The sequence below is a fragment of the Trifolium pratense genome, linkage group LG4 (assembly GCF_020283565.1).
Source record: "Trifolium pratense cultivar HEN17-A07 linkage group LG4, ARS_RC_1.1, whole genome shotgun sequence".
NCBI classification, from domain to species: domain Eukaryota; kingdom Viridiplantae; phylum Streptophyta; class Magnoliopsida; order Fabales; family Fabaceae; genus Trifolium; species Trifolium pratense.
Window position 1 is genome coordinate 55,728,641 of NC_060062.1, and position 142,949 is coordinate 55,871,589.

Here is a 142,949-nt window from a genome sequence, read left to right on the forward strand (position 1 = left end):
ATAATTTCTAAAATTTATTTTGACAAATGAGCATCAACAATTTTTATTTAATAATTTTTGTCTTTTTTTAATTTAATTTAGAAAGTTTTTAGTACAATTCTAAGTGGGAGGAAAAAGTATTTAGCACAATTCTTTTCATCGATTCATTTTATGGTTGTAAGAATAAGATGACATGCGTAGATTAAAATAGGACCGTCTATTAAAATTCATATATATTCATATTGAACCATCCAGGATTAGGCAAATGTTATACGATAAATGCATGAAGATTATATATTTGGACAACCTCTAAGTCAAGTTGAATCAATATACTTCTTACATGTATTACAATTATAAGAACCGCATGACTTGAGTGTCAACTACAAAAAAAAACTTATTTTAATTTCTACTTTGTTTTTGTTTCTATATTTCTCTTGATCGAGATCAAGTAGATCACCTACACATTGTAGACAATATAATATTTAAAAATGAGACACATATTTATATTTCTAAATTATTTGGATTGTCCTCTTTTAATTGAATGCCTCCAACATCAATATACCCTCGATCTATATAAATTTTAAGGCACTTCAAAATCAATAAATAGAAGTCTCTTTTATCCTCTTCAACTTATTCACATGAAAAAAATAATTATATTCCTATTAATCAACAATTTTTTATACAAATCTTCTATCTTATATAAAATAATAAATGAAAAAGAAAATAAGAAACAAATAAGCTAAAACATTAGACTAATAAAATAATAAATGAAAAAGAAAAGTTGTCTAATTACAAACATTATATCAATAAAAAAAATGATGGTTTACAAACTCCCATTAGAGTTAAATACACATCCTTACATGAGGTGTCATTTCATAGGCTTTATAAGGAGCAAGGATGCAACGTAAGCAAAAATAGAAGTATGTTTTATCCTGTTCTCCTCCTTCACATGAAAAAATAGTCATATTCATATTAATCGATTCAACTCAAAGTTTAATTAATCATCGAACAAAACACCGGTTGATATTTAAAAAAATATCCAACCTAAAAAAGAAATATAAAAAATTATTAGAGATGTTCTAAACTCAGAGTAGTAGAAAAATTCCAATTTACAAACATATTAATAGGCAACTATCACATATATGTATATCAATTTCTTAATCAATCACATGTAGACATACCTGATATTCTAAGAGGTTAGACACCATCACCTACCAAGGACAAAAACCAATATACTTATGATGTAACTATATATATGCACACGATAGCTTTTAAATCAATTCAAGAGACTATAATGTGTAACTTTAACATATGGAAGGTGAAGATACATAACTTTTTCTCATGGAGATGTCAGACAAAGAAACCATAGAGTTTTTGCCATGAGATAGATAAATTAAAATTTTGTTAAAACATAGAAACTAGACTTCAATGTAAATTTACATATTCAATATGGTGGTGATAATTAGCTTTTGGGTTAACTTTATATAGAGCTTGTGTTTGATAATTAGCTAAATTTACATATTCAATATTAGTGTCTCCAAGAATTCTTTGTTTTCAATTGCATTAATAGGGAATTGTAACATACAATATATATTTTAATAATATATTGCAATGCAATTAATAAAACAATAACATGATGCATCGTTCCACCTTTCATTACTTGCAATTCATTTTTGTCTCAATTCAACAACAATAAATTGTGTTAGTTTTTTTTTAATATATTATTATTGTTTATTATTTATTATTAGAGTAACTCTATTATATGAAATATGAAAAGGTTTTAATAGAGATTGTAAACTTTTTTTATAGAGTGCCACATCCAATTTCTTTTAAAAATCCATCCAATTTTTTATAATTCTAATGGATATGTATAAATCGATATCGATAGTTGGTCCCTTTTAATTAAATTTTTCATTTGTCATTTAGGGACCAATTAACTATGAAATGAAGAGAATTCCAATAGTCTTAGAAACTTTTTTTTTCTTTCTTAGTATTGAAAGAATATATTTTGTGGTTATATTGGTCCCTTTTAATTAAATTTTTCATTTAGGAACCAATTAACTATGCAATGAAGAGAGACACACGTTTTTTTTTATTAGTATTGAAAGAATTTCAATAGTCATGAATATTTTTTGGTTATATAAATCTTATATATTAGTTGGTCCCTTTTAATTTAATTTTTCATTTTAGTTAGTTGGTCCCTTGTGTAAGAAGTTATATAGTGATAATTTGATATATTGATAATTAAAATTAAAATGATTTAATTAAAGATAATTAAAATGATTTAATTTAATTAAAAGAGATGATGAAAATGTTTTTTAATAGAGATTGTAAACTTTTCTTATAGTATAAAGGTGATAAAAAAAATTTGGGGCCTAAATCCTTTACCAAAAAAATTATTTTTGGGGGTCTAAATCTAGGGCTTCAACACCCTCCACCTGTTCGAAAGTACAAAGATTAAGAAATACTATTCTTCTTTTTTTAGTTTGCATGATATTATAAGAATTTAACATTCAACATGTCATCTTATTCTTAAGACTACCTCACTATGTACTCACTCATAACTATAATATCTTACCTCCTAAATACTATTATGCTTAGAGAGTAATTTAAATAATAAAATAGATAAATATAATATAACATTTTATATTACTTATTAAGATTTCTTTGCCTTTTATTTGTCAGAATTATTTAGCTAGTGGTTTCGTTTATCATTTTCACCATATGCTTAATTCTTTTTCTTTTCTATTTTGGTTTAATTTTATTTTTCTTAGTGAGGTTTATGCCACTATCCTCTCTTTAATTTGTTTGCATATTTAATTTTATGTGTCTTTTTAAGCAATGGAATATCAAAATTAGTAGTTAAAATTTGGTGTAATAAAAAAGTATAAATTGTAAAGTAGTGACTAAATTGCTACGCCACTTTTCCTTCATCAATCAAACAAAATATTTGTCTTAGAAACTAAATGGAATCTTATGATTTTTCTTAGTGACTTAAATGAGTTTATTCTAAAAGTAATAAAGAAATTAAAATACAACTTAGCTCAATTGCAAACTTGAAAACCTTCGTACCAGCCCAATCCACTTATTTGAATCCTAACCAAGATGATTAAACATATGAAAACACCTCTAACCAAGTAGAGATTAAATTCTTCCAAATTTGCTTCATACGACCAACTTGTATTACATTTCCAAATCTTCTCTATTAAAACCAAGTACCACTAAAAAAAAGTTAAGAAATTGCAGTTATATATATTTTTCATTGTCGCAATGTTATTCTTGAATATACATTTCATTGCTATATTTGAAAGAAAAAAAAGAACTTATCCCAAAAACAATGAGGAAAATACATTTGAAAATAGAATTACATTTTTCCTTGAAACAATAAGATAGTGTAGTTGATTTACTCAAGAGTAGACATGATGTGATGAAATTACTACAAAGAAGGTTAGAAAACACAAAAAAGAAAAAAAATAAGATTACAAAATATGAGACCATGGGCAAGTAGTGATGTGTGAGTATCAATATTTATAAAGATCATTGTGGTAAAACATACAGTTTTTTTTTTATATATAATTATTGAAAGGAACTCCAACAATCATGAGGGTTAATTGTATAATATAATAATAATAATTTTGCAGTTATAGTTGCATCATATGAATACCTAAGGGTTAATCATAATTGTTTTTATCCCTTGTAATTAATCGTTTGATTGTTTTTTTTTTTTTTGATAAGCTAATCGTTTGATTGTTGATTTAACCTCTTGCAATGTGTAATAATATATTAATATGATTTATCTTGGTTTTTTTAGAAAATTAGATTATATATATTTAATAACAATACTAAAAATTATATATACATATAATTTATATGTACATATTTTAGTGACATATGGATATATTTTTTTGGTTTTTACGTATGAATGTTTTATTGATCCATATATACGAATTAAGTTTTTTATTTGGGCAAGTATATGGATATTTAGGTTACTCTTAATTATTTAGTCATTTACGTTTTCTATTAATCCATATTTATCATTTTATATATGCCAAAATATAGTCTTTTGGAATTATGGGGGTTTCTTTTTCTATTCATGTATTAATCATTAGACATTAATCATTAGACATGAAATTTAATTTGTGGAGGATAAATTTTATTTTAGATATTTTTAATAATAATTAAGAGAAGTTGGTAAATTTTCAATAAAAATATGGAGTTTTTTTAGAGGTGCCACATCATCACAATGAAGGTCTATGGACAATTCAACCTTCCTTTTACTAGTAAAAGATTTTCATCGTGGAATCTATTTTTAAATAATTAATTTAGTTTATTAATTACTATTAAATGAGGGCGGCGTCTACCGTGAGTAAGTTACTTAAGTCTTGCACGGTGCAAGACTTCTTTCATCCGTTAGATCAAAATAGTTCACAAGTATTATCATGTGTATACAGTATTAAGTATATTAATTAATTTTTATTTTCAGTTTAATTTTTTTTTAAAAAAATAATTCTTTTACGAAATTTGTTTCTTCTTCATCTCTTTTCACCATGACCACCGGCGACCACCTGCCTTCTCACCGGCGTCGTTTGGCCGTCTTTGGCCATAAACCCACCAATACTTAATTTCTCTCTTCTTTCTCTGCAAAACCCCTCAAATAAATTTCAGATCGAATAGATTTTAAAACTCCAACCGCCACAGTCTCTTATTTTCCGGCCACCATTGGCCGCATACGGACAAACCGAACTAGTCATTTGCTTCCCCTTGACATCCGCAACAAAACCCCCAAACTTATTTTATGAACGGAGAAATTTTATCGGCGACAACTATGTTGAAAATCGTCTCCGCCGCGCCGGAATTTGTATCCACAATTACCTCCATTTTTCATTGCTCACCATCATCATCCTTGATGGGTTCCTTCTGCCATCGATTTCTCTCCCTCCGTCTCTGACCAGTTAGGGTCTGTTTGGTTCAAAAAATGAGAGGGGAGGGGAGGAATTTTAATGAAGGGGAGGGGAGGGAAGGGAAGGGGAGATCTTTTAATTATTTATATGTTTGGTTCAAAATAGGATAGTTTTGGCATTATAAAATAACTAGACGATTATCCGTGCGATGCACGGGTCTTATGCGTTGTTTTATACTATAACATCAAAAAATTATTTGTATAGGTAGTCACTTTAAATTGAAACAATAGGTATTATCAAAATAATAATATCAATAGAAGTTATCTAAAAGCGATACTATTAAAAATCTATTTTTAATTTTAATACATTTATGATTTTTTTAAATGAAATACATTCATAAATTATTGTGACGGCGAATCTAATCTATATAAGAAAGTTGATTGTTCTGGAAAACTCACAAATAACTTTGCTTCAAATGTTGTCATGTGTCTAAAGTAAGGGTATTTGGTATCCAAAATTTGTGTAACTAAACTAATATTGTTGCAAACCGAGCTAGTATAAAACACAAGACTAGTTCTAGAACAGAGCTCGTATAAAACAGAGCCCTTGCTCAAATCACTAACCTGGTCCTAGAAATGTTAATTTATAAACCACATGACTAGTTCCCTTCTTAACAAGAGCTAGTATTAAAAAACTTGACCACATACATGCAAGGTTCACTAGTAGTGTAAAACTATATGTACATTATAGGTAGTCCATTAATCAAGAGCTTGTTGCTGCGTTTTTCTGTTTTGGTTTTAGCTCGGCGTGTTGTGTGTGTTTGCAACTTTTTGGTGTGCTCGTTTGTTTGGGCTCCTTGACCCTTGTAACTTCCTAAGTACTTCTTGTAATAAGTGGCTGAATTAATTATTTACATATTGTAGGTGTTCAATGATCCCACAACATTAACAAAGGAGGAGCTGTATGATTTGCGAGACCGCTGGGCAACTTGTTTTCTTGACCTATATAATTCTGAGGTAGATTATGATGATGCTGATGAGAAAGATTAGGAGCTAGCTAGCTAGGTTTGTGTGAAGTTACAATGGATTAGTATTAATTATGATGATGTTTTTATTTGTATTTTGGATGTTCAATGGTTGTATTTTAACGACATTATTACTATATGTTGAATGTTGAATTTTAGTATTATGTTCTTGCTGCAAGTTATGTTATATTGTTGGCATTGTGGGTTAGATTTTTTTAATAAAAAAAAAGGATTTAAAATATATTAAAAAAAACGCAGGTTTTTCAAAAAAAAAAAATTAAATAAAGTTAAGATTTCACATCTGGTGGACTTGGTCAGATGTAAAAGGTCCAATTTAATTTTAAAAAAATAATATTTGATTTTCGCCTTGGTCAGAGGTAAAAAGTGTTTTTTACATCTGATTGCGCCAGATGTAAAACGTGTATACTTACTAAGTCTCGTGCGCCTACATCTGACATTTTTCAGATGTAAAAAGTGTTTTTCGCCAGATGTAAAAAAGCTTTTTTCTACTAGTGAAAAAAAATGTTAATGGAAGAACAGATAGAAAAACGCAGGAGGAGTACACAATATAAAACAATCCTATCCACATTAGCCAAAAGGTAAACACAAGTACCCATAAATAAATAAAAATTAAGACTTAAATGTAATTTTTGTACCCCTATTTTTTATTTTTTTTGAAGTTTTAGTTCTCCTATTTTAAAATTCAATTTTTTTGGTCCCCTATTTCATTTTTTATTTTTTTACTTTTAATCTCCCACTTCAATTTGGAGTTAATTTTCATTGTGGTCAAATTAATTATATATGACATGGCAAATGACATATAGATAAATCAAGGTACACATGTCATTATTATTTAATTTAATTTTTAAAAAATATTATAAAATATTTACATTCATTAAAAGGTTATTTATCTCAACAAACCTATTATATAATACATTAAATATTTTGTAATATATTAATTATTGAAATTGAATTAAATAATAATGATATGTGTAATTGTTTAATCCACATGTTATTTGCCATATCATAATTGACATTGCCACATCATTAAAATTGACTCCCAATTGGAGTGGGGGTCTTAAAGTAAAAAAAAAATTTGAAATAGGGAGATCAAAAAATTAATTTTTAAAATAAGGGACCAAAAATTCTAAAAAATTGAAAATAGGGACCAAAATTACACTTAAATCAAAAATTAATTAAAAAACATTTCAAAAGTAAGGGTCGTTTTGTCCTATTGCAAAATTAAAACTTCATTCTTCACTTTCTCTTCAATCTGGACATTAGTCTAGATTTTGTCAGTGTTCATTAGCTTAATTTTTTAGTTTTGGTGTGTGTCTATAGCCAATGCAGGATTGCCCAATTGGAGATGTATTGCTTTTTAAACCTTGTATTGTTTCTTAGCAAGACTTCCGAGTAAATGATGAAGTGAATCATCTACAACCCTTAATAAAATTCCGTAAAATAAAAGTTCGTAAAATGTCCGTGAGAATAACTCAGTTGGTAGGAATATTGCATTTTATATGTATGGGTTGGAATTCGAATCTCAACATCCCACTTTTCCACTTAAATGCGAATTTTTAGCAACTAGGCCATCTAACCAATAAAATATAAAAGTGGATAAAGTGTTTTCATTTTGATGCTAGATTGGACTCTTATAATTAATCCTTCCATCCCAAATCTTTAATCTTTTTAGTTTTTTAGTTTTGTCTCAAAATTTTGGTCCTTTTAAGAAACCAAGACACAATTAATGATATTGTACCATTTATACCCTTAAAAAAATTAAAGTATTTATTAAATAGATTTTCGCTTTCTTCATAAAATAAGAATAAAAATGACTTAACTTATCGATCTTTATTATTTCTTAATCCACATGCAAAACTCTAAAAGAACTAAAGTTTTGGGACGGAGGGAGTAATACAAATTCTAATTATAGAAGAAAAAGAAAAAAGAATCTCTCACTTTATATAGCACTATAAACAGGGAAAAAGAAAAAACTGAGAAATAACAAAGTATAATGTTATGTGCTAGAGAATAAATGAAGAAAGAACGACGTAAAGGAAAGAACAAATCTACGATATCAATACAGCCAAGGTTATTTGTCTTTTTCTCTCCTCTTGTCATTCGTTTTCAATCTTCATGCATTTGATATTAAATGCTATTATTACAATAATTAATAATTAAATTAATATATTTTATAAACAATTCATATTTGATTAGTGTTCACATATTAGTCTTCACAATATAATTTGATATATTAGTCTTCACAATTCATATTTAATTATGTCCCAGAATTTTGACTTGACTTCTCCTACTATAACTTTTTCAACTTAATAATGGACATTTATTAAAAATTGAACTACGATAAATGTCACAATTCTCAATTAATTAATTCAGAATCATGAATTAAAGGAACGAAAATCAGATTTTCTCAAATTTTTTTTTATTTTTGTTTCAAATTTTCAGTTTTCTATACAAAATCAAAATAATCAATGCAATTTTTTTTTTACTTCTAATGCAAATTTTCTTAACACTCTGTCAATGTACTAATCCTATACTCCTACATGTTAAATTCTACATGATTCTTAAAAAAAAAAAACTACATGATTCTTCAGATTTTTTTAAGGAAAAAACTCTTCAAATGCAATAAGAATATAATAGTGAAATATTCTAGACTTAATGAGTCACTGATAGTTTTTAATTAGTCAATTCAATTTCAAATTTTAAATGACTTTTGGTAAAAAAGAAATGTAAATGTTTTTTGTAGAAGAAAAAAAAATCAAATGTTATTATACTCCTAAATAATTCCGTTAAAAAATATATTCAAATTCATTTTTATATTAACTTTTATTAAAAAGAATTTAAGGTAGACGAGATAATACGAATTCAAGTTGCATATTTTTTTTTTAATTATGAAATTAAATGTTTCATTAATTCATATAAATTCATATTTTCAATTTTTGTAAAAAAAAAATTATATTTTCAATTAAATGTGGCAAAAATAGTAGTTTTTTTAGGTTTCATTTCATGTTGCTAAGTGTTGATTATGCATCTTTTTCCATAAAAAGTGATCAGTATACTTAAGTATGCAGAAATATTTTGGACAAAATCGATGAACCCAAAAAATCAAATCAAAGTGAAAATTACTTGATCATTTTTTTGCTTTAAGTCAAAAAAATTAACTAAACCAAAAAAAACTAAACTGAATTTGTTTGTTTTTTGTTTTTGATTTTAATTAACCAATGAACTGCACCAATAAATTTATTAAGTTTATGAATTTCACTTTGACTTTGCCTACGAGGTAACACTCAAACAATACGAGTTAACATGCTCATGTTTCAAACTCTACAAAACCATATGAGTCAACAACCTAAAATTTATCATTTTCTTCATCATTAAGTTCAACAAAACCACCATTCTTCTCTTCATGCTTCAAATTCTTTGTGTTTCAAGTTCTCTTGAATAGTTTGCTATCCGTGTTTTCATTTCTTTAAATCCATTGCATGTATCAAGTTCTCTCGGGTACAAGGGAGGATCCAAACCTGACATATTAATGGTGTGGCTAAAAAAAACATGTTCACAAATTTCATAGTTGAAAAAACATGTTTGATGCTTGCAGTTGCTACCGGCAAGACCAAAGCCAACTTCAGAAGCTTATAAATCATATCAAATGTGTTGCCCTTATTTGTTTTCACAAGTTTTGCACAAAGATCTTATGTTCTTTTAACTTTGCAAATTTTGAGTCACATCGAACATAATTCTGAAGCTGATGTCAGGATTATAGCTTGAAATTTGAGACTTAATTTCTAGATGTGTTTCCAACTATTCATAATCAACAACTTTAACACTTTCATTATTTGAGTTGGGTAGAATTTCAGCATAGTATTAGTGCATCCTGCAGGATATGAAGTAATCAAATTATACAATTACAATTTATGCAAAATCAGAATTTACATAATTCGTTTGGGGCTTAAATATGCAAAAGGTCCATGTACTTACAGGTCATTTGAGTTTTAGTCCCTGCATTTTAAAAACCTTTCATTTTGTCACTGCACTTTCATTTTATTTTTTTAAAAAATAGTTCAAAAGCTGACTTTTGTACTAATATCAAGAACAAGTATCCATATTTTAAATTCTATTTTTTTCATGTCGTCCTTGTGTCAAAAAGACCATTGGTGATTTGATTTCAACAATGATGTGATTTCTAAATTAGTGTAAGTTTTTTAAAGTGAAGTTGTTGTAAAAAGATGTTTAAGATGTATTTCAGCTCTTGCGGAACATTATGCTGGAAACATGTTATTACCCAAAGAGATGAATGGAATTAATGTGGATATGTTCTGGTGAATAACTGAGTGGAAATAAGAAAGAAAAAATGTCAAGCTTTGGAAGGTACTGAAATATAACATATTTATTAGAGATCACCTCACTAATAAGATTGACATAGGAAATTGTCAAGTTTTGGAATGGAATTCATGTGGATATGTTCTTGGTGTTGTTGTGTTTGTATATTTTATTATTGTTGTTATAAGAAAATGGCATGCTGCTCCATTTGCTTCGTACATTGTGGTCATTTAATTTATTGCCTTTAGTTAACATTTTATATGTGTCATAAGCCATTCATATAAATTCCTTCAAAAAAACAAAAATCATTCATATAAATGACAATAGCTCGAAGATTTTTACCCAAACTCCACTACCAAGATCAATGTTTAATCTTACCACCGAATCAGTTTCATTTGATTTGTTTCATGCTTTTAAGTTTTGCATTATAATCACTATAACAAGATTTATCTTGAATTTTATTTGTTTTGTAATATTATACTTATATTGAATATTAACATTCAATATTTGATGTAGAGTAATGAGTCGGAGTAGCAAACAAGTTCTTCAATAGCCAAGTTTTTGGCCAATATAAAACCTCTATAAACGACATAAAGTTTCACAAGCATCATGTCAGACGACTCACGAATGAAGCCAGAAAACTTTGATAAGTAAAAACCTAAATTGTTTCTGATAAAACCCTCATAACTAGCTCTAACCGGGGAACCTAAACAACTACCGTCAACGTTGAGGATCACACAAGAGAAGTTTTCGTTGTTCCATTTGATGAACCTGTACCAACGTGATTAGAGGAGAAAAAAGATGTGAAAATCTAGACCAAACTCTGGATGTTGAAGGATAGCTGATTTAGGGACAAAGATTCATTGTTTAAATAAATTAAATTATGATATCTCCATATGCACCAAACACCAGCCGAGAAGAGATTAGCTTAGGGACCCATGGAGCCGACCTTGAGCCAATCATGTGCGTCAATTAAAGAGAAGAAAGTTCAGTCATTGAATTCAATGTGGTGCCAAAGGTTTCTAGGGAATGTATAGTCCTTGACACAATGAAGGAAAGTCGTTATCTGGAGGCCACATCGAGTAAAAATAGATGAAGTGTCCAACTTCCGATGATTGAGTAAGGAAAGCATGAACCAAATTATGACAGGCTAACCATAAGAAAAAGATGATCTTCGCATGTAACTACTAACTTTAAATAAAATGCAGAAAGTCAAAAGTTTAGAAATAAAAAGATGATATTTGAATGTAACTACTCTACTTTATTTTATGTGCGTAGCAAATTTGAATTGTGTTAAGTTGTTTTTGTAATAAAAATAAATTTAAATGTATATTAGTCATCATATTTTCATAAAAGTAAAATTTAGACCCCTTATTAAAAAAATGATTTTTTTGGGCTTAATTTTTTTTTCAAAAACTTAGTCATTATTTAATTATTGGCATTTTAATTTTTGAAGTAGTAAAATTTGTTACAGAGATTTTTAAAGACAAAAAAATTCGGTGTGACTTATTAAACATATTAGTGTAATTTATAATTTTTTGTGTTAGATAATTATGAAATTTGAAATATTAAAATATTAATTTTTATACTCACTTTTTAACCCGTGCTTGGCACGGGTCCGGATACTAGTACTAATAATAGGCAATGCCACAGTCCAACTTTACAATTTAATACTCTATCCTTCTCATTTTATAACATTTTTTTTTACTACTATTCATATGTCTTTTTTTTTTACCGTATTTCTCTAAAAATATATAAATGTAAATATTATCATATATAAAGTCTTGTTTGATTTGTTTCAAAATATATTTTTAAAATATCAAATTTCTATAATTTTTACTAATAGAGAATTAAAAAAATTCGTAATTAAAAATATGTATTGACATACGCGTAGTGTTCAAAGAATTCTTATATTTTGGGAGGAGTGGAGTTATAAGGACCATTCAAAAATATATACTACATAATCAAGAACCTACTTAAAAATGTTTTGCAAAATTCCAATGCAATGGTATTTGGTGGCCAATTCTAACATGCACAAGTGCATCATGTCTTTCATGGTGCACAAGTTTATGATATCTTTATAACGAACACGAATTTTACAAAATTCACCGTTGGATTGATAGTTTATATCATAAAGATCATCCATGTCAAATTTTAAAAAAATTGAAAATCATATGATATGTCATTGAGACACATCAAGATTTGGGGTATTTACTAATCATATGATTTGGATCCATTATCTCCTTGCACCCGCAACTTTTCCTACTTTCTCTCTTCATTTTTAAATTTTTTCCTGTTCACTATTCCATTTGAGATTTTTTTTAAACTACCTGGTCATAATTTGGGGTATTTACTAATCAATCAATGAGCACAAGTTATATGTATGTAAAATAAAAGTTTGTTACGTCAATCGTTAGTTGGTCCGGTGGTGATTGACGCTGAATTTGGTAGAAAAGATCATGGTTTGATCCCCGCAACTGCGATTGAGATAGAGCTGAAACTACTTAATGTCATAACTGACAGTCTGACACATGAACCAGATTAAACTGGTGGTGAAAGTCATAAAAACAAAATTATTAAAAGTTAATTGTAGATACTACATACAAATCTTTTTTTTTTTAGATCTAGATACTACATACAAATCTACTTATGTATATTGTTATAAAAATCCATAAATTATAAAGAGATAGAATATCTCTTACCTTCTATTTTCCTTCCCCGACAAATTAAGGTGTAAGATCCCGTTTAAAAAGGAAAAAAGGAAGAAAAAAATATGATACACATGAACATGCGTTGCATTAAATATTCAAAAAGAGTGAAAATGATGTTTTGACAATTCTATTTTACCTATATTTACGCGTCTTTGTCAAGTAAGAAAAAGAAAAAGGAAAGTGTTCAAGACTTCAATATTTTTAGATTGACTCCATCAGCTTCAAGTGAACCTTCACGAAGAATTTACTTAGGTTTTCTTTGATAAAAATAAGCTATAAGTTATATGATAGCTGATAAATTAGTTGATAAAAATATTATTTGTCAAAATTATGCATTGATATGCGTGACGCAGTCAACTGACTCCCTCATTGTGGGACGAAAAAAGTAATAAATTTTATCGTAACAATATGTAAGTGATAAATTGAATAGTTTAAAATTGTTGGAATAAAGAGTATAATATTGTGTGAATTGAAAATAATTTATTGAGTCCTACATCAGGTACTAGAGCATACTAGTGTGTGTAGCATACTAGTTTGTAATCTAGACAAATAATTAAATTAAGTCTTTGTTGTTACCTACACACTTTGGAAAAAACAAAAAAAAAAATAGAAAAATTTTACATACCTGAACACTTTTTTCCAAAGTAAAAAAATTTTCAGGTAACAAAATAAATTTGGAAAAATTTTACATACCTACACACTTTTTTTCAAAGTGTTCAGGTAACAAAAAAAAATTAGAAAGATTTTACATACCTGAACACTTTTTTCCAAAGTGTGTAGGTAACAAAATAAATTTGGAAAAATTTTACATACCTACACACTTTTTTTCAAAGTGTTCCGGTAACCAAATTTTTTTTCCAGGGTTTTAGTTTATATGTGAGGGTAAATTCGTCCATTCAAAATTAATGTTAGGGTAGATTGACAATTATTGGGGTAGAAATTTTTTTTTCATCTTTTTGTTTGATTTAATTTTGAGATGTTTGGTTTCTCCACGATTAGAACTCCAAATTCCCATTTTTCTCATTCATTTGATGGATTATTAAGCAAGTGTATTAAATTTTTGACAAATAATAATATTTATTTATAAAAGCCCGTCTTCATAAGAATTGTTTAATTCAAATTAGGATTAAAGCAATAAAATTGGAGGAGGGGAACAATTAGGTTGTTTCGAATCTTTTCTCTATCACTATTTGGTAATCTCGTTTCATATCATACCTCTCAATTCATTCTTATTATTACGACGAATTAAATCTTAAACATTACAGACCAGTGTCCTGTTGCAGCACCTTATTCACTAATAACAACACTCTAATGTCTTAGGCGAGTTTAGAAATTATGAATGCATTAAAGAATGTTAATTCAAAAGTCACAATCAATAGTTCAATATATCTACTTAAGCTATGTGATTTTTTTTTTTGATAAGCAATATTTGAATTATAAGGAGTACAAGGGGTACTCAACCCTTACAATTCAAAGGTAAATCACCTTAGAGACAAACAAAACACACAACATTTCATGAATGTTTGTGAGATGATGCCTTTGTTGAATAAAACCTCCCTAATTGATAGTTTATCAAGCAACAATCTCCACAAAAAAATATTATCCTTCCATGGAATATTATCTTCAACCAAAGATTTTTCAATGCTTCCGACGTGTTAATCAACCGTCTCCTTCCCCAACCTCTTATATCCAAATAAAAAATCTTCATTTATGGAAAGATTGTTGGTGCTCCCTTCTAATTCTTTCTACTTCGTCTCTTTTTACATTGTCCTGAATTTCTTGGATACATTTCTCCTCAGTACTACCTTTAATCCCTCTCTTTTTATTGCTTTTCCCAACTAGCGACGTAACTTCAACCCCCAATTCTAAAGCGCCTTGCCATACTTTGGATGCTACTTCCTGCTCATATTTCCTCAGAAATTTTTTGTTACAATTTCTTATGTCCGAGGAATTGATCGAACTACAACAAAGGATATCACCTGCAGAAGAGATAGAGCACGCCTGTTTCTTTCCATCCCTGGTTTTGGATGGTGAGTTTCTCCTTGTAACAACCGCGTTGGCAAACTGACGAATTGAATTATCATCCTCGTCTGAATGGGAAGGGCACGCAACAGAAGGTGTAGAAACATAACGAGAATTGCGCGATTTAAGGCTGTTAACCATCTGATATTGTCTTCTCAACGAGGCCGAAGGAGGTAGAGAATTTTGAATGATTTTACCTAAGCTATGTGATTGACTAATTATCATTAGTTCCAATATCAAAAGGAATGGTTAGTACTCTTTCGGTATTTTGATCAATTCACGAATACGTATACCAATGAAAAACATTGAGCATATACAGGGACGGATCTAGACCCAATTTATTGGTGTAGCTAAAAAAACATGTTCGCTAATTTTATAGCTGAAAAAAAAATATTCACCTTTGCATATTAGCCGAAGAAGTAGCTTTATCTCTCGAAAGTATAGAAAAAAATAACAGAACAAAGAAATCATATTTGTAATTGTAGAGTTAAGAGGAGAAATGAAAGTCAAGGAATCAAAGTAGTATAGGAGAGGATGCACCGCCAATGTCGGGCTGGGTGCAGTGGCGGCGGAGCTAGACTAAAAATATAAATTCAATTTGAAAATTCATAGATCATTTACATTCAAATAATATTGCAATGTTCAATAGCTTCTAAATTCATCCAAAATAATGTTGCATCGTTCAATAACGTCTAAAATAATTTAATGTTATTGAGATCCATTAAAATTAACGATGTTCAATAAAAATGTATAAATCCTTAATATTTATGAATTTCAATAACATATCAAATAATTTTAAATTTATGTAAAATTCTACTTGATATGAATATTAAATTTAACGGTAAATTTTATGAATTCTATACTGGTTAAAATGTTACCGGTATAATTTGATTTCTCTAATATATGTAGGTAAATTCTAATATGGACCACTTCATCAAGTGGTCCATGGTGGACCAGTCATGGATAACATTATAACGAATACGAATTTTACAAAATCCACCGTTGGATTCAAAGTTTATATCATATAAATCATCCATGGAAAAATTTAGAAAAATTGAAAATCATTTGATATGTTATTGAGACACATCAAGATTAACGATTTATTGATGATCTATACGATATAAACTTTTAATCCAATAGTGAATTTCGTAAAATTCATATTCGGTAGATCACTTGTTCACGGTAGACCACTTATATATTAGCCATATATGTATATATGCAAATATATATTATTCTTGATCACTCCTTTGAAAAAAAAATTGACTAACCACTACACCAGGAACCGAACACAATTAAAAGCCAAAACAATACCCTGCAGAAACCGAACACACAACCCCGTTGTGTACAGGGGGTGCTGCTTAACCACTACAACAGAAACAAACTTGTGACAAAATTTGCTGGTTATACATATTTATACAATCATAAGTAACAAAAATATGTATATATATCTACTAAAAATTGAAAATTCTGGTGTGGCTATAGCCACACTAATCCCCTACTTAGATCCGTCCTTGAGCATATAGATGATAATTAAATATATAATAAGATTGAATTGCAATAAATATGATCTCAACAAATTACATGGCTCAAATAGATCCACGGAAGTTCAACTACCTAACTTAAGGAATATTAGCTACTCACAACAATAACAATCATAACAACAGAGGTTTGTAAATTATAAATGAATAACCTCTTCTAGAGCTCGAAAGTGTTTTCAATGATGGAAACTTGTTTCCTTGACCCTTGGGACGTTCCTTGCCGTTTTGCTTCTCTCAATTTCAATGTTAAATTATTGTGTTGTGGCTTTGATCGCTATATATAGGCAAGAAAACGTACACGTCCAGAATTCGTCAAAATCGTGGCACGATGACTAGAAATCTTTTCACGATGCCTTCAAATATGTAGAAAATATATTTTTTAAAAAATCTTCCATTGTGACACGATGGCACTAGGGCAGAAAATCTTGATTTTTCGTCTTATTGTGTTTTTCCTTCAAACTCTTTGTTTTCCAATGAGTTAAATTTGTTAGGTGGTTCCAAATAATTCTACCTAAATATTAAATACTGTTAAGTGATAATTATGATCAACATAATCCAAGCTAACACAAGATGTAGATCAAGTGATTGTAACTAACTTGTAGAACAAGTTATTGTGTAGCTAGAGTAACTTAGCTTAGCATAGATCTTATTTCATGTATATATAGATCATTAGTTGTACATTGTAGTTACTTAATTCAATAATGAAAGCAATTTTACTTTCAATTCCTTCTTTTCATTAGATTCTAACATGGTATCAACCGCCTTTACGATCCACCGTAACCGTTTTCTCTCTCCACCGTAACTGTTTTGCTTCCGCCGTAACTACCTCTTCTTCTTCGTTTTTTTCTTCAATTCAATGGTTCGTCCTCCGCCGGATCCTGTTCTTGACAATTCTTCTCCTTATTATGTTCATCCCGGCGACGGTCCAACCTCCGTTGTTGTTACTCCACTTCTCACCGGCTCCAATTACCATTCATGGTCTCGATCAATGAAGCGCGCTCTTGGCGCGAAAATGAAGTTTGATTTTGTCACCGGTGCTATTGCAATGCCAGCCGATGATTTCGATCCTGCTTATCGTGCTTGGCATCGTTGCAATCAGTTAATTTCTTCATGGATCTTGAACTCTGTTTCACCTTCCATTGCTCAATCGGTGGTGTTCATGGAGAATGCTAGAGATATTTGGAATGATCTGCGTGAACGTTTTTCTCAGGGAGATTTGGTTCGCATTTCAGAGCTGCAGCAAGAAATCTGTGCTTTGAGGCAAGAAACTCGCTCAGTTACTGAATTTTATTCTGATCTCAAAACTCTTTGGGAAGAATTGGAGCTGTATCTTCCAATTCCTACTTGTACTTGTCACCATCGTTGTTCTTGTGAAGCTATGCGTTCTGCAAGACGCAATCACACTTTGCTTCAGACGGTTAAATTCATTTCTGGTTTGAATGATCGTTTTTCCACAGTCAAGTCACAGATCTTGATTATGGATCCTCTTCCCCCTATAAACAAAGTGTTTTCTCTAGTGATTCAACATGAACGCCAAGGTAATTCCTCTGAGCTTGATGATTCAAAGATTCTTGTTAATGCTGCTAAGAATGGAAAGTTTGCTTCTAGTTCCAAACCTTCCACTCGATCTTGTTCATATTGTGGTAAAGATAATCATGTTGTTGAGAATTGCTTCAAGAAGAATGGTGTGCCACCACATATGAAGAAATCTTCATCAGCTCATAGTGCTGCAGTTGAGGGAGGCAGTCATGACTCAAATGCAGCTACTCCTCCATCCATTTCTCAAGAACAGTATGATAAGCTAATGTCTCTTCTTCAGCATTCAAATCTTGCACCAAATTCTGTTTCTGCAAGCTCCAATCAGGTTGGTTCTTCCATGAACACTGATCATAAATCAGTGATTCACAAAGGTATTAATCTCTCTTCTCATAATGCATGTGTTCTTAGTACTTGGATAATTGATTCAGGTGCTAGTCATCACATATGTAATTCATTGTATTGGTTTCAGTCATATATTGAAATCAATCCTATTAGTATCAAATTACCTAATGGTAACTCTGCAATTGCAAAATACTCAGGCACTGTCAATTTTTCTTCAAAATTAGCTATCACTGATGTTTTATGTGTACCATGTTTTCTGTCAATTTTATGTGTATCAGAGATTTGCAAGAAAATGTTTATATGAAAATTCCAGATGGAGTTCAAAGTACCAAGCCTAATCAAGTGTGTAAGCTTCTCAAAAGTTTGTATGGTCTGAAGCAAGCTAGCAGGAAATGGTATGAGAAACTTACCTCCTTGTTAGTCAGGGAAGGCTATACTCAGTCAACATCTGATTACTCCCTCTTCACACTCAGTCAACAAAACAATTTCACTGCCTTACTCATTTATGTTGATGATGTGATACTAACTGGTACTGATATGCAAGAAATTAATAGAATCAAAGCCATTCTAGATCACAACTTCAAAATCAAAGATTTAGGTGTTGTGAAATATTTTCTTGGATTAGAAGTTGCACATTCAAAAGAAGGCATTAGCATCTCACAGAGGAAATATTGCTTAGACTTGCTTAATGACTCAGGCTTACTTGGTTCCAAACCAGCTTCTACACCTCTAGCTTGTATAGAAGACTTAAGTTGTTATATCTCACTAATACTAGACCAGATATAACCTATGCTAGTCAGCAACTGAGTCAATTTCTACATAACCCTACTGTGACACATTACAAGGCAGCTTGTAGAGTCATTAGATACCTCAAACACAACCCTGGTAGAGGTCTTTTATTTCGCAGAAATGCAGATCTACAGCTGCTTGGGTATTCAGATGCAGACTGGGCAGGATGTATAGACACAAGAAGGTCAACTACTGGATATTGTTTCTTCTTAGGCACATCATTGATATCATGGAAAGCAAAGAAACAGACTACCATATCCAAATCATCATCTGAAGCAGAATATAGAGCATTATCCTCAGCAACATGTGAATTGACTTGGCTCTTATATTTGTTAAAGGATCTACACATTGAAATTTCTAAGCAGCCAGTGATATTTTGTGACAATCAAAGTGCCTTGCACATAGCTTCCAATCCAGTCTTTCATGAAAGGACTAAACACATTGAAATAGATTGTCACATTGTAAGGGAAAAGGTACAAGAAGGACTAATGAGGCTACTGCCTATTTCAACACAGGATCAGCTTGCAGATTTTCTAACCAAGGCACTACCTACTCCAAAGTTCAGCAATTTCATATCCAAGCTTGGATTGCTTGATATATACCAAGCATCAGCTTGTGGGAGGCTGTTAAGTGATAATTATGATCAACATAATCCAAGCTAACACAAGATGTAGATCAAGTGATTGTAACTAACTTGTAGAACAAGTTATTGTGTAGCTAGAGTAACTTAGCTTAGCATAGATCTTATTTCATGTATATATAGATCATTAGCTGTACATTGTAGTTACTTAATTCAATAATGAAAGCAATTTTACTTTCAATTCCTTCTTTTCATTAGATTCTAACAAATACTGTTAAACTATTACAATTTAACTACTAAAAACATAGAATAAAATTAATTTTAACAAATATATTATTATTAAAATATATGAAAACCACATTTTTTTAGTTCATTTTAAGCCTCGTATATTGTTGGGTCGGCCCTAAATGAGTGTGCGCGAATATAATTCAAAATTGGCTTAAATATGATTTTGGTCATTGCAAATATGTTTTGTTTGATTTTGGTCCCTATAAAATAAAAAATTTGATTTTAGTCCTGTAAAATCTCAAAACTTTTAAAATGGTCCATGAACTAGATTTTTTGCTAAATTATAAATACAAAAATCGAGGTAAAGGAAACCCAAAAATTGTACTTTTTTTTTATAATAAAAAATTTATTATAAGTGAGCTCAAAGGAGTACTCAAACTCTTACAACAAAGAACACTAAACTAAGTGCTCAGAATCCAAGACATAAATTGTAACTTTTTTGTTTCTATTGAGTTATTAAAAAAAAAAACAAAGGAAACACAAATCATTGAATTTCAAATGAGATCATAGATCCATAAGTTGCAAGCAAGCAAGTTTCTTTCGGTAATCTGTATTGGTAAATATTGAAAAGAAAGTTTGTATTCTTTGCTAAATTATAAATACAAAAAAGGTACAATCTTTTGACTCATATTTCATAAAACTTTCGTTGGTAAATTATAAATACATCTATCAATGTTATGTATATCTTAATCTGTCGTTGGTAAATTATATTTCATAAATCTTTTGACTCATACATATTTCATAAAACCGTCGTTGGTAAATTATAAATACACTTGCGTTGCCCTAATGAACCTCTTTTTTCCCCCTCTTTACAATGGGATGCACATAGAAGCGTGACACTAAATAGATTAAAATAACCAACAAGGTATTGAACCACAATAACTAAATCGAAGTAAAATCACTACATACCAAGAGCACAATTCAGCGAACTCGCGTGCGAATGCAAAACCAATTCGAAGTAAAAGATAATGCAAAACAACCAACAACCAACAAGGTATTGAACCACAATAACTCAATTCAAAGTAAAATCACTACATATCAAAACCACAATTCGGCAAACTCGCGTACGAATGTAAAATCAATCTGCAAAAAAAGAGGTATGTTGATCCAACTTCAGACCCAAATATTTTAGACTTGGCGAACGGATTTAACCGCCAACACAATAGAAATCAACACACCAACAGTTTTAATGCGGATGGCAACAATAAAATCACAACTATTTCGGACAAAGCTATATGAAATCAATCACGTAGGGCTGAACGATATTTAAGGACGATAATGGTCGTATATTCGGAACTGAAGCAAGCCTAATGAAACTTTTTTTTATGCAGCCTAATGAACCTCTAAAGAGTACTCCAGTAACCTAAAAAAAGAAGGGAAATAATCATTTTGGTCCCTCAATGTATAACTCGCAGTCATTCTGGTCCCTCACTGAGGAAAAACTACTAAATAGTCCATGAATCTGCATTCTGTTAGTCAGTTTAGTCCATGCTGTTAAGTTTTGGCCGTTAACTCAACAAAAAAGTTGACGTGACATTTTTTGGACACACGTCAGCTTGCTGAGTTGGTACTAGGGAAGGTAAAACAACCATTTTGGTCCTTGAATGTGCAACTCTCTATCGTTATGGTCCCTGACTCAAGAAAAAAAATACAAAATAGTCCTTGACCCTGCAATCTGTTGGTTACTTTGGTCCCTAATGTTAAAAATGGTCATTAACTTTATAAAAAAACTTATGTGATATTTTTTAGTGACACGTGACATGCAGAGTTAACAAATTTGTGTGCAACTGGATAAATGATGTGACCAAAGACTAAAATGGCATTACTTTTTTTTTTCCCTTCATTTCTTTATCTTCTTCCTCTCATTCTTCTTCATATTCTTCATCCAGTTGCACACAAATGTGTTAAATCTGCGTGCCACATGTCCCTAAAAAATGTCACTTCAACTTTTTTATAAAGTTAACAACATTTTTTAACGCAATGGACCAAAGTGACTAACGGATTGCAGAGTCAAGGACTATTTTGTATTTTTTTCTTGAGTCAGAGACCATAATGACAGCGAGTTACACATTCACGGACCAAAATGGTTGTTTCTCTGTCCCTCATGTGTGTCCAAAAAAATGTCACGTCAGCTTTTTTGTTGAGTTAACGACCAAACTTAACAGTAGGGACTAAACTGACTGACGGAATGGAGATTTAGAGACTATTCAATAGTTTTTCCTCAGTGAGAGACCAAAATGACAGTGAATTGCACATTAAAAGACTAAAATGGCTATTTTCCCAAAAAAAAAAAAAAAGAAATGAGAACACATTATATATAATGTGTCTGTCTCCGTATATATAAGTTCCCACATTTTTTTGCAAAGTTCCAATTCCAATAAATGTCAATAACATCCTGGAGTATTTTTATTTTTTTGATTTGATCCGGATTCGAAACTCAGCATAATATATGCGGGGAGTATTTATTAGACAATTTTTTTATGAGATTTATTAGAGATAAAATAAGAGTTTTTTTTTTAACTTGGTATAATCCGAGGACCGACTAATTCAAGGTGACCAATTTCACTGCCTACTTGCGGGGCCCCATTTAAAGCCAGAATTTTTTGCTTTGTATGGACTTAACCCACCAAAATTAATACTAGGGGAAATCGAATCTAAGACCTTGAGGGTCATCACTATACCAACCCCAAGTGGACTGGATAAAATAAGGGATTAACTTCTAGACAAAAAAAAATGAAAGTATAAGGGGTTACTTGAATGCTGAGAAAAGCATTAATGGAAATGGAAAGACAAAATGAAATATACGAAAAAAAAGATAGTATAGACTATAGGTTAGGGTTAAACCTAAAAAACCATTTGAATATTTGGTGAACTAGAGGATGGACCAGAGATCAATACTCGTGGGTTCGTGGCGCCGTCAGTGAAAGGATGCACGTAATGTCCTCGTCCGTACGACATTGCCACTGTTTAGACCATCAGACACACTACAGTTTCAACCAAGCACATATGAGAGAGATAGAATACAAAACCAAAACAAGAAAAAAAGGGAAAAAAACACATTACCGCTTGCTATTTTTATATATACTAACTAACATTATTATAGTAATTGATTGATGATAATAATAGTTTGACTAATAAATAGAAACATGTAATTTTAAGGGTTTGGTTTAGGGATAAACAGGCATGTCTTGAATTTTAGAGATTGTGTGGGTTTGAGTTCCATTAATATTTTCGGAAGGAGAAATATGTAATTAAATTTTTTATATGAAAAAAATAAGTTCATGAACTTGATGTTGCTAAAAACGAAAAGGAATAATTTGCGAACAAACTCACAATATCCAAGTTAATAGCATAAAACAACATACTTATGCCTACATATAATGTGATAAAATCAAAGTAACCGAAATACATATGTATCTGGATCTACATCGTTGATGAACTTAGTCACAATGTGAATTAGAGCATCCACAATGGAGCACTCCATTTTTAAGTACTTAAATGGTCCCACATAGACACATCAACAATTTATTATTTTTTTAAAAATAATACCTAATAGGTACTCAACCCCTCCAATGGAGCATTTCTTAAAAAGTTCTAAAATGGGTCCCATCAATAACTCCACATCATTAAAATTTGAAATTTAATTTAAAATAATATTGTCAAATTAAATTTTTTTGAATATATTAAATAAAGTGGGTCCCATAAAAAGAAGAGAGAGAGAGTTCTTATATTAGAAGTGGTACCTATTAGGTACTAAAATGTGTTGTGCTCCAATGGTAGTACCTAATAAGTACCATGAGTACCTAATAGGTACTACACCATTGGAGATGGTCTTAGTTGTTGATTGAAGCTGATCTGTCAATTTAATCAAACGAACACCGCAACCAGACGGGAAAACATGCACAACACCAAGACATGAAATCAAACAAACACCACACGAAGACGAGAAATCAAATAACGTCGCACTGAGACGACGACATCACAAAAACACAAAAGAAAATCCTAATATATGTGAAAACCACTTATTTAGATTAAAACAAGTAAACAAGATTCACAGGGGTGATTTCGGATTTAAAAAAAGACTCAAAATCACCCTTTTTTTTAATAAAATAAGATGAAGAAAACTTAGAGAGAATGAGAAGATTGTCTCTCTAAAAAATTAGGGCCATGTATAATAGTAAGTATATCTTAGAAAAATAACTTTTGACATTTAAATAAATGAAAAAACACAATTACCTATATTCAATTCTTTTTAACAACAAAAGAATATATTATTATATAAAAGGGACAGTGTAAGATGTACTCAACTCACACCCAGGAAAAAATACAGATAATACTACACCCAAACACTACAAGGAAATGTAATGCTCTAAGATAGTATACTGCACCAAAATGACATTACCTAACTATACAATCAAACATGGTGAATTAGTCTTTTTAGGAAAAAGCTATTTCTATCAAACTAATTGTATTATTTCAAAAATTTCCCCCAACTTATGAATCTATACTCAAAAATTCTTTCATTCCACGCATGCCAAAATACCCCAATGACCGATCGAATGCCAAACCAACAAAACGCCTTAAAAGTCTTCTTCTTCTTTTTTTATCACAAAACCTTATTTAATTTCTATCTATAGTACTTTAACATATGCTCTTAGATGTATGTTATAACATTATAAACATTCTAAATTAGAAATGCATGTATATACTTTTTGTTTATTTATTTATTTATTTTTATTTCATAATGTATATACTTTTTATCGATCCATTGGTCCAATACACTTGAGTAACCATACACTTGAGTATATACTCAACCCACAGCTAGGAAAAAATACAGATAGTAGTACACTCAAACACTACAAGGAAATGTAATGCTCTAAGATAGTATACTGCCCCAAAATGACATTACCTAACTATACAATCAAACATGGTGAATTAGTCTTTTTAGGAAAAAGCTATTTCTATGAAACTAATTGTATTATTTCAAAAATCTCCCCAACTTATGAATCTATACTCAAAAATTCTTTCATTCCACGCATGCCAAAATACCCCAATGACCGATCGAATGCCAAACCAATAAAACGCCTTAAAAGTCTTCTTTTTTTTTTATCACAAAACCTTATTTAATTGGCTTAATTAATAAAATGGTCCCTTAAAGACATTTTTGGTTTCAGATTGGTCCCTTAAAGAAAAAAAGGTCCAAATAGGTCCCTTAAAGAAAAAAAAATCCGAATAGGTCCCTTAAAGACATCTCTGTTAATCAGTTTGGTCCCTAAAAAGAGGTCTAAATAGGACCAAACTGATTAACGGATATGTCTTTAAGGGACCTATTCGGACTTTTTTTTCTTTAAGGGACCTATTTGGACCTTTTTTTCTTTAAGGGACCAATATGAAACCAAAAATATCTTTAAGGGACCATTTTACTAATTAAGCCTATTTAATTTCTATCTATAGTACTTTAACATATGCTCTTAGATGTATGTTATAACATTATAAACATTCTAAATTAGAAATGCATGTATATACTTTTTGTTTATTTATTTATTTATTTTTATTTCATAATGTATATACTTTTTATCGATCCATTGGTCCAATACACTTGAGTAACCATACCCCAACAAAAATTAATAAATAGTAATAGAGTTTTCACCAAAAAAGATAATGTCCTTTAACATTTGAAAGAAAAGGAAAGTGAAAAAGCAAAATATTTAAGAGATATGATTGTGTGGCTGTTAATAACCAAGGGACAGCTACTTGGTATAACTCACCAACCAATCTAACTTCGACAACACAACATTATCAAAACTAGAAACCAAAAACCACTCTTGTCTCTCCAAACCCCAATCTTTATATCTTTTTATATAATAATATATAATTTTAGCAATAGAACACTCACACTCACAAATGTGGTCTCTCAAGAAAAAACTTGTCCAGAAGAAGAAAGACCCATAAATTAACATTCTCTAAGCTATAATAGAAAGGTTTATAAGCATATTTCTGGGGTTTGTTCCCTTTTACTTGTTTAGGTTTTTTCTTGGGAAAAAATATATAGCTAGAAGAAGTAATTTAGGTATAATATATATAATTAAAGCAAAAACAATTTCCTAAAAGAAACATCAAACAAAGATGGGAAGAGGTAGGGTTCAGTTGAAGAGAATAGAAAACAAGATCAATCGTCAGGTTACTTTCTCTAAAAGGAGAGCTGGACTTCTCAAGAAAGCTCATGAGATCTCTGTTCTTTGTGATGCTGAAGTTGCTTTGATTGTCTTCTCCCACAAAGGAAAGCTCTTTGAATATGCTACTGATTCTTGGTAATATATTATTATTATTTTTAACATTTTTTATTATATATAATTCAAAAAAATATATTATATATTATGTACTACACTGCACTCAGATCTTTTCATTGAATTGATTTTTATGAATTTTTTTTTTTTTTTAACGGCAAATAATTTATTAATCAGGTCTCTGCATAAGATGAATAGAGATCGATGATTTTTATGAAATATTATTTTTGTGTAAATCATATAAATTTAACATATCTCTCTTACACACAATATATTTATTTCTTGTGTGTAAAGTGAATCCGATCTATATAATTATCATATTATTACTAAATTTTTTTCTTCCATTAAACGAAGGATTTATTTAACCTCTATTTTTTATTTTGTTTTCTAATTTCAAAACCTTGTTTTTTTCTTCTTTTGTTTTTTTCACTTGAGAAGGGTTTCCATGTGTTTGGTACAAAACTATAGGAGAATATATGCTTTCTTCTTTGGTTTTTCTTCTTCTTTGTTTTATGTTTAGATCAAACAGTACAAACCAAAAACTATTTTTTATTTTTTTAAAAAAATAATAATGAAGAGAGAAAGGATGTAATCCAATAAATGTTATTGTATATGTTCATATATACTTGTCTAAAAAAGGGTTCATATATTTATTTGGTGTGTGTATAGTGATTTAGTTGATCTATATATATGCATATTACTAATTTCTATGTTTCACTGAGTCAAGGATTTTTATTTTTTATTTTTGGTAAGAGTCAAGGATTTTTTTAAGCCTATGTTTGATTTTTTTTTTCAATTACCAAACCTTATTTTTTCCTTTCCCTTTTTTAACTTGAGAAGGGTTTCTATTTTTTGGGAGCAAAAGCTAAAGGAGAAACTATGCTTTCTTCATTGTTTTTTTCTTCCAAATCTGATTTTTGGTTAGATCAAACAGTGCATACCTAAAACCATGAGGTCTTTTAATAAAATAAGAAAAACATAAAACAGAGTTTTAATTTTCTGGAGGATACTTCATCTAAATTATTGAATATTTTTTGTTTGCTCTCTGTATATTTCCCTAATCATTTTTTTTTTAATAATCTGATACATGAAAAAAAATATTATAATGTTTTTTATTGCACATCCTTTGTTAATTATTATCAATAATAATTTAGTATTTTTTAAAAAAATAATTATGTCGCATGAGCTTAATTAAGTTGGCAGAACATTGAATTATATATGTAGGTAGCCGAGATTTGAACCTTAGTCATTCCATTTATCTACTTTAAGGGTCCGTTTGGTTCTATGGAAAGAAAGTGGCAGGAAAGAAAATTACGCAAAACAATGCATGAACTTGAACTAAAGTTAGTCTAAATTCGTGCATTGATTTGCGTTTAGTTTAAATTTGTGCATTGGTTTACGTAATTTTTTTCCTCCCACTTTCTTTCCGGAGAACCAAATAGATCATAAAGTAGGATTTCTAGCTATTAACTTATTTTCTAGTTCTAGTTCTAGGTATAAATTTATAGTGTACACTCTGATCCTGTAGAAAACCCTAATTTGATTTCTTAAATGTGTTTTTTTTTAAATTATACTTGATGAGGTATTTAATAATCTTCTGGAAACAAAGTCAGTAAGAGTGACAGTATTTGGTTATTGCTTGTCACAATTTCATTTTGGATCTCAACTCAAGTCCTTTCATTTCAGAATCATTATATTTGTTGCTGACTGAACCTGCTTTTTAATTTTACTTTTTAATCAACACGTATATATTTAAATAAAACAGGTGTTGAGTTCATGTCATTTCAAAGCATGGAAACATGAATGTTGCATGCTTTTCTGTTAAAAATAAACAGGACTTAGGCCTCAACTTCTAGGTGCTTTGTGTCAATGAATTAAGCAAAGTAACTTCTAGTTTTTGATTCAGTACTTGATTGGATGGTTCAGAAATTGTACTCATTTTGTATGCCACAACCAGATTTTATGTTATTATATAAAGAAAATTAAATTTCATTAGTACATTAATTTACTCTCATCATGTTATGGATATAACAGTGTTAATTTGAGTTTTCAACTTCAAAAAGAGAAATTTTTGAACTATTTTTTCATTCCTATTTAATTAAGATAATATATTTCTCTTTTATTATAATATATATTGTTGATGTGTTATTAATTAAATTTACAATATTATTTTACAACCATTTTTAAGTAAGAAAAAAACTATTAATTAAAATGATTGTAATAGTTATTTTACAATAGTCTATAAACGAATTTGAACTCAGACTTTTTTTTGAATGGCAAAAATATAATATATAAATATGAAAAAACAAAAATGATACAAAAGAGAGTTAAGAAAAATAAAGAGCCATATAATATATGGCAAATATTTGAACTCGGTACTTGATCTCATCAGACTAATTTTTTATTATTGAACTAACATCTCAAATGTAAAAAAAAAAAATTAATTTGAAACGTGTATAGGGAATATAATCATATTCCTCGTATATATATTTCAATTTAATTGTTTTTTAATTATTAACCTGCTGGTTCCTAGGGTTACGCGGCTCTAGTAATCCAGAGTTCGGCCACAAGTATAGTCTAGTCAAAATTTGTTTTCACCAATAATCGAACTTGGATTCTCTCTGATCCGTCCTAAAAGGAGCTCATTAACCACTTGAGTCAAACTTCCCAATTTAATTTTTGTTTGGTGGTATTTGAATATTCAATTTTATGATGAGTTGAAAAAAACATTGTAAGTGTAGAGAATATATATATTTGATCATTTACAACGGTAGAATTAAAGATGGATTATGTACCCAAAAAGATATATTTCATCCGTCCCAAAATATAAGGGAAAATTATTCAAAGAAAGTTATGTATTTTTAACCAAATATATCAACTTTCTTTGATCAATTTTCCCTTATATTTTTGGGACGGAATTAAACATGGATTTATTTTATTCTTGAAGTCTTTAGTTGTTTTTTTTTCTTCATGGCATGGTATATATACATGATCTTGAGTACATTTTAAATAAGTTCATTAGCATTTATATATTTTTATAGATTACTATACAATTCTAGAAAATGGTTCCTATTTAAGGGAAGCAATAGTGTCATTGTCTATAAAAAAAATATTCAAAGCCAAAAGTAACTTAAATTAAAATAATTAAACCACACCAAGTCATTGTCTATATTATAAGTGGTATGTTAATCCTCTTGATTGTTTATATATAGGGTTCTTTGGAGTGAAGTCCTCAATGCTCTTTAATTTCTTGCTTGGTTTGTTATTGTACTTTAATTGGTCCCCTTTTACCCCCTATTAGTATTATTAATTGTCCCTTTTGTTCTTTATTCTTTAATAAAAACAATACACAGCACATTATAATCAATGAGTATTCTTTTTGTGGTGGTGCTTTTAAAAAACTCTTGTTTCGGGGTGGTGTGCTTTTCTGTTTTCTTTGCAATCTTATTTACCTTTATATTTTTCAATTTTTTACCTTAGAGATTGTTAGATACCGATGAAGTATACTTCTGATACTTCTTTATTTTTCTAAACTTTTTTTTATATTCTTTTCGTTTCTATTTTATATATAACATATTTGTCATTAAAAAAAATAGCACACTATAGTTTTTCTGAAAAAAATAAAAATAAAGGTATCCTCCACACTATTCCATACACACACCAGCCAAGAATCAAACTCACGATCAAAATAGTAAGAGGTTCGAGTATTTATCACTTATGACACATTATAGACATGCTTTATTTATTTTATTAAAATAAAAAAAATAAAAGACATGCTTTATCTATTGTTTTGCTCTAGCTTATCATGATATTGTTTTGCTCTAGCTTATGATGATTTATTTTCTCTTTTAATTTTGTTATTTATATCAGTGATGTATGTGAAAGGAATTCAAATAAGGGTGCCATCTTAAGTGATTGTTGAGCTTATTAAATCCATAATTTGTTTAACTTTTATATTTTTTTTTGCATTAATCCTTAAACAGCATGGAGAAGATACTGGAGAGGTATGAAAGGTATTCCTATGCCGAGAGACAGTTGGTTTCAAATGATTCCGAGTCACAGGTTTGTCATTTCATCCATAACTATAATGTTAGACCATTCTTATATGGACACATTTTTCATGAAGAAACCGAATCATACAACCGAGTCATTTGTTTTAATACGGATCAGTTATTCAAATTGACATGTGACCCAAGTTCGACTAGTAATCCAGTGATCCAATGTTAACTGAATTGATGATCGATCCAATTTTTGTTGTTTTATAAACGATCGATCCGATTCTTAAAACAATGACTAGTACGTGCATAACAATAATTTAAAAAATCTCAACTCATCATCAATTATAAACCAAAATAATAATAATCTGCGGTTGCAATATAAAATATTTAACATTTTGCTGCAATATATAAAGGTTTAGATTCATAGTTTAAACACAACCATAACCGCAAGTAATGGTGAAAGTTTTTTTTTTTTTTCTTTTTCCATTTTGGAAATAGCTTGTGGCATTTATTTTAAATTGCGGTTGCGGTCATTATAATTGTCATGACGCGTAATACGACTGTTGAGAAGTGAAATCATTTTAATTTTCCAAAAACTATTTAAAATGACATCATATGTCACTGCACTATTTACCCACCATTAAAGAGTTTTAATTTAATTCATAAGTACCGATTTAAATATCTTTGAAATACACAGTTAAGAGATTGATAAAAGTAAAAAAATTCATGAGACTGCAAATTAAAACCATGGCTTGTGCCTTGTATTTTGACTCGCACATGTTGGATAGAAAAAAATAGACAAAAATTAGAAACGAAACAATACATCACCAAAAAAAGAGAATTAATTAGAAAATAATTCTATCACAAAATTAATATTGAAATTAAGATTCAAATCTCCATGCATCCATCCAAATTATGAAACTGAGCAGCTATATATCTATTCTATGTATTTAATGGTGCAGGGAAATTGGACAATTGAGTATACAAGACTGAAGGCTAAGATTGATCTTTTGCAAAGAAACTATAGGTATATGCTTATATTCATAATTATTGTGTACTTTGTTGTTGATCAATTTCTAACATTCATCACTAGTCTCACTGAATTTTATGACACTGATCCTTTATATAATAGGCACTACATGGGAGAAGATTTGGGTTCAATGAGTCTCAAAGAGCTTCAGAGTCTGGAACAGCAGTTAGATACTGCTCTTAAACTCATTCGTACACGCAGAGTACATCACTATACTTAACTTACAATCTTTTATTAACTATAGTGCCTTTTTTTTCCTTCGTATTAACCCTCTGTTTCCTAAGGAAACGGGGTGTGGTAGTTAAGAGTTTAGCTGCGAATTAAGTAAAATCTAGTAAAAAATTGTTTTCACCAGAAATTGAACTCGGGTTCTCCTAACGATTCATCCTTAGCTCAATGTCTTGGTTACTATAGTATTTTTATTTGTTAATGAAGTATATTTATTTTTATTACTTTTGATTTAAACAGAACCAACTCATGTACGAGTCCATTTCAGAGCTTCAGAAAAAGGTACATGCTTGACTGATCCAATCTTTGTGTAGCTAGGATCATGACAAACTAAACAAGTACTTGATTAGTGCATTAATCAAACTGACATGTGCTCTCCTTTGGCAGGAGAAAGTGATTCAAGAGCAGAATAACATGCTTGCAAAAAAGGTGACCTATATCAATCTTAATTATTTATTTTATTTTGTGCAATAGACATGCTTTTACGATTGGTTAATGTTTGCTTGATTCTATGATATGATCATTTCTTGGTGCTATTACATTTAGCAATGTAAGACTATTTTGATGATTCTTGCAATTATATGCATGAATGTTTCCCTTGCTAATTAATTATACTTGAAATTGTTCTAAATCACGATTGTAGTCAAAGTTACGCTCTCATTTTGATGTTACTGCAAAATGCAAGCAAATTAATGTCGCTGACGTAGTCATAATTGTGGTTGTGATGTCGTTGAAGGATGTCACTAAAATTTTTATATTTGCTACCACAATTATGGATGCGGATCACAATTTTAAACTAATAGAAATTATACAATGGTGACATCACTAATGCAAAAATAGAAAAGAATTAGGAATTTTACAATACTAACACCGGTACAAAATCGATGTTAAATGGCAAAAAAAATTGGTGCTAAATCCGTAATAGTTTTATTATCAATATCAAGGATCACATTGCTTCAAAAAAAAATATCAAGGATCACATATACTTGACTATGTAATAGTCTTGTGTTGAAAGACTATTATTTATTATATATCTCATTTTGGCTTGTTCAAAAAAATAGCCTAACCATAATTTAAGGTTACTGATTTTTTTGTTTCGGAGTTGGGTTGGGTGCTTTGTAACTTGGTTGTGTTCAAAATATAAATTTTATGTAGAAAACTTACATTTTACTTTATATTTTAGCAAATTACATACACAATATCTACTTTTGCTAAAGTTCATATTTTGATTATGAAAGCAAGAAGTAATTGTCGTATACTAGAATTCATGGGAGCTCAATGTGTGGGGTGTAGCCTTATATCATAGATGCATTTAAATTTATACAAAAGTAACAAATGTTTGTGATATGAAAATTGTTGAAAGCTAAGATCCCTCTTTCTTTCTTTTTTCATGACACCTTTTGACCTTTCAAAAATAATTAGATCAAGGAGAAAGAAAAGATTGCAGCTCAGCAGCAGCAGGCACAATGGGAGAACCCAAATCATCATGGAGTCAATCCAAATTACTTACTACAGCAGCAACATCCAAGTTTGAACATGGGGTAAATCATTTCTGTTTGTTTTTTTGTCAAGCTAGAATTTTACATTTTTTAAGATAAATAAATGGATGTATTGGGGTTTGAATCTCTGACCCTACATATTACATGTATTGTTTCTACCAACTGAGTTATTCTCACTGAGATTGGGGTAAATAATTTCTTTAACATGCATTATTAAAATTAAATTGTGTAATCTAGAACTTTATAAATTCTTGTTCTCCAATTTAGTAACTTTTATTTATTTTTTAACACCAAAGGTATATTTATATATGTTAGTAATTGGAATAAATACAAGCGGTATTCAACTCAACCCACCCTTGTAGGAATAGTACATGTAGTACTTCGCCGGATCAAAAAGCCAACCAATACAAAGATAGTGTCTATGCCGTCAAAAGGATTAACACATCATTCATAAATTTAGTAACTTTTATCAATCGTTTTTTTGTAGTGGCAATTACCGTGAGGATCAGGCACAAGAAATGGGGAGGAATGAGCTTGACCTAACCCTGGAACCATTGTATACCTGCCACCTTGGATGCTTTTGAATGAAAACCTTAATAGAGGTGGATGCTATTATCAATATATATGTGCTTATTATATATATGTGGCTCTGTGTTTTGTAGTTTTTCCCTATTTTGAAGACGCTAATATTGTGTTGTAAGCTTAATTTATAACTTGATTATAAGGTTAGACTCCCAAGTAGAATTAAGCTTGTTATGTATTATTAATTAATTAATTAAATTGCTGAAAGGCAAGTGCAGTAATGTAATGACATTCCAGCTGATTAAGCATTGACTTTTACTATCACTATAAGCAACTTAGTTTTGGGGTCGGGGCTAAGGTTAGGTTTGAGTTGACTTTAGTTTTACATTCAGTTATGTGATCCATTTGAACATCCTATAATAATTATTCAATATTCTCAAGTACGATCCAAAGTGTGGAGCTTCTTGTGAAAATGGTAAAATTCTCCTCATGAATATGGTTTCTAGGTAAGACCTCTACATATTCTTATACTTACTACTAGTGAGAGGTAAAACCTGTGCAAATGGGTCAATAGAGATTTTTGTAGGAGGTTGGGTGGTCTTGTTTAGTCACGAAACTAGGGGGTGGTTGGAGTGGGTCACGGCCACCCCCATAAAATGGGAAATTACTGAAATATCCGTTGTAATTTTATAAAATCACTTGTGTGTTAAAATATCAATCTGAGTACAGAATTATGTTTATGATCACGAGGAAATGATTACGTTGGCACCACGTGAAATATTATTTTAAGGTATACTATTTAATTATGTTTATGATCAACTCATACTTATTGTAAAAAATAACATTCACCAAAAAAAAAAAGTATTTCTAGTTTCGCCACTGGTCTTGTTTGTGCTTGGTTGTTTTGGTAGGTTGGTTTTTAGGGCTCAGTGCAGAAGGGGTGTTTTTGAGTTTTTCTTGCTGTGGTTGGGAGGGGGTTGGTGTTTTGGTGGTGGCTTTCCTTGGGTGTTGTTTTGTTTCCACTAGGTTTTTGCATTATTCTCTATCCCGTGACTTCATTGTTTCTTGTATGTTAGCTTGGTTTGATTTTTGTATTTTTATCTTTTGCTAATTCGCTTTAGGGTCCGTTTGGTAAAAATAAGCTATAAGCTAGCTGATAGCTGATAAGCTAGCTGATAGCTGAAAAGCTAGCTTATAGCTGATAGCTGAAAAGCTAGCTTATTGAAATTAAAATGTTTGGTAAAATTAGTTTTTAAAGTGGTTATTAAATATAAAATTACATAATTGATAGTGGGTAGTTTATTTTTTAGAGTGGGTAGTTATTAAATTAAAGGGTAAAAATGGAATAAAGTGTAAAAAGCTATAAGTTATAAGCTCAAATGCTACTTGAAATAGCATCTGAAAAAAAGCTATAAGCTAGTACAAAAAGCTTGTTACCAAACACCTCTAATTTTTTGAAACAAGCTTATAAGCTCATATAATAAGCTATAAGCTAGCTTATTTGTGTTACCAAACAGAGCCTTAATTGTTTTGTGAACAGAGCATTTCTTGTGATCATTCATTGTACCATCTTTTATCTTTTGTTCTTCAATAATATTTTCCATTAAAAACAAGCCTAAATTATTTGATGAGTACTTTTTCCCTTTATTTTGCCTAAAAGTTTATGCATGTTTTCAAACAATGTACTTTTTCCCAAGTCCTGGTGTGATACTTGGGGGACCGTATAGGTGTTTGACTTTGCAAAGAAGTTTTTTTTTTTTTTTTACAGAAAAATGTGGGAAACAGATTTAATGCCGTAAAATTTGTCGCAGTTTTGCTTTAGGACCGTCCGATAAAAAAGTAACAATCAAGATCATAAACATTTGATTTAATTAATATGTAACTTGGACTATCTGATCTCTTTTCAACAGTCTATGCAAAATCATGTGGAACTGCGTGCAAAAAGCACAACTGGTCCAAATATATGGGTGAAAATTTGTTAGTGTAATTCTTATCATATTTTACAGAATTGCTCACCTATTTTAAAATTTCATAATTTTGGCTTCTCTATCAAATATTTGGTCTAAAAAAACTAATTTATTAGCCTTTTCCAAAAAAAAAAAAAAAAAACTAATACTAGTTAAGGAGAGACTATTCTTCCATGTGACTTTAGGGTAAAAAAAATTTAAGCCATTGATTTGGGAGAAGAGAGAGAAAGAAAAAAGCAAAATGATGAATTAACGGTGATGATTGAATAATTTAATTGAGAAAAAAAATTGAGAGAATTCATTCTCCTAGTTAATGGCACTCAAGTTATATCATAATTCTATGAACTAAAGTACAAAATTATACTTTTATATTGATAACTTAATACATTCTTCTCGTAAACATAATTCAGTTGAGAGACACATCGCATATAATATGCAGAAATTCTGATCGGAGTTCGAGCCCTGCTACTCCTACTTATTCACCTTAAAAAAGTAAATTCTAAACAATAGGCTACTTGACAAAAAAAAACTTAATGCATTAAAAGGTATAGTCCCGAAAACATTAATACATTAAAATTTGAGTAAACTATCAAACTTGTTCATGTCTCTATAACTCGCTTTCAAAAATAGGTTATCGACTTTTTCAATATCTCAAATTAGTACTTTATATCTTTGTCAAATGTTTCTGAATTTAGTCCATTTGTAAACATTTGTTTTACTTACTGTAAAATAAATCGCTGTTTTCATCTACTTTTTATCAAAATAGCTCATGATATTTTCAACTGACAGTCAAATAAACATGTCTTGACTAATGTTTTATCAAATAGTAACTATTTTAAATTAACCGTTCATTACTTATTACTTAAATTGTGTGATATTATTGTTGACGTGACATGCATTTACCGCTTCACATAAAACGTTTAGCAAAAGACATATACTAACTTAAAATATTGAAAGAGTCAATGCGGTTAAATAAACAAGGATGAATTTGGTGGTTTATATATTTCAGTTTCAGCATATCACTTACTAAAAAAATCTGTAATGTTCGTTAAGTAAAAAGTTTGATTTGGTTTCTCTGTTTATTTAGGCTAGTTTGTTTGCATCTTGTGTAAAGTTAAAGTAACTTTTATAGAGGAGAATGCTCTTTATCCGTATAACGCGTGAGTTGGCGAAGACAGATCGTAGACAAAGACTCTGGAAAATAAGCATAAGCATGAAAACAAACCAAGAGACAGTAGTTAGTTATGTCCATTTTCGATCAGCAAAGATCTCCTTTAACGTACACTGTCTAATACAGTGCTATAACAGTGTATTTTTTGGTTACAGCTATAACAGTGTATATTACTTTATCTCCTCGAAGAAAAAAAATTATAAAAAATAAAACTGATGCCACGTGTCAATGAAATCCAACGTGCTAGTGTCATGTGGACTTTCATTGACACGTGACATCCTACATGTCACGTCAGTTTTTTTTGTAAAAAATTTACCTTTTTTTTCAAGAATAAAAAATGTTTTTTTGAAATGATTTAATAAAAAGAAATATTTTTTCGCTATAAAAGTGAGACTGAAAACATATTTTGCCCTTTATTAAAAATATTCCCTCACCTTCTATAAAAATAAAATAAAAAAATCTCTCACCTCCCCTCCGCTCCATCTAATTCGAATCAAATAGACCTAAAAACAAAAAAAAAAAATATTAAACATGAGAGGTCGACACCCAAATTTCTTCTTTTTTTTTCATAAGAAATAAAGTATTATATAAAATGAAGTACTAAGGATAATTAGCTTCAACGAATACAAGAGAAAGTTTTAGGTGCTTTGAAGACAATATAAAGGATTAGTATACCAATTAGTATAGGAATAACATAAATTCCTTCCACTCTGTTATCCCATATTTTAGCTCGAGCTAAAATATATGCTTTCATCTCTAGTTCCAAGGACATTGATTCTTTTAAAAGCTTGTTAATTATGACTCTAATAGTGCAAGGCTTTAAATGTCTTCAAGAACAAGAGAGATTATCTCTAATCATCTCTTTTAATGAAGGTTAAGGGTAATGTCTTCAAGAACAAGAGAGTTCTAATGGAAAGTATTCTTGAATGAATGAATTCATTGTCCAGTTTAAGTCTACACGGTATAAGGAAATTGTGCCTTTCGATCAAGTGATGATTCGATTGCAGTTAAAGAATCGAAGTACATATAATTGTGGACTTAGAATATTTTCCATCCTTCAAATATGATTCGATTTCGACAGTTGCAGCGTTTCAAGACTTTGTTTCATTTCAAATGAAGAAGGACGTGTGGCAGAAGACCATTAGTTTAACGTTTAAGTAGCAGTTACTTAGTTTTTCTATAAATAGGAGTTTGTAAGTCGAAATAATGGTCACAATTCACTTACACAAATTCTCAAACACTCAAAGTATCCATGCTACAGCGAGAAAAGAGTACTTCGAGAAAGATGTATGAATCAGTGAACCATTCTAATTTCTTTGCAACTTTTACATTTCAAATGCAATTTAATCTTTTCTAAGTCTTTATTTTCAAAGCATTTACTTTTTGCATTTAAATGGTTCCCTCATTCGAGTGAACTCTTTCTTTACTTTTTATTTGATTTGTGATTCACACTTGTGTTTCATAAACTTTGTTTTATAAATTACGTAATTAAAACTCTTTTGCTTTAAATACCTTTTTATTGCAAATCAATGATGTATTCAATGAAGAACATTCAAACCTCTTTTAAAATAATGCACGAACAATTGTCCCGAGATTTACTAGTTGATCTCTCAATTAATTAATTTAAACTAGCGGTTGTTTACCAAAAATCAACGTAAACACACTCCTTCTAACAAACCAAAACCAAGAAAAATGTTTAATCATATCGACTATATTACTTAGAATGATCGAAGCACCTTTAAAAATAATGTTACTTCTAAGATTCCAAAAACTCCAAGTTGTAGCACACCAAACCGATTGTCTCACCTTCTTAAATTAATAGTTAAGATTGTTTTAACGTGTGAAACTGAGTTTGAAATTTGGTTATTCAATATTAAATTAACCCGGCCGAAATTGGCTACGGTGTAAAACTGGAACACTAAAATATACCTATTATTTAGTACGATAGTATTTTACCTGGCCGTGTCATATATATAAGGACATGTATCACCTTCACCTCTTGGTCCTTCAGCCTCCTACAACCCTTTTGTTTCACCCATTTCCACGTCACAAGCAGGAGAAAACCACTCCGTTTTTGCGAGGACAAAACTACCTTAATCATCTCTAAGGCACATACATATTCCAACTTTACTGAGACCTAGGGAGAAGGAGGCGTCAATATTACATTTATAACGTCTCAAATTCTGTTTAATCCATTTTGACTCAGCTGATTGTTGTTGCCTTGACGTTTTTCTTATGTTCTGCTCGAACCGTCTACCACTCTGTAAGAACCATGTAGGCTCTATCGAGACTAAGTTACAAAATAAGATAGAAGGTCGATTTCTAGCCAATAACACAATTGTTTAAATTGAAGAAAAAAATTCATATTTATTATAAATTTATAATGTCCTATAAATTTTGTGAAGTTACACAAAGCCGTATTAACAAACCCATATTCATGTTGATGGGATTGAGTGATCAAATGTGAGGAGTTCTTTTCTTTATTCTTTTTTATTTGTCAATTACGGGTAGCTCTATGCTATTTCTAAGTCAACATGTTTATAGATTTTAACACAACATTCCAATTCCAAAACCAATCAACATTTCTAATAATTAAAATTCAATTCAAAATTCTAATCAATTTCAAATCAATCATAGAGCATTCGAGAAATACTTTATGATGTTACAGAAGCTTTGATTTGTAGTATAATTTAATCAACAGTACTTCACAACTCAAAATGAAATTTGCTTTCTTATTCATAATTCATATCATTGATTGAAGTTGAACATTTCTTTTACAAGTTACAAACCGGTTCATGAAGAATAGAGAAACTTGAAAAAACCGGTTCAATTTTCTCCAAACCACTATAACAACCATCGATCTATTTTTCATACATAAAAATCTACGGCCAAAAATGCTCCTCAATGTTCAGAGAATTGTAGAAGAAAAATTCATTACTCTACTACGTTCATGTAAAACCTGCGAACGCCTCCACCAGATTCAAGCCCAAATAGTAACCAATGGACTCGAACACAACGATTTCGTTGCACCGAGTTCCATCGCAGCGTGTTCACGACTCAAACGAATGCACCATGCACGAAAACTGTTCGATAAAATTCCTCAACCAAATACTGCTACATGGAACGCTATGTTTAGAGGGTACTCCCAAAACGAACATTACCGTGACGCTGTGCTTTTGTTCCGTGAACTAAACCGTGCAGCGGCGTTGCCGAATTGTTTTACTTTTCCGATGATTATTAAGTCGTGTGTGAAATTGAAAGATGTTATTGAAGGTGAAGAGGTTCATTGTTGTGCTGTTAAACGTGGGTTTAAGTCGAATTCATTTGTGGCGACTTCGTTGATTGATATGTATTCGATTAAGGGTTTGATTGAAGATGCTTATAAAGTGTTTGGTGAAATGCGTGAGAGAAATGTTGTTGTTTGGACTGCTATTATAAATGGTTATATTGCTTGTGGTGATGTGGCTTCTGGTAGAAGGCTTTTTGATCTAGCGCCTGAGCGTGATGTTGTGATGTGGAGCATTGTAATTTCGGGTTATATTGAGTTGAAGAATATGGTTGTCGCGAGAGAGCTTTTTGATAAGATGCCGAATCGTGACACGATGTCGTGGAATGCTATGTTAAATGGTTATGCTGCTAATGGGGATGTTGAATTGTTTGAGAAGCTGTTTGGTGAAATGCCGGAGAGAAATGTTTATTCTTGGAATGGACTAATTGGTGGTTATGTTAAGAACGGTCTTTTTTCTGATGCATTGGAGTCGTTTAAACGCATGTTGGTTGAGGGTCATGTGGTTCCTAACGATTTCACGCTTGTCGCGGTGTTGTCTGCGTGTTCCAGACTGGGAGCACTTGATATGGGTAAGTGGGTGCATGTGTATGCAGAGAGTATTGGGTATAAAGGAAACATGTTTGTTGGGAATGCTTTGATTGATATGTATGCGAAATGTGGTGTTATTGAAAACGCGGTTGTCGTGTTTAATGGTTTGGATAGAAAGGATATAATTAGTTGGAACACTATTATTAATGGATTAGCTATCCATGGACATGCGCCTGATGCATTAAGTATGTTTGATAGGATGAAGAGTGAAGGAGAAGAACCGGACGGGATTACTTTTGTTGGGATATTGTCTGCTTGTACTCATATGGGTTTGGTTAAAGATGGGTTTTTGTATTTCAAATCAATGGTTGATCATTATTCGATTGTCCCTCAAATTGAGCATTATGGGTGTATGGTTGATTTGCTTGGAAGAGCTGGTCTTTTAGATAAAGCTTTGAGTTTTATAAGAAATATGCCGATGGAACCTGATGCGGTTATTTGGGCTGCTTTACTTGGAGCATGTAGGATATACAAAAATGTTGAGATAGCTGAACTGGCCCTACAGAAGCTTATTGAACTTGAACCAAAAAACCCCGCAAATTTTGTGATGCTTTCGAACATATATAAGGATCTGGGAAGGTGGGAAGATGTTGCCCGATTGAAGATTGCAATGAGAGACACAGGGTTTAGGAAATTGCCAGGATGTAGTGTTATTGAGTGTAATGATAGTGTGGTGGAATTCTATTCTTTGGATGAAAGACATTCAGAGACAGAAAGTATATATAGGATATTGAAAGGATTGACAATGTTGTTGAGATCACATGGATATGTTCCAAATCTCACGGATGTTACTTGAGGAATCTGAATGATAGGAGAGCTATTATGAGTGAGTGTAATCAATTTTAGTGTAAATCAGATAACCTCCATGTGCAACTACTATATGGACTAATCTCTTGAGTCGGATTGGACTACAGTGGGTGGCTTTAATGATGCTTCATTCTCAGGATTGAATTCGAACTCAAAACCTATCTGATTAAGCTGGAAGAGATCCGAATCATTTCATCAAAGTGCCTTTGGGTTGAAGAATCAATTTTTTATGAAGCGGCTCACCATCCAAAACCAAAAGGTTCATCAGTGATTACAGAGGTCATAATTTTCAAGTTCTTTAAATTATGGCACTTTTTTAAAAAGTCAATAAAGATAAATAACCGCTTATTTGGGCCTGTTTGGAAAAACAGCTTATTTGCAGCTTATAACACAAGCGCTTATCATGATAAGCGCTTATGTATAAGCTATTTTTATAGCAAAAGATAAAATAAAGATAAATTGTTTTTGTATATGCTATAAGCTGTTTTCATAAGCTATATTGGAGAACTTGTGAAAATAAGCTAAAAAAAACTTATGAAATTTGTCATAAGCTGTTTTTATAAGTTCTTCCAAACAGCGTCACAAAACTTATTTCAGTAGATAGGCTCAAATAAGACGATCTAAACGGGCCCAAAATTATGCGTGAAAAATTACTCTGTTCTAAACAGAACTGTTCTAGTATATGTGAAATGGTCTATTGCTAAAGGTTTAATTAGTCTATTGGTCCCTTAAAGACATTTTTGGTTTCACATTAGTCCCTTAAAGAGAAAAAAATTCCGGATTAGTCCCTTAAAGACATCTCTGTTTGCCATTTTAGTCCTTTCCGTTAGTTTTTGAGAAAAAAATGTTAACTTATGAATAGGTGGCATGTGATTCATTAAGGTGAACTAATATCCATAGTAGTCCACTTCCTCGTAGGGAACTACCTATTGTCCTTCTTTCTTGTGGTGGAACCTGGGATTCACCCTCCCAGAAGTGATTATCGCCAAAAGAAACAAAAAAAAAGACATCTTGAATTTCCCACAAGAGTAAAACTATAATAGTATCCGACTCATATGGCGGCGGGGGCTGCGTTCCCCTCTCTTTCTGCTGGATGGGGAGTGCATCGGTCGGCTATGTCCCTGGACCTCCTGGCTTCCCTGTCATGTTTGAACGTAATCCCATTTCAATTTATATACTTTATAAAAAAAAAATAACAATATATTCACAATATATTCATAACCAAGGTAAATTATGATAAGCTACCAAAGACTTCACTAAAATTTTAAATTTTAACCATTTGATCATTTTGTCGAAATCTAAACCATTGAATCTTATGATGTTTATGGTATCTAATAGTGAACCACCAACACCTAACTTTTTCTCATTTTCTTCTTCATCTTCCATATTCATCTTCATTACCATCTTCATAAATTCATTACAAAAAACCCAGAAACACATTATAAACATCAATCAAACTCCGTAACCCATATTTCATCTTTGAAATGTTTTCATCTTCAACAAACTCAAAAAGAAAAAAGAAATTTGGGAATGTAAGATCCAACTTATAAAAATCCAGCAAATTCAGAAAAAGGTTTGTTTTGGGAAGTTTGATTAATGATAAAATTGTCATGATGTTATGTTGTTGAGATGATTTTGGAATAATATATAGAAGCATTCAATTGATAAGTTTGTAGAAATGGGGAATAATTAGTTTTTGGTTTGATTTTATGAATCTATTTTTAGAAATGTCAATATGAAGAAATGGAGGAAGAAGATGAAGAAATGAGAGGGAATGGAGGAAGAAGATGAAGAAATTGAAACAAAAATTTGTTGGTGATGGTGCCCTCTTAGATCTGGTGGACATGGTTGTTTTTCTTTCAAAAAGATCCAATGGTTAAGATTAAAAAATATATTGTGGTATATGGTGGTCCACCTTCAATGTTGGTCCACCTATAACTGGTCATGGCTAAAAACATGACGCGGAAGATAAATTCCAACATTTGGAATGGTTTGTCCTTGTGACTTATTTATTGTAATTGCAAAACTTAGTCTCACAAGAAGCTGTTTTGTACTAACTACAAAGGGAAGACCTGAATTCGCTAATGTTTTTATTTTAATTCTTGGCAAAAAAAGCTCTTTTTTCAGCGTTGTTTCCTATTATGCTCTCGACATCCACGACATAATAATCGTGTTCCGTTACATAGGCCATATCTAGGGTCAAGATTCCGCAACAACATCAGTGGTGCATTCAACTTTTGGACGTATCACTTTTAGGTGTAAGTATGGCTCTTTGTGTCATATACGATGCATCCCAACCATGCAATTCTAATTGGGGGAAGATATGGTCGATAAGAATTTGTATAGAACGTTCTCCTTCCCATGGTATTGCAATCTGGGGAGGTATCTTCACCATATCATCAGGTATGGTAGGTTCAACTTCATCACCAATACGCATAAGAAATGCTGCAAACTCATGATCGATGCCTTCTGACGCAAATGTAGATTGAAAATCATTGACCATATTCTTGTTCAAAAAAAAAAATCATTGACCATATTAGTCCATTTGGGTTGTTCAATTTATCCTTGACATTGTCTCAAAGGGACGAGTGTGATCAAGAAATATCAATTTGAGATATCATTTTAAAATTTCCTTAACTTGAATAACCAAAATCCATTTTTATCAATCCTGAATCATGAGATATCATAGAATCTTCATCATCTGAACCACATAAAGAATGAAAAATGCTGCTACTAGAAAAAGAGGCATCACTAGTCCTACTTGAAATTTCTATTTTTTCTTTCTTTCTTCCAATATGGTGGCCATTTTCTTTATATTGATTACCTGATTTGAACTCTGATACATGGAACCGCGTCTGTTTTCGGTATTTGCTTCTAGCTTATGAGATCTACATGGAAGGCTCTTGCATGAAGAATTGATCTCAGAAAAGTACTCTTTGAATTTCTCATTTCTATATGCTTTCTCCTTCTTCACATTCAAACAGTATTTATGAGATGGAAGAACAGAATTGGGACTGAGACTCACACAAGACTTTTCATTGAGATTCATCTCTTCTCCCATCAATAAATCGAAAGTCCTGTAAATTATAAATGAAAAATAAGAGTAAAAAAATAGGAAAGAAATTGGGACGAAGCTCAGTCTTTATAATAAAGCCTGTCCTGTAATAAATCAGTTTTCCACTGTGCACAATATTCTTAGTATCTTATCCTAATAAATGCAAAGTTTATATTTACTATTTGAGTACTATTAATTTATTTATTTTACCAATTCTTCATGCAAGTGTGATTGCCTTCCATGTTGTACTAAATGTATATAAATAAATCTTCTGCAATGATGATAAAACACAAGTATATTGTATACTCCTATGTCCAATTTAGAATGAGCTTTTGTGTCCCATATATAGCTCAAATGGTAGCCGTGGACATTAATGGAGTGGCCGGGATTCGAACCCCGGATTTCACATTACTCCACATTTAAATGTGTGGGTCTAGCCACTAGGCTACTCGACAACAAAAAAAAAAAAGAGTTTTTGTTCTTGTCCGTCCACCGCTTCCACTTGGTGGAAAATTTATTAGTGATTGGTAATAAAATATTCCAATGAGAAAAAGATTTTGACATTTACGTGGCAAATCACTAAATGAGTCAAAGGTTTACAATTAAAGAGTCAACGTAAACCAAAATAAATTGACTGCTAACACTACCCTCTTCTATGATACAGGAGGAGAACTCTACATACACAACCTTTTGTTGGTTTCAGCCTTAACATAAATACTAATTTGTAACTCTAAAGAACACAGCATAGATCATTCCTTATCAGCAGGAGGGGCTTCTTCAGGCTCAATGTCGAGCAGCTCACCAATGCGTTTCCGAGTTTTCTGAACAAGCTCGGCAATTTCTTGCTGTTTAACATCCTCAAAGTCCTCATCAGTCAGATTCCAGAGTTTTCTTTCCAAAGTATCATACACCTTTTGTACAATAAAGCCAGGATGTTGCTTACTTTTCAGAAACTGTTTGTTTAAGGGAACAAAATGCACCACACACTTATGCATAACAGAATCTGCATGAACCTCATCTCGGTGGAAACTATAAAAAAGCTCCCTTGAATCACGTGACTTCCACCTTCCACCGCCTTTTTTTTCAGCTTCTTCAGGACGATAAAACCATTGTCCCGACACCATTATGCTACCGTTAAAGTTCTGTATAATGTCCTGACAACAGAGCAATATCAAACCACCGAGATTAAAAGCATACATTTTATCAACAACAAAAAATACGAGAGGAGTAAATAACAATTGTTGATAAAGGGAGGCCGGTGGGAAACCCTTTACAACATCAAGGGCTCAAGGCAGCACAAACATGTTTTGATAGGGTTTTGATCCTCTCCCACGGTTTTTCGCTACATCCCTCAATAAAATTTTAGGGTCTAGGGTTTATCATGCATGAAAGGATCCAAATCTGTTTCTATAAAGGCGAAATTAATTTTTCTATATGCTAGTTACCTTCATCAAAAATTGATCAATTCTAATTCTTAATCACAATTAGGCATGCTAATCAATTACAGCAAAGTGATAGCAAAATGAATAATTGATAAGCAAAAAAAAAATACCTTAATTATAACAACATATGGTTTTTGTTCTTTATCCTCAGGCACAAGCATTACAGGATCCTCCTGCAAAAAAACCAGAATAAGAACAATTTGTGTTGTGGAAATTGAACCAAGAAATCAAATTAGGAAGAAACGTTACCAAACTTACGAGAGAATATTGTTTTCCATCGAATTCGAATGAATCATAATGTTTCTTCCTCCCTCCTACTTTTCCCGAAACCCTAAATGGATCACCAATTGGTTTTGGATCATCTGGATTCTGAGGTGGTGGTGGTGGTGGTGGTGGTGGTGGTGCTTCGACTTCATCTTCGTCGCTTACCTGATTGAAGGGTAGATTAATCATTTTACTCTGATCGATTGAATGATGCAATGAAACGAAACCACTTTGGGTTATGAATTGTCGATTGCTCTCTCACTCACACAATTAAGAAATACAGTATAAGTATGTGATGTGATGTTTCAAAAACAAAAAAGTGTGTGATGTGATTAATGCAAAATCACCCAAAATCAAAAAACAAAAAAGACAATGTGATGTTTCTTCTTCTTGATCTAGGTTTTAGGGTCAATTTTGACCCAAAATCACCCCTCATAATTGTTTTTCATTTTCTTCTTTATTTAAATAAGTGATCTTCATATTGATCAAGTTTTTCTTTTGTGTTTTCTTTTTTGTGATTTCGCCGTCTGAGTGCGGCGTTGTGTTGTTCGTCGTCTTGTGCGACGTTTTTGTTGTCCCGTATTGTGCGGTGTTCATTTGATTTCTATTGAAAAGATCGGCTTCAGTCAATTACAGATTCAACCAATGATTTGCGCTTCAACGTTGCAGATCCGGAGGCATGGATACTTCGGTGACTTTAACTTTATCATATTATTTGTTGTAGGCATTTTGCTGTTGTATGCTATTAACTCGGATGTTGTGAGTTTTGTTCGCAGATTCATCCTTTACGTTTTTAGCGATGTTGATTATGTGATTGTATTTGATGTAATCTATCAATTTGAATGAATGAATATTATTTTGTTATTGTCAAAAAAAAAATGTGAGGAGTTCTTTTCTTTATTCTTTTTTATTTGTCAATTACGGGTAGCTCTATGCTATTTCTAAAACAGTATAAGTATGTGATGTGAAGTCATGGATTAAGTTGCCGTGTGTGTGGGAATATTTTTTTTTCTACCCCTACATTTAACTCTTTACCCCAACATATTTTAAAATATTCCTATTTTACCCTTTTTTATTTTTAATTTTTTTTTACTTTGTCATTTTTTGACTTTTCCGGTGAACATTGTACACCCTTCAAACAAACTTTTCCGGCCGTAAGCACCTAAACCTTTCCAGTTTGTTAACTTTACCGGAACACTTATCAAAACCGGAACACTTGTTATAAGTGTTGCGGTAACAACAAAAAAAACTTCTGGAAAATGTTGCAAACCGGAACACTTGTTTAAAGTGTTCCGGTAGTTTTAACGAATAAATCGGAACATTTTTTGAAAGTGTTCCGGTAAATTTAACAAACGGGAAAAGTTTGTTTGAAGGTGTACAACGAAAAGTCAAAAAATGACAAAGTAAAAAAAGAAAAAGTAAAATAAGGGTAAAATGGGAATATTTTAAAATATGTTGGGGTAAAGAGTTAAATGTAGGGTTAGAAAAAAAAATATTCTGTGTGTGGATAAATCTATTCCCACCCCCATGTTTCTTTTATACTCCCAAAAACCTCATTTGAAATCGAAGTTTTTCTAGTGCAAATTCTGAAAAATTCGGGAAACAGAAACCGAAGTTTTTTTTAAAGGCAAAAAAAAAATGGTTAAATAGAAACCGAAGTTTTTATTAAAGGGAAAAAAAAAAGGAAATCCAAGAGGTGAAAAAGAAACATGGGTCCAAAGAGAATTTATCGTGTGTGTCCCCGTTATGTATATGTAAAGAAAGAAACTCAAGGGTATCCTTTTATACTTGGGTGCTACAATTGTGATTGTTTCAATCCAGAACACGTGTGCATCTCGGGGAAAAAAATTTCGCACCTCTTGTTTTTCTCGCGCGTTCTCTACCTTTTTTGGTAAAAATAAAGTTATTTTCTCGCGCGTTATCTACTCTTAAGACTATTTTTTAATCAAGTTGACCAGCTCCTCCTCCTCAATAGGCTCTTGAACTTTTCGGTAAAAATAAAGTCATTTCTCGATTGCTTGTTCAAAAAAAAAGTCATTTCTCGATTTCCAAATGGGCCACAAAGTTGTGTGTCAAATTAACAACAATCTTTTTATTAGTCCTAGTATTGTCCATCTAAGAGTTGGACTAGTCTTTCTTCGAAGTGCTTTCCTCCTTCTGTAAGTGACATTTCCTTGCTTTCTGTCTACTTATTGATAAAGACTTATGGGGAGCTTGTTCATTTGTAGTCGTCCTTAGTTTTTTTTTATCTTCTTTATCTTATAAAAAAAAATTAACAACAATCTTTTTTTTACCTTGTCGGTTAGTAGATTAACGGCAAAACAATTGGATCAAGGAAAAAGGATCTTTCGACATAGCCGACACCAAACCCAACCAACTAGAAATGTTAGATGTTTTCTCTCCCAACCCCCCTCAATTCTTTTCTACCCCCTGAATTTCCGTTTTTGCCCCTGGGGGGTACTGCGGTTTATACGAACCGAAATAAGCTGACATGCTGATAAATTTCGGTAACCACCTACCGAAATCTGGGACATTTCGGTTCGCAGGTACCGAAACAATTATTTCGGTAAAATTCTACCGAAAATGGCCTAATTCCAACGACCAACGTACCGAAATCTAGGACATTTCGGTTCGCAGATACCGAACAAGCTGACGTTCGTTTTTTGTGTACCGAAAACGCTAAAGTTCGGTTTGCAGTTACCGAAATGGTTTAATATTTGGCTTCGGTGAATACGAACCGAAGTTTTTTGGCAAAAATGTTTCAAACCGCAAGGGGCAAACTTGGATTTTTGGGGGGTAGAAAAGAATTGAGGGGGGTTGGGAGAGAAACCATCGAAATGTTATATCAAACCTTCATTGAAAACTTGCAAGTTGTGAATAAGTGGGCTTCCACCTCTCTAATCCCTGAAACAGTGGATGTTTTCTCTTTAGGTCCCTCATGGTTTTTTTCCCTTTGGATTTTACTTTTTTGCCCTTCAATAAAAATTTCGGTTGCTACGAATCGAATTTTTTTTGCCTTGAAAAAAATTTTCGGTTTCTGTTAACCGAATTTTCCTTGAATTTGAACTAGAAAAAACTTCGGTTTCTGCGAACCGAAGTTTTTATCAAGGGCAAAATTGGAATATTTAGTGATATAAAAGATACACGGAGACCAAGAGAGAAAACATGGAAACAGTGCACACAACTAGGATCCACCCATTCCCCCAACACTCCCCCTGTTGGCAAGATTCAATCTCATCGGAAGCCTCCCAAGAAGAAGCTGTGAATAGAACACGAAAAGTTTTGAAGGAGCATAGCTCTCCCATAGATTTTCCAAAAAAATAATAATTAGGGTATGAACTTTTGGTTTCTTATTTTAATTGTGTCATAATAATAGTTTTTGTTGATCGTAGAAAAATATGTAAAATTTAAAACCATATTTGTAACCAAAAAGTAAAATTAATATAATTGAAAATACAAAGAGTGAGATAAAAAAAAGTCGATGAGACCGAGGTAGCTAGTACAATATAAATTACTCTATATACAAATTAGACATGAATCAACTTCAAGCTACGTGTTCCTTAACCAACCAAGATTAATTAAACAGATCTATAGATCTATCTATCCTTTCATATTAAGACTTAACTATAACCCACCTACACAATGGCAAAATTAAGTGATCATGAAAGCTCTCTTGTGCCAAAATACTTGCAAGAAGATGACTTAAGCCAAGAATGCAAGGAGTTGATACCCACTTTACCATTAGAAAAAGGTTGGATTAGTACCAACTTCCACCAATATCAAGGATTTTGGATTTCCACAATGTTTCTCCAAGCAACTTTATCATGTCAAAAGCACTTCCAAGCCCTTGATACAGATATACTCTTAGTTACCACTCCCAAATCAGGTACCACTTGGCTTAAAGCATTGACTTTTGCTTTGCTAAACCGCAACAAATATCCAAATATTCATAACAACCATCCTTTGCTCACTACCAATCCTCATGTTCTTGTTCCCTTCTTGGAGGTTGACATTTACTATGACAAAGATTTTGTTCCTGATCTCAAAACATTATCCCTTCCAAGACTCTTCTCCACACACATTCCTTATGTTTTGTTGCCAAATTCTATCAAAGAGTCAAGTTGTAAGGTGGTGTATCTTTGTAGAGATCCTAAAGACACATTTGCTTCACTTTGGCATTTCTCAAACAAGGTAAGACCACAATGTAGCGAACCACTTCCATTAGAAGAGTCGTTTGAGAAATTTTGTAGAGGGGTGTGTTTGTTTGGACCCTTTTGGGAGCATGTATTAGAATATTGGAAGGAAAGCTTGGAAAAGCCAGGGAAGGTAATGTTTTTGAAATATGAAGAAATGAAAGTGAAGCCTAATTTTTATTTGAAAAAACTTGCTGAGTTTTTGGGATATCCATTCTCCAAAGAAGAAGAATCTGAGGGTGTGGTTGATGCTATAGTAAATTTGAGTAGTTTTGAGAAGCTGAGTAACTTGGAGGTTAATAAGACTGGAAAAGTGGGGTTCGGTGTTGAAAACAAAGATTATTTTCGTCGTGGCCAAGTTGGAGATTGGAAAAATCTTCTCACGGTAGAAATGGTTGAGCAACTAAACACTATCGTTGAAGAGAAATTAGGTAAACATGGATTGAATTTTTAGATTTTTGAGGTGTTTGTTTCAAATCTAGGAATCAGTCTATGTGGTGTCATATCAATGATAAAAGAATGACTTTGTAACCTCAATAGACGGATTACAAATCTCGTTCAACTTATAAAATGGTTATTAGTGTCACCATTTGGGTGCTAAGTGAGTCTCGTATGTACAAATCGCTCATTCATAAATGATAACCTTACTATTTAGGTACTCAATTCCTCGAGTCTTATAACAAAGATGGGAATGATTTGATGTAGGCAATCAACTATAAGATCTAATGAGTCGGCAAGAATGAAATTCTTCTAGCATGTATTTGAAACTGCTTTTGCAAACCAAATTTCACCATGAAAATGCAAAAGCTACAGAGAACCAAACTTCTGCATCACTGTGGTTTTCCCAATGTACCGCGGAAGCAAACATACACCTAATGGTTATCATTCATGATCCACTTGTAAAAGCGGTCCCCATTCTAGATATGGCTAATTCATGGTTTTTCCGGTTAAAACCATCTACATGTTAAAAGAAGGCGTGGACACCTACATCATCGTCTGAATAAAAAAACAAAATATTCATATTGTAGCATAATTCGATTTTTATGTCAAAGTTTCTTGAATCTCAAAGAAGACTTAGACAAAGCTCAACAACATTAAGTGAAATGCTCAGAGTTTAAAACAAAATAACAACCATACATGTCATTTTCGCTAAGAACCATTGTAAATATCACTCATCTACTTAGATTTCATTTTGTTTCCAATAGATAACCTGTAAAAGATAAGGAAATGTCTTTGTCATTTGAAAGGAACAAATAGTAAATAGTGTCCTAAAGTAAAGTTAAAGTGAGAAATGAGAATAATGAAATACCTTATAGTTCAATATCTGGAACACCTACTAAGAATGAACTTGGATCGTTTGATCCCAAAAGTGGAATATACTCTGACCCCCTCACATGAACACTAAAGCAAGCTACATAGACAACAAGTATTATCAAGATTTTGTGCAAAAATTATTGAGGTATCAATTTTAGAAAGAAAAAAAGTTAGTCTTGAAAACAGAAATTTGAAAGTCAATACATTACCATTCTCTATTTTCATGACACTTTGGAGCATGACATCCATCTTTGTTTTCATATCAGAACTGTCATCCATATGTGGCACGACGAGTGTAAGCTCCCTATATATATCACGCGCAAAGCTGCATATTTTCTCAGCAAATTCAAGTTCACCGTCTGATATCCTACCAATAGCCAAACGCATCAGCTCTCCGGTTAAATCTGCAAGCTGTATATGAATATTGAGAACCTTGAATTGCAGAGATCATCACAACAAATCAAGCACTAAAGAATCCATTTAAGCGGCACTTCTTAAAATGTTAGTATATCTTGTGTAGCACCGACAATTAAGTTTGAAGATGTGTCCAATGTCCAACATGTGTCAGTGGCAGACACTGACACGGCACCGACCCATGTGGTTACATTCAATTATTAATTTATTATATTTTCTCAAATTATTACTTGTGTCCATGTCAGTATTGTTTCCAGTGTCCATGTCAGTGCTTCATTATATCTATTAATCACCAACATGAATAGATCACTTAGATAACAATAAAAGTGGGAAAGAAATTCACCCCTAATAGATAGTCAAGGATGTTTATCTGCAGAGGCTGAAGAGAAGGATCACTAAGTGGTAACAATGTGTTATTTATCTCATCGAGCTTCAAAAGAGTTCCACTTTTACAGAAACTGCAGAATGTAGCTGCTTCGACATACTCCTGTATCTGCAAACACCCAAGAAAGTATCAGAAACAGATAAAAGTATTTGTTCTCAAACCATGAAGCGAGGAAGTAACTGGAAGTACCCCAGGTGAGTAGGCTCGTCTTAGCTTCCAAAAATCAGTTCCCTGCAATTCTTTGACTAGCCGAGACACGTACTGATTTGTCACAGCTGCTAAATCCTTTTCTGCTTTCTCAAGTACTTCCACTTTATTGTATTTACTCATCCTTGTTAAACAAAATCAGAATATCGTATGCCGGTAAGACCAAGAAGATAAAGAATAAAGACCACATGTAACAATAAGATAGAAAGGTCTTCTTACTCATTTTATTTTCATATTTAAAAGGGGGACGGAGAGGATGAAGTATAAATCATGAACGTGGGAGAAAGAATAGATATCAAAGAACAAATAAAGCATGGGAGACAAACTAATTAAAGCAAAGACCATTAAAAGTATAATTTATAAGTGATTCAGCTGATCCAAGATAGCACATGAAGCACAGAAGCAGTTATAAATCCAACACAAACACGAGCATGAAGAGAGAGATGTAAAAGCGATAGGTAACCTGTGCACTTGAAATATGACCTTTTTGCTATTCATTGTTATATCACGACTTGCTTTGACCACTCTTTCTCGTTTATCATTCTACAAATACAGGTTTACAAAAGTCTCAAAATAACAGCTAATAACATTGAATGGTATGCAGCAATATTGTAAAGTGAATGACTATACAGAATATTCATAGCTAACACAGAATCCATATACTTCAAAACATTCAAATTATTATAAAATCAGTTTATAAATATTATGGTGAATCAAGTTTTTTATGTGAAGAGGCAGTATTCAGTGTGTTCCAAATTATTCTGTTTTAAAAACTTTTTTTTAGGGCGTAAACCATGTATGCTCTGCACGCAACTGCAAAGACTAATCCCTCGAACCTTGTGGGACCCAAATGGGCGGCAAACTCTCCGTAAGAGTTTTAACTTTGCTGCATGCCCACTACTCTCATAAAGTATACCAATACATAACAGAAAATTTGAGGGGAGAGGGAGATTCACTCAGATAAAACCTTCCACAGTTCCACTTAATTATACTAGTCCTTTAGTAACACACAAACAGAGAAAAGCTGAGAGAAGGAACAAACATATTATACAACCAAAAGGTTTAAGATCTCAATATTCCTATTCCAAATACACTAATCAGCAGTTAACAACTTTCAATTTCTTCAAGTTACACTAATCAACAACCCAAAGGCATGTCAAAATGGACATCATGCCTCCGAGTTACACCTCCAGAGTCAAGAGGACCTAGATCTTTCTCTAATGGGTTCCAGATCCTTCCTCTGTTAGGATTTCAGTCGATTCTAACAAACTACCAGGGGAATATCTCATCGCGCCATGCATGTGACACAAACATCAGCATATCTGGACATTACAAAGGAAAAGGTCTGTCTAATCATCTATGTATAACTTTTACCCTGCTAAAGTAGCTTCTAACTTAAGCGTCAGAGTATTTCTTGCAAGTACCCCTATGCTCGCCAGACATAAGAGTACTTATCGGGGAAACCCCAAGTTCCATATTGAAAAGAGATAAGACCAGAAAAGAGTTTTCTAAAACAGACGCCCCTCACGTTGGAAGCCGGTTTTGTAAGATGAGGGATGCCCTTATAATTTTTTTTAGGTCTTTTCTCTTTTCAATAGTACTCCTCACCACTATCTCCATCGCCCCAAACAACAAGCATTTCAAGAAGGCCACCGACCTCAGATGTGAAACCCTCCCATATTCGATTTTTTAAAATATTTTATAATTATAATCTAATCTAATCTAATACTAAAAGAAAAGTGACCTTCCCTCTTCTTTCCCTCCAAACAGAATGAACTAGATGTATGTATTGACTTCAATATTATGGAACATTGAAATGGGTACAGTTGAAACAGGGAACTAAAAGCAATAAGGCCCTGTTGTAGCATAAGCTCTTATTATGATAAACACTTATGCATAAGCTATTTTTACAATAAAAGATCAAATAAAATTAAATCATGTTAAGAAGTCCCACATCGGTTGAGAGATGGCCTGACTAAGTGTTTATAAACTAGAGGCAATCCTCACCTTACAAGCCGGTTTTGTAAGGATGAGTTAGGCCTCGATATTCGTGACATGGTATCAGAGCCTATCGGGTCTATCGTTGGGCTTCCAACGTCGTTCACGCTTCAGGCCCATTGGGCCGGGCTGAAGCGTGAGGGGGTGTGTTAGCGGCCAACACTCGGTGGGATTTAGTCCCACATCGGATAGATAGGACTCTTGAGAAGAGTTTATAAAGAGGATGCAATCCTCACTTTACAAGCTGGTTTTGTAAGGTTGAGTTAGGCCCAATACTCAATTTTAAGATGGTATCAGAGCCTCTCCAAGATCCGTTGGGCCACCCGATATCGGGTCACCTACCATTTATATCCGCGTACCAAGCCCAATAGCGCTGGACGCGAGGGGGTGTGTTAAGAAGTCTCACATCGGTTGAGAGATGGCCTGACTAAGTGTTTATAAACTAGAGGCAATCATCACCTTACAAGCTGGTTTTGTAAGGATGAGTTAGGCCTCGATATTCGTGACATGGTATCAGAGCCTATCGGGTCTATCGTTGGGCTTCCAACGTCGTTCACGCTTCAGGCCCATTGGGCCAGGCTGAAGCGTGAGGGGGTGTGTTAGCGGCCAACACTCGGTGGGATTTAGTCCCACATCGGATAGATAGGACTCTTGAGAAGAGTTTATATAGAGGATGCAATCCTCACTTTACAAGCTGGTTTTGTAAGGTTGAGTTAGGCCCAATACTCATTTCTAAGAAATCATTTCTATATAAGTTATAAGCTGTTTTGATAAGCTGATCTTATGAAAATGGCTTACGAACATAACATGTTCTATGAAGCACGGACACTCCTCAAATGAGGTGTATCCCTGTGTCAAACATGTGTTGTTGTCTGTCACTAACACAACACCGACACATTGAACAATGTCATTTTCTCACATTATTATCGGGGTGTCGGTGCGTCGGTGTCTAGCTTCATAAAACATGTCGTAAGCTAATTTCATAAGTTCTCCCAGATAGCCTTACAAGTAGTTATGTCAGGAGATATATTAAAATAAGTCGATCCAAACATACCCTAAATGTCAATAGATTCGTAGCTAATAACAAGAAACCTAAATGAGAATAACATTTTCACAAAACCTCACCACTCTCACACCCCAAATAAATAAATAAATAAAAGCTAATAAAAATCAAATCTTAAGACATTAAAACAATAACCCAAGAGCTAATTTCTTCATTCTTTTCCACAATGAACTCTGAAATCACATTCATGCAATGAATTTTAGAAAGCTATAAAAATTGAAAAATGAGAAACATTACAAGGTTATTGAGATATTCAGTATATTTGGTAAAAGGTTCTTTCATGGCGGAATCTGTGGCAGTAGTAGCAGTAGCAGTAGCAGTGGCCATTGTTTTCGGCCTCTTTGTTGTGTTCTGGAAGTTGGTTCCTGTAACTGTTGAAAACCCAAAATCGGAAAATTAAAATGAAAGTATTGATGTAACCAAATGAGAGAGAGAGAGAGAGAGAGAGAGAGAGTTACTTTGATGAAGACGTTGAGGTTTTTCGGATGCCATGAAAAGAGAGAGTCTGTGAAGTGAAGATGAAAAGGAACGCAACATTTGATATGTCCTTCAAAAGGTCACACACCTAAGTCCTAAAGGCCTAATTTTTTGTTTTATTTTTTTAAAAAAGGCTAAATATTCTTTCTTTCTTTTTTTTATGGAAAATTTCTTTTTATTCTCGATAAATATACAAACTTTAAATTTTAGTTTTCTAAAATTTCTTTGAAAACTTTTTCAAAAAACAATTCTTTGGAAACTAAAATTTCATTGGAATTTTACCAATCGTGCGTCAGTTGGTTCAGTGGTAATTGACGTTAAACTTGATGAAAGGATCACGATTCGATCCCCGCACAATTCCGATCAGAAGCGGACTGGAACCACACAAAACTGACTTTCGAATCAGATTAAACGGTGAAAACCAAAATAAAAATATATATTGGAATTTCAATCACTCAATATTCATAAAGTCATAAACTTATTTAAAAATGTTTATAAAGTTATGGCCGTGATTTACTAAAAAAAAGTAATTTATATAAATAATATAAAATAAATGTTGTTAGCTCATTATTGGAAATGTTGGGTTTCATTGATCGTTAACTGCTTTAGTGATAATTAATGTTAAATTTGGTATGAAGGATTACAGTTTGATCTCCGCAATTGCGATTGGGAGACTAGAACCGCTTAATGTAAGAATTGTGGTGGTTAAGTCCAACATCGATTAAAAAACTTTTCTTCTCCTTTTCTTCATAGCCGCCACCCCCACTTTAACCTAGTTTTTTTTTTTTCTTGATCTACCAAGGAGGGGTGGTTTTAGGGTCAATTTTTGACCCAAAATCACCCCTCATAATTGTTTTTCGTTTCTTTTTTATTTAAATAAGTGATCTTCACATTGATCAAGTTTTTCTTTTGTGTTTTCTTTTTTGTGATTTCGCCGTCTAAGTGCGGCGTTGTGTTGTTCGTCGTCTTGTGCGACGTTTTTGTTGTCCCGTATTGTTGCGGTGTTCATTTGATTTCTATTGAAAAGATCGGCTTCAGCCAATTACAGATTCAACCAATGATTTGAGCTTCAACACTGCAGATCCGGAGGCATAGATACTTCAGTGACTTTAACTTTATCATATTATTTGTTGTAGGCATTTTGCCGTTGTAATTTGTATGCTATTAACTCGGATGTTGTGATTTTTGTTCGCAGATTCATCCTTTATGTTTTTAGCGATGTTGATTATGTGGTTGTATTTGATGTAATCTATCAATTTGAATGAATGAAAATCATTTTGTTATTGTCAAAAAAAAAAAGTCCAACATCGATTATGTATGAAAAAAAATGTTGGATTTATAAGAAGAGTGACTCATTAACCATGTCTTATGATTTTGGGTGAAGAGATGTGAAGTATTCCTCTCTTGTAGTCCTGAAACATTTGACGCGATGTTTCCCCAAACTTCTCTAGACTCTCGAATAGAAAAGGCCGAAGTTCCAAGTCCAAATTCTCCACTTTTCCATGCTTTGAGTTTAATGACTAAATTATTTCAACAAAAATATACCTCATCCACCCTTAATTATAAACAATTTTTCAATTTTTAGATTCATTAAATAACTGATATATCTCATCTTCATTTATTATGGACTAAATACATTAGTTATCCGATAAAATTTATAAAAAAATGTTTGTATTAATAACCTTGATGAAAAAAATTAAGAAGCGTGATGAAAGACAATACTACTTGTTGTACATGGAGTGCAGCTTTGCTCCTTTTCAAAATCTTTCGTTCCTGTCCAATTAAGTACTCCCGCCACCCCCTTTTTCACCTAAACCACTGCCGCCTCAAAATCCGATCATCAAAAACCACCTTTTCAACCAATCATCATCATCGTCGTCATCATCATCCAATGGTGTCTCTTCTGGTTGCAACAACATCCGACCCAGCTTCAATCAACCCAGCCAATGCTCTTTTATCCATGCCAGGCTGGCAGCCTGGACCCCATTTCCAGGTTCAAACCAAAAACCCCCTTTTTTCATTCATTTTTCTCAATTTATTTATTAAATGTTTATTTTGTTGTTGAATTTAGGATGATATGAAGAGTTTTGTGAATGAAGGGTTGAGAGTGTTGCTTCATGGAAAGAGTATAGTGGTTGAAGATTATTTGGATACAAGATGGGAAGAGGTTACTGGAGAAGTTGTTGATGAAGTTATCTTCTTGAGTAAACATACTGCTGCTTCTAATAAACATGCTCTCACTGTTCACCCTATTGGTAATTTCTTCTCATTCAATATGTTTTAGTCCATGTTTGGTTCTGAAAATTGATTTTGTAAGTTGAATGTGAAATGATTTATCTTTGGATACATTTATGTAAAAGTGAGTTGAACAATAAATTTGAGTGTAACGATTGCGTTTGGAGTTAAATGCTACTAGTCTTAGCCTATGTTTGGTATTACTGTGGATACACGAGAATCAGGGTGATCAACCGTGATTGTGCAGAAGCTACACTCCGTATCTTTTGGAAAATTACGGTGGGGCCGCCGTGATTTTGGCAATCCTACCGTGATACCAAACATACACTTAGTTTTAAGTTAGAATTAATTCTCAAGACAAAATCAATTTCAATTGGCATTAACCAAACATGTCAAATCAATTTTATGTGTCTAGAATAACTTTTCAATCTCCTCCCTACCGTAAACACAAACACACACTTAGTTTATGTACACACTTTTTTGTTTCTACAAATTATAAAACTGCATGTTTTTAGTCCCTAAAGACCGACTAAAAGCATACATATTTTAATTTTATTTTTGGGGACTAAAATGTGGGTAGAATGAATACAAAAATTTATAATTTTATAGGTGCTAAAAACATATTTATAGCCTGTTTGGTTTGGCGGTGGGTGGACAATTTCCACGTCCCAATGACATATTACCGTGATTATATAGAAGCTGGGAATTGCAGCTTCGGCCAAACGTGCGGCTATACCGTGAAAACAAACATATGCTTAATCATTTTAAAAATTTGCTGGGTCTGCTCTTTTGAATTGAAAAGAGTATGTTTGGTAATGATTTGTTGGGTGAAGAGTTTCTTTTCTTTGGTAACTTGGTATTCGGCCCAAGCTAGGACGACCAATCCCATCCCACCGTCCACTAGTGGAGGATTCGAACTTGAGACCTATGGAGGAGCACACTCCGAGGTCTCAAGTCTACACCATTAGTTACGTAATGATTTGTTGGGTGAGTTGTGTGTGCGAAGAGTTTTAAATCGCAGTTAAATGAAGCGGGTGAGACCTTAGTTAGGGTACCAGAACTCTTGATGTCACAACCCAAATTATGGTCAAAGATAGTTTCTTAAAACCTTGTATGTTTGAACTTTTCAGGAGTTCCGCATTTGCGGGAAGGTGATGTTCCACCTCAAGGTGGGAAACCTGGATGGGCAGCACTTCCAAATCCTAGGATTGGTCCTTGGATTCGACTTCTGAAAAAAATTGCCGAGGCTCATAATCTAGTCCCTGAATTCGAGGTGTATTTCTTTTCTTATATTTTAAATCTTAATTGCAATTTAAGCTGGTTTTCGTTTCTTTCTTTTTGATTGTTACTAGTGTGATGGTTGTCTTTCCTTCTTGCTTTTTCAATATTTCTTCAAAACATGGATGGATTCCCATTGGAGGAAGATAGTGCCCTAATGTTATATTCTATATTGAATAAGTGTTTTGAATTTTGAAAAGCACTTGTTGCAAAAAATTTACGTGTTTCCTCAATTTAGATTACTCTGGAGGCCACTCATCATGGACCGTTGACAAATAAACCAACCATGTTTTTGGAGATTGGTGAGTGCTTTTCCTTCTTCCTAGATATATTTTAGATTGATAGGTCCTGTATTCTAAGCGTATTGCGTACTATATTGTCTTCAAATAGATATTATGAAAATGGCTTAAAGTCTCTATTATTTAGTTTTTCAGATTAATTTAGTCTTTATTTTGTTGATCAAACTCCTTTTCAATTCACTCCTTTCTGCTTTCATCCATGTACATATTTATTGAGTTTTTCTTGTAGATATTATTTCCTCTTTCACATAGATAAGCCACATTATTTTGAGTTAATCTGTGGCTGCTAAGTTGTATTCTTCAGTTACAAAAGAAGCATTTAATAGTTAACTACAAGTTGAGCTCAGTATAACAACTGGATTTCTGTTCTGGTATAGGTAGCACTGAAGACTATTGGAAGAGACAAGATGCTGCACAAGTTATGGCTCAGGTCGAGTGAATTTTTATACTTTTGCATAACCTTTGCATCAATATGTAGTATTTCCCTGTATGGATACATTCTTTTACAAAAGCTAAATGCTTTGCATGGGAACCGGCTAGTAACATACTATAATTTATTTTGTTTACTGAAATGATATTTTTTGGAGTCTTACAGTTAGTTTGGGAAGGACTTGGACTTGGGGGAGGCACTGATGTGGGAAATTGGAGCAGGTAAAATGATTATGCTAAGAAAATTTAGCGATGTTAGTTAGCATATACTCGTTTGGTGTTTGGTATTTATATAGAGGCTTTCACATCTTTCACATGTCTCGACGAATAGCATTCCACTCCATCTGTTTCAAATTTTAAGAGATACAATGTATTTACCATCTGGTCCCTTGATTTTAAAATTTGGCCTTGATGGACTATATTTTCCCTTCCACTCACTTTTATATCATTTTCATGTTGCGATTGCATAATTATGGACTAGTTGGAGAAAATAGGGCTGTTTGGATTGACTTATTTGAGCTTATCTACCGACGAAAACACTTTTGAGATCGCTAATGAGAGCTTATGGAAACAGCCTATGACATGTACATAAGCTGTTTTCAGTTTATTTCCATAAGTTCTCCATGATAGCTTATGAAAACAGTTTATTGTTTGTATAAAAACAGTTTGATTTTATGTTAGCTTTTGCTAAATAAATAGGTTATACATAAGCACTTATATGTTAAACGCTTAATTAAGCTGTTTATTCAAACATGACAAATATCTAGGTTTGTTTCGTTTATGTATTAGAGTTTCTTTCGACATTTGGTGAAAGTTCCTAACCTGATTCTTTTTCTGACACTATCACAGGGAGAATAATAAGAAAAAAGTCCTTCTTGGGATAGGTGGTGGACATTACGTGCCTCGTCATATGGATGTAGTATTGTAAGTAGTCAATTTCAATGGATTAATAATTGAATTTTCTGATTATGCAATTAGAGGTTAGAAATGTTTTCAAGTCTCAACCTCATAACTTCTGAGTTATTTTGAAAACCCCTTTTACTTTACTCAACTATTCATTCTCAACAAGGTACATGAATGTGTTCGATTTCTAATATTTCAATTATTTGAGCTTACCCGCAATATCCATTTACTTGATGTGTGCTTGAATTCCATTATCAACCCTAATGATAGTATAATAATGAAAGGGTATAAATTGCATACTCATTTCATTATGCATCTCGATTCTTGGTGAATAATCTTCTACTACACTTCCAGAAAGTGATATTGCGCTAAATTTTAATGATCGTCAAATTGATTTTTAAACCTTGTTATCTATGAAAATATTTTCTTTGCTTTTGCAATCTAGGAAAGATGATGTTTGGGTTGGTCACCTACTTTCTGGATATTCCGTGCCAATGGAAGATCCAAAAGGAGAAACAAATGCGGAGATTGGAGGAACTTGGAAACAGTCTATAAAAGCCGCATATGAGGCCACTAAATCTGCTTTTCCTGGTGGTGAAATTATTGCACATCTTGACCAAAAGTAAGCATAATGTGCATTATCCATCGGAAATCAGTTGTTTGTATGAGTGCAATTGCAAAGCATTAATTAAATGCTATTTCATCGTTGATTTCTAAACAATTCATAAAAAATCATCTGCAAGGCATGAAACAAGTTTGATTTTTTTTTTGTCGGACGTACGATTTGAAACAGATAATGATGCTTTTAATTTTCGCTCGCGTTTATTCTAAAATTTATTGCAGGAGTTTCAAGAGCTGGCAGAAGAATGCCATCACAGGATTCCTCGCGGCGCAGAATATTAAAATTGGAAAAGCAAATAACTTCTATTGAGTATTGATAAGAGGATGTTATTGTGAACACAAAGAGTCATGATTGCAGACAAAGTCAGGCTGAACCTTCTTGTAGACCAGACTAGCAATAAAAGTGATTTTGATATGAAGTAACTTCAAGATTATTTTTTAGAGATTTTTAAGAAAAGAAGAAGTCAGTTTGTGTTGGTTTAAAATTAGAAAAAGTGATTTTGTATTTCTCTCGATTAGAAATAATTTTCAGGCGCTGTAGAAGGTTAGCGTATAAGTTAAGTTCCTATGTATTTATTTGGAGAATTGTGCTCTAGATTGATAAGAAATGTATGAAAGATTAACATTTAACATGAATTTATTTACCATGGAAATATTTGAGTCAAAGATATACAATAAAATATAGTTACTTCCTTGGCCATAAATCTGCTACTGAGTACTGAGTTCATTATATTACAATTAGTTTGAAAAGATGAACCATCCTATTTGTGGAGCAATCCAATCTTACTTGTTTCATTTTTATTTTTTATCCAGAAAGCTAGCCGAGAGTGTTTTCGGCTGTCGAGATGCAGTTGTTTATTGTTTAATTTGTTCTAGTTGCTTCTGGTTCAGGGGGAATTGTTTTTGTTTTTCTGTTATTGTGTGTATTTGTGAATTAGGTGAAGCTTGTTTACGATTCTTCAAGGCATTATTCAATATTTTGGGTCAAGGATAGCCAGTTCAATTCTCTCATTTTAAGACTTTGGTGGTTTGCAAGTGGCAGAGAGTATAGGAAGTTTCTTTTGGCGCCCCATGAGTTTCTCAAACACCATCCTCTATGTGTTTTTCAAATCCTAATCTAAGCCTTATGCATAAGTTATTCACATATTGATTTAGATCTTTAGGTTTTTCCATATTAGTTGTTATGGATGTATTTCAAATTATTTCATCTTAAGTTATGGATTCAAACTTAATGATTTCACTATCATGTTTTTATGTATGTCATCATAAACTTTGTTGTTGGTTTTAGGTCTACTGCAATTGTTTAAAATTAGTTATGCAAATCTCAAATTATAATGGTAACAAATCTAATATGTTTGTAGCGTTACGATAAGACTCGTGCGGACGCACGGGTCTTTTACTAGTTTAATGTTATTTTTTCTCTTATATTCTTTAATTATTTATTACTTTTCTTTTTTTCCGATTCTTTAATTTATCTTTCTCATACCGTTAATGAAGAATAATTTTGTAAAATTATTTACGGTTTCTCTTTTTCACACAAAATTGTATTTTTTTAAATTTCTCGTGCAATTTAGGAGTACAATTTTGTTTTCTTTAAAAAAAAGCGACTTTGCAAGTTAATTGTCAAGGTTTGCCAATATATATTGCGAAGATCAATCATTAAATTTTACGGTATATCATAATTTTGACAGGGTTTGGACACTATCCTCCAAAAATTAGTCAAATAAAATTGATCAATTTAATTAAAGATTTAGACCAAATAGATTCACTTTAATTGACTACTTTTTATTATATTCTGCGACGAGAGTATCTTTCTATGAAACCTCAACTCAACTCAACTGGACAATACCCAATGAAACCTAAAAATGCTTAATTTCACCCTAAACCTACCATTTCTCAAGCGGACCCAAATATTTTGCTTAAATTGGTAGATCTAAACGTTGAAGAAGAAGCAATGGTTGATTCAACTCTAGCATTCATTACCATTGCTGTCACTTTCATACTCTCCGATCACGATTCACAAAAGGTTAATAATAATACTTAATTTCTTCGGTTACTTTTCGATTTCTTCTTTTTCTTTACCTAACTCCATTTTCTTCTTTCTTCATCAAATGCAGATCGATCAATTCAACGCTTTCAATGCTCTAAGGTTAGCTATTCTCAATGCGCTACCTTCATATCTTTTAAAAAATTTATTATTTTTCCTGCGATATTGTTTGATTTATTTGAAATTAGTTTCTTGATAGAGTACACAGTGAAATGAGGCAGTGATGTTATTTTCAACTTTTAGATCGGACATGTGATTGAAGAGTCTTAATATTGGCAAGGTGTTTCAGTATTTGTTTGAAAAAAAATCCAATTTTGTGGTTTATTCTACAGATACTGATAATGCAGCCATGTTGAGACTTTTTTTTTTATGCCTATTGTTTGAGAAAAAAAGGTGAATCTGAGCCTTCCTTTGAAACCCTGTAATGATGGTTTTTAACTCATTGGTCGTTAGTTTAAGTATGAGGCTCCACATTCAGAGTGATAAGGTTGTTTTGAGAGTTGTTGCTTCTCTCTGTTGTTGTGGTAGCCGATGACTGTCTCAGTGAAATTTGGAAACAGCTCTCAATACATATATACTTCCTCCGTTCCTTCAAAATATTCTCTTCTTGTTCTTCTTCTTCTTTCTTTTTTTGACAACAGGGAAAAATATGTTTGTTTGTTCTTCTTTTTCCTCTTCTTCTTGTTCTTATCAAGGCAGTGATGATGTTTTCAGAAATTGAATCAGATGTTGGTGAAGATATGTTTCCTGGCGAGGCGCTTCTATGTCTGTGTGAAAATACATGTTGACGACGCAGCCATTGGGAACATCTTCGCTCTTCTATCTGAAAAAAGGCGAATCTGAGCCTTCTTTTGTCCCCCCCTTTTTAAGTTTGGTTTAATTTTTGTTTGTTTCCCACCAAGTTGATTTTAGTGATGGAAGCATTACAAACCTACTTTTTTAATGCAAACCATAAAATTGTTTATTATTGCTTCAAAAAAAATTGTTTATTCTTACCAGTGATGAAAAAAAATGTTTGTATTAATAACAATCTTTCGTTCCTGTCCAATTAAGTACTCCTGCCACCCCCTTTTTCACCTAAACCACTGCCGCCTCAAAATCCGATCATCAAAAACCACCTTTTCAACCAATCATCATCATCGTCGTCATCATCATCCAATGGTGTCTCTTCTGGTTGCAACAACATCCGACCCAGCTTCAATCAACCCAGCCAATGCTCTTTTATCCATGCCAGGCTGGCAGCCTGGACCCCATTTCCAGGTTCAAACCAAAAACCCCCTTTTTTCATTCATTTTTCTCAATTTATTTATTAAATATTTATTTTGTTTTGAATTTAGGATGATATGAAGAGTTTTGTGAATGAAGGGTTGAGAGTGTTGCTTCATGGAAAGAGTATAGTGGTTGAAGATTATTTGGATACAAGATGGGAAGAGGTTACTGGAGAAGTTGTTGATGAAGTTATCTTCTTGAGTAAACATACTGCTGCTTCTAATAAACCTGCTCTCACTGTTCACCCTATTGGTAATTTCTTCTCATTCAATATGTTTTAGTCCATGTTTGGTTCTGAAAATTGATTTTGTAAGTTGAATGTGAAATGATTTATCTTTGGATACATTTATGTAAAAGTGAGTTGAACAATAAATTTGAGTGTAACGATTGCGTTTGGAGTTAAATGCTACTAGTCTTAGCCTATGTTTGGTATTACTGTGGATACACGAGAATCAGGGTGATCAACCGTGATTGTGCAGAAGCTACACTCCGTATCTTTTGGAAAATTACGGTGGGGCCGCCGTGATTTTGGCAATCCTACCGTGATACCAAACATACACTTAGTTTTATGTTAGAATTAATTCTCAAGACAAAATCAATTTCAATTGGCATTAACCAAACATGTCAAATCAATTTTATGTGTCTAGAATAACTTTTCAATCTCCTCCCTACCGTAAACACAAACACACACTTAGTTTATGTACACACTTTTTTGTTTCTACAAATTATAAAACTGCATGCTTTTAGTCCCTAAAGACTGACTAAAAGCATACATATTTTAATTTTATTTTTGGGGACTAAAATGTGGGTAGAATGAATACAAAAATTTATAATTTTATAGGTGCTAAAAACATATTTATAGCCTGTTTGGTTTGGCGGTGGGTGGACAATTTCCACGTCCCAATGACATATTACCGTGATTATATAGAAGCTGGGAATTGCAGCTTCGGCCAAACGTGCGGCTATACCGTGAAAACAAACATATGCTTAATCATTTTAAAAATTTGCTGGGTCTGCTCTTTTGAATTGAAAAGAGTATGTTTGGTAATGATTTGTTGGGTGAAGAGTTTCTTTTCTTTGGTAACTTGGTAATCGGCCCAAGGACGACCAATCCCATCCCACCGTCCACTAGTGGAGGATTCGAACTTGAGACCTATGGAGGAGCACACTCCGAGGTCTCAAGTCTACACCATTAGTTACGTAATGATTTGTTGGGTGAGTTGTGTGTGCGAAGAGTTTTAAATCGCAGTTAAATGAAGCGGGTGAGACCTTAGTTAGGGTACCAGAACTCTTGATGTCACAACCCAAATTGTGGTCAAAGATAGTTTCTTAAAACCTTGTATGTTTGAACTTTTCAGGAGTTCCGCATTTGCGGGAAGGTGATGTTCCACCTCAAGGTGGGAAACCTGGATGGGCAGCACTTCCTAATCCTAGGATTGGTCCTTGGATTCGACTTCTGAAAAAAATTGCCGAGGCTCATAATCTAGTCCCTGAATTTGAGGTGTATTTCTTTTCTTATATTTTAAATCTCAATTGCAATTTAAGCTGGTTTTCGTTTCTTTTTTTTTGATTGTTACTAGTGTGATGGTTGTCTTTCCTTCTTGCTTTTTCAATATTTCTTCAAAACATGGATTGATTCCCATTGGAGGAAGATAGTGCCCTAATGTTTTATTCTATATTGAATAAGTGTTTTGAATTTTGAAAAGCACTTGTTGCAAAAAATTTACGTGTTTCCTCAATTTAGATTACTCTGGAGGCCACTCATCATGGACCGTTGACAAATAAACCAACCATGTTTTTGGAGATTGGTGAGTGCTTTTCCTTCTTCCTAGATGTATTTTAGATTGATAGGTCCTGTATTTTAAGCGTATTGTGTACTATATTGTCTTCAAATAGATATTATGAAAATGGCTTAAAGTCTCTGTATACTTCATTATTTAGTTTTTCAGATTAATTTAGTCTTTGTTTTGTTGATCAAACTCCTTTTCAATTCACTCCTTTCTGCTTTCAATTCACTCCTTTCTGCTTTCATCCATGTACATATTTATTGAGTTTTTCTTGTAGATATTATTTCCTCTTTCACATAGATAAGCCACATTATTTTGAGTTAATCTGTGGCTGCTAAGTTGTATTCTTCAGTTACAAAAGAAGCATTTAACAGTTAACTACAAGTTGAGCTCAGTATAACAACTGTATTTCTGTTCTGGTATAGGTAGCACTGAAGACTATTGGAAGAGACAAGATGCTGCACAAGTTATGGCTCAGGTCGAGTGAATTTTTATACTTTTGCATAACCTTTGCATCAATATGTAGTATTTCCCTGTATGGATACATTCTTTTACAAATGCTAAATGCTTTGCATGGGAACCGGCTAGTAACATACTATAATTTATTTTGTTTACTGAAATGATATTTTTTGGAGTCTTACAGTTAGTTTGGGAAGGACTTGGACTTGGGGGAGGCACTGATGTGGGAAACTGGAGCAGGTAAAATGATTATGCTAAGAAAATTTAGCGATGTTAGTTAGCATATACTCGTTTGGTGTTTGGTATTTATATAGAGGCTTTCACATCTTTCACATGTCTCGACGAATAGCATTCCACTCCATCTGTTTCAAATTTTAAGAGATACAATGTATTTACCATCTGGTCCCTTGATTTTAAAATTTGGCCTTGATGGACTATATTTTCCCTTCCACTCACTTTTATATCATTTTCATGTTGCGATTGCATAATTATGGACTAGTTGGAGAAAATAGGGCTGTTTGGATTGACTTATTTGAGCTTATCTACCGACGAAAACACTTTTGAGATCGCTAATGAGAGCTTATGGAAACAGCCTATGACATGTACATAAGCTGTTTTCAGTTTATTTCCATAAGTTCTCCATGATAGCTTATGAAAACAGTTTATTGTTTGTATAAAAACAGTTTGATTTTATGTTAGCTTTTGCTAAATAAATAGGTTATACATAAGCACTTATATGTTAAACGCTTAATTAAGCTGTTTATTCAAACATGACAAATATCTAGGTTTGTTTCGTTTATGTATTAGAGTTTCTTTCGACATTTGGTGAAAGTTCCTAACCTGATTCTTTTTCTGACACTATCACAGGGAGAATAATAAGAAAAAAGTCCTTCTTGGGATAGGTGGTGGACATTATGTGCCTCGTCATATGGATGTAGTATTGTAAGTAGTCAATTTCAGTGGATTAATAATTGAATTTTCTGATTATGCAATTAGAGGTTAGAAATGTTTTCAAGTCTCAACCTCATAACTTCTGAGTTATTTTGAAAACCCCTTTTACTTTACTCAACTATTCATTCTCAACAAGGTACATGAATGTGTTCGATTTCTAATATTTCAATTATTTGAGCTTACCCGCAATATCCATTTACTTGATGTGTGCTTGAATTCCATTATCAACCCTAATGATAGTATAATAATGAAAGGGTATAAATTGCATACTCATTTCATTATGCATCTCGATTCTTGGTGAATAATCTTCTACTACACTTCCAGAAAGTGATATTGCGCTAAATTTTAATGATCGTCAAATTGATTTTTAAACCTTGTTATCTATGAAAATATTTTCTTTGCTTTTGCAATCTAGGAAAGATGATGTTTGGGTTGGTCACCTACTTTCTGGATATTCCGTGCCAATGGAAGATCCAAAAGGAGAAACAAATGCGGAGATTGGAGGAACTTGGAAACAGTCTATAAAAGCCGCATATGAGGCCACTAAATCTGCTTTTCCTGGTGGTGAAATTATTGCACATCTTGACCAAAAGTAAGCATAATGTGCATTATCCATCGGAAATCAGTTGTTTGTATGAGTGCAATTGCAAAGCATTAATTAAATGCTATTTCATCGTTGATTTCTAAACAATTCATAAAAAATCATCTGCAAGGCATGAAACAAGTTTGATTTTTTTTTGTCGGACGTACGATTTGAAACAGATAATGATGCTTTTAATTTTCGCTCGCGTTTATTCTAAAATTTATTGCAGGAGTTTCAAGAGCTGGCAGAAGAATGCCATCACAGGATTCCTCGCGGCGCAGAATATTAAAATTGGAAAAGCAAATAACTTCTATTGAGTATTGATAAGAGGATGTTATTGTGAACACAGAGAGTCATGATTGCAGACAAAGTCAGGCTGAACCTTCTTGTAGACCAGACTAGCAATAAAAGTGATTTTGATATGAAGTAACTTCAAGATTATTTTTTAGAGATTTTTAAGAAAAGTCAGTTTGTGTTGGTTTAAATTTAGAAAAAGTGATTTTGTATTTCTCTTGATTAGAAATAATTTTCAGGCGCCGTAGAAGGTTAGCGTGTAAGTTAAGTTCCTATGTATTTATTTGGAGAATTGTGCTCTAGATTGATAAGAAATGTATGAAAGATTAACATTTAACATGAATTTATTTACCTTGGTAATATTTGAGTCAAAGATATACAATAAAATATAGTTACTTCCTTGGCCATAAATCTGCTACTGAGTACTGAGTTCATTATATTACAATTAGTTTGAAAAGATGAACCATCCTATTTGTGGAGCAATCCAATCTTACTTGTTTCATTTTTATTTTTTATCCAGAAAGCTAGCCGAGAGTGTTTTCGGCTGTCGAGATGCAGTTGTTTATTGTTTAATTTGTTCTAGTTGCTTCTGGTTCAGGGGGAATTGTTTTTGTTTTTCTGTTATTGTGTGTATTTGTGAATTAGGTGAAGCTTGTTTACGATTCTTCAAGGCATTATTCAATATTTTGGGTCAAGGATAGCCAGTTCAATTCTCTCATTTTAAGACTTTGGTGGTTTGCAAGTGGCAGAGAATATTGGAAGTTTCTTTTGGCGCCCCATGAGTTTCTCAAACACCATCCTCTATGTGTTTTTTAAATCCTAATCTAAGCCTTATGCATAAGTTATTCACATATTGATTTAGATCTTTAGGTTTTTCCATATTAGTTGTTATGGATGTATTTCAAATTATTTCAACTTAAGTTATGGATTCAAACTTAATGATTTCACTATCATGTTTTTATGTATGTCATCATAAACTTTGTTGTTGGTTTTAGGTCTACTGCAATTGTTTAAAATTAGTTATGCAAATCTCAAATTATAACGGTAACAAATCTAATATGTTTGTAGCGTTACGATAAGACTCGTGCGGACGCACGGGTCTTTTACTAGTTTAATGTTATTTTTTCTCTTATATTCTTTAATTATTTATTACTTTTCTTTTTTTCCGATTCTTTAATTTATCTTTTTCATACCGTTAATGAAGAATAATTTTGTAAAATTATTCACGGTTTCTCTTTTTCACACAAAATTGTATTTTTTTAAATTTCTCGTGCAATTTAGGAGTACAATTTTGTTTTCTTTACAAAAAAGCGGCTTTGCAAGTTAATTGTCAAGGTTTGCCAATATATATTGCGAAGATCAATCATTAAATTTTACGGTATACCATAATTTTGACAGGGTTTGGACACTATCCTCCAAAAATTAGTCAAATAAAATTGATCAATTTAATTAAAGATTTAGACCAAATACATTCACTTTGATTAATTACTTTTTATTATATTTTGAGACAAGAGTATCTTTCTATGAAACCTCAACTCAACTCAACTGGACAATACCCAATGAAACCTAAAAATGCTTAATTTCACCCTAAACCTACCATTTCTCAAGCATTCATTACCATTGCTTTCACTTTCATACTCTCCGATCACGATTTACAAAAGGTTAATAGTAATAATACTTAATTTCTTCGGTTACTTTTCGATTTCTTCTTTTTCTTTACCTAACTCCATTTTCTTCTTTCTTCATCAAATGCAGATCGATCAATTCAACGCTTTCAATGCTCTAAGGTTAGCTATTCTCAATGCGCTACCTTCATATCTTTTAAAAATTTTATTATTTTTCCTGCGATATTGTTTGATTTATTTGAAATTAGTTTCTTGATAGAGTACACAGTGAAATGAGGCAGTGATGTTATTTTCAACTTTTAGATCGGACATGTGATTGAAGAGTCTTAATATTGGCAAGGTGTTTCAGTATTTGTTTGAAAAAAAAATCCAATTTTGTGGTTTATTCTACAGATACTGATAATGCAGCCATGTTGAGACTTTTTTTATGCCTATTGTTTGAGAAAAAAGGTGAATCTGAGCCTTCCTTTGAAACCCTGTAATGATGGTTTTTAACTCATTGGTCGTTAGTTTAAGTATGAGGCTCCACATTCAGAGTGATAAGGTTGTTTTGAGAGTTGTTGCCTCTCTCTGTTGTTGTGGTAGCCGATGACTGTCTCGGTGAAATTTGGAAACAGCTCTCAATACATATATACTTCCTCCGTTCCTTCAAAATATACTCTTCTTCTTCTTCTTCTTCTTCTTCTTCTTCTTCTTTCTTTTTTGACAACAGGGAAAAATATGTTTGTTTGTTCTTCTTTTTCCTCTTCTTCTTGTTCTTAACAAGGCAGTGATGATGTTTTCAGAAATTGAATCAGATGTTGGTGAAGATATGTTTCCTGGCGAGGCGCTTCTATGTCTGTGTGAAAATACATGTTGACGACGCAGCCATTGGGAACATCTTCGCTCTTCTATCTGAAAAAAGGCGAATCTGAGCCTTCTTTTGTCCCCCCCTTTTTAAGTTTGGTTTAATTTTTGTTTGTTTCCCACCAAGTTGATTTTAGTGATGGAAGCATTACAAACCTACTTTTTTAATGCAAACCATAAAATTGTTTATTATTGCTTCAAAAAAAATTGTTTATTCTTACCTGTTATTTTAGGGTGTGAATGAATAAAAATTGACATTCTTTGTTCACTCAACAGTCACTCCCATGTTTTCTACTATGGTTATATTTTATTGACGGTGGTTATGTTATTTAAAAAAAAGACAATGACTATGAAATTTTGCTTATAGAGGCAGTGCTTTTCTTTAGTTTCCTTGCTTGTGTTTTTGTTGTTTAATGATCGTTTTTGCATAATACACAAATTCAGAATGAATTGCTGATATTGTGTCTTTATTTTGATTTTCCTTGTCTGTTTGACACAAATTTTCCATCCTTGAGTTTCTAAGCAAGTAATAATTAAAAATGTCCTCTAAACATGCTACAGATTCTACATGGTTTGTAGCAAAAAAGATATTGGCTCATTGAATATTTTGTACATGACGTGCCTGCCTATTCAATATTGATATATTTTATATGGATTGTTTCGTTGAATCTTTGGGATATGTGGTTCAAATATTTGAGGAAATGCCTCCCATTTGAAGTTGAAGGTGGGGCTAGATCATTAGATTAAGAGTCCAATTGAATCTTAAAAAAAAGAAAAGGAGACTAAAAAGTTGGTGAAGGGAAAAATTAGAAGCACAATCTTATCTTGCATTTTTTTTTATATAATTAGATTAGAAATCAAATTCAATGTTCCAAATTTTACAACATTCATTCACACACTCTGCCATCAGCCACTTATCATATACCCGCCTTAATTATACATTGCCGTGACACGTAAACAAACATATAGTCGATTTTCAATGAAATCCAAAGAAACACTCTAACCCTTACTATACTCACTTAAGTCACACTGACACTATTAAAATGCTCCATTTCACTGTAGACCTAGCATTTCACCATTGCAAGCAAGTGTTAATACTAGGAGAGGGAAACATTGAAGAAGCTGTGGATGATTAGACTCGAGCATGCATTACTGTCACTTTCATAGAGAGTTTGGTTCAATTTGAAATCACAAGTGGTTAGTACTTTTTATCTTCTTTTACTTTTCATTATGTTCTTTTTGTTTAGATAAATGCATTTTTTCTTTGTTCATGAAATGCAGATGAACTGGACCATTTCAATGATAAATGGTTTCAGAAGAACCATGCTAAGGTATATTCAATGCGCTTCATGTGTTTTATATTAGGTTAAAAGTTAAACCTCTCTGTGATTTACACATTTCTTCTGTGATGTTATGAGGCAGTGATGTTGTTTTCGGCTTTTAGATCGGACAAGAGGTTAAAGAGTCTTAGTATTGGGCATTGGCTAGGTGTTTCAGTAACTGTTTGAAAATACCATTTTTATGGTTTATTCAGATACTGATAATGCAGCCATGTTTAAGCTTTTATCTTTTGCCTATTGTTTGAGAAAAAGGCGAATCTGAGCCTTCCTTTGAAACCCAGTAATTGGGGTTTTAACTCATTAGTCTTTAGTTTAAGTATGAGGCTCCACTTTCAGAGAGATAAGGTTGTTTTGAGAGTTGTTGCCTCTCTGTGTTGTCGTGGTAGCCGATGATACGTCTCAGTGAAATTTGTAAACAGCTCTCAACACATACATACTATTACTCCCTCTGTTCCTCAATATTAACCCTTTCTTTTTCTGCTTCTTCTTAGATAGCAAGGAATTGGTCTGTTTCTTGTTTATTTTCTTCTTCGTCTTTTTCTTCTTCTTAAATAACAAGGCAGTGATGATGTTTTCAATAATTGAATCAGACATTGGGTGAAGAGATGTTTCATGGCGAGGTGATTATGTGTCTGTGAAATTACACTCTTACTTTTCTCAGATGCTGTTGTTGACGCAGCCATTGGGAAACTCTTTGCACTTCTGTCTGAAAAAAGGCGAATCTGAGCCTTCTTTTGTTCAACCCTATTTCAAATTGTGTTTGGGGATCCCTATGTGATGGAAGCATTAGAGTAGTAAGAAGCTTTTCTAACAAAACTAATTTTTTAATGCAAACCATAAAATTGTTTATCCTTACGAGTGATTATTTGATCCTCAGTCATGAAAGCGGCCAAGAAAATGTTACGATTTACCACGCAAAAGACAACGGTTATATTACTGTATGGACATAACTTTTTCTAGCTGCTATTATGGTTGCAGCTGGGAAGAGATCATTGAAATAACAATGGCTTTCAACTTAGTGAAGCATATTGTTCTATGCCTGTCCTACCCTTCTATTTGCAAAGCTCTGTATGTACACCATTACTTATTCCTAATGCTGCACCCATGATAGTATCTGTGATTCACTAGACCCACATCATCATTTTCTGTGCAACATTTTTCTACACAGTACTTGTTAGTTGTATTCATTTGAAGTCTCTTTGGAATCATGTTTTCATTTGAAGTGATAAAGTTTATTGATTCATTCATGAAATTTATTTAGATATGCTTGTCCATGGCTGAAGAGAAATACTGAGAAAGGAAACTATAACACAGCGAGCCTTGGTCATCAATCAATTTGCATTTATTTATATTTATCTGTTGAAATAGAGAACTAGAGGGTTTGGAACTCTTCTATCTCAAATAAGTTAGTAGTTTATTTCTCCCTTTTCATTTTGTGGTGTTTTGTTTGTCCAAGTGCATTTTTCCTTGATATAAATGCAGATGGACTGGAGATTTTTTATGTTGAAATGGTTTAAGGAGAAGCATGCCACACCTTTTCTAATTACTTTTAAGGTAATGTGGTTTGTGTGTTTTATATATTATATTGTGTTATCTCTGAATTCTCTATTGTAGCACTCGTTAAATCTCTTATGGGAGTGGGACTTGCACATTTCTTCATTGATAGGTTCTTATCGTACTGTATGGCCGGTCAAAGAGGGTGGCAAGTGAGGCAGCCACGGGCCTTGGGCCTCATATTTTTTTTGACCTCAAATTTATACTATTAATTGAATTAATTAATAGTAAAATTTTATTAATATTAATTATTTTAGGTCACATGGCATAAATTTTACTCATTAATTTGACTACCAATTGATGAAACAAATAAAATAATCAATTTCATGAATGTATTTCATATTTATTTTTGCACTGTTTAATATTGAAAGGTCTAATTAAGATTAAAAGGCCTTTAATTTTGTTGTTGTTAGTTTTAAAGGGCCTCATTTCAAATCTTGCTTTAGGCCTCTAAATTTGTTGGGCCGACCCTTATTTGCTTGGTAGTGGATACAAGGAAGCTATGATGTTGTTTTCAGCTTTTAGATCAGACAACAGGTTGAAGAGCTAGTACGGGCAAGGTGTTGCAGATTCTGTTATGAATTACCACTGTGGTTCATTCTACAGATACTGATAACGCAGCCAGGGTGAGACTCTTCTTATGCCTCTTGTTTGAGAAAAAGGTGAATCTGAGCCTTCCTTTGAAACTCTGCAATTATGGTATACTATCATCAGTCGGTAGTTTAAGTATGAGGTTTCATCCTCAGAGAGATAGGTGGCCTTGAGAGCTGTCGCCCCTCTGAGTAATGTGCAGCCGATGATCCTTCTCAATGAAATTTGCCAACAGCTCTCCACGCATATATACATACACACATACATATACTCCCAATTATGTTCTATATATATATATATATATATATATATATATATATATATATATATCTTTTTTTCTTCTTCTTTCCGTAATTAACAGGGCAGCGATGATGATTTCAGCAATTGAATCAGACAATGTGTGAAAGATTTGTTTCCTGGCAAGGTGACTCAGTGTCTGTGTTAAATTACCCTTGTGGTCCTTTGCGCAGATTCTGTGGATGCAGCCTTTGCAAACCTCTTCTCATGTGTCTGAGAAAAGGCGATCTGAGCCTCCGTTTGTTCAACATCAGATTATATTTTTGGGATCGTTTCCCCTCTTTTAGTCTTTCATCTGTTTCCCACGGTTAAGTTTAATGTTGAAAGCATAGCACTATGAATATAGCTTATTATACAGAAAGTATTGTTTCATTATAAAAACTTATTTAGATATGCTTGTCCATGTTGGAAAGTGAAAGACTCTAAGAGCACACCATTCCTTATAATGCACTAATGATAGTATCTATGTGTCACTTGACCCACATCATCAATTTCCGCGCGACAGATTTCTTCACACTACTTGGTTTCGTGTGAAGTAATGTCTAAAAAGAATTTCTATGATGATAGTTAAATGTACTTGACTATTGTTTCATTCTGGAAATTTATTTAGATATACTTGGACATGGTGGAAAGGGAATGACTGAGAAGGAATCGTTGCTTAACTCCTGAGGAAATTATAATACTTTCAGCCTTGGACATGAATCCATTTTTTTAATATATTTAGAGAGCTGGAGGTTTTGGTGCGTACTCTCCTATTTCAAATGCTAGTATTTATACTTTAAACCTATTTCTTTTCGCTGTGTTGTTTTGTTTGGCTAAGTTTATTTTTCTTTTATGTTACTTAAATGCAGATGAATGGGAGGTTTTCAATGTTAAAATGGTTTCAGGTGAAGCGTGCTACTCCTGTTCTAGTTTTAATAAGTAATAACTTCTAAGGTACTTTAAAGCACTTCTTATTGGGTTATCTCTATCGAATTCTCTATTTTTGCACTTGTTAAGCCTCTCTGCTACTCGTACATTTCTTCTGTGATATGATTTGTTCGAACTACTTTTCTTGATAGAGGACACACAAGGCAGTGATGTTGTTTTCAGCTTTTAAATCAGACAACAGGTTGAAGAGCCTTATTACTGGCTAGGTGTTTCAGTATATGTATCAGTTTGAAAATACCGGTGTGGTCCATTCTACATATACTGGTAACGCAGCCTGGTGATGCTCTTCTCTTCTGCTTCTTGTTTGAGAAAAAGGTGAATCTGAGTCTTCATCTGAAACCCTGCAATTAGGGTTTACACACTCATTAGTCATTAGTTTAAGTATGAGGCTCCATACTCAGAGATAAGGTTGTCTTGAGAGCTGTTGCCACTCTGAGTTGCTGTGCAAGCCAATGATACTTCCCAGTAAATTTGCAAACAGCTCTTCACACACACACACATGCAACATATATATTATATACATACTCCCTCCGTCTTAATTATGAGCTTCTTCTTCCTCTTAGATAACAAGGCAGCGATGTTTTCAGCAATTGAATCAGACATTGAGTGAAGTTTTGTTTACAGGCATGGTGACTCTGTGTCTGTGAAATTTCCCTTTAGGACCTTTGCACAGATGCTGTTGACGCAGCCTTTGCAAGCTTCCTCTGTTGTCTGAGAAAAGGCAAATCTGAGCCTCCTTTTGTTCAACCCTAATTCAAACTGTGCATGGGTCCCCTTTTTTCTGGTTTGGTTGAATTTTTATTTTGTTTCCCACCAAGTCAATTTAATGATGGAAACATAACAAGAACTTGTTACAAAAATATTTTTTTCGATGCAATTCATAAAATATTATTCCTTGACTACTTTTAAATCGTAATTGACAAGTAAAATTGGCTTTACTACTTTGCTCAGTCAACAATCATACCTATTTTTTCGGTTATGCATGTATTTTATTGAGAGTGATATAAGGTTGCACCTATAAAAGTCTTTTTTGTTTTTTCCTACTTTTGCACACATGATTGTATCTGAGAGGGATTTCCTCACACTAATTGGTTACATGCGGAGTGCTGTCTAAAGAATTCCTATACTAGAGTTTATTGTACTAAACAATTCTTTTATACTTGAAATTTGTTTAGCTATGCAGATATGATTCTCTGTGGTGGAAAGATAAACCGAGTAGAAAAGGGCACTTCACTCGTGACAAAACTTCAACACTGCTAGTCTTGGATATCTATTTGCTGCTAGGGTTTTATATTTTATACTAAGCAGATAGAAAAATGGACACTTCAGAAAACCCTATCGAATCTACCTTGTGAGATTATGCAATTATTACCCAAATTGAAACTGGCTTATCAGCTGCATTAAGTCAAATGGTTTAGAAGGAGCCATTGTCAGATCCCCCAGAACTTGATCCTTTTTGAGTCATTCGTATGTAGTGGCTGGACACATTTTCACACAAAAGTCAGCAAAGCCTAATATTAAAAGATCCACAAAATGCTTCATTTCACCCTAGGCCTAGCATTCCCCATTTGAAGCAAATGCTACAAATCTAGTTTGTTTAAATTGCAAGAGGGGAATATTGAAGACAAAGTGGTGGATGTTTGAACTTGGTCATTACTGTCCCTTTCACAGTTGGACAGTTTTGTTTTTAAAGATATACATAAATAGAAACCTAGAGGATCTGGTACTCTCTTATCTCTTAATGATTAGTTCTTTATATCTTTTGAAACTTTTGATTTTGTGGTGACTGTTTGGTTAAGTGCATATTTCATTTAACATTCTTCATATGGTATTTTTTTTTTTGGTGATTGCTTCGTTTGTTTTATATATTAGCTTATTGTCATCAAATTCTGTTTTATTACTTGTTAAACCTCTCGGTGACTTGAACATTTTATGTGATATGATTTATTTATGTTAGAATGCAAGATATTTTGACATAATATATATAAGACGCAAGGAAGCTGTGATGCTGTTTTCAACTTTTAGATCAGCCAAGAGATTGAAGAGCCTCAGTACTGGCAAGGTGTTTCAGTATCTGTTTGAAAATATCGTTGTTGTGGTTTATTCTACAGATATTGATAACGCAGCCATGGTGAAGCTTTTCTGTTCAACTCTTGTTTGAGAAAAGGTGAATCTGAGCTTTCCTCTAAAAACCTGCGGTTAGGGTTTATACTCATTACTTGTTTAAGTTGAGGCTCACAAGGTTGTCTTTATAGCTGTTGCCCCTCCGAGTTTTCAAGCAAGCTGATGATACTTCTCAGTGGAATTTTGCATCAATTATTGCTTGATCATAACCTTGTCGCTTTTTCTGTTCTTTTTTTTTTTGGTACAATGTTCTGTCTGTTCTGTTTCCATCTTCTTCTTCTTCTTCTTGGATAACTTGGCAGTGATGATATTTTTAGCAATTTAATCAGACGTTAAGTGAAGAGTTGTTTCCTGGCGAGGCGAACCCGTCTGTGTGAAATTACCTTTGTGGTTCTTTGCACAGTTGCTGTTAACGCAGCCTTTGCAATCCTCTTCTGTCTGAAAAAAGGCGAATCTGAGCCTCCTCTGTTCAACCCTAACAACTTAAATTGTTTTGAGGACCTGGTTTCCTCTTTCCCTTGTGTGGCTTTTTATTTTATGAGCGGACATAATAACTTTCGTGAGTTGCTATTAGAGATCATTGAATATAAAAATGACGTAAGTAGCTTTGTTTTTCAGACTAGTAAAACAAACAAATTATACTAGACTTGTAGAATCCTGTTATGTGTTTGCAAAGCTCCGTATGGAACAATTCCTATTGTTGTACACATGATAGTATCGAAGTTGCACTTGCACTAGACCCATATTACCATTTTTTTGTGATATTTCTACACCATATTTGGTTCTATACGAAGTTGTCCAAAATAATTTGTATGTTTTTTAGTTTATTGTACACAAACAGTTGTATCAATCTTGAAATCTGTGTAGATATGCTTGCACATGACAGATTCTGAAAAGGAAAGATCATTTGAGTTATGAGAAAATAAAGACATTGCTGTATTATATCTATATGGATACTATATTCAGTTTAGCAACCTCGGACTTCATTATATTCACTTTCTTTTTTAAACGGTCATGGTATTCACTTAAGATGTTTTCTCTTCCCACCTCGTGAATTTTTTATACCCCTAATATTTTAATTTTGCCCTTGCAGAAAAATTCGGTTTGCAGAAACCGAATTTTTACTAGTGCAAATTCAGAGTAAATTTCGGTTTTTAGAAACCGAAATTTATTTTCAAGCCAAAAAAAATTTCGGTTTCTACGAACCGAAGTTTTTCCAAGGGCAAAATTAGAAATTCAGGGAGATAAAAGATTCACGGGGGTGGGGACATCTTCACTTAATAATATAGCCTTTTAGCCCGTCAATTTTTTTATTTAGCCTTTTACAAGATTAACGTTGGGCTTGATCAACAAAGTTTAATTTTGTTTCAAAAAAAGTTTAATTTACTATATTCTGCCATATAATAGAAAGAAAGCACAAATCTGAATCAGAGCTACGACAACTGTGAGTAGATAGCGGATGATCCTCTCATGTTGAAATAAAATGAAAAGAAATTTCGACATGACACAGTGAACATTAGAATAGTTTTTGTGTTAAACCTCTAGTTTTAAGAGAAAGAGAGTAGGCGACTACGGTGATTCAAAGTTCATCTGAAATATAAGTAAAGTTTGATTGATGATTATTTCAATGAGAAATTAAAATGTTATTCTCCCGAGTGAAATGAGAGAATATTTTCCCTTGGGAGTAAGATTTGTCACCTCAACATCTCTTAGTTTGTTTTGAAATTAGGATGCGAGATAGAGAGAAGTTGGGTGATGACCTAATTAGGTGAGCTACAAAAATTTGAAGGTTAAATTATATTTTTGGCGCTCTAAGTTTCACAAACTTGCGATTTTGATCTCTTAAATTTTAAAATAGTGTTTTTGACCCTTTATCTTTACCCCTTTTGTAAAAGGTCAATTTTGACCATGTCATTGTTGATTTGGCAAGTCATTTAAGTGACTCAGCTGTTACGTCACATTCTTTTAACACCTAATAATTAAAAAAAATCAAAATAAAGAGTAAAAAGGAATGGAAGGAAACAAATACATAGAATTCCTCTGCGGCTTACCTTTCACAATCAATGTCAACACAATAGAACAATCAACAACTCAAAAAAACAAACTTCTGCGGCTTACCTATCCTAAGAAACAAATACAGGGAAATCCTTCGGGGCTTACCTTTCACAAACTTCCGATTTTTACCTAACATCCTTATGCTCTCTTAGTCCTAAACGTGTCTATCTTCATTCTTCCACAAAAACTACCAATACATACGCATAAAACAAGTTGCAAAATTGCATCTCCTTTCTAAAGAGTTGTGTACAAATTTTAATGGTTTTGAGAAAAGAAAATGTTCATTCACTTTTCTGCAAATTTTTAGACCATAAGATTTGCAAAGTATGGTTTTTCAACAAAAAAGTAAAAGTGGATGATATGGTAGACATTATCCACGTTTGAGCAATGTGACAGGTGCAATTTCACATGAAGTTGTATGTTTTTTTTCCAATTTCAAGTAGAGGTGTCAAAATGATCTATTAATTCATTATCCATCCAATATTCCAATCCATCTACAAAGAAATCCATCAAATAGCCGAAGTTGTTCATGTGATTGTGGGGACATGTAAGACACGAAATGATGCTATAAGTAGTGCATTTGTTGGTGAAGTGATGGCTGAGCTCCATAGCCTAATGAAATTTTGTGTTGCACAAATACGGGAACAGAATATGACATTTTTCAAAAAAAACTACGGTACAGTTACGTTACCATAAAAAATAACAATTAAAATATGTTGTTCAAACAATAAGAAAACATTCTACCACAAAACAAAATAACAAAAAAACATCAAAATTAAAAAGCTACTAGTTTGAAATGAAAGTATGAAACTTAAGATCTATGCAAGAATGAAAAAAATCACACTCTAACAGTGTCAATATTTTCTTCCTCATCATCATTAAAAAGAACAACTTTCATGTCGGGTTCATCAAGAGAAAGACTGACAACTTTAAGAAAATCAGCTTCATCAGACATATTTCATGCATCTCCACCAATATCCCACATTTTTGTTTCTCCTTCTTTATAACTTTTATTGGTTCTTGAGAGAAGGCGTAGATTTGTATGAACAAATACTAAATCTTCAGCTCTATTGGGATTGAGCCTATTTCTTTTCAACGAGTGGATAAATGAATATGTGCTCCAGTTTCTCTTTGCACAAGATGAAGAACTTGATTGTGAAAGGAGCTTCAATGCAATAGATTGAAGTTTAGGGACTGGGGATCCATAATTGATCCACCATTCCTTTGGTGTCAAGTTCCACCTATCTTGAAATGAATCGAATTGGCTGAGCTCTCCTTCTGCACTTGAGAATTTAACAAATTTTGTAGTAGCTTCTAGCCTTTCATGTGCACCTGCAAAGTAATTTCTTAAGCAATGTTTTCTTCCTGTGCAAATTTCATTGTCTCTATGCAGCGCAACTCGGTTTGGGAATTGATCCAACCAGTGTCTGCAATATCCTTTATACAAAATAAAAATTATAAGTGAGAGATAAGATAATTTACCTAATAGTTCCCATGATTAAATGAATATAATCAATTCACCAAAAAAAAATATAATTAAAAGAACAAAGATTTATCTCTTTTATTAATTGAAGAAATTTTTTGAAAAAAGAATACTCCTTGTCCTATATATAAACAAAACTTTACTTTTTAAATTCACTAAAAAAAATTTATTTCGTCTATAATATAAACTAGATACATTCGAGAATAATAATTTCTATAAATCTATAAAGAGGTGTGTTATTTGAACAATAATTTTGGAACAATTTTCCTTTCTCTTATTCTTATTAGACAACTAGAACATCGACCCGTGCGGTGCACGGGTCTAATTAGCTGTAAGATATATAATGATTAAATAATATATGATAATTCCAATAATGTAAGGTATATGAAAAAAGTTGAGTAACATTAAACGATAGTTCAATAATAATTTTGGATAAATATTCATACAAAGAAAATTATGTTATATTACGAAAGACTTCCTTATAGACCACATTCGAAGTCTTAGTCGTATCTTCACCGTCGTCATCGATGATCAATATTTTTAATCATTTTCTAGAAGTAACTCTTGAAATTGCAACATACAACTGACCATGTGAAAACACTGGCGATGAAAGATATATCCCAACATGCTTTAAAGATTGCCTCTGACTCTTATTAATAGTCATCGCAAAAGAAATCATTATAGGAAATTGTCTCCGTTGAAATTTAAAAGGAATTATCACGTCAGATGGTGTCAGAGAAAATCTAGGTATGAAAACCTGATTACCAATATTACTTCTTGAAATAAATTTTCCTTCAAGAGCACGTTTTCCCAATCTCGTAATAATAAATATTGTTCCATTGCATAATCCTAATTTTTAATTCAAATTCCTTAATAACATAACTGGAACTCCAACTTTAAGTCTCAACTTGTGATTTAGAAGTCCCGACGTAGAAATCGTGTTAAAAAAATCGGGAGTATGAACATCATCCACTGTTTGACCGTCTACATTTTGTGTGAGTGTAGTATCATAACTCAAGTATGTTTTTTCTTCACCAGAAATTAAATCCAACATATAATCATTTATTGTGTCGACTATTGAATTTTTAGGAGCTAGTATAGCTCTATTTTGGAAATACGTTATATCGTTCATGTTTTGTAAAAATTTGGGATATGTGCTTTCAACGATAGAAGCAAGAGGATCACCTGAATTTGGAATCAATAAATCTGATGGAATGTCAAGTTCTAAATCATCGTCGTTTTCATCTCCAATTTCCCCATCGCCAACACCCAAAACCCATTCAGAAAACAATTTTCTTTGTTCAACGTCTGTACTCGAAATACCACCGAGAAGCCTCTTGTTTTTACTTAATGTTAAAACTTCACAAAAAAATTTTAAGAACCGAAGAATTAATAGTAGCATGAACAACTTCTGGCCTTGTACCTTTGGGTATTACTGGTAGAATTTGTCTAAAATCTCTGCCAAAAACAACTTTTCAACCGAAGGGAATGTGTTTATTGTTTTTTATCAACAGACTTGAGAATATCTTTTAAAGTTCGATCAACAGCTTCGAAACAGTGTTTGTGCATCATTGGTGCTTCATCCCATATAATGAGGTTTGCTTTTTGTATTAATAGCGCCAAAGGGCTTTTAGGAACTATGATACATGTTGAAAACTCGTCAACATTTAGAGGAATACAAAATCTTGAATGTGTTGTTCTACCGCCAGGTATAAGCAATGTAGCGATCCCACTTGAGGCAACTGTTAAAACTATCTCACCTTTTGAGCGTAATGCGACTGACATGACCCTCCAAATAAATGTCTTCCTTGTACCGCCATAACCACAAAGAAAAAACACACCATGTTTGTTTTCGTTAAATCTTGTCATGATTGTGTCATATACTTTATGTTGCTTTGAAGTCATAGTTGACATCAATCTAATGATTGTTTGTTATAATTCAATTCGTCGTGTATTAAACTATTTTGTATATCAGGAACTAATGATGTGTCTGCTCTAGGCATTGGAGGATAATCTTTTAAACTCTTCCCACAACTACGTAACATCATCTCAATATCTCTTAGTGCATATTGTATCAATTGATCATCGGTTAATATTAAATCTGCAATGTTAAAATCAAAATAATGAATGTGATTAGTGACATGACTATGATTGTGTTTGGTTGTATTGCAAAAAAAATTGATTTAGCAGAATTGAGTTTGATAGATTTGATTTTGGTTAAAAGTGAGTTAAACAGAATTGATTTATGTTTGGATACATTAACGTAAAAATAAAGGGTATTTATAAAAAATATCAATTCTTTTTCCATTAATCTTTTTTGACAAAATTCTTTTTCCAATTTTAAAAAACTACAATTTAATAAACTGCATAATAAATAATTTAAAAAGTGATATAAGTAAGGTTACATGAGACATTGAAATGTGAAAGATGGTTTTTTTTTTAATAGATTTAAATATTGTTGAAGGTATTATAGTATGAGAATATATATATAACTTTTCAAATCACACGTGATAATAACTTTCCAAATCTCACATGATAATTATTTTCTAAATTTATGATCCAGTAGAAAAAAAATCATTGATCAGGAAAGACATAAAAATATTTCGTGATGAATAATATAGTCAACAATAATTTTGATATGATATACTTTTAAAATTGATGGTGCTTATCAATTATTGCACATAATTTTAATCACAATTGGTATACTTGTCATAGTGGTTAGAAATATTGCCTTGCATTGAAGGATTGCGGGTTCGAATCCTAGTCAAGACAAAATTGTATTATTTTTTAATAAAAATTGCATTATAAAATGGAGGGAAAATGAGAAAAACAAATTAGGGTTTAGAATTTGCTTATGTATACAAGCTTATAATATAACTAGAACATCGACCCGTGCGGTGCACGGGTCTGATTAGCGGTAAGATATGTAATGATTAAATAAGACATGATAATTCTAATAATGTATGGTATATGAAAAAAGTTGAGTAACATTAAACGATAGTTCAACAATAATTTTGGATAAATATTCATACAAAGAAAATTATGTTATATTACGGAAGACTTCCTTATAGACCACGTTCGAAGTCTTAGTCGTATCTTCACCGTCGTCATCGTTGATCAATATTTTCAATCCTTTTCTAGAAGTAACTCTTGAAATTGCAACATACAACTGACCATGTGAAAACACCGGCGACGGAAGATATATCCCAACATGCTTTAAAGATTGTCCCTGACTCTTATTAATAGTCATCGCAAAAGAAATCATTATAGGAAATTGTCTCCGTTGAAATTTAAAAGGAATTCTCACGTCAGATGGTGTTAGAGAAAATCTAGGTATGAAAACCTGATCACCAATATTACTTCCTGAAATAATTTTTCCTTCAAGAGCACGTTTTCCCAATCTCGTAATAATAAGTCTTGTTCCATTGCATAATCCTAATTTTTGATTCAAATTCCTTAATAGCATAACTGGAACTCCAACTTTAAGTCTCAACTTGTGATTTGGAAGTCCTGACGTAGAAATCGTGTTCAAAAATTCGGGAGTATGAACATCATCCACTGTTTGACCATCTACATTTTGTGTGAGTGGATTATCATAACTCAAATATGTTTTCTCTTCACCAGGAATTAAATCCAACATATAATCATTTATTGTGTCGACTATTGAATTTTTAGGAGCTAGTATAGCTCTATTTTGGAAATACGTTATATCGTTCATGTTTTGTAAAAATTGGGGATATGTGCTTTCAACGATAGAAGCAAGAGGATCACCTGAACTTGGAATCAATAAATCTGATGGAATGTCAAGTTCTAAATCATCGTCGTTGTCATCTCCAATTTCTCCATCGCCAACACCCAAAACCCATTCAGAAAACAATCTTCTTTGTTCAACGTCTGCACTCGAAGCACCACCAAGAAGCCTCATGTTTTTACTCAATGTTAAAACTTCACAAAAATTCCAAAGAACCGAAGAATTAATAGTAGCATGAACAACTTCTGGCCTTGTACCTTTGGGTATTACTGGTAGAATTTGTCTAAAATCTCCGCCAAAAACAACAACTTTTCCACCGAAGGGAATGTGTTTATTTTTTTCATCAATAGACTTGAGAATATCTTTTAAAGTTCGATCAACAGCTTCGAAACAGTGTTTGTGCATCATTGGTGCTTCATCCCATATAATGAGCTTTGCTTTTTGTATTAATAGCGCCAAAGGACTTTTAGGAACTATGGTACATGTTGCAAACTCATCAACATTTAGAGGAATACAAAACCTTGAATGTGCTGTTCTACCGCCAGGTATAAGCAATGCAGCGATCCCACTTGAGGCAACTGTTAAAACTATCTCACCTTTTGAGCGTAATGCGGCTGACATGGCCCTCCAGATAAATGTCTTCCCTGTACCGCCATAACCATAAAGAAAAAACACACCAGGTTTGTTTTCGTTAACTCTTGTCATGATTGTGTCATATACTTTACGTTGCTCTGAAGTCATAGTTGACATCAATCTAACATGTTCCTCAGCTAATGATTGTCTGTTATAATTCAATTCGTCGTGTATTAAACTATTTTGTATATCAGGAACTAATGATGTGTCTGCTCTAGGCATTGGAGGATAATCTTTTAAACTCTTCCCACAACTACGTAACATCATCTCAATATCTGCTAGTGCATATTGTATCAATTGATCATCGGTTAATATTAAATCTGCAATGTTAAAATCAAAATAATGAATGTGATTAGTGACATGACTATGGTTGTGTTTGGTTGTATTGCAAAAAAAATCGATTTAGCAGAATTGAGTTTGATAGATTTGATTTTGGTTAAAAGTGAGTTAAACAGAATTGATTTATGTTTGGATACATTAACGTAAAAATAAAGGGTATTTATAAAAAATATCAATTCTTTTTCCAATTTTTTTTTGACAGAATTCTTTTTCCAATTTTTAAAAACTACAATTTAATAAACTGCATAATAAATAATTTAAAAAGTGATATAAGCAAGGTTACATGTGTAAAAAAATAAATAACTAATAAGCATGATTTTATAGAAATAGGTGAAAATATTTTATACCTGGAGCACCAAGCAAGCGTCTCTGTTTGTGCAAAATGTCATCAATCAAAAGATGTGAAGTATCTGTCCAAACTATTTCTGGCCTGGTCAGCTGATCTGACACCAATAATGTTGCAAACATTATCCTTAAAAAAGTCCCTGAACCCCAATGGCTTGTCTCTTTTATTGCCTCTATATACTCCTTATCATCATCTAGTAAACCCCTTGCAAAACAGGCTTCCTTGAAACTATCATATTTGAAATTATCCACTGTTTTTAATTCATCAAAAGAAGTAGGACCTTTGACGTAGTTTAACAATGTCCTCAAATAAAACCTTTCACCCGCACCAGGTGGTGCAAAGTGAACTCTTCCAATTGAAAAACCTCTTTGTCTTGGAGCCCACCGATGCAAATTTTCTTTCCACACAAACTTAGTTGGGAATTGACTATATGTTAAATTTTTTGCCTCTGGAAATTTCTTGTTTGCATCCATCCATGCCAAAAATTTTGATGTGCGACTCTTTGGTTTGTTTAGAACGTCTTCAATACGCTCGCTATCTTCAAATAAAATAGTGTGCTCATCTTCAAGATGATAATTAAGCCGCTCAACCGTAGACTCTTTGGTTTGGTTTGATATGATATACTTTTAAAATTGATGGTGCTTATCAATTATTGCACATAATTTTAATCACAATTGGTATACTTGTCATAGTGGTTAGAAATATTGCCTTGCATTGAAGGATTGCGGGTTCGAATCCTAGTCAAGACAAAATTGTATTATTTTTTAATAAAAATTGCATTATAAAATGGAGGGAAAATGAGAAAAACAAATTAGGGTTTAGAATTTGCTTATGTATACAAGCTTATAATATAAAAGATAATAATAGAGAGAGAAAAAGAAAGAGAAATAATAAGAATGTAATATGAGTATAAGAGAGAAAATTGTCAAAAGTTATTCAAAAATTGTGTGCAAATATATATCATTTCTCGTCTAGAAATAAAACACAACTACTCAACCTTACTTCAAAATCTGATCATAATAAGAAGATACATTTAAACCAATTTTGGTAAGAAATTATTTAAAAGTGATGTTATTTTTCAATGTAATATTAATATTTTCTTTTCAATTATACTTTCTACTATCTTTGTCCTATTTTAAAGACTTAACTACACATTCGGTCCCTTACGTTTATTTTAGGTTTCAATTTAGTCTCTTACGTTTAAAAAGTATCAATTTGGTCCCTTACGTTTATTTTGAGTTTCAAGTTAGTCCTTTCCGTCAATTTTGTCACTAACACCGTTTGAACAGTACACGTGTCAGTGTGTCCAAGTGCCATGTGTCAGTCCACATATGCAAATTGACTGCCACATGTGACAAAATTGACGGAAAGGACCAACTTGAAACCTAAAATAAACGTAAGGGACCAAATTAATACTTTTTAAACGTAAGGGACCAAATTGAAAACTAAAATAAACGTAAGGGACCAAATGTATAGTTAAACCTATTTTAAATGACTTATTTGACCGTTTCACACAATTTAAAAAAAATGTATAAATAAAAGAGAGAGTTGTACAATTACTAAACTACCCTTATTATTACTAGTGATTCACTTTTCATAACATAATAAGCTGCACGCGTGACCTTTTTCATAGTTAGTAATAATGATTAAATTTAGTATAACCAAACAAATGCTGATTGATTGACTTGAGTATGTGACACATAAACAACACAACAACTTCACTAAAACAATGTCTCCTCAAATTCCTTTTGCTGTGTATCAAAATTGGCTGCATTTGCCTTCTCAAATTCCTTATGCAACTCATACTTAACTAATTCATTTTATTTTGACCGCCAAATTTTTAACCAAATTTTCAATAAGTTTAAACTTCCTACCAAATTAAGTCTATTAAAACTTAATGAGTTGCAATGGTAATACAATTTCAATTTAAACTTTCCAACAAAATTAGAAAATGTCATTGAGAGAAATAGATTTAAATGGAAACATTATCAACTTTAATGAAGACAACGAAATCTAAAGAGTCTTCCATTTTTCCTTCTTCAAAGTTTTCATCATCTTCTTCCATACCTCTCTCAAAATCTAAAGCATCTTTTACTCTTTCTAAGTTTTTAGGATCTTCATCTCCAACACTATTCATCTCAAGTTTATTTGACATAAGTGCACCGGTTATTTTTATCATGATTGCAAGTGAAATTTTAAGATGCATCTCTAGTTAATGTAGCATTGCTTAGGCGTGCACCGCCTTTTCATTTGCCCGAAAAATAATTAATGAAACGTGTGTTTGCAGTTTTTACTTTAAAGAGTACACCAAGTTTTTCTTCTCATTCATTGGTCATTTTTTGCCTTTCAATTAAAAGACACTGTTAAATATGATGGGAAACCGTGATGATATTAGACAAATTTAAAAAAAATATAAAGGGTAAAATTGGAAAAGATGACTTTAAAAATTGTATAAATCATTTATTTTGGAATAATTTTTCTCAAAACTAAGTCATTTAAAATGGAACGCAAGAAGTAGAGCTATCAAAATGGGCTAGCCCGAATGGGCCGACCCGCCAAGCCCGATTTTTTCTCGGGCTCGGGCTTTGAAAATCCTAGCCCGAATTATTTCCAGGTTTTTTAGCCCGGTCCGACAAAGCCCGATTAAAATATGGGCTAGCCCGAATGGGCCGCAGGCGGCCCGCAAGCCCGAAAAAAATTAAAATTTAAAAAATAAAATAAAATATAAATATAAATAATTTGTTTTGGGTGATTTTAAATTAGTTTGTAATATAAATTATAAAACACCGTCCGCTACTTAAGTATAGCAGATGAGTAAAAATAGGGCACCTAAGAAACTCGTAGGTAGCGGGTGAGTAAAAATAGAACGCGCGAGAAACTCGTACGTAGTGGATGAATAAAAATAGGGCGCGCGAGAAACTCATACGTAGCGGATGAGTAAAAATAGGGCGCGCGAGAAAGTCGTAGGTAGCGGATGAGTAAGAATATGACGCACGAGAAACTCGTAAGTAGCGGATGCGTAAAAATACGGCGCGAGAAACTCGTAGGTAGTGGATGAGTAAAAATAGGGCGCGTGAGAAACTCGTAGATAGGGGATGAGTAAAAATACGGCGCGCGAGAATTATTATATATATATATATATAGCGGATGAGTAAAAAATAGGACGCGCGAGAATTATTAATGCTATTTACATGGTTGAGTTTTAGCACTAAAAGGAAAAAAAAAAAAGGGCCGGCCCAAAAGCCCGACTACCCGTACCGGGCCAGACTCGGGCACTAATTTTGGTAGCCCGTTTTTTACTCGGGCTTTTTAGCCAGCCCGACCCGACGAAGCCCGACCTGGCCGTCCCGAAATTGGCCGGGCCGCCCGTTTTGACAACTCTAGCAAGAAGTTACGGGACAATTTTTAATATTCCTCTAAAAAAACTTTAAACTGTATTTATTTTAAAATAGAGAGAGAGAGAGAGAAAAATTTAGAAGTGTGTAAAAAAAAACTCTTGTCTCTTCAAAAGGAAAAGTAAGAAGAACTCTGAACATAGTATATGTTTTGTTTCAATTCTGGAGGAAAAATTGATTCTAGATGTGTATAATTGATTCTGATTTGTTTGGTTTATCAAAAGTAGAATACTTGAAGCTAGAAATTATAGTTTATGATTTTAGAATTGATTTTTACACTCAAATTATTTGTTCAACTCACTTTTGTATGAATATATCCAAACATAAATCAATTTTGTCAAACTCAATTATGTAAAAATCAATTTCGTCCACCACAAAACTAAACACATACATAGTGTGGTCATTAGGGCAATATTGGTATTTCCACACAGACAAGTTCCCTCTGCAATCTCGTTGATCCACGGTCAGATATCAGCCCTAAAAGCGTCTCCATTCACTACCTGACACTTTCCCTTTGACGGTCATCTCCCACGTGACCTTCCCAATCCTTTACTTCCACGTGCCACTAAACCAACGGCTAATATCACATCATTTCTCCATCATCCAACGCTCCAAATCTCACGTTCTAGACTCTTCTACTACTCCCAAGGGCGGTCTAAGTTTCTTAACCACAGTTACATTTCTTAACCACGGTTCACGCATTGAGTTTCGTTTGTGTTAAAGAACAAAGAAAACGAAGCTTCTCATTCTGTAAGAAGAAGAAAATAACCATATCAGAACAAAGCAAAGAAGAAGATAACACATAAACAAAGATAATATCCTCTGAGTTAACTCGAACGAGTCTCTCATATACGATTCTCTTCTTTTTGTTCTTCGATTTAATCCGAACAATTCGACGGTTATTCTTTCGATTGTTCGGATCTTGCATTGCTGTAGCTCAAGCTCGATGGCATAGTGAAATTTTTCTCTCGATTTTTTCCTGCCATCGACGTATTCGTATTCATTCAAATTTGATCCATCAATCACGTGGTATTGTGATGATTCTTTCTTTTTTCTCTTTTTTTTGCTATTATTTTCTTGTTATTTTTTTTTTTTGGTATTTTGTTCGTGATTTTGTTTTATATGCTGTGGATTTATTTATTTATTTTTTACTTGTGAAATGAATGAAATGCTTAGTAGTTTGAAATAATCACTAGATTTTAATATGTTAATATTTAGTAAAAAAAAAAAAGGTAAGGTTAATCTGTTAATGCAGAAACTGAAAACTCTAAAAACAAATGAAATTATTTGATTGAATATATTTTTGGATTCAAACTAACAACTTATTAAGTCCGGTTTAGTTTGCAATTTTTGTAACTTTTTTGAATGTGTGTTTTATATTGATATTGAAATATGAGTTCGTGAAAAAGAAATAGAAAAGAGTGATTGAAGATAATATTCTTATTTTTTAATAAAATTTCAAAACAAAGCAGAATAGAAAGGAACGTGTTACCTTTAAGTGTCTCACATCGGATGTGAGATGACTTGAAAATGAGTTTATAAGTAAAGACAATCCTCACATGCGATGTGAGACTCGTAACAGTTAACTTATTTAATTTGTAAAATCTACTTAGAAAATGCAATGTTTAATATTCTGAGTTAATTGTTATTATATCTGGTGTGCATTTTTGTGTTTTTATACTCTGTTATAAAATATTGTTGACCAACAAGGTTACTAAGCATGTTTTACCAGGTTTGGTTCATGTCTTGTAAGTGGCGAAGGTCTTATTAGGCGAGATGGAGTCCAATTTGATGATTTCTATTACTTGGAGAGGATTGATCATTAATCTCGGGCAATTATACATGATGGGTGATTTATCACTGACCTTATAATCCAATTACAACCAGTTTAGATAGATTTGATTTGAATTTAAACTGTAATTAATTAGGTGATGAAATGAAATAATAAAAGTAACTGGATTTGAATCTATAGACACCCTTATTAAAACTGAAGACTGTTAATTCTGCGCGCTTTCCGGAATGGTGTCTTTTCACGTTAAATGATCATGCTGTTTTCTGCATGTAGTTATGAGTACTTTAAGTTGTAATTTATTTGATCTGTTACTTACTTTGGATGACTTTAGGATTTTTGTGTTATTCTTGCAGAAGTAAGTTTGTTTTGCTTGATTTTTTTTATAAAAAAAAACGTTTATTTTGCTTGAGATTTGTAATGTCATGGTTATACTCTGAGAGTTTTGATAGAATCTTCATGGATTTGCAGTTTTTGGTTCTGTCACGTGAGCCTTTCCTCACCTCCTGATGGCTTCAATGTAGCTGTCAGCTAGTGTCTATCTCCAATCTTGCTTGAGTCCTTGAATTCTGTGAGATTTAATACTTTTGTGATCATTAATGACCGTTGGGGAACTAGAGATTGCTTTCATACAAGTGCCATTGGCTCTGGACTTTGGCAACTTCTCGGGACAGGAGAACCTTTATTCCGCTGCCATCTCAGTTGCCCTCAGCAAAAATCATCCGATTCCAGCCTCAGTTGATGTCTAATAAATTTGACAGCCCTGTTCAAACCCAGATGGCCGTGGCTGTATTCCGTAGTCCGCTAGGTAGGGAGTACCTTGAGAAAAAGAGCATGGGAGGAAGACAATCTTCTGGCAAAAGAAGGGTTTTTGTCCAAACTGAAAGTGGGTGCGTCTTGGGCATGGAATTGGATCGTAGTGACAATGCACATACTGTAAAGAGGAGGTTGCAGATTGCCCTTAATGTCCCAACTGAAGAGAGCTCACTTACTTTTGGGGATGTTGTCTTGAAGAATGACCTTAGTGCTGTTCGGAATGATAGTGCCCTTCTTCTTACACGTAACCTTATGCACAGAAGTTCATCCACTCCATGCCTGTCACCGACTGGAAGGGATATGCAGCAAAGGGACAAGAGTGGTCCTATTGAGTTATTAGGTCAATCAAGTAGCCTGGATATAATGAAGCATATGGTCAAGGACATTGTGAAGGCAATGAAGATGGGGATAGATCCAATTCCAGTTCATAGTGGCCTTGGAGGTGCATATTATTTCCTGAACGTAGGAGGCGAGAGTGTTGCAATTGTGAAACCAACAGATGAGGAGCCTTTTGCCCCAAACAATCCAAAAGGATTTGTTGGTAAAGCTCTTGGGCAACCGGGTTTGAAACGTTCAGTTCGGGTTGGGGAGACTGGGTTCAGGGAAGTTGCAGCTTATCTTCTTGACTATGGTAATTTTGCAAAAGTGCCTCCAACTGCCTTAGTGAAGATTACTCACTCAATATTCAATGTCAATGATGGAGTGAATGGGAAAAACATCCAGAAGAAGAAGCTGGTTAGCAAGATTGCGTCACTTCAGCAGTTCATACCTCATGATTTTGATGCAAGTGACTATGGGACATCTGGCTTTCCAGTTACTGCTGTGCATCGTATAGGGATATTAGACATTAGGATTCTTAACACAGATAGGCATGGTGGCAATTTGTTGGTTAGAAAAGTTGGGGCCTTCAGCGAGGTTGATCTAATTCCTATTGATCACGGGCTTTGCTTGCCAGAAGCTTTGGAGGACCCATACTTTGAGTGGATTCATTGGCCTCAGGCTTCAATTCCATTCTCCGAGGATGAGCTTTCTTACATCGAAAATCTGGATCCTGCTCGAGATTGTGAGATGTTACGAAAGGAACTGCCTATGATTCGGGAGGCTTGTTTGAGAGTCTTAGTTCTCTGCACCATTTTCCTCAAGGAAGCTGCTGCTTATGGTCTGTGCCTTGCTGAAATTGGTGAGATGATGACTAGAGAGTTCCGCATTGGTGAGGAGGAACCCAGTGAACTGGAGGTTGTTTGTTTGGAAGCAAGGAAGATGTTGGCAGAGAAAGAAGAACTATCTCCCAGGACTGATTTGAGTGATAATGAATTTTTGTTTGATATAGACTGTGATGTAGCTGGGTCGGATTTCACTATGAAGATGACAATGGATGATCTTCTACCTAAAGCACCTTTCTCACCTAGACTTGGAGGCGGGCATGGTCGCAACCCACTTTCTAAATTGCATGAGAGCATTGTGGAGGAGGAAGAAGAAGGTGATGGAGAATTTCCAGAGGGTGTTGTCACTTTTCCCCTTCATGGAAAGAACACAGCGGTTTCAAAACTTTCTGTTTCGCTGAAAAACATGATGCTAAGTGAGACAAGCCAGAAACACCAGAAGCATTCAGGAGGAAAGGTTGATAATGACTGTCATGGGAATGCATCCTCTGGTCATAGGAGTGCCAATGAGCAGCTTCCTTCAAGCTCAAGCTTTGTGAAGCTGGCAGATGTGACTGAAGATGAATGGACAACGTTTCTGGAGAAGTTTCAAGAATTGCTGTACCCGGCATTTGGCAAGAGGAAATCCATAACCATAGGTCAGAGACAGTTACAGAGGCTTGGTACCTCGTGCCAGTTTTGAAGTTGAGGAATACTTTGCTATGATAGGGAACTATAGAATGAAGAATAAGGGTTTATAGGTTGTTAGGGTTAATAGGTTGTTGTTAGGATAGTTCTGGTTTATGAGTTTTTAATGAATGCCGGAAAAACTGCTGTAAATAGGCTTGGTATCTGTTGAAAGTAGACTTGGTTGTCTTTTGGTTTCAATTTTTATCTTTTTCTTCTGGATGTCTGATAAATAACTTGTAGGATAAAATCTTGAAATGAAATTATGTATATAATGAAAGCCGTTGTTTCCTTTTTTTTTTTTTTTTGTGTTTTGATTTGATTACTGCATATGCTTCAATATCTGGGTCAAAATAACAGTAATGCATTTACAGACTTTCTGATGAAATTGATGCTCGAAAGACATGAATCTGGTTGACTTTTATAATGAGATCAGGTGCGCATGTTCAGTTATCCATTTTCAACGAGTAATGTTTCTGTCAAAAGAAAAAAGAGTAGTTTGTTGAATACAACTAGTTGATTTTGGAATCAATTTTATGTATAATACAATTAGAATCTATTAGGATCTATTAGGATAATGAAGCTGTCTTCTTCACAAGCAATATTATTTTTAGTGTGCAGAGGTAACACTACGCATCTACACACTGTTTAGACTTTGGATCAAGTAATCATAACATTTGTAGATAACTTATAAATTTCAATAGATTGATACATTTAGTCACCTTTATTGATAAAATATGAAAAAAGCACCAGCATGGTGGGGTTGGAGGAATCAACATCCAGCTTTGGTTTATCAGTTTGGAGCCCATCTAAATCATCAAAACAGTGATATTTTTTGTTTGCTTTCTTGTGAGATAGATAATGCTGCTTCCATGTTTGGCTAGCTTCCTAAACCGGCCTTAGGTATATGTCATAATTTGTTATTCACATAATATACATCTGGCACCAATCAAGTAGTCTTCTTTTTTTTCTTTCATAAGAATTGGCTGTCATCAACATTCTGTATTATTTTTCTGCCGTCTAAACATTTACAAGTTTTTCTTTTTCGGTCCAGTCAAAATAAAGTGAAATTACATTCTCTTTTGGATATTCTCGTTATGTAACTTTTCTTGTCTTCTGAAATGGACATTAATCTTAGGAAATTAATCTAATCTTATCTTAGGAAATTAATCTTATCATATGTTATAGTATACATTTAAGACCCGTATGTATGAGATAACATTTAAAAAAAATCTAAGATGATCATAGTCTATTCAGGATCTCTCGTGTTATTGGACCACTTAGGAGGTCACATCCAAAAAGTTCATGTTTTAGAGTGAGAAAATGTGTTAATAATTTTACATTAGATGAAATATGATACAAATATGTACAATCACTTTACAAATCGACTTTGTAAGAATTGAGTTAGATCTAATTCAAATTCTAAAATGTACGATCGATCGCAATTGAAAATAGGGTTTGTCTTTGATGCATAGTGTAAAGAGATATTTATTTTTACAAAAATAATTGTTTATTAGGTAAAATCTAATTTGTTTCTTATGGTCGTCATGAAGGAAAATAGACAAATAAGTACATAAAAAGTACAAAGTTCATTTTGTATTGTAGTTAAATTATTTGTTAAATTTTGTACCAAAAAAAAAAAAAAAATTATTTGTTAAATTGTTGTTCTTGTGGATTGGCTTGAGTGAAATTGAAAGTTGAATTTTGATGACATGGAAGCCTAATCCATTGATATGTATTTCTCATAATACTATATTACAACTTGTCTTGATACTGGCCAGTGAGATAATGAGAGTGATTTAATTAAATGTTAAGATTTTAATTGTTTGTTTTGCAAGATATAATGATATATACACCTAAGTTGAGAGGGAGAATAAAAGACATAAGATGAGTGGGAATCAAACTTGTCTTGTTGTCCCCATAATTGACATATCAAAGCAAAGTGACATAAACTATTTGGGGTATAGTTTTTGTTAATTTGAACAAACTTATGATAAACCATTATGAGAATACAAGACATATGGTTCCATGAAAGTAGCATAAGAAGCTACCTAGTTCACGCTACATGTTGAAATTGTTTTCTGTTTTGATTGTTCAATAAAATTGTAGTGCACAAGATAATACATACTTTTGTCCTATTCACTTTTTGGTAACAATTAGTGGTGGGCATGAATTGATTGCACCTCACCTACATGAATGGAAATTAGGTGTTGATCTTTCACAAGATTTATCCTTGTTTGTCTAAAAATATTATGCATTTGATTCTTGGGTAGAAAATGAATTTTATTACTGTACATTTTTATATCTATTAAAAGATTTGTCAAAAAAGTCTATAAGTCATAGCTCAACTTGCAACCATATTCGTTTGACCCTTAATAAACTTAACCTCCAAGTACGGATATAATATTAGAGATTAAAGTACTAAATTCAGATGTACCAATACTAGAGAAAATAACATCCATCATGATTTTTGGATCACTTTCGGAAAGTCACACAGAAGAAGCCTGATCATCCATAACCTCTCCTCTCCTTCAATTGTGTTGAGCCTCTCATTAAGGACATTCGAACCTGCATGAATAAAACCACCACCGTAATCACGAACACACCAATCCCATCCGATCACACCAACTGCGCTAAAGATGCTGGCGTTGCTCTTTAAACAATCCTGAGGAGAATGCTGTCACTAAATTTCATGTACTTTCGCCCACTCATTCCATAGATGCATAATGCATTGCTTGGTTGCCGACTTGTCTTGCATTTATTCTAGTATCATTTCACACATAATTGTTCCTATTATTCTACCCGCTATCCTTCTATTTTCATTGCAACACACGTCAAATATCACTTCTTGCACAGAATGAAATATTTGCTATCTAGTCTAGGAAAAATAACTTTATTCTAATCCAAGCCTCTTTAGTACTTTCACATACAAAAAATATGTGCATGGCTTCCTTTGTCACTTGCACGCACAGGGGATATTCAACTTGACAATTCACATAGTGACTTCTTAGACGTGCCCGAGTCAGTAAACATTCTTTACAAATCCGCTATAACAAATGTTTAGTTTTCGGAGGAGCTTGAATTTTCCAACTCTTACTCCAAGCAGGAGAAATCCGCGGACGGTTACTTTCCTTTCTCCTTCATCATTTTTCTATATCTGGATCGGGCCGAGTACATGCCATCCCTTTTCTCATTCCAAATCAATTTATCCTCTTCAACTATATCTAATAATGGAACAGCAAGTATCTTGTTCACTTCAGCCCTGAGTGAAAATAAATATTGAATCTTAATAGTGTTCTATCTTTTAACATTCGGCAGCATAACTTCTTGCACATTAAAATTATACACACTTTAGTTTTGTTGTGCACTCATTCATGATTCCTCATTCGATCTTAACCAAGGATCACTTGTGAAATAAGTTAAGTTTGTTGGTTTTTTTTTAAAAAAATTGGTTACACACTTGATCATTGTAGAAAGCTGTACCGAAACTCAATTTTAGATCAATAAAGAACAAGTTGAAGACCAAACCTAATAAACGAATCAAATAATGAGATTAAAGGACTGTTGAATTATGATGCACATTTCTAGACTTCTCTAGAAATCATTAGTAAGTTATAGAATCACTCTTACTTATTAAGTGATGTTGTAAACTTGTAGAATTCTCTAGATTACTTAAGTAGTTAGTAGAATATCTAAGTACTAGATTTGTACTAGGACATGTCATGAAGGATCTAGAATATGTCATCCACACCTATAAATAGGCAAACTAGGTACAATTGTATTTGAGCCTTTGGAATGCAATATCAATAACACTAAGGCTTCAATATATTACTCTCCTCCTACAATAAGTTGACTACTAATGTGTTACATCTTGTTCCAATATTAGTTTTCACACTACTTACTACTATCTTCCAACTATCAACTAAAATCTTCTACTCTATCAAACTATTTCCTAACTATCACTACTACCTCAACTACTAATAAGGACTATCCATAAAATTCTAAATGTTAATAACAACTTAATAATAAGAAAATTTTATAAGGAATTCAGCAGTTTATTTATTAACTAAGGCCTCTTAAAACAAAGAGAAATGTTATTTGAACTACTTTTTGACAACTCTCTTTCTCTACTCCAAAATATGTTATTGAGCAGTATATTATATCTTGAGTTGAGAGGTGAAAAAGCATATTGAAGTCAATAAATAAAGCACAAATTACACCAAACAGTAAGCATATAACAGTAAGCGAAATGATGTCTGTACAATAAAACATTGTTTTTTTTTTTTTTTTTGAGAAATAATACTTGTTTTTGTTTGGTTCAAAAAAATAAATAATACTTGTTTGTTTTTTTTTTTAAGGAAATAATACTTGTTTGTTGTTAAGTTTAATTTGTGTGTATTTTTTAAAATATGTGTAAAATGCAGAAGATAAAAAGCAGTAGAGAGATAGAGACAAACATATACGGTGTCATATACGTTTTCAATATTTTGATGTTCAAATAACACAATTTTAATGGTAAATACCTTTCAACTTAACATCTTTTGCTCTACTTTCCTTTAAAGAAAAAGCCTTTGAACATAACATCTTTCTCATTATGATACGTATTTACATTCATACTAAACAAGAAATTACAAACTTGATCAAAAAATAAAATAAAACAAGTAGTTACAAATAGCATTGCACTTTTTTTTCCCTTTCTTTTTCGTGTCATTTATTGATGGTCTCAAGATAAGGCTTGACAAATGAAAAATATACATTTGTCAAAAAAAAAATGAAAAGTATACACGAGTTGGAAATTGGAGGAAAAAAGTACACTTCTAAAGAAAAGGAGAGAAAAAAAAACCCAAATATACAAAGTACAACATTAATGTCATTATTACTTGATTGACATATGTTTGGAAAATTGAGTAATTGCATATACAAAACTAAATTGAACGCTGATGTGTCGGGTATATCTTTGAGTTTTCATATGTTATTTTGAGACTCGTCCCTCTTAGATTAATCATTTGTTAGATGTTGATGTGTCGACTGTCGAGTATATATGTACGTCGTTGTAGTCTTTCCTTTTCTGAACGTTCGAAATTCTTTGCAATAGAAAACAAAAAATTGAAAATTGTGTGATATTGAATCAACAATGTTTCTTTTAGATATGCCTCCAAGGTCTTTCTGCTAGGCTCACACATTCACTATGTCTATAACAATCAACAAGATGATCAAGGGTCAATCCTGCAGCTTGCATAAAAGAGTGCACAATCACTGGACCCACAAACCTAAACCCACGTTTTACCATGTCCTTGCTTAGAGCCTCTGCTTTTGGACTCCTTAATGGGACATTTCTTGGGTATTTGTATTTGTTAATTATTGGTTTGTGATTTACAAAACCCCATATGTAGCTACTAAATGATCCACATTCCCTAACAACCTGTTCAAAAACATCAAAAAGTAACTACTAATTAACAACCAAGATGAAATTCATGAAAAGTAAAAAAAAGAAGAAGAAAAGACTAGTGCACAAGACTCTCTTTAGGCGAAAGCTATGTTAGGTTGTGCAGTGTGTTGCCACACGCGGTTTTGAACTGTCTTTTGCCGACATTTGTATCTTCAAAAACACGCACGTCTACATGGTTGGTAAATGCAGAAACAAAACAAACATACAATAAGTTTGAAGTGAGTAGATGTATTCACCATGCAGTTTTAATCTCACAAACAGAAAGACCATTTTTAGGGTTTAAATTCACGATATATATCCACATCACAAAGCAGTAATTAGGCATGACATGAGGCCCACACTCGGGTTATCCACCCTATCTTTGACATTACAAATAAATTTGGTTGGTAAACACGGAAACAAATATACATTAAGTTTGATGAGATTAGATGTAGCAGTATGCAATCTTAGTCTCACAAATGGAAAGACCATTTTCAGGGTTTAAATTCACGAAACATTAATTAAGCATGACATGGGACCCACACTCGGGTTATCCACCCCATCTTTGACATTACAAATAAACTTGGTTGGTAAACGCGGAAACAAATATACATTAAGTTTGATGAGAGTAGATGTAGCAGTATGCAGTCTTAGTCTCACAAACGGAAAGACCATTTTCAGGGTTTAAATTCACGAAGGATTAATTAAGCATGAAATGGGACCCACACTCGTGTTACATGCCCCAATTTTGACATTACAAATATACTTTTATTTAGGTACGCGATAGAGTTAGGTATTTCACGATATTTAAAATAAGGGTCATGTTAACATGTGCACCAAGAACACATGTTAAGCTACCTAAAAGTAGAAATATAGCATTTAATGATACAAAATATTTAATATGTAAAGAGTTGAATTCACGAACTTAATATTTAATGTTTACCACATTTATCTTCTTAACATGTTCCTCTCATTAAAATAATTCATGCATACTGAAATAACTTTAAGGTTTCACCAAAAATTGTCTTCTAAATATGGATTATTTACTTGCCTTCATTATGCATTTGGCATTGTCAACAATGCACATAACTCTGCTATCTGCTAAAGAAAGTGCTTTGTTTGATGTTATCTCTATGATTTCCTTTTCCTCCATTTTGGCAACAGAGTAAGGATCAAATCCAGCAAAAACTTCTCTGCATAAAACAATTATATACTATATCTGTATTAATTAATAATTAATATACAAAGAAAAGAACATGTAAAGAATTATAAATTGTTATTCAAAATGTTACCTGAGTGGATCCTTTCTTTTTATAATTTCTGTCCAATTGTAGTCCATGAGCAATCCAGACATTGCAAGCAGCTCAAATAATTTGCTGTTTTAATCAATCAAAATAGTTGGCTTATGTATCACTAAAATGCAAAACGTCGCCTGAGAGATTCGAACTCTCGCGGGGAAACCCCATGTACTTAGCAGGCACACGCCTTAACCACTCGGCCAAAGCGACTACTTGTGAAATATTAGAAGCAATTTTAAATTGATTTTTATTTTTTGTTATTTTTTTTTTGGTACAATCTATATATATAAATCCTAGATAGTTGTGGAATTGTCTATCTAAACCCTAATCCACAAACCAATGAAAACTTTTCATTTAGCCATATCATCCACTTACATTCATTTAATGTGGGGTACTAATTGTAATTATTATTATTATTATTATTATTATTATTATTATTATTATTATTATTATTATTATTATTATTATTATTATTATTATTATTATATTATTATTATTATTTTGGGTTATTATTCATTTACATTTGTTTGTTCATTTTATTATTTTTTGTATTTTATTGTTTTTTTTTTCAAAAAGGTTAATGTTTTTGCTAATAATCTTTTGTCCAATCTTTGTAAATATAAGGAGTTGGTCAATTGTCAGGACTACTTTCTAATGTTAGTAAAAAAAATAGATAAAATAAAGTTTACTAATGGTTGTTATGTCCTGTATGATTTTTATCATATTCGATATTTGAGTATGAGTTAAGTTGGTTTATTTTTGCTCCAATAAGTTTCAAATTAATATAAATGTCAAATTCGATAATACAGTAGTTTTTTTTGTAAGAGATAATAAAGTAGTTTATCCAACTCAGAATCCTCCAATGAGATTTATAATATAAATAAAAACTTATGTTTCAACATCGATTGTTTTCCATGGTAAATTATATGTTGTCATTTCCATAGTTATTTTGAAGAATGAGTTAAAGATATTGCTAATCAATGTTAATGAAGAAGATACCAAAGTAACTTCAAATCTGATGTATAAATAAGTTTTTTAAATGTATAAGCATCGATATATATATAATTCCTAGATAGTTGTGCAACCACTAATCTAACCACAGTGTATGAGTATGACCATAAATATTTGATAGTTTTATACTCCTTCTAGTCGTTAATATAAGAATTTAACTTTTTAGACACATCAAAAAATGAATGTATCTAGTCTATATACATCAATTTTTTTTTGAAACAAGATACATCAATTTTTTAATATATTTAAAAAGTGAATTTCTTCAATGACGGGAGTAAAAGATAAGAAGATTAAGATTGACTTAGTACTTACTTGTCGTCATAAGCTGGAACTCCCCAGCATTCATCATGAAATTCTATGTACAGCTTATCTGCATCATACATCAAAATTAGTTACATGTCAATTAATTTTTATTTTTTTGTATGTGTTAATTCTCTAGTATTTAGGAAAAGAAGATCCTGATGATTCATACTTTAATCAATAAATAAATAAAACTTGATAAAATATCGTTCCACTTTGAGAATCAAACTCTGATTCTTCAGTAATTCGTTTTTGAATGAAGATTATTAACCGAGTAGTCTCAATTATGATATCAAAATTATAATCTTAATGCCACAACATTTTTTTAAACATAGCTATACCATTAGTCATAAGCTCAAATTATAAGAAAAAACAAACCAAAACCTAAGATGGTAAAATAAGATTATTATACATAATGAAATGACATTGGAAATAAAATCTATCATACCACTATTTTTTGTGATCCAATTGCATCTTTTCAATTCCCCTGGCTCAATAGTCACTAGTGGACTTGGTTGATGTATAGCTTTAGGTACACATTCTCTTCTTTCATGTGATGACGACGAAATCAAACGAAGTGCCAATGAAATCTTTTCATCCAATGGAGTCAAAGAATCAGCTTGAGAAGAGTCATTTGAGTTTTGTGACAAAGATAATGAAACTGAAGATAAAGATAGTGAAGAAGTGCTCTTTTGAAGCCCAATAGGGTACACTTTTTTAAAGTTTTTATTATGGAAAAAACTTTGGTTCAATATTTTTTGTGTATCTTTGAAACTTGTGTTCCTCTCCAAAGCTTGTCTTCTTACATTTTCTTTGAAACTTGTTTTAGACATATTTGGAGAAAAAGAGAGATCAAAATTTGTAGTGTTATAAATGTGGTAGATGTTGAATTTGGTTTGAATGATCATTAAAACTTTGGGGGTTTTAAATTGAGATGGATATAGTTGAGAAATGTCTTTGTTGGTTGTTGAAATGTGTTTTTCATGTACATGAAAAAAAAATGGTTCTTGGTTTTCAAGCAATATTTGATTATGAGTCCATATTTTATTTCCTTTGACCCACATAAAGATAGTACTTCTTAAATATAAAATTTTCCAATACATCGAGCTCAAGTGATTAATAAATTTTTCATAAAACATATTGTTCAAAAGAACCCAAATTTAATTTTTGGTAAAAATAATTTTTAGTAAGACAAATTCTCTGTATTAATAATCTATTTTATTTTTTTGAAAAAATTCTCTGTACTAATTTACTTGACAATATTTGTAAGACGGAGTACTATTTTAAGACAACCGTCATAAGTTTTTTTTTTTTTTTTTTTTTTTTTTTTTTTTTTTTATAATTTATCCTTATGTTATGATTTGCTATAAAAATAGTTATGTAAACTTATACGTAAACACTTATCATGATAAGCATTCGTGCTATCTGCGCAAATAAATTGTTAATTTTTCGAAATATTCCAAAATATGTTGTATACATATATTAAAATGCAACATTTAAGACTATCCATAAACATTTGAAATAATTTGTCATCACTAAATAATAATCTCAAAAGGTTTGACACCCACTCTGTTGGATTTTAAAAAATATTAGTAATTGTCCACAAATTTTAGCTCAATTGGCAGAAATGTCGAAATAATTAGTGTCAGACGTTATGACCGGAATTCGATCATCAGTCTCTCCACTTTGTGTATGTGTGAATGTTTTTAATGATTTGTCATTTCGTCTATCTAAAAGAAATGCTTAAGTATACTTTTGGTCCTTTATCTTTATTTTAGATTTTAAGTTGGTCTCTTATGTTTATTTTAGGTTTCAAGTTGGTCTCATATGTTTATTTTAGGTTTCAAGCTTGTCCCTTATGTTTTAATTTTGTTTTTTTTTTAGTTAAAAAAAATGACATGGAACATGACTGACACCAAACTTAAGGGACCAAATTGAAACTTAAAGAAAAGATAATACTAGTAATTAAATGGTAATGGTACGGTAATGGAGGAAAAGCTTTATTAGTACACTAATAATCATTGTTTTAGTTGCCGTGTTTGTCTCAATGCAAGGTGAAATGGGTCCATACATCTAATCTTAATATCCTTGACTCCTACTCAATGCCTTTAATTTTGAGACATACCTATGGTCTGCAAGGACAAAGATATTCTATCCTTCTTTCTTCTCTAAACAATTGGTCATTTCCACTTTCGAAATTCTTGCATGTGTTCTTTGATTTCATCTTAGTTTTTAGTTTTTTACATGTTACTCATCGAAGGGTAAGAATCGTTCTTTACCTCTAGTGCCATGTACTGAATTTTTTGGGTTTAAGGCGATTATTTTGTCTTTTGAAGAGACTTAATAAGATCTAAACTTATCCTAATCTTAATCATAATAAGGTTTATTTAGAATTTTATGTTCACTATTCAAGTAGAACACCTTTTTAAAATGTCAACTTGATCTGTAAATGAGGAGAATTGCTCTGTTTGGGGGCTCGAAAGAGTAGGAATTTTTTTCGTGGGAATAGAGAAGAAAGTTTGTAACATCCCCATTTTCCTTATTAGTATTATGGATCAATTAAGGACTTCATAAGAATCACATTATGTTATGACTAAATATTAGTAACATTGTGAGCACTTTACTTAAAATATTACCAAGTTAGGATAAAGTTAAGAAATCTCTAGTAACCAATTAGATTTAAGGTTTAATTGGATTTTTAGTCTCTTATATTTAATTTAGGTTTTTTCTTATCTTTTAAAAATTTTATGTTGGTCCCTTTTCTTTTCTTCCATTGTATTAGTTAGTCCTCCCATCAAATTTTAGGTTTCAAGTTGGTCTCTTATGTTTATTTAAGGTTTCACGTTGATCCCTTATGTTTTAATTTTGTTTTTTGTTTTAATTAAAAGAAAATGACACGAAACATGACTGAGACCAAACTTAAGTGACCAACTTGAAATTTTTAACTTGAAACTTAAAGAAAAGATAAGGAACCAACTTAAAACTTTTAAAAAATAAGGGACCAACTTGAAATCTAAAATAAAGATAAGGACCAAAAATGTAATTAAGCATAGATTTAACAAATGGACCCCACTGTCAAACAAGACCACCCAATGCCCACTATTCCTCAAATTCGTGCTCTAACCCTTTGCCATTCAAACACCCAATTATGATCTTGTTATGCATGCAGGTGTTCTTAGCTTACAAGTTATTTTATGACAAAAATAGGAACCAGTTTTGGAGACAGAGATTCAACAGAGATTCAAGAGGGAAATAGAGGTACAAATCAGTTCAGAGAACAAGTTCAAAAATTAAGAATCAAGCTTCATTTATCAGGTGTGTTCTTAGGGAATTATGATAAAGCATGATAACATTAAGGTTTAAGATGAATTGTGTATGAGAGGAGCTTAATCCCAAAGCTTCTCACCATTTTTATCAATTATTATAAACTGTGATGTTCATGGCTAGGAATGAAAAGGATTGAAATTTAAATTTATGCAAAACTGATAGCAGAATTGAAATTGTGAAACTGTTTTACCACTTTTCAATCCTCTACATTCCTAGATACTTTTATGTGAATATTACAAGCGTAACGCTTAATTAAAATGTTAATTGCAGTTAGGATATAATAATCAGGAAATAAGAATAAGTTAGTAATCCCCGGGAGGAAATCATGGGCAGGATAAAAACTCAGGACAGTTTAGTTAGTCGGTCAATCATGGTGGATACAGGGCCGTCTCCGACAATTTGGAGGCCCGGGGCTAATAATAAAAATGACCTCAAATAAAAAAAAATTAATTTACAAAAAGAACATTATATATTTAAGTGCTTCAAAAAAAAATTATATATTTAAGTTGTAAATAACATTAAAAAATAATCATTATAAGATGGGATGAGTAGCTAAACTGATTGTAATATTTTTTTTTGGTTACAAGAAAGAACAATTGATTGTAATATACTAGTAACAACTAACGATTTCCCATTAAAAAAAAATAGTCATTGTATTTATTATAAATTGATCTCAAATAAAATAAGGTGGGATTTGAACCCACCACCTTCTCCAACTCTAAAAACATTTGAACAGTCCGCTGACCACTAGACCAATAGGCAATTCATGATCTTTAGTGTCCGAAAATGTACTTAAAGCAATAATTTAAATTATGGGCTTGAAAAAAACATTTTGAGGCCCCATATTTTTTGAGGCCCTGGGCTAGAGGCCTTGTTGCCTTGGCCCAAAACCGGGCGTGGGTGGATACTTTGTACCACATTATGGGATTCGAGGAATCCAACCATGTTAAGATTGTGAGCTTCATGCCGTGCCGATGAATTTTATCATCGACGACGGATATGTCAGGCCTTTGATGAGATCGGCTCACCTCAAAGTGTCTTAGTTATGTTAAAATGGTTTCTATGATGGTGCAACATGGCTGGTGTGAGTATATGACAGTTGACTTGAGACACTGGTAACCTTGAGCTTTTAACAAACTATGATATTAAATTATGTCTCTCTAGTAGTCTATTAAGTTTTTTGTTTTGTCAGACTCAAATGGTATATATTATACACATTTTATGGAGTTTTGATTGATCATCGTGTTAAAACTCAACAGTATTCTCTATGGTGGCAGTTGGTAAAGCTAAGAAACTCGGCCCTATGCTCCTTCACGTAGCTCTTTGTATTTTTCTCTCCTTGTAAATCATGATTCATGAATATGTTATATAATGAGATAGATTTGTAATGGTGAGAACCTAGACTTAGGACCAAGTTGATTTGACTTGTATGATGTTCCAACCATTTGTGCTCTAAATGTGCATTACCCTCCATATTTGACTTGATCACTGTTTGAGAACAAGAAAGAAAATGAGCCAGTTTTGTAGATCAAAATTGATGTGAAGAGAAGAACAAACATGCGAGAAAATTTCCCAGGCCCCAACTGACTTTGGACTTATAGTGATTGAAATAAATAGAAAAGGAATTTATGATATCACAACATGTAAAAAGTTAAAGGGCAATACATGAGGAAGGCTAGCAGAGATAGATCATCTGTTATAAATTGGTTTCGAACCGGTTAAGAACCAAATCCAAATTAGTTTTACAAAATAACCCGGTTTATCATTGAAATAGTTTTGGTTTAGAACCAAAACCATCAATTAGATGCAGTGTGGTTTACAAATCATGCACACCCCTGGTCCTGTTTGTATAAGAGTTTTACTCAAACAGTAGCCAAACTATCCGCCTTGCCACACAATTTACCGAAGTTCTCGTTATGCTCCTTCAGTCAAACACAATTTCTGGTAGTTGGAACATTATACAAGTCAAACCAACTGAAACAAGATGCTTGGATTCTCACCATATCAATTTATCCATGTAAAATCCCAGCATCATGCAGAAACTGAGAACACATTGACATTCTTTTGTTTTATCCATGTTAATTAGTACTAGTAGATATCAAATTTATGTCACTTGACAATGACATGCAAGAGAATACTACAATTTATTAAATAATTACAATCTAGTTTGAGTTTAATTTCTATATATACAAAGTCACTTAAAATCATCTTATAAAAAAAAGTCACTTAAAATCATTTTAACACATGCATTCATTCAATTTGTTTCTCACATGATTTAATAATGTGTCAATACTTCATTAGATATCTGTGTAAAGTAATTTTCATCTATGTTATTTGAACATCAAAATAATGATATTGTATCATTGTATGTGTTTATCTTTCTCTAATTTTTTAGTTAATTTCAATTATTTAGTTAGACAGTGGTACCGTTTGGCCAGACTTTTTTACGGTCTAAAAGTCACTTTTAAAACAAAAGTAGAAGTAAGAGCTTTTAAAAAAAAGTTAAAGTTGTTTGGTAATTTTTTTTTTAAAAACTCATAAAGTTATTTTTAAGTTAAAAGTTGTTTGGGAAATGATTTTTACAAAACTTTCAAATTATTATGTATTGATATAATAAATACATAAAATAAATAAAAAAAAATTACAATATAAAAGCAGATAAATGCATTACGAAACTCTATTTCTACATTAAAAAAAAATTTGTTGAAACATTTTGTGATGAAAGATTGTTTGAGGAGGCTTTAATAATATGATAATAATAGTATCAATAGAGGTTAGCAAATAATGCATTATTAAACACATAAATAATCTTATATAAAAAAAAACATAAATCATCACAAACTCAATCATTTCTAATTTCCATCAATGCAGTGCCTATTTGATTTCTAACTGCATTCATGTAGCCTCCATCTTGTGCTCTTCTTGGATTGTATGAACCCATTTCTTCATTTATATTTCTTTCTTCTTCGGGTTCATTCATATGTTCAGAGATATCATCGCAATTGTTAAATTCCTTATCTTCAACACCACACATACGGATAAAGTTATGAAGTGTTGTTGCTGCAACTACGATCTTCTGTTGTTTGATTAATGAAAATGGTCTCATATCAGATAGGATATGCCACCTTTTCTTCCAAACTCCAATTGTTCTTTCAATGACATTTCTCAATGAAGAATGTGCATGGTTGAACACTTCATGCATTCCTTCAGGTTGACTGCCATCTCTAAAATCTGGAATGTGATATCTTTCACCTTTGTAAGGTGATAGGTACCCTTTCATATTTGGATATCCAGCATCAACCAGATAGTATTTTCCTAAAAATTATAAAACTTTATTATTACTTTATATGGATAAATAATTTTATAGATACATGTGTGTGCGCGCACACGCGTGTGTGTTAAAATTTATTATATAATGAAGTTATGCATACCTTCGGGGGGATGAGGGAAAACACTTTTCATTTCTTCAATCACAGATGAAAGAATACGAGTGTCATGTGCAGTACCAGGCCAACCAACAACAACAAAAGTAAATAACATGTCTAAGTTGCACACTAACATGACATTTTGTGTTGGGTATCCTTTTCTACCAATATAACGAATTTGATCTTTAGTGGGAACAATGGCAGGAATATGTGTTCCATCAATTGCACCAATGCACCCTTTAAAATGGGGCCAATACCTACGATCATTTTTAATCTTGGATGGAATTTCTGCAAAGTTGAAATCTGGAGGTCTTACAATTTCCTTTGCTAATAAACATAAACTTTCCAAAACTTCCCCAAACTTTCTACTTACAGTCTCACCTGATTTTCCAAATTTATTCTGAACGTTTCGATTAGTCTCGCTATGTGCACAACTCCAAAGAAACATAGCAAGTGCCTCCAATGACGTCATTTCTTTAGATGGATGCAACCATCCTTTACTCACCAATAACTTTTCAAGTTTCAATATGGCATGAGATTCCATCCTAAACATGTTATAACTTTCACCTGGAGTGTTAAGAGTTTCTCGAACCCAAGTCCATCCATGAGAATAAAGAAATCTATTACCTTGCTTCATTAAGTACTTCATATGATAGTCAAAAGCAATTACTGCTGCAGCATAACATATTTTATAAAACCCACATTTTCTTTTTTTAACTTTTCTCGAATGCTCATTAATTTGATTAGAAGGCATCTGAAAGAAAAATAGAAAATACGGAAATAAATACGAATACATAATCGTTAAAGTAGTTGAAATGCATAAGCATAAATACTAATACAAAATTCTCAATTTAATATTAAAAAACAAATAAGAGAGGATACTAGCAAAATCTCAACCAAAAGCATAAAAGTAAATCTAAATGGAAATTAAAAAACAAAAAAGTTAAATCTTAACCCAATACTAGATAGTTTTTGTCACTCATGCTCCTCTCACTTATATTTATATAAAAGCCAGTCTACCAAAGCATTCATAGAATCTTTTAAGGACATCAATAGGATTCTATTACTTTCATCTTTAAGCATCTCTAAAGCATAACTAAATTGTTGACCATCCAAAAGTCCTTCCTCCTTTAAACTTTTCAATATGTTAACACAATCAGTAATTGAGTATTGTCCATGAACATGAGATGTAGCCGCTGTTGAGGCAAAATCCTAATTTGATGTTTTAAAGATAACAAACATCTTAATTATATTTTAAGTGAATTCTGATCTTTTTGTGATCTAACAAGTGCTCTTGAGTGATTAATATAGACAGGAACAAAAGCTCATTCATTATATATCACTACACTTAAATTGATTGAAAACTGCAAGTTTATGAGAATGATCAGAGAACATTTTCCAGTCTGCACTTTTTCTCACGTGCAAAGCTATACATCAACAATAAGCACTTAATTGATATCATCTGAACAAGAGACAAATAAGCACTTTTGCAAAGGACTTTATTGAAGAAAATCTCTACAAGATATAAGTCATTTAAAGCAAGGATTAAATGATAGCAAAAGAAAGCTTCCTATTTGGTCATGTTTAAGGAATAAACATGAACATGTCTTTGACAATTTATTTCTCAAGTTCACATGCTCTATTCAGAGATTATTTGAAGACATTTATGGACCAATGAAAAGGAGACAACAAGTTTGAAATGGTACTTCTCAAAGGACTTCATAAAATATATTTCACTATGATCTTGATCTACATGCAATAAAAAGCTACTTGTACTTTTACAAGTACACATGAATAGTAAAAGGATAAGAAGACCAGCTATCATCATATGATCATCATGAATATCTTGAGGCCCATGAAATCAAAACAAGCAATGCACATCTCTCTATTTGATCTAGGCCAAGAATCAGAAAAAACTCTGGGAGAACGATCTAAGAACGTTCCAGAATCAAGCAGACTTTCTGCTCTTGATCGAAAGATTCTCTCCAGCTGTATCCAGCTGTTGTAAATGATCTTCCAAGGCTTCAACAGTGCTTGTTCTTGGAGAACAAGTTCATACAGCTCAAAGATGTTCAACCTCACGCTCCTCATAACATCATCATTCTAAGAATGTTCTCAAGAAGCATCTTCTCTCTCATCAAATATTATTTGAACAATATTTGATCTGATCTTTTAAAGGACTAACGGCTAGTCTTTGGCAACACTCCAACCTGCTTGGAGACCACGAAACAAAGGACAAACAACATCTATAAATAGCACACTTGGGTGCTTTGAAGATTCAAGAGTTTCAACTACAAATATCAACATCTACACTTGTCTTTTTCGACCAAGTCATTAAACTCTTCCACTCTCACTCCAGCTCTCTAAACATCACATACTTGGATCAGTATATCATTGAGTGAACTGAGTGTATTCTTCTATTAGCTTCTCAACTTGATTTTCTCTTCATTTGAAAGCTTGTGATCCGAACAATTCATTGTAAAAGATTGGCTCAAGTCAATACGTAACTATTGATTGAGTGACACCTTAGTTTGTAGGACTGAGGTAGATATTAAGCTTGTAGGGCTTAAGGTTATTGATCTTGGTTTAGATCAAGGAAGTTTGTAATTTGAGATTACTAGTATCTCAAGATTATAGTGGATACTCACGGAGCGTGAGGGACTGGACGTAACCCATACTATTAGGGGGTGAACCAATATAATTGTTGTGTGTTAATTCTCTCTTCCCTTATCTTTTACTTTCTGCAAACACTAAGCACACATTTCACTTTGAATTTGTTTTACTGCTAACCAGATCATTCTAAGATCATTCTAACGCTTTCTGTTGAGTTATATTTTTAAAAAGGTAAATTTTAATAGGTTCACAATTCAATCCCCCATTTCTTGTGAAAAACTTTGCTACTTCAGCCGCAATTTCAGCTTTCTGAACTTCATTGTGACTTTCCGCTGCTTGAACTAATCGCTCAAATGTGCTTCTCGTAGTTGTTGCAGTCGCAACCTTTGTCTTAACCTTTGTCCCTTTCTCACCCATATCTGAGGAAACCTTTCTTTTCTTTTTTGATTGGGTATTTTCCACAAGAATAACGTCATCATCATCAGATTCAATATTTTCTAGTGACACATCATCAATAGTATTTTTGCCATTAGATTCTAATGGTACCCCTAAAGCCGGTGTCCATTGGTATTGACTTGTTGCCACAGTCTCCCCAAATATAATTTCCAATTCTTCACGAAATTCTAATCCTTGGCATCGAAATTTTGCATATTTTGCATTCTCCTGCACAACCAGTTAAGGATAATATTTAGACAAACCATTCTCTTACTTAATTTTCACAAAAAGTAAATAAAAATAATTGTAATACTCACCCTGATTTTAGCTTCCCACCATGTAGGATCAGCTACAATAGTTCCTATTTGAGAATTCCATCCTAAGCCTGTTTCTTTACCCTTTAGTTGCTTCCAAGTGGTCCAATCAATTTTCAAATTATCCATTCTATTTTTCAACTGTTTTTGACTATATTTTTTATCAGCACCTTTATTGAATGCTTCACGTATCTCTGCACATATCTTATTCCTAAAACTAGTTCCCGGTTTCCCACACTTTCGAATCTCATCAATACAAATGTCAAGTAGCAGTTTGGTATCATTTGGATTGCTCCACTTTGCTTTTTCTAAATTTTCAGATTTACATGAAAGGTTTTCTTTGATAGTCATAGCTGCATTATGTTAGAAAATCATCATAAATACTTAAAAGAGAAAGAAAGAAACGATCATAAATTTTTACTTTTTAGATTCATCCGATAACTGTTAACTCATAAATTTTATATAGGAAAACTCATTATAGTCAAATCGACGCTCCGTCATATGTTTTATCTAACCTATATAAATAGTCAAAATTATATACTAGTAACAGAATTCGTATAACTAGTATGTGAAACAATATAAAATGAAATGAAATTATCTACTCCTATCACATATCACATCTTTATAAAACAATATAAAATGAAATGAAAAATCAATGGAGATAATTATAAAATACATAGTTACTCAGTAAGTAAACAAAAGAGAAAAATAGAAAAGTACCTTATGATTCTATGGCAGATTGAAAACGACGGCGCAGTGCATAAAGGTAGAGTAGCAAATATATATATATATATATATATATATATATATATATATATATATATATATATATATATATATATATATATATATATATATATATGTATAGGGGGCTGCTAATTTAGACCCAGTTGGGTCTAAATTAGCAAGGTGCACCTTTTGAGTTGGACAAAAATACCCTTTCTTTTTATAAAAAAAAAAAAACATATTGGCGCTGATCCAGTGTCGCGCGCCTACCGCAGGACCACCGTTACAGACCGTTGATTTCCATCAGACGGCCAAGAGATGATCTCATCATGGCTGTCGGATCAATCAGACAGTCTAGATCATCCAGCTCCATGATAAGCCAGCGAGTGCACCACACTAGATCTGCGCCTGGAGAGAGAAAATTTTATTTTAAAAAAAGCAGGACACGTGTCAACTGCTGGGTGGTTGGCGTGTTTTTTTTTTCATTTAATACTTTAAACTCAATTATTTCGTTGTAAATTAATTTTTTATTTTTTTATTTTTATACCAAAATTCATAATTTTTTTTTTGTCTACAAATAGAGACTTGGTTCGTTTGATTTGGACACAAAAAAAAAAACTCAATTTTTCACTACCTTTAATTATCTTTATATAATACTGTGAAACCATTTAGCTGGTAGAATGGTTTCACAGTATAACTCTCTGAAACCATTTTACTGGTAGAATGGTTTCAGTGAGTAATTTCTTAATTGTTTGCTTCTGAAACCATTCTGAAACCATTTAGCTGGTACAATGGTTTCAGAGCGTTGTACTTTGAAACCATTTCACTGATAGAATGGTTTCAGGGGAGTTGATTCTTAATTGTTTGCTTCTGAAACCATTTTACTGCTAGAATGGTTTCACAGTATAACTCTCTGAAACCATTCTTCCAGCTAAATGGTTTCATAGTAATATATAAACATAATTTTTCACTTCCTTAATCTCGTTATTTATATGTTCTATTGCATTTTAAATTATGTGTATCGTACTAAGTACGTTACTTGTGTGTTGTAATTTAACACGCACCACTCAATCAACTCACTGAAACCATTATACCAGCAAAATGGTTTCAGAATATAACTCTCTGAAACCATTCTACCGGCTAAATGGTTTCATAAGCAAATAACTAAGAATCAACTCAATGAAACCATTCTACCAGTAAAATGGTTTCAAAGTACAACTCTCTGAAACCATAGTACCAGCTAAATGGTTTCAGAAGCAAACAATAGTTTTTAATTATCGTTTTATCTCATTTAATTAATGAAAATAGTTTCAGGTCTCCAAAAATTTCATAAAATATACCAAAAGTTCCAGAATATTATCTAATATTTTATTAGAAACAAATAAAAAAACAATTGGTTTCAGAGTACAAATCTATGAAATTATTATTATTATTTGTTAAATGGTTTTAAATAATCAGCGGAATATGTGAAAATAATTTCATGACTTGAACTAGGGAGAGTGAGGTACACAAGAGGGTTCTAAATAATTCATAGTACTTTACATAAAATTTTGGAAATTTTTTATGGAATTATAATATTTTTAATTACCTTTTTAATCATGTAATTAACTAAAAATAGTTTCAGGTCTTCAAAAATTTCATACAATATACCAAAATTTCCAGAATATTATATACTATTTTATTATGAAAAAATAAAAAAAAAAATAGAGCCTCCCTGAGGCTGCACGCGCCCCCACGCGCCTCCGGTGAGAGTGGCGCGTGGGCGAAGCGCACTGTTCATCGTCCCCCCCACCCGTTTTATGCAGAAACGGGTCGCGCGACCCGGTTTTTGACCCGGTTCGATCTCCCTCAATACTCAACGAAACTCTACGTTCCTTATATGGATTTTGATCGTTTTTCAATTTTACAAAGGTTTCCGGTTTTAGTTTTTGAAATCGGCGTTCGATTCGCACGTAAAATGAGGTCGAAATTTGGAAGAAATTTAAAAAATGTAATAGTTGTTGTTGTTGCATGGGGGGCGCGCTATTTTATGATGCAAATTATATACATGCCCCAATTGCTCTATTGTTTCAAAAAAAAAAAAAAGTGTATTTTTGTCCAACTCAAAAGGTGCACCTTGCTAACTTAGACCTAACTAGGGTCTAAGTTAGAAAACCCCATATATATATATATATATATATATATATATATATATATATATATAGAGGATGTATATTATGAGAATGATAAAAATATATGAGAATATGAGAATGAATTTCAGCCTTTGGATTAAAAATTAATAGCTTAGATTAAAGTGTGCTTCTCTTTTTCCTATGTACCACATCTCTTCTCCTTCCTCTTCTTCTTCCAGCCTGCAAATACAACAAAAAATCACTTCACACGGTTTCACCCACACCGGCCAAGCAAAGTGTTCACACCTTCGAACCACCTCCGCTCCGGTTGCCACCGCCCACCATATTCGTCTTGCTCTCTCTCTCGCTCTGCAGAACTAGTAATAATATGAAGGTCCAGATCTGAAATTTCAAAATCCATGGCTTCTCTATTTAATTCTTTTTTATTAATTTACTTGTTGATTGATTGCAAAACACAACAAACAAACTCCAATTCATGAAATTAAAAATTGATTTCGATCACAGAGAGAGAGGTAGAGATCGAGATGCAGCGAAAACGGCAACCAAACAACGGCGGCGAACAACGACGAAGAACGGCGAGAGAAGGGTAGAAAGATGCAGCGAAGGAATAAGGACGATGATCCAGTTCTAGTCGCCGGAGAATTGCACGGTGGGAGCGGGAGAGGAAGAATAAGAGTATTTTTTTTTTGAAACAAGGAAGAAGAAGAGATAGTACGGAGAAGAAAGAAAGAAAGAAAAATAAAAAAATAGAAAAGAGAGAAAATGACATGTGACTCATCATTTTAATTTAATCTATGTATTTTCAATCCAAAGGCTGAAATTCATTCTCATATTCTCATATATATTTATCATTCTCATAATATACATCCTCTATATATATATATATATATATAGGATGAATAGGGTTAAAGGTTTAGCGGGAGATGCTAAATAAAGAGTGGGAACAGAAAAAAAATAAGGGCCGCGAAAGTTAATAATTAAATAATATTGGAAAATTAGAAAAATGGCTGTGGCGGGATTCGATGGTGGGTCACTAAAACTAAGCTCCGTAAAAGCTGTTGTAAAGTTCCTTTCAACAACTTTTGGTCAAAGCTCCTTCTATTCAATATTTTTCATTTCAAAATAAGTTCTTAATTTTATTAAGTAGTTAATTTATATTGTGTTTGGCCTACCTTCTACTTAAAAATATAAAAAAGTAGAAAATAAATTCGGCCAAACGGTATCTAATTAATTAACCAAGTAAATTGTTCTTTTTAAAAATATTTTGGCCACGTAGCGTATAGATATATTTTAATTTTAATTTAATATATTTTTTTGGAGATAAGCTTTTGGAATATATTTTTGTAACAAATTAGGATATATTTTGGAAAGCATATTTTTAGTGACACCCCACTTCCTTTGTTTCTTACTGCTGCGTGTTTCTTGTTTTTGAATCTACCTGAATTTAAAATTCGCATTCTACCCTGATGATGATTTCATGCTCTGTTATTTGTTACCTATTATTATGATTGAGTTTATCATGGTGTTGTTTTAATTTATAAAAATCACTGGGTTGGTTAATAATTCACAAGTTTTGAACAGTTTACTTTTACTTGAGAGAAGGGATTTTCATAGCCAGCCACTGTCAGTTTCTGCCAAACACTAATTTTCAAGTATACCTTCTTCAATTGCTTTTGACTTGTAAATTTCAAGAATGGCAATTTAAAACTGCTTTTGAATACAAACATGCTGGTCTGGATTAGACTAGAACTAGTCCACTTCATACCCCCTAAGTCCATAATGGCTTGCCCAACCACATTCATGTCAGCAGAACATGGTGGAACCTCTCCACCAAGATAGGAGCAGATCCCTGCATCACCCACTATCTAAGAGTAATATATTGACAGTTCATCTTATTGGGCCTAACATGATCCAACCCAATAAGAGGACCTTTGGCCCAGAGCTAGGGGCTATATAAGCTCTCCTATAAAGGAGAGCTAGGTAACACTATTCATTCACTCAATTACTTTCTCTCTCTTGTATCTCTCTTGCTCTCATTCCCTGTCTAACTTTGGCATCGGAGCACCTGCAGGTACAATCCCCTTCGTGGATCAGCTGCTCGACCCCGTCAACCACCTATTCAACGGACTGCTAGCTACCTGTTCTGGTCGACGCCTAAGATCACATGCATATCCGGTTCAATTTAGAGAATTCAACAATTTAATTAATTATGAGATGACTGATTTGTTTTTAGGATTAAGAAGAGGGTTTCAATCATGATTCTGATATAGTAGTACTATATCTGGCGTTGAGAGATTTTTGCCTATTAGTGAGTGTAACTATGATTGACAGAATCATATGATTTTTGCCTATTGGCGTTGACAGAATCACATTTTGTTGAATGGCAATGTTGATTTGTGGAATTTATAAAGCAATAAGAAACAATGGTCCTTCCTTAATTCTTTAGGTTGGGTTGGATACGTAGATCAGCCAAGCTGCCATAATAAGAGAAACTGAGAAAGAGGAAGTTGATAATATCAACATAACACCATATTTATCCGTTCATTATGATTGTTTAATATTATGTTGATTGTTGTTTATGATTAATCATCGAATTCCTTATGAGTTATGACTTTTTGACATTCAACTTTATTATAGATATGATATGATGATACATTTGTACAAGACTCAACTGCAAATCTATGCTCAAAAGAGAAACTTAAAGCTTTCGGAGTATTCTCCTGAGTGGCAGACCTTTGAGAGTCCTAAGTTCTATTCTACATTGAAGGAAGCTGAACAGGCAGCAGCTGGAAATGCTTTGACATCATTATCACCAAGTGGAATTCAAGAGGCTGGTCTTAATCATTTCTGGCTAATTAGATAACTTTCTTATGTTTCAGTGACAAATAATGGTCCCGTGTATATTTTTAATCAAAAATTAGAAATTTTATTAGGAATATTTAGGGGCTGGCCACTCTGTGATCCAGGATTAACTACCATGTATGATTGTCTATATTTCAGGATGAAATTGTGGTTTACAAGAACCTTTTGCAAGAATTGGTTCAAAAGGAAGGATTGCAGTTGCCTGTTTATAGTACCAATAAATCTGGTGGTGAGGCTCACAAGCCTATATTTACTTCACAAGTGGAGATAAAAGGGGAGATATTTACTGGACAAGAATCTAAATCCAAGAAGCTGGCGGAGATGAGTGCAGCCAAAGTTGCTTATACAACTTTGAAAGAACGCAAAGGTATTTTTATAATATTATTATTGTTGGAGTTTCCATTTTGACATATGCCCATAAAAATGGATAATCATAAATCAGGTTCCCTGCCCTCTGGACATGTATGTCTTGATCAAACACTTCAGAGCAGCTGACGGCACCCAGAATGACTGCTCTGGATCCATTTCCGACAAAATATAGTGACTGTTACTTCTTTTTGTCAGCTCGTCTTGGTGGACAACCTCCTGACTGCTCAAAGGAAAATGTCACAACTGGTCTGCAGAACCATTCTAATGGAGAATCGTCTGTAAGCACTGGATTAGCCATCGAGAATCCACTCGACAGCGATAAAGGTGAGTCATCAAAGCCCTTATCATTTCTACCATGTTATATAAAATCTGACGAATAATATATATACCATGCATATTTGTGTATCTTCTGTCTCACTTTCTATATAATAGGAAATTATGTACTATTTTAAAACTGTGAATGGCAATACGGCATTATTCTCGGGTGAAAAAGTGGTGTAATTAATAGGATAGATCTTAGAAGAACACATGATACTGTGATTAAATATTCTGAATTTGTTACAGTGGTGAAAAAATTGTCACCCGAAAATACAAATGGCTGCTCTGGTGTTTCTATAGGATCAAAGTCCAAGGCTACTCCTTCGGTCTCTGACAGCAACAACTTTGATTTTGAGACAAGCTTTGTGTCTTCAAATGCAGTAAGTTCCCCATCGCGCCCAAAAAAGGTCATTGTTTACTCAACAAAGACAAATGTTGAAATTGAAAAGGGTGGTAATTCTTAGAAATGGATATTGGGTCTGACTCATCCTTACAAAACCGGTTTATAAGGTGAGGATTGCCTCTAGTATATAAACACTTATCTCAACCGATGTGGGACTCTTAACACACCCCCTCACGCCCAGCACTATTGGGCTTGGTGCGAGAATATAAACGGTAGGTGGCCCGATAGCGGAAACCTGATAACAGGTGGCCCAAAGGATCGGGGAGAGGCTCTGATACCATCTTAGAAATGGATATTGGGCCTAACTCATCCTTACAAAACCGGCTTGTAAGGTGAGGATTGCCTCTAGTATATAAACACTTAGTCAGGCCATATCTCAACCGATGTGGGACTCTTAACAGTAATTTGTTGCCGATTAGCAATGATAAGTGGATTGCTTCCTCGTATTCCCATTGAAATGATTGGAAAGCTGCATGTCAGGCTCCCTGTCCATATCATATTTTGTTGTTCGAATGTAGAAAGTTAACTTACATCGATCAATGCTTACAAATTCAACGTACTTTCCTCCAAATTTAGTGGTACTCGTTAACTTTTGCATCAGTGTATTTAATTTTTTGCTTTTACTTTATATAAAAAGACCCGTGCATTCACACGGGTTAATTGACTTATTCGATATTTAAGTTTGTTATTATATAAAGGTAGAAAATTTATTTAGAATTAAATATTTAAAAAATTGTTATATAATATTGTTGAAATATAAGTGGAATTATTGTGTTTTTTCTTGTAAACTTATTTATTCTATTTTTTATGTTTTTTTTTTTTTTGTAAATCAAAGATATCTTCCGCACGCAACTGCAGAGACTTAAATTTTTTTAGTAACTTGCAACGTGGTTAAAAGAAATAAGGATAAATTAGTAACTTTTGTGGTAATCGATTTTAATATAGGCTTAAATATCTAATGAGTCCCTGCATTTTCACAAATATTTGGTATTAGTCCCTGTACTTTTTTTTGTTGGCTTTTGGTCCCTGCAATTTGAGAGCAGTTTGTTTTTAGTCCTTGTGTTACACAACCGTTTAAAAAAAATGGAATAAGTTAACGGAGTGCCACGTGGCCCAATCAATATAAGTCACGTGGCACAGTAAAAATATTCACTTTTATATATTATTATTGAAATTCAAAAATAAATAATAATTAAATTAAATAAAAAAAAATTGCATTAAAAAGGTTTAGGTTATGGTTTCTTCTCCGTGAGCAGCCATTGGAGATGCAAAATAGCTAATTTGTGTTCTTGTTCATCAACAACAACAAACTTCATCTTCTTCCACATCACCATCCAACCTCATATTCTTCATCTACCACACAACCACTACTACCACCACGAACACCACCACCACAACCACGAACACCACCACAATGAAGCTGTGTCCTAACTCCTAACGTAAGCAGCTTTCCAAACTCGACCAAACGCTAAAGCAGTGTTCTTAACTGCGAAATCAGTTGCCACTTGCAAAACAGCTTGAAAGCGATTGTGTGAAAAACGATTTGTGAAACGCGATTTGTGATGAAATCCCAATTGTGAAACGCGATTATGTGAAGACCAAACTATTATGAATGATTTTTGTAAACCCTGGCCATTTACCCCTTTTGCAAACGCCATTTCATATTCCGTTCTTGCTTCAGCGTTCAGCTTCATCATTCTGCGTTTTTTTTTCTTAGCCTTCTATTTTTTAATTTTAATTTTAATTTTAATAATAATAATAATAATAATAATAATAATATAATAAATAAGTAATAATGGTAAAATAAAAAATTCTAAAAGTGAATATTTTTATTGTACACATGGCTTATATTGATTGGGCCACGTGACACTCCGTTAACTTATTCCATTTTTTTTTAACGGTTGTGTAACGGAAGGACTAAAAACAAACTGCTCTCAAATTGCAAGGACCAAAAACCATAAAAATAAAGTACAGGGACTAATACCAAATATTTGTGAAATTGCAGGGACTCATTACATATTTAAGCCTTTAATATATTAATAGTAGATAACTTATGAATTCCTCAATGATGAATTTCAATTTTGTGTTTTGGCCTAGTTTCACAATTAATTCATGGATCCTTGCACTAGCAGTAGTAGGCAGATCTTGAGATATCTAGCATTTGTTCAGGACACATTCTTTCAAGCTCACCTTGCCTCCATGAAGCAAAATTGTTTCTGTTTTGAGGATCACGGGGATGGATCCAGAAACTTATTATACGGGGTCCGAAAATAAGAACACCGACATAAAGTATCTAACCCTAAGTAATAACTTCACCAACATAAAGGCAGCATTTCTAGGATACAAAGCATTAAAAGACAGAACACAGATGATAAATTGTTCCAATAAGTGATGCATACTAGGAAAATTCGGAATTCTTTTGGGGAAATATAACACTTGCATAATAAAGCTTACCATAATTTAACTGTGTACTTGTAGGTCCAATGCCATTGAAAAGACCAATGAACCAAACACAAACACCTGGAGAATGGAGATATCTGAACAATAATTTGTTATGTTTTCCGTCCAAGAAATTACAAATGGTCAAAACAAAAATTACTTGAAATTAACCAATACCCAAGCAACATAGATATTAGTTATATAAAACCAGGTTTGCCCTTGACATGAACCCCTAGGACCAAGTAGTTAGGAGTTTTAATCATCCTGTCTCCATTCTTTATAACTAAAGTTGAACTTCAACACACTTACGGCAGAATGGACTTTTGCTTTGTTTATGCTTCACGTCGTCTAATAGGCTTAAAGATATAAAACTTATCTATGTCATTATAAGCATAAGAAGCCATTGAGCTAGATGAAACAATGCCAGGATAAACAAACAAATAAAAAACAATGTTGTCTATCGCGGATTGCAGAAAATAACAGTTTGTTCAAAATCTGTTATGCTGTAGCATCTGCACCTGCGTCGCTATTAGGGTTGGGAACAGGCCAGGCCAGGCCTTGACAGGCCTGAGCCTGGCCTACGATTTTTTTTTAGGCCTGAGCCTGGCCTGTGGCCTATCAAATGTTATTTTTTTTGGCCTGGCCTGAGCCTTTTAAAAGTCTGGCCTGGCCTTGTAGCCTGTTTAAAAGTCTGTGTTACATTAAAGCTTCTCTATATAGTTTTTTTAAATAGGCTAAATAGGCTTTAAAAAGTTCACATTTAAATTTTTATAATTTCTACAACATTAAGAAAAAGCTAATAATATGATTAACACAATAATTAAAAACTAATAAAATAACAAATACGATTACGAAAAGTCGCAATAATTAAAAGCTAATAATATTTATATAAATAATATTTTTTTTATAAGATATAAATAATAATATTATATAAATAATAATTATTATAAACAGGCCGGCCTATCAGGCTTCGTAGGCCTTTTTAGAAGCCTAAGCCTGGCCTATTTATGTAAACAGGCCGTTTTCAAAGCCTAAACCTGACATTTTTAATAACCAGGCCAGGCCAGGCCAGGCTTATACAGGCCAGGCCGAAGGCCCCTGTAGGCCGCCTGGCCTATTCCCAACCCTAGTCGCTATATATAGCCACCATTTGACAACACTTTGTACTAAACATATATCGGAACAATAGTGATTTCATAGCGTATGTGCATATTTGTTCTCCTACCTGAGACGGCTGAGTCTTTCAATGTTGTTATGTTTAAGGCATCTGGCAGGCAGTGGAGGACCTCCATCTCTAAAGCATATATTATTGGCAGTGTTTGGAACCTTTTCAACTCTAGACACATCCTGAAAGATATCAAAATAGAAGAATAGGATATACTTACAAGGTCTACATCTGAGTTCAGTGCAATAGACTGAAGCAAGTCAACTGAAGCAATAGAAAACATTAAGAGACAAGTAAGATCATCCACAACTCCAAAAGTCTTAAAATGAGGTTTTTTTTTTTACTCATAATCGCAGCCGAATCACATAAGCTGATTATTATGATACAATCTCACATTTGTTTCCCATTGATTTTTTTTTTTTACACAAAGCTGATTATTATCACAGAAAGAATGATGTAAAGAATGTTGTGTATTATTCATTCATTCAGTATGTATTTATATACAAGTATCAGGATCAATCCGATCCTTACATTGTGCTAGTCATTATCACATAATGCTATACTAAGAAACAAATAATATCAGTAGACTAAATACAAACGGTAACATCCAATTGTCAATGATACATGATCATGATTAGCATATTAATAATAAATGTGAGAATAATATCATGATATTCCTTAACTCTCCCCCTCAAACTGGTGGTGAGGGAGTCACTCCAAGTTTGTCTCTTAGAAAGTGAAATCTTGAATGAGTGAGAGGTTTAGTCAGGCAATCTGCGATTTGGTCAGCTGTAGGCACATAAGCTATTTTGATTTGATCTTGCAGCACTTGGTCCCTTATGTAGTGAACATCAATTTCAATATGTTTGGAACAAGCATGCATAACAGGATTGGATGCTAGTGCCTTAGCACTCAAGTTATCACACCACAAGGTGGGTTTTCTAGGTAGAGGCAGTTTCAGTTCATTTAGGAGAGATCTAACCCATGCTATCTCAGCTGCCAGATCAGCTAATGCTCTGTATTCAGATTCAGTACTAGACCTTGACACTACTTTTTGTTTTCGTGAGGACCAAGAGATTAACGATTCACCAAGGAATACACACTGACCTCCTATGGATTTTCTATCATCTATGCTTGTAGCCCAATCTGCATCCGAGAATACAATTATGTCTAAAACAGTAGAAGGCTTAATGTGCAAGCAATAGTTTTTTGTTCCTTCTAGATACCTCAATATCCTCTTGATTCCTTGCCAATGATCAGTAGTGGGAGAGCTCATGTATTGACTTAACTTGTTTACCGAGAGAAAGCAATGTCTGGACGTGTGTTGGTTAGATATTGCAATGCTCCTATAGCTTGTCTATATACAGTTGTCTACAAGGAATACACACTGACCTCCTATGGATTTTCTATCATCTATGCTTGTAGCCCAATCTGCATCCGAGAATCCAATTATGTCTAAAATAGTAGAAGGCTTAATGTGCAAGCAATAGTTTTTTGTTCCTTGTAGATACCTCAGTATCCTCTTGATTCCTTGCCAATGATCAGTAGTGGGAGAGCTCATGTATTGACTTAACTTGTTTACCGAGAGAAAGCAATGTCTGGACGTGTGTTGGTTAGATATTGCAATGCTCCTATAGCTTGTCTATATACAGTTGTCTACAAGGAATACACACCGACCTCCTATGAATTTTCTATCATCTATGCTTGTAGCCCAATCTGCATCCGAGAATCCAATTATGTCTAAAACAGTAGAAGGCTTAATGTGCAAGCAATAGTTTTTTGTTCCTTGTAGATACCTCAGTATCCTCTTGATTCCTTGCCAATGATCAGTAGTGGGAGAGCTCATGTATTGACTTAACTTTTTTACCGAGAAAGCAATGTCTGGACGTGTGTTGGTTAGATATTGCAATGCTCCTATAGCTTGTCTATATACAGTTGAGTCTGCCATTTTCTCCCCCTCAAATGTGTACTGCCTCCCAGTTATCATTGGCGTTGGACAAGCTGAGGATTTCTCCATGTTGAATTTCTTGAGCAAATCATTTATGTATCTTGTCTGTCTTAGATACAATCCTCCTGCATCTCTTTGAACCTCAATGCCTAGGAAATAGTGTAGTTGCCCAAGATCCTTGAGTGAGAAAACTACATTGAGTTGTTTGATGAATGCTTCTAGAAACTTGGAGTTACTTCTGGTCACTATTATATCATCCACATAAATGAGTAGGAAGGTAGTATGATCAGTACCTTTGAGAATGAAGAGAGACGAGTCGCTTTTAGTATTGTGAAATCCCCAATTTAAGAGAGCATTCTTCAAGCTATCAAACCAAGCTCTTGGAGCTTGCTTTAACCCATAGATTGCCTTAGACAACTTGCAGATGTGATGTGGTTTTGTTGGATCTGCATATCCTTCTGGTTGAGACATGTAAACAGTCTCCTTGAGATGTCCATTTAGAAACACATTGTTTATGTCCAATTGTCGAATGTCCCAATTGAGATGTACAACAATAGTAAGGATAATTCTCACGGTGTTTGCTCTGACAACAGGACTGAATGTTTCTTCAAAATCCACACCAGCTATTTGTTGAAAACCTCTTGCAACTAACATTGCTTTCCTCCTCTCTATTGAGCCATCTGCCTTGAATTTGGTTTTGAACACCCATTTTGAATCAATAATGTTGTCTTGGCCTTGATGAGGTACTAATGTCCAGGTTTGGTTTGACAATAGAGCTTTGAATTATGAGTCCATTGCTTTCTTCCATTCAGGTCTTATAAGAGCTTCACTAGCACTTTCAGGCTCCTTGTCATTTGTATGGCCTTGTATCATTCCAATGTATGGTTGCTTTGGTTTGTAGATCCCATCATTGCTTCTAGTGCGCATCTAGTGTGTGTTGGTGTTGTTTTCTTCATTTGCTACTATGACTCCGGACTCAATTTGTGTACTCCTTTGGCTTGTTTCAGTTGAGTCATCACTGTGATCATCACTATTATCTCTTGTAGTACCATCAAGTCCTTGAGTTGAGTCCTCTATTGCCATAGGTTGTGAGTTATCACCATCATCATTGAAACTGTCACTTGTTGTCAATTGGTTTGTACTTGAATTAGTCTCAGAAGCTGAGATCTCTTCGTTTCCAGTTGGCTCATTTGTAGTGTTGATTATAGCATTTCCTGCAAGAAAAAGAGGAAATAATGTGGTAGTACTTTCAGTTACTATTTTCAATGGATTTCTTGTGTCAAGAAAGCCATCATGAAAGGGAAAGTGTTCTTCATTGAATACTACATGTCTTGATATAAAGACCCTCCCATGAGAATTCATACACTTATATCCTTTATGAGCGCTACTGTATCCCAAGAATACGCATCTAGTTGTGTGAAATTGAAGTTTATGCTTGTTGTAGGGTTTGAGATGTAACGACCCAAATTTATTATTCACTACGTAAGTGTTTAATTATTTGGTGACGTGGTTTTTAAGTAAGATAGTAACTTTAAGTTATTTATCGAGAGTTTTAGTTAACGCGCGAGTTAGTGAGAGTTAACGCGAGTTGGGCCAAGTTAGTGGGCTTGAGGCCCAATGGGCCTTGTCTCATGAGAAGGGGCAGTTTATATAGCCCATTAGAGAGAGAAAGTCTCATTTTTCTTTGTTCTTGAGAGAGCTAGAGAGAAGGGAGAGCAAGATGGAGCTAGGGTAAGCTTGAGCAAGAGAGGTCAAGAGCAAATCGTCGAGCTTTCGTCGGATTAAGGTATGAGAGTATGTTTCATAATCGTGGGTGACTCGAGGAAGGGGAGAATGTCGATTTCTCCTCACCCGAACTTCCTCCACCCCATTTTCGTTTTAGTTTTGAATGGATTTTCTTAATGGAAATCGATTCTAAAGTTCATAACATGCTTAATATGCTTTTGACATGATGTATGAACGAATTTATTGAATAAAAACGAATTTTATGGATGATTAAACTCAAGAACTTTGTGTTCTTGAGTGTTTTGAGTAAAAGTGTTAAATCTCTACTTTTTCGTAGTAAAAATGGTAGATCGGTGAAATGAACTGTCCTTTTGTGTTTAGATATGTTTGTTACACTTGAATACAAACTCATTTGGGGTTTATAACATGAAAAATTGGATTTTTGGGTGATTTGGAGTGAAAAACGTGAGTTTTGAGCATTCCTGACAGGAACCGTTCGCTACGGCTCGCTACGGCTCGCCAGGAGCCAGTGTCCCACTGGTGTGGTTCGCTACGGCTCGCCAGGCCTTCGCTCATCGAACACATTCGCTACGGCTCGCTAAGCCACCGTGACAGCACATCACTTTGCTGTTTTGAAATTTGAATGGCTTTGAGGGTTCTAACATGTTATATTATGTATTTTACCCAGTTTTTCGCGTAGATTCCGATTCCGGAGTTTGTTTTATGATAAAATGCATGCTTAATACACTTTACTTATATTATTAGTATTGTGTTAAAAATTTGAGTAAATGCATTGTATGTGTTGATGATTGTTGATGATGTTTGTTTAAATATCAAAGAAGTATATTAAGGTGTTAATCAACTTAATAAAGAAGGATATTAGGATTATGTTATTCTAATAAAGAAGGATATCGAATTATGTTATTCGATAAAGACGTATATTAAGGTATAGTGTTATCTTAATAAAGACGAAATGTTGGATAGTGTTTCACATTTATAAATGACGAGTTTAATGCTAAATGTGATTGTTGATGTGAGAATATTCATGAAAACATACATGCATTCAGGAATTATATTAGGGATATTGGATATTCCAATAAAGAAGGATATCGAATTATATTTATCCGATAAAGAAGGATATTAGAGGTGAGATACTCTAATAAAGACGATGGTACCACATGCATTAGATATGTCTAGGGGACATAGCATGAAGATTGTGGCATTAGATTGCATTAGGATATGTGTACATTATATGATATTTGATATGTGACACATATGTTTGCATTTATGTGATGATTGTTATGTGACACATATTTTGCTAAGTGTACTTATTGCTATTCGATGAAGTGATGTTTGATTATAATGACCTAGAACTTATAATTGAATGATAGATGATGATGTATATGTATAATGTATGATTATGCATGTTTTATGAAGGAGTGTTTAAGTACCGTTTTACTTACACTTATATTTTGATTATGTGATCTAACTCTCATGCTTTGTGTTATGTGCTGGACCGTTGGGGGTCCAGATTCACAGGTTTTGTGGTTATCGAGGTCGAGTCGTCGGTGAAGCTCCGCTCTGATTGTGACACGGGAAAAAGGGGTTTTATATGTATATAGAGTCTCCTTATCTAGGTTGTTTTGTATAGTTAATAAATACATTATTTGATTTAAGATTTGTATAAACAAGTATTTTTACTAATTAACTACATTAGTATTTTTGTAAAGAGGAGTGTAATACCTAGAACCAATGTTTATAAATAACTTTCAATTTTTCCGTTGCGTATTTTGAAAAAGATTTACTAAACGTAGAATCACTACAATAATGGGTTTTGGGTGTTACATGAGACATAGATAACAAGCACATCCAAAAGGCTTTAAGACATTGTAATCTGGCTCTTTTTTGTGAATTAAGAAATATGGACTCTCATTTTCAGTTACAGACGATGGCAGCCTGTTTATCAAATACACAGCAGTTGAGAAAGCCTCCCACCAATAGTGCAACGACATATTTGCTTGAGCTAATAAGGTTAGGCCTAGCTCAGCCACATGCCTATGTTTTCTTTCAGCTCTACCATTTTGCTGAGAGGTGTACGGGCATGACATTCTGAATTTAATTCCAGTCTCAAATGCCACCTTTTGGACAGGTTTGAACTCACCTCCACCATCACACTGAATAATTTTTATCCTTTTATTAAATTGATTTTCAACCATATTCTTGAATTGCATAAATGCATGAATGGTATCAGATTTTTGTTTTAGAGGATAAATCCATGTGAACCTGCTTGAATCATCTATAAAATGCACATAATACTTAAAACCAGAAATTGAATTTATTGGTGCAGGACCCCATACATCAGTGTGAATCAATTCTAGAACTTCCTGAGCATGAGAGGAAGAGGACTTAAACGGTAATAAATGAGATTTTCCTAACTGACATGCTTCACAAAACTTAAATTTGTCACTAGGTGAAGTCTTAACATTACAAATCTTTAACACCTTGTCTAAGACATTATTGCTAGGGTGTCCAAGCTTTCTATGCCAACTTTCCTTGACTGACAAGTAGACACATGGGTCTTTATTTGTTTGAGAGCTGCCATTTGAGAGTTGGTACAGACCATCTTTAAGTATCCCTCTTAGAAGAACCTTCCCTGTCAGTTTGTCCTTCACAAAACAACAATCATTATCAAATTCAACAATGATATTATTATCACTAGTTAACTTTGACACACTTAGCAGGTTTTTGGTGATTTGTGGTACATATAAGACATCATGTAGGTTGAGGTTTTTAAGTTTTGATGAACCTGAAGCATCAATTTTTAATTTTGCACCATTTCCAACTATCAAAGAATTCTTACCACTGTTTTCAGTGAGTTCTTGGAACTTGTCAGCTTGATGTGTCACATGATTGCTAGCACCACTGTCAAAGTACCACTCATAGTCTTGACTATTGTAGCGTGATGCTAAAAAGGCATTATGTGTCCTTTGTCTCTCAACATTAGCATTTGAGTAACTGCTACCTGTGTAAGATTTATCATAGCGATGGTCACACTCTATAGCAGTGTGACCGTGTTTGTTGCATACCTGGCAGATATCATTGGAAGGCCTACCTTTTCCTCTGCCTCCTCTCGTGTTTCTGAAGCTTGATCCTCTCCAACTTCCTCTATGATTGTATATGTTTCCTCTAAACTGAGCTTTGTTAGCAACATTTGTTGTGGCATTCCGATTGAGGTTGTTGAAGCTATTAAGTTGATCGAGTCTGCTTTCAAAAGCAAGTAGTTGTGCCTGCAAGTCTACCCAACTGAGATTGATTTGATCAGACAATTTGACAACAATTGGATTGTAGTCAGAGTCTAATCCATTCAATGTCTGAATTATAAGATCAACATTTGTAATTGGTGATCCTGCCATTTTGAGTTTGTCAGCGAGATCTTTCATTTTCATCAGGTAGTCTTCCATTTTCTTCTCTCCTTTCCTAGTGTTGTGAAATTCTGATCTGAGATATATGACTCGTGATCTTGTGTGAGCACTAGCAAGACTTTGTGCCTCTTCCCAAAGTTGTTTAGATGTCTCACAGTGCAACAATTGTGATGCAGTTCCTGTTGTCATTGTGTTGAGTAGCCAACCAAGAACTCGTTGGTCTTCAGCCTGCCAATCCCCAAAATCTGGATTGATCTTCTTGCCACTTGCTTCAGCTGATGTAATGAATTGCTCTGGACACTCCTTTGTCCCGAGTATGTAACCATCGAGTCGGCAACCTCTTATTATTGGTAGTACCAATGATTTCCATAGAGGAAAGTTTTCTGTGTCCAGCATGACAGAAATGCGTGATGGTAGATCATTCTTTTGGTTTGATTGAGCAGCGGAAGCCATGGAAAAAAAAATTGATCGAGAGCCTTCAAGCTTAAGAGCTCTGATACCAAGAAAGAATGATGTAAAGAATGTTGTGTATTATTCATTCATTCATTCAGTATGTATTTATATACAAGTATCAGGATCAATCCGATCCTTACATTGTGCTAGTCATTATCACATAATGCTATACTAAGAAACAAATAATATCAGTAGACTAAATACAAACGGTAACATCCAACTGTCAATGATACATGATCATGATTAGCATATCAATAATAAATGTGAGAATAATATCATGATATTCCTTAACTATCCCTTTCTTGCTTATATAATGATTCTAATCATATTAGTTAAATGCAACAAATTAACACCTTAAACAAACACCAATCGAATAATATTGCATCCTATGTTTCAAGTCAATATATGGTTCTAAGAGCATCCACAACGGAGATACTCATTTTTGAGTACTTAACTGGACCCCACGTGTACACATCACTCATATATAATTTTTTAATAATAGTACCTAATAAGTACTCAATTCCTCTGTAGCGCCCTCCCTAAAAATTAAGGCTAATTCTAAGGATGAACTGCTAATCTACTCAACTAGCTAATACAAAAACTGCGCGAAGCGATAAACGCTCGCTAAAACAGTAAAGTCGCCACCGAACTTTATTTATTCCACGCGGCCACGCGGAAAAGGAAAATATCGATAAAACCTTTAAGTGGAAAGGGTGGTCATCGCAACCAAAATTCCGGGTTCGGGAGTCTGTTATGCGAAGGGAAGGTATTAGCACCCCTCGCATCCGTTGTACTCAACGGGAACCTTCTCTTTAGATCTAGGATTAAAATTAGTTCTCGCGCTTGTGTAATGATGCTTTATTATTTGTTCTATACTAATTAAACAAAGAAAAGACATTAAAAGACACTAAAGACTCTTAACATTTTTTTTGACACAAAAAGGGTTTTTTATTAATGTGCTTGACGAGATACACCATCCCGCTCCTACGTATTCCCAGCTGCAATGGGAAATTCAAAGCTACACGCAGTTCTCGGGTAGAAAATATGTGTTTGTTGGTTGATTTTAATTCACAAAAGGACTCTTTTACACAAACACTTCCTCTTTTTAAACACATAATATACTCTTAACTACACAAAATACTTTTTTAAATACATGGGACTCTTTTTTAAACACATAGAAAAAACCTCTTAAACACATAAGACTCCTTAAAACATTTCTTAAACACATGAAACACTCTAATACATTTTTTAAACACATAAGAATCAGTTAAACATTTTTCACAAAAAAGACTCAGTTTAGTGCGTTGCGTTCATTTTATGGTTTTTATTACTTTTTGAAAAGAAATAATTAAAAGAACGCCGGTTATCCACATTTCGAGGTAATCACCAAGAATACGAATAACCAGAGAACCGGAGAGCCACATGACAAACCGATCCTTTTTCATTCTATTTTTAAAAAAAGACAACACTTTTTATCACATAAATAACTTAACAAAAACAAAGAAGATAAACTATTCTATACTAAACCCTAAAAAAATCTAACATATTTCCACCTTTTTATACTAAAAAAAAAAAAATACAAAAGATAAAAAGCTTAAAAAAAGAATAAAAAACATTTTTTAGGTCAGAGGGGTGTAAATAGCAATCTGCAGCACCAGGCCCAGCCCAGACTAAATCGTCCAAACAAAAAAGAGCAGAACAAAAACTAATCAGGTACAGCGTTAAGATAAGGGTGTATGGTAGGCTTCCCGGATCTAGGCCTTTTGATTTGATCAAATGGCTTGGATTTAAAAAATCCACTAACAGATCTCGGCCTTACATCCGATCTAACGATTGTGTTTTAAAATAAAGGGGGAGCCAATGACGTGCTGACACGTCATCGTCTTCAACCCCATCTCCTTCTTCACGATGAAGAACAACAAAAGGGAAGCCATGAAAGAGCTTTGAAGCTCACGGCCAACAACAACAACTTGGCCAAAACTTCATCAAAAATCACAAACTTATATACCGTTTTGCTCGGTTTTTCGCACTGGTCATGAATCTATGATTAGATTTCACAGTGGAGGCTTATATTTTGAAAAAACGGAACAACAACTTGAGAACTCAAAAAACCAAAATATGATTTAAGCAAGATTAAGCAAAATTAACGAATGGAAAAGCTTCAGTGGGTGTTCATGAGTGAAAAACGTTTAGAAACCTACTTGTTTTGAGCTTTGTATCAGTGGGTTTGTTAACCCCTTTTTCTTGGCAATTTTGGAGTTTTGGGTAGGCTTTTCTGGACGGTTTTCTTTCGTTTTTTCGATGGTTATTATCTACTGAAAGTGTTTGGAGGCTCTTGGGTGAAGAAGATTGAAGTTTGGAAGGTGTTTGAGTCAATTTCGGATTTTGGAAAAGTGATGAAAAAATGAGATTTTTTTGGTTTTTCTCTTCTCCGTTTCAGCTCCTAAAATTGCCTCCCTTTGCTCTAAAAAACGTCCTCTACTTATACTAGAAATTTAGGGTTTAATTGGCCAAGAAGGGAAGGAAAAACATCATCTTTTGCTCTTGGTGGATGATTGGTTTTATTTGGGAAGAGGTTAAAATTGTAAGCTTGAAGTAAGGGGAGTGGAGAGTGCTTGCTGCCAAATTGTTGTTTCACGTGGAACTCCTCCTCTTTTTTATTCTTTTGTTTTTTTTTTTTTTTTTTTTTTAATAATAACAACAATAATAATAGAAATTAAATTTTTTTTTTAAGAAAAGGTAGGACAAAATTAGGGTACAACAGCTGCCCCTATTTAATTGACTTTCACCCGAGAGTGCATTGACTACATCTTTGCATACTCATGGTGGAAGACGATTAAATACTTAAGGACTCGAATTTTGACCAGACAGCAAGAACGGACCTCTACGATTACTTCAATTACATGATACTCTGTTTGCACTATGACCCAGATGAGACTCATTTGAAACTCTATACTCGCACTGGTAAGACTCTATAACCAACAATCCCGCAAGACTCAGATAATACCTCTCTTAACATCTCCACCAGTAAGACTCAACTTTCAATCACGCAAACAAGACTCAGGCAAGACTCATCTATACCGACAAAAATCATTTAAAACTCAACCAACAACAATCCTCTGGGATTCTAATAACTCTGGCAGGACTCAAATACTCATTCAGATAAGACTCGGGTAAGACTCAAACGCTCATTCACACAGGTAAGACTCATAAAAAACCTCAACATCCACAAGGTAGGACTCAATTTACACAAGTAAGACTCATCACAAACTCAACATCCACACAGGTAAGACTCTATTACATTCATATAGATAGGGCTCAATTCACATAAGACTCAAGGTTTACTTCACATAAGACTCATTCTACACTTCACATAAGACTCAATTTTCACTCATACAGATAAGACTCACTTACTTCACACAGGGCTCAAAAACATTCGCTTCACATAAGACTCGATCCATAATTATACGTAGGGCTCAATAACATTCACCTCACATAGGACTCGAAATAACATTCACTTCACATAGGACTCGATATGCACTCATACCTACATACACTAGCCATCTGGGTAAACCGCTATCGACGTCCTGCGAGGCAGGCAAACACACATTCGAGAAATATCATCTCGTTACTTCAAGCTAACTGGGGGAGAGGGTTAAACAACTTCTAAGCCATCGGGTTTCCACATACCATGAATTCTATATGCGAGCATGTTTATTTATGCAGAAAAACTTTTTAAGCCAAATGCATGATTTCTTTTGAGGTGTATGAATTAAAACATTAATGCACGTCATCCTTCTCGTCTCTCCACAGGTAATGCCCCTATTATCTCCTCTCACACAATACTTATTTTTCTTTCAAGGAAAACGATCTCTTTGCTTGCTACGAGTTTGTACTGCGGGTGCAAGGTTAAAAAACCGAGGATCATCTTTTCCTTTAAACAAATGCCATTTTTCTCGGAAAAGTCTTAACTATATCCTTTTATGAGCCCTCACATTTTTTTATGCACTATCAAGAAGAAAAGAATGCATTTTATGAGAAACAAGACATAAAACAAAAACAATAGACAAAAGGGATTTTATTGATGAAATATTGACCCTCGAATGGGTGTCAATACATAGGAAAGCAATTCCTATAAGAGGAGATTACTAATTTTGGGAATGGCAACAAAAACAAAAGGTCAACAACACCTCATCCACCGTTTCCCTAGTGACTTCCAACATACACAAACTTTAACCTCGAAGCTGACAATTAGACTGATCACTTCCACTTGAGCCTTCTACTATAATGCTGACGCCTCGGGTCTTCTGCCTTCTATTTTCCTCTTCTTTTTTTTTACATATCCCTAACTTTTTCCTGGATCGCCCTTTCGGGTTTTCAATCCACCGGGATCACATTTCCTTTTTTGGTGTCCCTAATTTTTGCCTAGACTGCCCTTTCAGGTTTTCAGTCTACCGGGACGCTCTCTATTGCCTAGATTGCCCTTTCGGGTTTTCAATCTAGCGAGCCTTTATTATTTTTTATTTCTCTTTTTTTTTCTTAGGCATAATACTTCTTGACCGCGTCAGCATTAACTGGGAGTGGAAATTCTTCTTCATCCATAGTGGCGAGGATTAAGGCTCCTCCTGAAAATGCTTTCTTCACCACGTATGGTCCCTCATAGTTAGGGGTCCATTTGCCTCGGGAATCTTTGTGGATGGGCAAGATCTTCTTCAATACTAGCTCGCCTTCTCGAAACTCACGGGGGCGCACTTTCTTGTCAAAGGCCTTCTTGCGTCGTTGTTGATACAGCTGACCATGGCAGAGTGTCGTTAAGCGCTTTTCCTCTATGAGGTTCAACTGGTCAAACCTTGTTTGGGCCCACTCCGCCTCTTCTAGTTTGGTCTCCATCAACACTCTCAATGAAGGGATTTCCACCTCTACGGGAAGTACTGCCTCCATGCCATATACCAGAGAAAAAGGGGTTGCCCCGGTTGAGGTACGGATAGTCGTCCTATATCCATGCAATGCATACGGGAGCATCTCATGCCAATCCTTATACGTCTTGACCATCTTCTGAATAATCCTCTTGATATTCTTGTTGGCTGCTTCCACGGCGCCGTTCATCTGTGGTCGATACGGCGAAGAGTTATGGTGCTCAATCTTGAAACCATCGCATAATTCTTTCACTAACTTGTTGTTTAGGTTTGACCCATTATCTGTGATAATTTTGTTAGGAATCCCATAACGACAAATTATTTCTTTCTTGATGAATCGGGGCTACTACTTGTTGTGTCACATTCGCATATGAAGCTGCTTCAACCCATTTGGTGAAGTAATCAATAGCGACCAAGATGAACCTGTGTCCGTTGGAAGCTTTCGGCTCAATCATTCCAATTACATCAATGCCCCACATAGAGAACGGCCAAGGTGCCGTTAATACATTCAACGGGTTTGGTGGCACATGCACCTTGTCGGCATATATTTGGCACTTATGACATGTTTTGACATAACGGTAGCAGTCTGCTTCCATGGTCAGCCAATAATACCCTGCCCTCAAGATCTTCCTTGCCATTGCATGCCCATTGGCGTGAGTCCCGAAAGTTCCTTCATGGATTTCTGCCAGAAGATGATCCGCCTCTTGTCGGTCTACACATCTAAGCAACACCATGTCATAGTTTCTTTTGTAGAGTACTTCCCCATCTAAGAAGAACTGTGTGGCCAACCTTCTCAATGTCTTCCTGTCACTGATTGACGCACCTTCGGGATACTCTTGTTTTTCCAAATATCGCTTGATATCATGGAACCATGGTTTGCCATCATATTCCTTTGAAGCCACTGTGCACACAGCTGGTTCATCCTTACGTTCCAATATTATGAGAGGCGCTTCGTTGTGGAACCTTACTTTGTACATTGAAGATAATGTAGCTAAAGCATCGGCCACCTGATTCTCTTCCCTTGGAATGTGATGGAAAGTGATCTCATCGAAGTACTCTGCTAGCTTCTTGACTTGAGTGCAATATGGGATTATCTTTGGGTGCCGTGCTTCCCATTCTCCTTTTACTTGACAGATGACTAACGCTGAGTCTCCATATATTTCTAAGATTTTGATCCTTAGATCGATGGCTGCCTCGAGACCCATGATGCAGGCTTCATATTCTGCTATGTTGTTTGTACACTCAAAACACAATCTGGGTGCAAGAGGTCTATACCCACCTCTTGGTGATATCAAAACTGCCCCGACTCCGTGCCCCATAGCATTGGAAGCTCCATCGAAGACTAATTTCCAACGAGCGCCTGGTTCGGGCCCTTCTTCATCTCCTATAACTTTCTCTAAGATCATGACATCTTCATCAGGAAAATCGGATGGAACCGGCTAATGCTCTTCTAGAGGTTGGTGAGCAAGATACTCCGCCAACACACTTCCTTTGATTGCCTTTTGAGCGACATACTGGATATCGTACTCAGACAGCAACATCTGCCAGCGCGCAATCTTTCCGGTAACGGCAGGTTTTTCAAAGATGTACTTGATAGGATCCATCTTGGAAATCAAATGCGTAGTGTGAGTTAGCATGTACTGCCTTAGACGTCGAGCAGCCCATGCTAGCGCGCAACAGGTCTTCTCAAGGGCAGTGTACCTTGATTCACAATCTGTGAACTTCTTGCTTAGGAAATAGATGGCATGCTCCTTTTTACCGGTTTCATCTTGTTGACCCAACACACAACCCATTGAATCTTCAAGCACAGTCATGTACATTAAGAGTGGCCTACCGGGCACAGGTGGAATCAGAACGGGCGGCTCTTGCAGATATTCCTTGATCTTATCAAATGCCTTTTGACAGTCGTCATTCCATTCAACAGCTTGATCCTTCCTTAATAACTTGAAGATTGGTTCACTGGTAGATGTGAGATGCGAGATAAAGCGGGCGATGTAATTCAGTCTTCCCAAGAAACCACGCACCTCCTTTTCAGATTTGGGCGCAGGCATTTCTTGTATAGCCTTAACCTTATCTGGGTCTACCTCAATTCCTCTTTGGCTGACTATGAACCCTAACAGTTTTCCTGATCTGACCCCGAATGTACATTTGTTAGGATTCAGTCGCAATCTGAACTTCCTTAAACGTGCGAACAACTTACGCAGGTGGACCAGGTGCTCTTCTTCTCCTTGAGACTTGGCAATCATATCATCCACGTACACCTCTATCTCCTTGTGAATCATATCATGAAAGAGGGTCACCATCGCTCTTTGATATGTTGCTCCAGCATTCTTCAAACCAAAAGGCATGACTTTGTAGCAGAAAGTCCCCCACGGAGTAATGAAAGTAGTTTTTTCCATATCTTCAGGATGCATCTTGATCTGATTATATCCGGAGAAACCATCCATGAAAGAAAACACTGAGGACTGAGCGGTATTATCCACCAACACATCTATGTGGGGCAACGGGAAGTCATCCTTTGGACTTGCTCGGTTCAAGTCTCGGTAATCCACACACATTCGTACCTTGCCATCTTTCTTTGGGACAGGTACAATGTTGGCAACCCATTGCGGGTACTTGGCCACAGCTAGAAATCCTGCATCAAATTGCTTCTTCACTTCTTCTCTGATCTTGAGAGCCATATCAGGTCTTGTTCTCCTCATCTTTTGTTTTACAGGTGCACATTCAGGCTTGAGTGGGAGCTTGTGCACAACTATGTCGGTATCCAATCCTGGCATATCTTGATAAGACCAAGCAAACACATCGACGTATTCTTGCAACAAACTGACCAAATCCTTCTTTACATCTTCTTGCAATGATGCCCCTACTTTGACCTCTTTTACATCTGACTCGCTCCCCAAGTTGATTGTCTCAACTTGCTCTTGATGCGGCTGAATGGCCTTTTCTTCTTGTTTCAACAGGCGAGCTAGTCCTTCAGGAAGTTCATAATCATCCTCGTCAACTCCTTCGGCTTGGTTTACCGGATGTTCGAAGTCAAAAGGGAAACTAGCGGGGTAGGTTTCAACGGGTATTTCTATGGATCTGCATGAGGATGTTTTCATTTTTTAGGAAACAATGCAAACTGAACAAAAGCTTAAACTGTAAAAGTTTTCTTTTTTTTTTAGAAAAAAGTTGCCATTTTGAAAAACATGGAGCGAAAAACAAAAAGTTCTTATTCAACATAAAATGCACTTTTATTCATGATAAACTTTTAAAACAAGAGGGGCCCTTTAAAAGATATTCATTTGCCTTGGGCAGAGCAAATGTATTTTCATTTTCTTAAGAAGAACAGGCATATTACTTAAAAGAAACTTCAGAAATCTCCTCGGCCTTCCAATTGTTGAGGGGCTCTTCATTAGCACAGCTGCGCACTAGGTTAGGTGCATCTTCCTCATTATCCCCAATCATGTTCACTTGCTCTTTGTTGTTGAACCCCGCACTGCGAAACATTTCTTGGAGGGAACGACCACCCTTGTAGTTAGAACTGGTCGATCCCTTTGTTGATGGTCGATATCCTAGCCCAAAGCGATCCTTCTTTTCTTGAACCACAGGCACCTTCCCCCAACCCTCTAAACTTGCTTCGTTCAATGCTTCCTTCATTGCTTGCCATGAAGTGAAGGCAGGTTTAGCTTTCTTCTTTCGCTTCATGGTGACAGTTGCGACCTCCAGAGCCTGAAACGGAATTTCCACTGCTTGCTCATCTTCCTCAATGTACTGAAAGGCGGACAAATGACTCACCATAATATCCTCTTGACTGGATACTATGATGATCTTGCCGTTGGACATGAACTTGAGCTTTTGATGTAGGGTGGATGTGACAACACCAGCCGAATGAATCCATGGTCTTCCAAGGAGGCAACTATAAGCAGGATTAATATCCATGACTTGGAAAGTGATTGTGAAGAGCTGGGGACCAACCAAAACTGGAAGGTCTATCTCTCCCATGACCGTCCTTTCCGAGCCATCGAAGGCTTTGACAACAAGTGTGCTAGGCCTCATTACTGCCCCTTCGCTGTTTAACTTATCGAAGGTCCTCTTGGGCATGACATTCAGGGACGAACCATTATCTATCAATACTTTGGACAAGATGTTGCCCAAACACTTGACAGATATATACAATGCCTTGTTGTGGTCACAACCTTTGGCTGGTAATTTTTCATCATTAAACCCGAGATATCTGCTTGAAGCGATGTTGGCTATTATCCCGTCAAATTGATTCACGGTGACGTCTTTCTCAACATGGGCTTCTCTCAACACTTTCATTAAGGCATTCCTATGGATTTCTGAGGATAGCAATAATGATAGCATAGAGATTTTAGACGGAGTTTGCCCTAACTGATCAACCACTTGATAATCACTCTTGCGAATGATCTTTAAAAATTCTTCGGCATCCCCTTTAGGTGCCACCTTATGGGGCTGCTCTTTACCCATCTCTTCTACATGCTTCCCTTTAGCTAGATCCAACAGGGGCTTCTCAATAACCTTGCTTGACTGATCATGAGAAAAGATCCTCCCACTTCTTGTCATCCCTCCTATCCCCGCAATGCTATCAATGGAGGGATTTTCAAGTGTTACTTGCTCTTGGCCCATGGAAACAGTAGGTTGATAATTCCATGGTACTTTTTGAGTGCTCTCGAATGGAAAAGACTTAGGCACCCTGAAGACTAGTGGGTGGACTTCTTTATTTGGTATAGGGGCCCTTTTGAATGGGATCTCAATTGGCGTGAAGTCCTCTAATGCCGCAATGACGGGGTCTACTACTGAGTAGCCAATCTGGACCAAGCCTTGATCCATCAACTGTTGTAAACACATCCTCATCTTCTTACAATTCTCAGGTTTCCTTGCACACTCTTCACAGTCAGAGTGCATCATCTCGAATTCTTCATAATCAATTAGCTTTTCTCTAACTATGGCTAATGGAGTTCGGATCTTAGAAACTTCATCTATCAATTGAATTCCTCCATCATCCTCCACAGCATTCACAGATGGGCCAGCATGGCCAGGCAGTGGATTGGTCTTCACATTGGGTCCCTCCTCCTTAAAGGTTAACAGCTTCTGATCAATCAACTCTTGTACCTTGTACTTAAAAGCTTTGCAATTTTCAATAGTATGTCCAAGTGCCCCAGAGTGGTAATCGCACTTGACATCACTCTTAAAATGAGCTGGGTAAGGAGGTACTACCGGTGGAAGCTGCTTTAGCTCTATCATCCCTTTTTGTAGCAGATAAGGGAGGATTTGACCGTATGGCACAGGCACACGGTCTAATTGCACAACCCTCTTTTCAAAGTTGTTTCGGCCATTAGATTGGTTCCTTTGTTGTGGTTGTGGAGGAACCATTGCCGAGTATGATATTTGAGCTGGTGCACTTGTGGTGATGGCATTAGTTTCCTCCTCCTTCTTCCTTGGATTCGCATTGAAGGACCTCCTTCCACCAGTCTGATCCTTAGTGAACTTCTGAATCTTTCCATTCTTAATTCCTGCTTCCACACGCTCTCCTATGATGACCAAATCTGCGAAATTGGATGAAATACTCCCTATCATTTTTTCATAGTAGGGTCCTTGCAGAGTGCTCATGAAAGTGTCTACCAATTCGCGATCCATCAAGGGAGGTTGGACTTGAGCGGCCAACTCCCTCCAACGCTGGGCATATTCCTTGAATGCTTCATTACTCCTTTGAGACAGGTTTTGTAGTTGCATGCGGTTGGGAGCAATATTCAGATTGTAACTGTATTGAGTGAGGAAAGCATCCACAAGATCCTTCCAAGTTTTGATCTGAGCTCTTTCCAATTGTATGTACCAATCAAGTGAAGCTTCACTTAAACTGTCTTGGAAGATGTGAATGAGCAGTTTCTCATTCGAAGCATGAGCAGCCATCTTGGTATAGAACCTCTTGATGTGGATTTTTGGACAGCCAGTGCCCTTGTACTTATCAAAATCTGGGACTTTGAACTTTGGTGGGACCACCACATCTGGAACTAAGCACATGTTTGAAGCATCAAACCCGAAGGCACTAACACCTTCAATAGCCTTCAACCTTTCTTCTAAGGCCTTATACTTATCTCCTTGATCAGCCTCAAGCGTTGGTGGGGTCTGAGTAGGCTGAACAATCTCCGAGGTATTCGGCTCGGTGCTGGCGCGAGCTCCTTGAGCGGATGGTACTTCATTCGAAACAGGGATGACAACAGGCTCTGGAGGGGGAGGTACGCCACCATCTTCTTCGGGTGGAGTGTAGCCAGCGGGAAGACCGTATTCAGGCCAGTTCGCATTCGGGGCGGTCGCAGCAGGCTGATGGTTGTTTACCAAAGCTTGGACAAGCTCGAGCATCTTGTCCATCTTGACTTTCATTGCGTCAACGTCCTCTCTTAAGGCCGCTTGATCCTGTCCTTCTTGATCCATGAGTCTGTGGATGTTTGCACGCGTAGGGTATGAATGTGGGGGAAGGGGCTCTTGAGCCGATTTCTTCTTCGATTTCCTCGCTATGGTGAAGGGCAAGTCTCCTGAAGTTTCGAGAAGGTATGAGTGTGTTTTTTCATTTTATTATTGAAAAAAAAGGTAATGCATGAATGTGGGAATGCGATGCATACAAAACAAAAAACATTTTTATCATCATTTTTGTTTATAGGCCTTTTATGACATAGATTTGAGAATAGGTAATCTTTTGTCAGGTGCCATTTTCTCAAATCAATGTCTTTTCCTTCCTATAAGCAACAATGAATATGCAAGAAAATCAGTTT

At 33.6% G+C, this 142,949-nt stretch overlaps 13 protein-coding genes, 2 long non-coding RNA genes, 1 other non-coding gene and 1 pseudogene across 32 annotated transcripts; 9 read left to right on the forward strand and 8 right to left on the reverse strand.

The window, feature by feature from the left end:
- Positions 1-25,752: 25,752 nt before the first annotated feature.
- LOC123924545 (truncated transcription factor CAULIFLOWER A) lies at positions 25,753-33,916 on the forward strand. The gene is made up of 8 exons (XM_045977487.1): positions 25,753-26,362; positions 30,322-30,400; positions 31,299-31,363; positions 31,469-31,568; positions 31,835-31,876; positions 31,982-32,023; positions 33,017-33,135; positions 33,581-33,916. The coding sequence occupies exons 1-8, from the start codon at positions 26,178-26,180 to the stop codon at positions 33,675-33,677; spliced, it is 729 nt and encodes a 242-aa protein (XP_045833443.1). The 5' UTR covers positions 25,753-26,177; the 3' UTR covers positions 33,678-33,916.
- A 5,410-nt stretch (positions 33,917-39,326) lies between these two features.
- On the forward strand, positions 39,327-44,090 carry LOC123882128 (pentatricopeptide repeat-containing protein At1g08070, chloroplastic). 4 transcript variants are annotated; one of them, XM_045930934.1, is made up of 3 exons: positions 39,327-41,696; positions 42,300-42,591; positions 43,163-44,090. In XM_045930934.1, exon 1 carries the CDS (start codon positions 39,648-39,650, stop codon positions 41,424-41,426), a length of 1,779 nt encoding a protein of 592 aa, XP_045786890.1. In that variant the 5' UTR covers positions 39,327-39,647; the 3' UTR covers positions 41,427-41,696; positions 42,300-42,591; positions 43,163-44,090. The 4 variants fall into 4 exon arrangements, with proteins under 4 accessions (XP_045786890.1, XP_045786888.1, XP_045786891.1 ...); XM_045930932.1 differs by lacking the exon at positions 42,300-42,591 and having other exon boundaries at positions 39,327-41,716; XM_045930935.1 differs by lacking the exon at positions 42,300-42,591.
- A 296-nt stretch (positions 44,091-44,386) lies between these two features.
- LOC123882134 (protein winged eye-like) lies at positions 44,387-46,585 on the reverse strand. Of its 4 annotated transcripts, none has more exons than XM_045930942.1 (4): positions 46,184-46,561; positions 46,045-46,107; positions 45,250-45,646; positions 44,387-44,520 (listed from the first exon to the last, which is right to left on the reverse strand). In XM_045930942.1, the coding sequence occupies exons 1-4, from the start codon at positions 46,385-46,387 to the stop codon at positions 44,498-44,500; spliced, it is 687 nt and encodes a 228-aa protein (XP_045786898.1). In that variant the 5' UTR covers positions 46,388-46,561; the 3' UTR covers positions 44,387-44,497. The 4 variants fall into 4 exon arrangements, with proteins under 4 accessions (XP_045786898.1, XP_045786899.1, XP_045786901.1 ...); XM_045930943.1 differs by having other exon boundaries at positions 46,193-46,555; XM_045930945.1 differs by lacking the exon at positions 44,387-44,520 and having other exon boundaries at positions 45,034-45,646; positions 46,193-46,585.
- A 3,037-nt stretch (positions 46,586-49,622) lies between these two features.
- On the forward strand, positions 49,623-51,460 carry LOC123882129 (cytosolic sulfotransferase 12-like). Its single transcript, XM_045930936.1, has one exon. The coding sequence runs from the start codon at positions 49,841-49,843 to the stop codon at positions 50,843-50,845; it is 1,005 nt and encodes a 334-aa protein (XP_045786892.1). The 5' UTR covers positions 49,623-49,840; the 3' UTR covers positions 50,846-51,460.
- Positions 51,389-56,355, reverse strand: LOC123882133 (translin-associated protein X). The gene is made up of 8 exons (XM_045930941.1): positions 56,231-56,355; positions 56,010-56,143; positions 53,175-53,254; positions 52,694-52,835; positions 52,463-52,612; positions 51,915-52,116; positions 51,701-51,802; positions 51,389-51,601 (listed from the first exon to the last, which is right to left on the reverse strand). Exons 1-7 carry the CDS (start codon positions 56,307-56,309, stop codon positions 51,702-51,704), a joined length of 888 nt encoding a protein of 295 aa, XP_045786897.1. The 5' UTR covers positions 56,310-56,355; the 3' UTR covers positions 51,389-51,601; position 51,701.
- A 1,388-nt stretch (positions 56,356-57,743) lies between these two features.
- Positions 57,744-62,718, forward strand: LOC123882131 (D-aminoacyl-tRNA deacylase-like). The gene is made up of 9 exons (XM_045930940.1): positions 57,744-58,242; positions 58,321-58,504; positions 59,615-59,757; positions 60,001-60,064; positions 60,439-60,491; positions 60,657-60,712; positions 61,340-61,414; positions 61,839-62,015; positions 62,237-62,718. The coding sequence occupies exons 1-9, from the start codon at positions 57,958-57,960 to the stop codon at positions 62,322-62,324; spliced, it is 1,125 nt and encodes a 374-aa protein (XP_045786896.1). The 5' UTR covers positions 57,744-57,957; the 3' UTR covers positions 62,325-62,718.
- Positions 62,719-63,827: 1,109 nt separating this feature from the next.
- Positions 63,828-69,761, forward strand: LOC123882130 (D-aminoacyl-tRNA deacylase-like). 2 transcript variants are annotated; one of them, XM_045930937.1, is made up of 11 exons: positions 63,828-64,040; positions 64,132-64,163; positions 65,115-65,321; positions 65,399-65,582; positions 66,689-66,831; positions 67,075-67,138; positions 67,543-67,595; positions 67,761-67,816; positions 68,444-68,518; positions 68,943-69,119; positions 69,340-69,761. In XM_045930937.1, the coding sequence occupies exons 3-11, from the start codon at positions 65,220-65,222 to the stop codon at positions 69,425-69,427; spliced, it is 942 nt and encodes a 313-aa protein (XP_045786893.1). In that variant the 5' UTR covers positions 63,828-64,040; positions 64,132-64,163; positions 65,115-65,219; the 3' UTR covers positions 69,428-69,761. The 2 variants fall into 2 exon arrangements, with proteins under 2 accessions (XP_045786893.1, XP_045786894.1); XM_045930938.1 differs by having other exon boundaries at positions 63,838-64,040; positions 64,776-65,321.
- Positions 69,762-70,896: 1,135 nt separating this feature from the next.
- Positions 70,897-79,659, forward strand: LOC123882135. Of its 9 annotated transcripts, none has more exons than XR_006799699.1 (8): positions 70,897-71,065; positions 71,160-71,191; positions 72,437-72,599; positions 72,938-73,072; positions 73,157-74,769; positions 75,216-76,397; positions 76,509-76,593; positions 77,763-79,659. It is a non-coding gene; the product is annotated as an uncharacterized LOC123882135 (long non-coding RNA). The 9 variants fall into 9 exon arrangements; XR_006799698.1 differs by lacking the exon at positions 72,437-72,599 and having other exon boundaries at positions 75,216-75,431; positions 76,268-76,397; XR_006799697.1 differs by lacking the exon at positions 72,437-72,599 and having other exon boundaries at positions 73,157-73,206; positions 73,806-74,769.
- A 5,630-nt stretch (positions 79,660-85,289) lies between these two features.
- Positions 85,290-85,913, reverse strand: LOC123919454 (ATP-dependent DNA helicase PIF1-like; the record flags this gene model as incomplete). Its single annotated transcript, XM_045971375.1, has 1 exon — positions 85,290-85,913. A coding segment is annotated over one exon (624 nt), but the record flags the coding sequence as incomplete, so codon positions are not given.
- Positions 85,914-91,326: 5,413 nt separating this feature from the next.
- Positions 91,327-95,443, forward strand: LOC123881713 (phosphatidylinositol 4-kinase gamma 7-like). Of its 2 annotated transcripts, XM_045930446.1 has the most exons (3): positions 91,414-91,742; positions 92,446-92,562; positions 92,974-95,443. In XM_045930446.1, the coding sequence occupies exon 3, from the start codon at positions 93,244-93,246 to the stop codon at positions 95,161-95,163; it is 1,920 nt and encodes a 639-aa protein (XP_045786402.1). In that variant the 5' UTR covers positions 91,414-91,742; positions 92,446-92,562; positions 92,974-93,243; the 3' UTR covers positions 95,164-95,443. The 2 variants fall into 2 exon arrangements, with proteins under 2 accessions (XP_045786401.1, XP_045786402.1); XM_045930445.1 differs by lacking the exon at positions 92,446-92,562 and having other exon boundaries at positions 91,327-91,742.
- A 4,274-nt stretch (positions 95,444-99,717) lies between these two features.
- Positions 99,718-104,087, reverse strand: LOC123881532 (DNA-3-methyladenine glycosylase). Its single transcript, XM_045930242.1, has 5 exons — positions 103,633-104,087; positions 103,197-103,254; positions 101,868-101,951; positions 101,627-101,768; positions 99,718-100,569 (listed from the first exon to the last, which is right to left on the reverse strand). Exons 1-5 carry the CDS (start codon positions 104,015-104,017, stop codon positions 100,291-100,293), a joined length of 948 nt encoding a protein of 315 aa, XP_045786198.1. The 5' UTR covers positions 104,018-104,087; the 3' UTR covers positions 99,718-100,290.
- TRNAS-GCU lies at positions 102,002-102,083 on the reverse strand. The gene has a single exon. It is a non-coding gene; the product is annotated as a tRNA-Ser (tRNA).
- A 5,266-nt stretch (positions 104,088-109,353) lies between the features above and the next one.
- On the reverse strand, positions 109,354-110,573 carry LOC123922966 (putative nuclease HARBI1). Its single transcript, XM_045975621.1, has 2 exons — positions 109,943-110,573; positions 109,354-109,826 (listed from the first exon to the last, which is right to left on the reverse strand). The coding sequence occupies exons 1-2, from the start codon at positions 110,571-110,573 to the stop codon at positions 109,354-109,356; spliced, it is 1,104 nt and encodes a 367-aa protein (XP_045831577.1).
- A 353-nt stretch (positions 110,574-110,926) lies between these two features.
- Positions 110,927-113,649, reverse strand: LOC123882137. Its single transcript, XM_045930946.1, has 3 exons — positions 113,302-113,649; positions 112,838-113,212; positions 110,927-111,148 (listed from the first exon to the last, which is right to left on the reverse strand). Exons 1-3 carry the CDS (start codon positions 113,647-113,649, stop codon positions 110,927-110,929), a joined length of 945 nt encoding a protein of 314 aa, XP_045786902.1.
- Positions 113,650-116,247: 2,598 nt separating this feature from the next.
- LOC123923614 lies at positions 116,248-116,889 on the forward strand. The gene is made up of 2 exons (XR_006814435.1): positions 116,248-116,529; positions 116,661-116,889. It is a non-coding gene; the product is annotated as an uncharacterized LOC123923614 (long non-coding RNA).
- A 270-nt stretch (positions 116,890-117,159) lies between these two features.
- On the forward strand, positions 117,160-120,781 carry LOC123922967 (double-stranded RNA-binding protein 4-like). Its single transcript, XM_045975622.1, has 6 exons — positions 117,160-117,221; positions 118,794-118,986; positions 119,157-119,385; positions 119,583-119,711; positions 119,952-120,158; positions 120,509-120,781. Exons 1-6 carry the CDS (start codon positions 117,160-117,162, stop codon positions 120,562-120,564), a joined length of 876 nt encoding a protein of 291 aa, XP_045831578.1. The 3' UTR covers positions 120,565-120,781.
- A 14,993-nt stretch (positions 120,782-135,774) lies between these two features.
- LOC123922969 lies at positions 135,775-142,611 on the reverse strand (annotated as a pseudogene).
- Positions 142,612-142,949: the final 338 nt, after the last annotated feature.

What these genes read in the sequence shown, in the direction of transcription:
- LOC123924545 (XM_045977487.1), top strand. Translation starts at nt 26,178, where the DNA reads ATGGGAAGAGGTAGGGTTCAGTTGAAGAGAATAGAAAACAAGATCAAT. An exon ending in CTTTTGCAAAGAAACTATAG is followed by an intron (nt 31,364 to 31,468) that starts GTATATGCTTAT and finishes TTTATATAATAG; the next exon opens with GCACTACATGGGAGAAGATT. An exon ending in AACTCATTCGTACACGCAGA is followed by an intron (nt 31,569 to 31,834) that starts GTACATCACTAT and finishes TGATTTAAACAG; the next exon opens with AACCAACTCATGTACGAGTC.
- LOC123882128 (XM_045930932.1), top strand. Translation starts at nt 39,648, where the DNA reads ATGCTCCTCAATGTTCAGAGAATTGTAGAAGAAAAATTCATTACTCTA.
- LOC123882134 (XM_045930942.1), bottom strand. Translation starts at nt 46,387, where the DNA reads ATGATTAATCTACCCTTCAATCAGGTAAGCGACGAAGATGAAGTCGAA. An exon ending in AATATTCTCTCGTAAGTTTG is followed by an intron (nt 46,108 to 46,183) that starts GTAACGTTTCTT and finishes GTTTTTTTGCAG; the next exon opens with GAGGATCCTGTAATGCTTGT. An exon ending in AGAAGCCCCTCCTGCTGATA is followed by an intron (nt 44,521 to 45,249) that starts AGGAATGATCTA and finishes TTCATTTATAAT; the next exon opens with TTACAGGACTTTCGATTTAT.
- LOC123882129 (XM_045930936.1), top strand. Translation starts at nt 49,841, where the DNA reads ATGGCAAAATTAAGTGATCATGAAAGCTCTCTTGTGCCAAAATACTTG.
- LOC123882133 (XM_045930941.1), bottom strand. Translation starts at nt 56,309, where the DNA reads ATGTTGCGTTCCTTTTCATCTTCACTTCACAGACTCTCTCTTTTCATG. An exon ending in TCCTTGACTATCTATTAGGG is followed by an intron (nt 52,117 to 52,462) that starts GTGAATTTCTTT and finishes ATTCATATACAG; the next exon opens with CTTGCAGATTTAACCGGAGA. An exon ending in TGTCATGAAAATAGAGAATG is followed by an intron (nt 51,803 to 51,914) that starts GTAATGTATTGA and finishes TTGTCTATGTAG; the next exon opens with CTTGCTTTAGTGTTCATGTG.
- LOC123882131 (XM_045930940.1), top strand. Translation starts at nt 57,958, where the DNA reads ATGAAAGACAATACTACTTGTTGTACATGGAGTGCAGCTTTGCTCCTT. An exon ending in ATCTAGTCCCTGAATTCGAG is followed by an intron (nt 59,758 to 60,000) that starts GTGTATTTCTTT and finishes TCCTCAATTTAG; the next exon opens with ATTACTCTGGAGGCCACTCA. An exon ending in GATGTGGGAAATTGGAGCAG is followed by an intron (nt 60,713 to 61,339) that starts GTAAAATGATTA and finishes ACACTATCACAG; the next exon opens with GGAGAATAATAAGAAAAAAG.
- LOC123882130 (XM_045930938.1), top strand. Translation starts at nt 65,073, where the DNA reads ATGTTTGTATTAATAACAATCTTTCGTTCCTGTCCAATTAAGTACTCC. An exon ending in CGTCATATGGATGTAGTATT is followed by an intron (nt 68,519 to 68,942) that starts GTAAGTAGTCAA and finishes TTTGCAATCTAG; the next exon opens with GAAAGATGATGTTTGGGTTG. An exon ending in ATTGCACATCTTGACCAAAA is followed by an intron (nt 69,120 to 69,339) that starts GTAAGCATAATG and finishes AATTTATTGCAG; the next exon opens with GAGTTTCAAGAGCTGGCAGA.
- LOC123881713 (XM_045930445.1), top strand. Translation starts at nt 93,244, where the DNA reads ATGTCTAATAAATTTGACAGCCCTGTTCAAACCCAGATGGCCGTGGCT.
- LOC123881532 (XM_045930242.1), bottom strand. Translation starts at nt 104,017, where the DNA reads ATGTCTAAAACAAGTTTCAAAGAAAATGTAAGAAGACAAGCTTTGGAG. An exon ending in GTTCCAGCTTATGACGACAA is followed by an intron (nt 101,952 to 103,196) that starts GTAAGTACTAAG and finishes TGATTAAAACAG; the next exon opens with CAAATTATTTGAGCTGCTTG. An exon ending in ATGCCAAATGCATAATGAAG is followed by an intron (nt 100,570 to 101,626) that starts GCAAGTAAATAA and finishes GTTTTTGAACAG; the next exon opens with GTTGTTAGGGAATGTGGATC.
- LOC123922966 (XM_045975621.1), bottom strand. Translation starts at nt 110,573, where the DNA reads ATGAAGCAAGGTAATAGATTTCTTTATTCTCATGGATGGACTTGGGTT. An exon ending in TTTCCCTCATCCCCCCGAAG is followed by an intron (nt 109,827 to 109,942) that starts GTATGCATAACT and finishes TATAATTTTTAG; the next exon opens with GAAAATACTATCTGGTTGAT.
- LOC123882137 (XM_045930946.1), bottom strand. Translation starts at nt 113,649, where the DNA reads ATGACTATCAAAGAAAACCTTTCATGTAAATCTGAAAATTTAGAAAAA. An exon ending in GGTGGGAAGCTAAAATCAGG is followed by an intron (nt 113,213 to 113,301) that starts GTGAGTATTACA and finishes CTGGTTGTGCAG; the next exon opens with GAGAATGCAAAATATGCAAA. An exon ending in AAGCTGAAATTGCGGCTGAA is followed by an intron (nt 111,149 to 112,837) that starts GTAGCAAAGTTT and finishes ACATCAAATTAG; the next exon opens with GATTTTGCCTCAACAGCGGC.
- LOC123922967 (XM_045975622.1), top strand. Translation starts at nt 117,160, where the DNA reads ATGGCTGTGGCGGGATTCGATGGTGGGTCACTAAAACTAAGCTCCGTA. An exon ending in CACCAAGTGGAATTCAAGAG is followed by an intron (nt 118,987 to 119,156) that starts GCTGGTCTTAAT and finishes TCTATATTTCAG; the next exon opens with GATGAAATTGTGGTTTACAA. An exon ending in TCCACTCGACAGCGATAAAG is followed by an intron (nt 119,712 to 119,951) that starts GTGAGTCATCAA and finishes AATTTGTTACAG; the next exon opens with TGGTGAAAAAATTGTCACCC.